The 114045-nt window shown below is 38.7% G+C and overlaps 1 protein-coding gene and 1 pseudogene across 4 annotated transcripts; one reads left to right on the forward strand and one right to left on the reverse strand.

Moving 5' to 3' along the window:
- Positions 1 to 299: 299 nt before the first annotated feature.
- Rfx7 (regulatory factor X7) lies at positions 300 to 82706 on the reverse strand. 4 transcript variants are annotated; one of them, XM_075965295.1, is made up of 10 exons: positions 82281 to 82706; positions 81973 to 82135; positions 35184 to 35217; positions 28380 to 28462; positions 26864 to 26986; positions 14800 to 14920; positions 12599 to 12679; positions 11591 to 11798; positions 7705 to 8000; positions 300 to 6483 (listed from the first exon to the last, which is right to left on the reverse strand). In XM_075965295.1, the coding sequence occupies exons 2-10, from the start codon at positions 82131 to 82133 to the stop codon at positions 3214 to 3216; spliced, it is 4377 nt and encodes a 1458-aa protein (XP_075821410.1). In that variant the 5' UTR covers positions 82134 to 82135; positions 82281 to 82706; the 3' UTR covers positions 300 to 3213. The 4 variants fall into 4 exon arrangements, with proteins under 4 accessions (XP_075821410.1, XP_075821411.1, XP_075821409.1 ...); XM_075965296.1 differs by having other exon boundaries at positions 81973 to 82138; XM_075965294.1 differs by having other exon boundaries at positions 12599 to 12683; positions 14804 to 14920; positions 81973 to 82706.
- Positions 45757 to 45856, forward strand: LOC142847394 (U6 spliceosomal RNA; annotated as a pseudogene).
- Positions 82707 to 114045: the final 31339 nt, after the last annotated feature.

Consider the following 114045-nt stretch of genomic DNA (forward strand, 5'->3'; position numbering starts at 1 on the left):
AGAGAAGATGGTCTTTTACAAAACATACACTCTATGCCATGTACCAATGGCAATAAATCTCAATTGAACAACACAGTTCCAGAGAAGGGAGGGAGGGAGAGCGAGCGAGCACAAGCATGAGAACAAGCTGTCAGTTCTTTTGGATCAGCAGAGATGTGGCACACTATGCCTTGTGCCATTTTTACACACCCCTGCTCCCCATCGTTTCACCAGTTTGAGGGAAATATAGCATCAGGTACAAATTTATAAAATGGCAATTGTCTATAAAAACACATCCCATAAATCATCTTAACATCCAGTCAGTATAATATAAAATGTTTTTAATTGTTTTTGAAAACATTTAAAAAACAATTTGAGCACTTTGAATAAAAAAGAGAACTGAAATGCTACTGCGATGTTCAACTACTGTGATCTCAGCAGGTACAACAGACAACAAAGCACCGGGATCTGACTCTGCACTAAATGAGACACACAACAGGGCTTGCTTTTGCCACCTCTGGTGTAGTAAGCACACTGTAGTACAAGACTGTTATCTGAACCTCAGATGCACTGCACAAATACGCTCCTTCTTGCTCAGTTCAAAAGTCAGTGCTTATTGCAATTATATGCAAAAGTATTTACTTCATGAAGTCTTATCATGATAAAACAGTATGCAAAATGTTTTAAACATCAAAACAATGAAAAAATCCCAAGAAAAGAACATATTCAACAACTAAGCAGAATTAGTAAACATTAAAAAAGCAAAATAACCTGTGAATAACTATGCTCACCTGGTTAACACAGAGCCAGTTTCAATACAGCCAAGAGGGGAAAAAAAGTGGTTACAGGATTACCTAGTACTGTACAAGATAAGTCAAGAACACTCATGCACATTTTGTGATCATGTATTAACATGGTGAAGCAAACTAAACTTAATTCTTCCTGCTGGAATATTCTCGTGTAAGAGAATAAGAAATAGAAATATCTCATTGAGATCAGTGCACATTGCTACATAAGACAATTTCATCTGTCACTTTGATGATATTTTGTCTTTTCATAATGAAACACATTTAAAAATTTTAATCTGTGGACTGTACTGGTTGCATTTATCCTAAGAGATGTGCCTACCACAGGTTCAACAAATTTAGTGCAATATATGAACCCCAAAAAGTTTGCTGGACGAATTCAGCCAAATTTAAAGAGTTTGCTGCAATACTGTACATGGGGGGGGGGGGTAAAAATCCTCCAGTTTCTATACTTTTTTTTTTATCAAAAAAGATTTCCATTATTTTTTTCATTAGTAGGAAGCTAACATGTAAACAGGGATTAGAATGGCCTCAAAGACTCCTTTTCAGAGTATCTCACTGAGAAAGGCTCCCGTCATTTGTCAGAAGAAATCACACAGTTTCCTTTGGGTATTACATACTTTGGTGTGCAGTAGTGCTGTATCTCAATGTACAGTGAAGAAGTAACTAGTATCAAAAAAAATCTAACAAATCATTAAATCAAATTAACAGCAAACACACACATATGCCAGTAACTACAACACATCCATAGATAAACCTCTGAGCCAACTCTAGCACCATTGATTTATTAGAATATGTTAATACCCTACTTTTCAAATCTGCTGAACAATGGACCCTTATTAAATTAACCCTTCCATCATATTTGTTAAATATTTGGATTGCGGTCTTCTGATTTATTTTTGAATTAAGGTAAAGAAAAGGTTGGCTAGGTTCAGGAGAGTATAGTGAATGGTTTCATGTTAGCTTTTAAGAACTTAAGGTTAACTTTAATATCTCTCTGAAAATTACCTTGAAACTCAATTAAATGAAGCTGCCCACTAGTTTTGTTAACATGAAATTCATAAATACTATTCATAAACCAAAACAGGAGCCACAGAGAAACACTTTAAAACAAATCCTGAGTGCTTTGCTTCTTTTGCAGCTGTGTCCACCACAATAAATAATTAAACAAGTAATAAAACGGTCCTCCTCTTCAAGTACTATCATCACCCCCTTGCTTTATCAGAGAACAAAGATCTGAGGCTCCACACCTCACATGAGGAAACGATTTTTCGCTGGGCTCTTAATATTATCTTTCCTGCTTGGTGTTTTGCAAAGGATCCATGATCAAACTGCATCACTACATTCAGAGAAGCAAAGGAGCGAGCAAACTGAGGAAAAAAGCTGATTACTAAAGGATACCATGGCGAAAAGCATTAAAAAGAATTCTTTAGTAGCTTCAGCATGTACACAGAGCTATGGTGAGGAAACTAAGAAAAAGTCTCTATTTCCCTTCTAACACTCCAATCTCAACAAGCAAATAATAAAACACAAGACATTTTCTAACATGCTTGTATTTCTGCTATTAAATTTCAATGTCTAGTGTATGTCTCTCTCCCTCTCTCTCTGTATGTGTAAGTGATGGGGAGGGGAGGGAAGAAGAAAAAGGGAAGGGAGAGATCGGAGTAGGAAGGAGAGGGGGATCAAGAGGGACAGGAAGAGAGAGAGAAACAAAGTGTGCGAGCTAGAGAGCTCCATTTTAAAAGTCACCTTTTAAAACTGGACTAATGCAATGTCACAAATAAATGGCTACTAGTTTTCCTCTTAAAATTTTTAGTGCAGCTTTTACTTCCCTTAAATTAACATTTGCTTTCCATTGTTTTCTCCTACATCAGCCCTTCATTGTGGGAGTAAATGGAACAAAGCCCCAGAAAGTCCTACAGAGATTTCTCATCCTACAGTAGCTTCATGTTTCAAGCTTAAATATTTATAATAACCTGAATATTATCCCTGTTTTAAGGAAGACTCTCTTGCCTACAGTATACCTTAGCTATGATTTCATACCTAAAAGATAATGCCAACAATAAAACAGCCTATGACTAAAAATGGATGGTTTCTATGTAGATCAACTGATGAATTAAAATAAACTTATACAAAATAAAGACCCAGACTGCTCTTGTAAAAAGCTGGATTCTTTACTAGCAAATTAAATGGGGGAACATTATAAAATTTAAAACCTAATACTTGCTCTACAGCCTACTGTCTTCAGAAACCTGTCCAGAACTGAGGCAAGTCTAACCATTTCCTATTGAAGAAGAAACCACTTCTGCAGCAAACGCTTTTAAAATGTCACAATTAATAGTGTTTCTGCTGCGGGAGGCACTTCCATTAAGACAAATACAATACATATGTCTTTAGATACAGTGTGCTACATATTATAAAACACAATTTATCCCAACATTTCAACAGTAGGATGGTCCTTGCTTTCTATCCATTCAAAACCTGATGAAGTCATAGAGTTCATTGACTCACTGCAAATCTGTTGAAACAGTGGGTCATTCTTTAATTCTTCCAGTGTGGCTTCATCATCCTGTCCCTGCTGACGACCTGGATCAAACAGCAGATTTGGGTCTAAGGTGTTCAAATCATTGATGCTGCCTGAGAGGTCAGAAGACAACCTGATGTCACTAGGGAAATCAGATGCAGTGTTGGTGAGATCAGATGCGACCTGACCTCCCAGGGGCTGGCTGGTTTGCAGGTTGTCTCCACTCAACAGGTCTTTAACAGTGCTATTAAAATCTAATTGCTGTTCTCCAATTTCAGATTGTGCTTGATTATCTCCAGGAGAAAAACTGATCTGATCGGTGCTATTACTTTTGGTGAGGTAAGATGGTGTTTGGAACTCATAAACTGAAGTGCTGGAATCGATCATATTTTGTGAATTGGCACTAGGAAAAACAGGGGAAGTTTCCAAAATTTGAGTGAGATTCATCCGGGCTGTGTAATTGGAGGGCATGTTGTTCATTCCCAAACCTCTCACTGCATCATCATTGTCAGAATCGAGTTTGCTCAACAAAACGTTAGTGATTTTTTTACTGTTTGTTTGCTTTTGCAGAGCGTTTGGGAAAGCTGTCTGCATCATGACTGTCAAGGGGACTGACTGACTTCTTTGAGCTATGTTGTTGGCACATGCATCTGTGTGAACATTTGTGAAAACATGAACTTCTGGGGTTACTGGACTTCCAAAGGGGGTTACATTAGACCGTGGGATATTAGACACAGGATAGAGGGTGCTTCCGCTAAGATTCCGTTGGCGATGGACAGCAGGGCTCACACTCCGGCACCTGAAGTTGTTGCTGGCAGATGAATTAGTCCCTTTATTATCAAGAGGAGCGGGCACTGCAAACCCTTCTTGCTTGTTGGTGTTTACAGTGGCACCTTGATGCTGCACAGGAGAGACGGGAGTCAAACGACCAAAATGAGTGTCATGGTGTCTGGACTGAGACTGATATGACTGTCCGGGCACAGCAAAGGCATGGGGTTTCCTGAAACGATCTTCTACCAGCTCCTGATAGCTTGGGAGAATGCCATGGCCAGAAACTGATGAACTACCAACCCCACTATAACCATTATTCATCCACTCAAGCTTGGTTTTATCAGGGTGCGTGGCCATGGGTCTCTGCATTGGCTTCACAGGACTGCTGGAGACAATGCTGGCATCGTGATAAGCCATACTGGAGCTTATTGGGGTGAATGCAAATGGATTCCTGCATTCAACAGGGCTTGGAGGGACACTACTGCTGCAATTAGAATGAGGAGTACCAATGGGTGTGTGTCGGCTACTTCCTAAAGCACTATCCACAGGTGTTGTCTGGGCAAGCCTGGAACACGGGCTCTCCCGTGATAGACTCTGAGACCCAGCAATCATTTCGGATGTGGGAGTTGGCGTTGGCGTTGGGGTTGGTGTAGGAGTGGGTGTGGGTGTAGGTGTGTGAATTGGAGTGCCATTGCTATGGATTGGATGATAGAAGTGGGTGCTGGAAGCATGAGATGACATTGGAGCTCCTGGAGTTACTGACTGACTCTGAAGGGTCATTCCCAAGCAGTTACCATAAGAATGTGAATTATTCATTGACATCTGCTGCTCCATAAGCACCAGCTCTTCCACAATGCTATCTTGTGTAAGTTCATCATCAAAAGGAAAGTAGCTTTCATTTGTCTGGGAAACAGAAGACTCAAACTCTTTCAGTTCAGACTGCAATGGTAACTGATCTGAAGACTGTGCTTGTATTTGATTCAAAGAAGATTCTGGAATCCGGCTATGTAGCTGCTGGCTGTATGTGTCCTGTGGTATCCCTTCTAATTCCCAAACAGATCTCTCTAGATCATGGATATCAGAATGTTCGGGAACGGTCATAACACTAATATCTTGCTGTTCACAGCTGGCAGCTATGAGGTCAGGACCCTTAGTAACTTGCTGCCATTCGTTAGGATTAAAGCTGCCATCTGATTTTGCCTCACAGTCCAAGAGAAAGACAGTCCCTTCAAGTTTTACTTTTACATCTGGAGACGATGATGGCGTTGTTTGCTGCTCCAGAACGGATTCACTGGCTACAAGAGTAGGGTTCAAGGGCTCATCCTCTATGATGTGTGAATTGACACTGATTGACACCTTGTTAGGAATCTGAGCACCTGCTGTTGAGCTTTCTGTTGTCCCTGAATGTGGAGCCTTTTGGTCCTTCTTAACAGTGCCTGGTTTCTGACCTTCTACGGTAGCTGCAGAAAGCTGCTCCACAATTGGTTTCTTTATAGGAGGCACCTGAGACTCTTGCAGTGTAGCAGACAGTCGTTTTCTTGGACTTTTAGTGCATAATTTAGGGTCTTTATTTACTGAGTCACCATTTGATGGTGAGCTGGTGCTGGTGAAAGGTAAGTTCTGAGTAGCAACCGAGAGAGTAACAGTGCTTTGATTATTGCCTGCTGAGATGGCTGGCAGAATTTCATTACAGCGACTTTTACATTTGGTCCTCTGGTCACAGACCTTAGTTGCTTTTACTTCAACGACACCTTCATTGGAAGGTTTGGATACTGCTCCATCTGTATTACTTTTCTGCCCCCAAAGGGCACTAGGTGTTGTTAGGGGAGCTTTAGTCCCCTCAGAGTTCTCTTGGCACTGTAGAGGATGCTCATCTGATGAACCTTCTGGTTCCATTTTGACTTCCACACCGGAAGTTCCCCCAGTGCTGCTGGCCCTAGACCCAGGAGACTGAAGGGAAACAACAGAACCATTCTTGATCTGAGGAATGCTCCTTGATTCCTCTGTTGTTCCAGTAGCACTGCTGACTGAGGCAGAATGTTTAGGAGGGGCATTATTGTTACTGGGCGTGAGGGATATTGTTGTCATTTTCACCACATTCAGAGAGCTCACGTGTGATGCAGGTACAACGGCAGTCTTGATGGGACTGCTGGTAAAGAGCACAGTTGTAGGAGAGCGGATGGTGAGTGCACTGGTGTTTGCTGGCTTGGGTAAGATCTGAGGGTAGCGGTGCCGGGCAGAACGGTCCCCACCAGGACTGGCTGGAACGTTCTGAGGAGTCTTTGGTGTCTGTTTCACAGACTGCATGTGCTGAGTGACCACCTGCACATTGAGGGGAAGAACCTTGCCATCAGGAGAACTCATGGGACTCGGTGAAGTTACTAACTGCCTGGTCCGCTGGACCTGCAAAAACATAGAAAACAAAAAATCCGTTCTAATTAAGTTCAGGATACAACAGAATGTTGTACATCTGTATAATATTAAAGAATTTATTAAGTGTTAACTAAAAAGAAATAAGGCAGTTTTAATATTAGAAGAGAGTTCTTTTGGGTATTTTTGTATATAAATAGGCCCTCAAATATTTTAACAAACATAAGAATAATGCAATAGTTATGAAATATAGTAATTCCTGGGAAAAGACTTGGTTACTTCTCAGTTAACTTATGATAAATACTTGCCTAACTAATGGTTTAATGAGGTTACAGGGAGAAGAGATACAATCATGAAGAAAGGTAAACTCTAAAGTATCTACTGGAATCTGTTCCAAGAAGACAGCTCACTCTTGGGAGACTTTTAGAGTGTTAAAAACTAACGAGGATAAGGAGGTCCTAGACAAAACTAAGGTCTCCTGAAGTCTGCTCCTCAGTGGATATACGGCCATCAGTTTTTGGAAGTGGTTTTTTTTTTTTTTTGAGACAGGGTTTCTTTGTGTTAAGATGCTGGTCTGGAAATAGCTTTGTAGACCAGATCTGCCTGCCTCTGCCTCCCGAGTGCTGGGATTAAAGGCGTGTGCCACCACTGCCCGGCAGCATATATTGGAAGTTTTAATGAAATAGCAATGATGAAGATACTTATAAGAACAAGAAAAACAGAGAAAGTATCCCCTTAGTAATAATACCTATAAGAGTGTAAGTTTATCATTTTACTTTAGCAAGAAACACTTACATATGAAGAGCCCCTTCACTATGTTAGTTGTATGACAGTAACCCGAACAATATTCTACTCCTCTATCCACAGAAGTAGGCTCCATTAAAAATCATTAACACTATAATTTGATTTACTTCAATATTCAGAAAAACTTTAGGCTCCCAAAAGTTTATAGTTATATTTTCTTGAATTAGACAGAGATAAAAACAACTTTTAAATAAATTTATTCTTACTAAAGTTGAGTGGTTATATACACACTTCATCCCTTATATATTCACTTCTGTTAGGTTTAGAGTTTGCTTTTCATTAGCAATACACATTTGAAATGAAAGACAAATGACTGAAGGTGAGTCTGATCATAAAAAAAATTTATGATTATAGCTACACATACGGTTGCCTTCTTCTCACCTTTCACTTTTAATAAAATAAATGACTTTCCACTATCTCAGTAAGGCCAAACTGTAGCAATAACATTACCGGAATGGGACTAGGGACTGCTGCCACCACAATCCCAATGGGCTGGGGAGAAAGGATCGCAGGGTTTCCATTGGGTAGATTAGCCACTCCGTTGGCTGTAGTGCCTTCTGTTTTTTTTGCTGAGGATTCTCCTGGCAATGGGGATTGTAGTTTCTGTTCTTGCTGCTTTTTTTGAATTTTCCGTTGCAACTGTTGCTTAGCATCAATTGGAGATGGCAAAGTCTTTACTTGAGGTTGAAAAGAATTACTTTCAGCTGTAGGTACAAAAGCAGAAGGCTGGGGAATTCCTTTAAGTCCTGAAAATAAACACAAAGGAAAGCTAAAATAAAGGCTGTCTTTTGTGGAAGGCCATATGACTCAGTTTCTTTGAGTATGTAGTCATCTACTGGACAAAACAACTAGGAAGGATATTCTAATCCTCACCTTATTTACAAAGCAAAGTAACAGATCTCTGTTTATAAATCTGTCAGCAAGATTTTGACATACTAAAATATGGTTTGACCAGAACAGCTTGAGGTAAGTAAACAATGGCAGACAATTTTAAAGAATTAACTATATCATAAATGTGGGGCCACTAACAAAAATACATGCCAACAGAGCATTTTTACGTTGTATTAAAGGCCAGCAAATTTTCTATCCCTTTCTGTAATTAGGATAAAATTAATAAATTTTCATAATTTTACTATTCAGCCCATAATAATAACAACCTAATAAATATTCACTAAAACCACTCCACAGCCTAAAAAAAATTTATGTGGGGAAAACAAGTTTTTAATCTTACCAGAAATTCACAAAAATATGAACCATTATTTTAATTGTTATTATGATTATTCCAGTGTGACCTAGAGAAATTAAGAAGCAAAATTTCTAATGTTAAGGCATTTTGAAAAGTGTTACTGAGAAAACTTTTAAAAAGAGTAGTAAGACAGCAAAAAAAAAAGCAAGATATAAATTTTAAGAAAACTGAGTATGTAATAAAAGTACTTTCACAAAGCTCATTTCATACTTAGGAGGTGGCACTAAGTGGTAAGGAAGTCCCATGTGCTGAGGAGGAGCAGGATAGCCTGCTCTCGCACCTTGCCTTCTGTCCCCAGCCAGGTTCTGCTCTTCATCACTCTAGTTACAGCCACAACTTGGTGCAGGTGGGGGAGGAAGGCTAGAAGAAGAGAAAGACACAGGAATTCTCTTCTGCAAACTCTGGTCGGTAATCCTTCATTTTTGATCCTCTCCTTTTCTTTTAAATAATGTAATTATTGTTTTATTCTCTTTGAACTCAGCCTCACTGCTTTCTCTGGCTCTGTCTCAGCTTTCTTCCCAGCACCTGCACCCAGGAAAGCCTCTGCCAATGGCTCACATCTTCCTGCCTTGTCCTCTTGCCAGCGTCTCTGGACAGGAATTAAGTTCCAAGCAGCTGACTCACAAAAAGGACATTTGTAACAACCTGTCCTTAAGACAGACACTATATTTAAAAAAAAAAAATTAGTTTGCCTTCAAAGGATGAAAATATTTACCATAAATACTCTTTTAAAAATTTTCTAAGAGTTAAGAACAAAATTTCAAGAGATTTAAAGTTTTCAGTAAATACAATTGGCAAAAAGTTTAGTGTCTCTAAAAATTTCTTTTAAATATGGAAATTACCTGTTTGCTGTGTACTTTTTACTACATTTTAAAGACTTATTTATTATTTTATGTGTATGAATGTTTTGCATTCTTGTATGTGCATTATGTGCATGCCTGGTGCCTGAAGAAGGTCAGAAGAGGGCTTCAGACCCCTGGGCCAGGAGCTACAGATGGCTGTGAGCTGCTGTATGGGTCCTGGGAACAGAACATAGGTTATATGCAAGAGCAACATGTGCTCTTAACTGCTGAGCCACCTCTCCACTTTACACTTAATCCTCAAAAATTCCCTCATTCTCTTTTGGTTAGTCTTGCAAATAATGGGAAACAGATGGTGCTGCCTCCTCCAGTTCTGAAGGCTCCACATTCTTCAAAGTCTTATTCTTCCAGAAGATAAGAATGTAGTATGAAATAACTCAGGGTACCTGGGCTTTACAGACAGGTAAGCAGTATTTAAATCCTAGCTTCATTACTTATCTGGCCAAGGATAGAAGATTTCACTTCCCAGAGCGTGTTTCCTAGAGTGAAACAATCTATCTCACAGGCCTACTAAAGGAATTAAGAGAGGTAACATGTATGTGAGCTACAAACATTGGACTAACTAAGCACCACCATGCTTCTGCCTAATTTGAGTGCAAAATCTGGTTTGGTCACGTAGAGTTTATACTCATGAAGTTTTGAAAAGTTGAGATTGGCTACTGTTGAGTGTGGGAGGCTGTTTTGCTGATACTGGTTCTCAACTGGTGGTGAAGTGAGTAGGAGACATTATATACATTCATACACACCACAAACAGTAATTCTCTGCAGAATAAATGTATTGCAGATTTTAAAATATTTAGATTCAACTTAGAAGAACTAGCTTGGAAAACAAGTTTTGTTCTCTGTTCACAGAAATAATTTTCTAAAGTAATGTAATTTATTTACTCCACAGTGTCAGGTTTAACAGAAATAAAGCATAAAATTTTCCATTAGAATTGATACCTTACACAAAGCTATTAATTTAGGAATGCATTCGATATTTCAATAATAATATTAACTGCTAAAATTGGCAGTTCTAAAACTTTCTCTTTGAATTAAAATTCTCACTTAAACTGCCATTTAAAATTTTTTTCTCAGGCTGGAGTGATGGCTCAGCAGTTAAGAGCACTGGCTGCTCTTCCAGAGGACTTCAGTTCAATTCCCAGAACCCACACGGTAGCTCACACCTGTCTGTTAACTCCAGATCCAGAAGATCCAACACCCTCACACAGAAATACATGAGGGCAAAACACCAAAATACATAAAATAAAAATAAATTAAAAATTTTTTCATTTGCAGCCACAAGTAGTGAACACCTTGGAGACAGAGGTTGGAGGATTTCTATGAGTTCAAGGTCAGCCTGGTTTACATTACAAGTCCCACAATAGCCTGGACTCGCTGCAGTAGAGACCCTGTCTAAAAACAAATAAACAACAAACAAAACAAAAACAACTCTTGCTATTTTATAGTACCACTTCACAAGGTTTGTTATTTACAAAACCAGGTAACCAGTCATAATCCTCGGATTGTTTTATTGACAAGCTTAATTTCTGGGATAGGAGCCTAGCACATAATTTTAAAATTTAATCGTATTTTACTTTTAACATCTAACTAGATACATAAAATATTCTTTATATTTAAAAACAGTCTTTTTTTTATTAAAAAAAAAAAAAGTATTAGCCGGGCGGTAGTGGCGCACGCCTTTAATCTCAACAGAAGCAGAAGTGAGTTTGAGGTCAGCCTGGTCTACAAAGAAAGTTCCAGGACAGCCAGAATTGTTACACAGAGAAGCCTGTCTCAAAACCCCCACCCCAAAACAAAACAAAACAAAACAAAACAAAAAAAATCCCCCCAAATGAAGGGAAATTCAAATAGTTTACTCTAGCAGAGTATCACACAAAAGATAGGATTAAGATCTACAATTTAACAATATAGTTTTTATTTTGTTGACTTAATAAAACATCTGCATTTAGTGTGAACTAGAGTAAGAATAAACTCATACAGATACTAAAATGATGAAACTCTTTGGTCAAATATTTCATTAATGAATTCTTTAAATTTTATTCATTTATTCATGAGTGCCCTTGTGCCACAGAGTGCCTGTAGAGATCCTAGGACAACTTGTAGGAGGAGATTCAGTTCTGCTTAGAGGGCTTGGCAGCAGTGTCGTTACCTACTGTGCCATCTTACTGGCCCCAACCTCTCCTCTTGCTACTAGCTCTAAATATAGCAATGTGGTCAGTTTCCATACCTGCTGGTGCTGCTGCCATCACAGTCAGAGCTGCCATTGACTTGGTGCCTATATAATGACTCTTAACAAGGAAGTGGGCTAATTCCAAGACTGTGTCAAATGGCTGGCTTAACACTTTCTGGGCCCACTCACACACAAGACGGCAAGCAGAAGAGATAACTTCCTCATCAATATTTTGAAGCTGCCCAGATGGTTCAACTCCTTCCAACTATAGAAAGGAAAGAGGAAAAGTTAACTTTACAAAATAATAATAATGATATAATTTCAGACAAATTAAGTTGAAGTACATTGAAGATATGTATTCTTATTGGAAGACACAGCATACATCTCTTGGGTCAAAACAGTATGATGGAGCTGTTGGCAGACAGGTAACAGCTTTGCATATATGAGTGAATCAGTAAAGAATAGTCAAGTTTAGGGTGAATATAGCACTTTAAATGGCAGCTAAAGCCTAGTGTAGTGGCACACAACTTCAATCACAGCACTTGAGAGGCAGAGGCAAGTGGATCTCTGTGAGTTCATAACCACTCTAACATAGTGAGTTCAAGGACAGACAGGGCTATATACAGAGTCTCTGTTTCAAAACAACAAAAATAAAAACTTTAACAAGAAAATCCAAACAAACAAAAATGGAAGCTAGACTCAAACAAATGTTTTTGATAGTTCTAAAGCTTTATCTAGTATCAATAAAAACAACACTGATTAGCAGCCCTAGAGAGGGCATACTATAGCTATCTTACAAATTTTCTTCCTAGGCAAACAGGCATCATCAATATATATTATGGACATATCTACAAATTAGTAATTATAGATCTATATTATCATGAATTTCATGTTTATGTAGGTAAGTTTTGCTAGCATCTTTTGGCCATTGTGGGTGATTTTTCTCTCCCTCTTATTTGTATAAAGAACAGTTCTCAGTTCCTGATTTTAACCAGAATATTGTACAGAAAGCATTCAACTAAAGATATATTTCTCTTTATTAAGAAGAAACAGTAGAATTCTTACCCCATCTCCAGTTTTATGAAAGTCGAGGTTGGGCAGTGTTGGCATATGAACAAAAGCTTTTTTCCTTAATCCACTGTAGCAATATGTGATAAACAGTTAAGGTTGAAACCACTTTAAATTAAATGGACTGTCTATGTAGATAGCATTTGAGAAGGAACTGTACATGAAATGACAACACAATCATCAGTAAAAACACAATTTGCTAGCAGAAACTCAGAATACTTTCCTGCATTCAAAACTAAGTGTTTCATGTACAATGTTCAGTAATACTGTCTTAAATGAATCTAATCTATTAAAACATTATGAATAAACATTCCCACTATGCTGTGCCAGCCACCAGTAACAAGCAGGTCAGAGGGAAGAAACCAACAGATGGAAACTTGGCAAAGGGATGGGAAACTTGAGTACAGGGCACAGGGACAAAAACAGCCCTTAAGTGTATCACAAGGGCTTTAACCTTTACATTTCTTTTTCCACTGAAACATAAAGGATTATCACCCGTAACATGCCAAAGACACATCAAGACCTTTTCTGTCTGTATTCAGGAAACAAGGGTAGAGTGGTTCAAATGCACCTGTGACTCTTTTAGAAAAGCAACCTTCCTCCTTGTCCCTTTCTCTCATTGCCACAGTAGCTAATTTAAGGCCTTAAAAATGCCAAGAGCTAAGCAAGGAAGAAACGAATGCATTTCTAATAAAAGATAGTCTATTTTATACTCTTCTAGGAGCAGAAAGACCTTTAATAAATTCTTAATTTTCACCCCTTTACTTCTGTTTGCTTATGCACATTTCTCTGTCACAAGAAGGGCCATTCCTATGCCCTGCTTTAATGGCTGCCAGAAAAATAGTGAATACTTGTACTATTTTGTTTGAGCTTTAACAAATTAAGCTTGCCTGAAGATCAGAGTGTGGGGCTAGCCGCACTAGTTAGTCATAGAGGCCAGGCAGTGGTAGCTCAAACCTTTAATCCTAGCACTAGGGAGGTTGAGATAGGAAGTGATATGGCTGGGCAGAGAAAGGAGTATAAGGGGGAGAAGACAGGAGCTGAGGATTCAGTCTGAGGTTTCAAAGAGATGGCATTCAGTTTGATTACTTGTAGAGACAGGATACCCAATTCAATCTGAGGATTTTATAGAGGTAAGAACTAGTGGCTGGCTGCTCTGATTCTCTGATCTTTCAGCTTTCACCCAATAATATCTGACTCCAGGTTTTTAATTATTAAGACCAATTAGAAATCATACTACAAATACGGACCTTTTTTTTACAAGAACATTTTTGAGTGTATTATTAACATTATTGTTTTTTTTAAATCAGAGAATTACCATGTTTCTTAGAGAAGAGAAAAAAAAAGATAAGCTAACATCTTCCCCTGCTTTTATTGATATAATTTAGTTACTAAATACATCATTTCTTAATTTTTATTGTTAAAGCAAAGGTGATTGGATAAAAAGTGATAAAGGGCTGGAGAGATATCTCAGTGCTTAAAGCACTTGCAGGTCTTACAGAGAACATAGATTTGGTTTCCAGAACCCACACACTTTGAGGCTTACAGCTACCTGTAACTCCAGTTCCAGAGAAAACAACACCTTCTCCTGATCATATACATGTACACACATATGCATACAAAAATTTGAATAAAAATAGATAAAAATATAAAATAAAAGATAAAATCTATCAGAATCTTAATAAACTCACAAACCATTTTGATGTGTGATTCCCATCTGTATACTGTGAATATGTTTTATTACCACTGGTTAATAAAGAAGCTCCTTCAGCCTACAGCAGGGCAGAATATAGCCAGGCAGGAAATCTGAACAGAGATATATAGTAGGCAGAGTCAGAAGATGTAGCTGCCTAAGGAGGACACTGGAATCTTACCGGTCACAGCCTCATGGTGATACACAGATTAATAGAAATGAATTAATTTATGATGTAAGAGCTAGCTAGAAATACTCCTAAGCCATTGGCCAAGCAGTGTTGTAAATAATGTAGTTTCTGTGTGATTATTCAGGTGTGGGCTGGCACAGTCTCCGTTTCCATCATTTGCTATTTCTCATGCAGTTTGGTAACAGCTGGGGAAATAACATTTGTAGTTATTCTTCTAAGGCTTAGTTGATTGACATGTATTTCTAAATGTAGTTGCCGACTGAGTTACAACAGCAGATGAGCCAAATGAGATTACTGATAGCATTCTGATAAAGGATATTTAGATTTGCCTCTAGTGCCCAAACGGCGTGCCTTCATGTTTGGAAATACGTTTTTCATGATTTTTCCGAAGTCAGCAGCACTTAATGGATGGTAGCCAAGATTGTCACAATAGCTCCTGCAAAAGAAGGACAGACCGAATAAAAAGTGACAGATTTCAGCATCACATAGCATGGTGTTACTTCATTGCACCCTTGGTAAGGTGAAACAATGGACCTTCTAGTAATTCATGACAATTTATGAACTCTTATTCTTGGGAGTTGCACTTTAATTCAGCTTGAATTTGCTGGACTCACTCTAAGGGTCTACAGCATTGTTTTCAACACTATCGGGGAAATGTGTACAGAGACACTATATTGGTAAAAAGTTCCCAGTTCTGGTCAAACTCAGGGTTTTAAACGAGTACATGTAAGTTCATCTAGCAGGGCTATAATTTCTACACACATAGCAGGTTTACATACAAAGATAACTTTCGTCTCATATCATGAATGTTGGGCATAATTGTTTAATGCCATGAGATGGTTTAAACACTAAATTAAAAGAGACATTTGAGGTCATCTGTACCAATATTTTTATTCCACTGATAAGGCTGATAACAAGGGCAATGAGAAGTTCTGAAAGACCAGAGTCACCCTTTCCTTTGTATCCCTTTAGTTTTGTGAAAGCTTAGAATGAGAAAATAATTCAGTTGTATAGCTTAACTTCCTGTTACACACAGAAATGGCCATACTGTTAAACAGTGAGTTACCTCATGTGAGTCTCTCCCCTCATTAGGACAGCTATACTGTGAGGTAGCCTGTATATCTAGATTTCAGTGGTTTTAATTTTTAAAGAAAAAGAATTTCATTATTACCCATTGGAAAATTCTGAATAGTCAATGATTCTGTTTAAAGTATAGTTTATGGAGCATTTATAGGGTACACCCAGTCATGAGTTTGAAATAAGGGCTGTACTACAAGCTATGGGTCTTGCCAGAACAAGTAAAGACACTGGTTATTTTACATCTCATTTTCCTGCTTAAACTGCAGGGTTCATCAAGCAAAGATTTGGTGTCAACACCTAAGTCATAGAGTTAAGGTATTTTTAGGCACTTAATAAAAAAAAAACAAAGAATGTTCTGTTTATAGGATAACAAACTCTAACACCATTCTTTTTAATTTGTTTGTCTTTGTTTTTCAAGACAGGGTTTCTCTGTGTAGCTCTGGTTGTCCTGGAACTTGCTTTATAGACCTGGCTGGCCTTAAACTCAAAGAGATCAGTTTGCCTCTGCCTCCCAAGTGCTGGGATTAAAGAAGTATACCATCACCGCCTAACTAACACCATTCCTTTCTTTAAAAAATATTTATTTATTTATTTATTTATTTATTTATTTATTTTGTATACAATATTCTGTCTGTGTGTATGCTTGCAGGCCAGAAGAGGGCACCAGACCTCATTACAGATGGTTGTGAGCCACCATGTGGTTGCTGGGAATTGAACTCAGGACCTTTGGAAGAGCAGGCAATGCTCTTAACCTCTGAGCCATCTCTCCAGCCCCAACACCATTCTTAAAATGAGATTTTTTTTTTTCATTCTTGTAGGGGATCTGATCCCACCCCTGCATCTGAGGTAGGTAGCCCCAGTGGGTTGATCTGACCTGGCTGGCTAACACAGGTCCACAACTGAGCCTTTGGTTGGTCCACCCAAGCATTTACCTCATCTGGAAACTGCTGGAGCTAAAGAAAGGACTGGTCGTATGGAATGTTACCTACAAGATCTCCAAGACTTGGGGTGGCCATAGGATACACCAGAGGAGCTCTGCTGAGGACCTAGTGAGGCTGGTTTATCAAAAACCAGAGGCCTTGAACCAGACCAGTGAGTCATTGCAATGAACACTTGCTAGTCAAGCTGATGGGACAAAAGGGTTTACTATATGACACACCAAAGCCTCCAATGCAACCAGGGCAGAAGAAGTGATGAGGGGCAGGAGAGAAGGAGAAACAGATTTTTCTGTTCCTGGTATGGGTTTGTTCTGTTTCGGCTTATGGGTTTTTTTTTTGTTGTTGTTTTTTTGTTTTGTTTTGGTCTTGCTTTTGTTTTGCTTACCTTGCTTTATTTTCTTTTGTGGGGTGGGGGTGCAGGAGGGATAGGGAGAGATATGGAGGGACTGGGAGGTAAATAGAATTGGGATACATGATGTAAAATCCCCAAAGATTCAATTAAAAAGTTTTAAAAAATTGGAAGTACAATTAACTTTTAATATGACTGAAAAAGTCACTAAAAATACATAGAATTAGGAGGGGCTGGAGAGATGACTCAGATGTCCTGAGTTCAATTCCTGGCAACCACAACTCACAACCATCTGTAATGAGATCTGGTGCCCTCTTCTGGCCTTCAGGGACACATGCAGGCAGAATACTGTACACATACTAAATAAATACATCTTTTAAAAAAATACATGAAATTCAGTTTAGTACTTTTCCATGTCATTTACAATTTAATTACATAATGTAAAAGTAAATATTATTTAATGCTATAAAATATTCTAAAGAACAGTGGAGAAGATGGGTGCAAATAGTTAGAGAATAACTGACCAGACCTTATACCATTAGTTCTTTATAAAAAGCAGTATTTTATTTTTCTCAAACCCTTGTGGTAGATGATTTTATTAGAAAATTTATAGACAAGAATTTATTAATTTTTTCTAACATTTATACAGAATAATTTATTAAGATAATTATTTTTCTAGTTAAGTATTACAATTTTTTGTTTTTTATTTTTCAAGACAGGGTTTCTCTGTGTATCTCTCTCTGGCTGTCCTGGAACTCACTCTGTAGACCAGGATGGCCTCGAACTCACAGAGATCCATCTGCCTCTGCCTCCCTGAGTGTTGGGAGTATAGGTGTGTGTCACCACTGCCTGGCTAAGTATTACAATTTTTTAACCAAGTCCAAACTGTTAATTTAGTGGTCTTACCACTCATGTGTTACAGATGACAACCAATTAAAAAAGAGGGAAGCTACACAGCATAGTGGCACATGCCTTTAAATCCAATATTTAGGAGGCAGGGGATGGAGGTGGACCTCTAAGCCAGCATAGAGAGCTCCAGGTCACCAAGGCTACATAGTTAGACTCTTTCTGGGAAAAAAGTGTAGGGAAGTCCAAGAGATATGTTTGGATAATTGTCCCTTTACAGTGTCAATCAAATAATACATCTGAGGTAACACGGAAGATAAATTTGGTAAAAGAAAAAGGATTACTGGAATGCCAACGGTTTTTTTATGTTATTTATTTGTTTGTTTTTTTGTTGACAGACTTTTTCTTTAGCTTTGGAGCCTGTCCTGGAACTAGCTCTTGTAGACCAGGCTGGCCTTGAACTCAAAGAGATCTGCCTGCCTTTGCTTCCCAAATGCTGGAATTAAAGGCATGCACCACCACTGCCTGGCTTGGAATGCCAACATTTTTTAAGGAATCATACATTAAAACTGTAGAGAAAACTCAGAAAGTGTCCGATATTTACTTATAAATAATTTGCTTTTTTCATATTGCTCCCTATTCTGGGGTACAGTAATTACACATAGTTAAGGCATGGCTATGTACACTGGTTCTGGAGTTTGTGACAAGACACCAAAGAATGCCTGAATACATAGTATAGTGAAGGTGACCACAGCTGTCTCCAAATCAATTGGTTCCCAGGCTTGTGTTATAGTGTCTTTTAGGTTTGGCTTTGATGAGGTTAGAACTATTAGTATCATTAAACAGAGCTCAAATTAAGATCAAACAATTACTCTTGAAATTCAAAAGATTTATTTGAGGCAACCATGTAATGATCAGTATGCTTGGAAGACTGCTCTGTTGGAAGTTAACAAAAGTAATTTAAAGCAGAGTTAAATTATTGTTTATATAAATAATTACCATGTGTGACCACCTAGAAGGCTGTCTATATCTAACTCGATCTAGAGCTTAGCCAGTCCTTCTCCTTGAGGAGATGGAATGCGGAGAAGTTTTTAAAAGTAATTATAAGCAAGTATTTTGCTTTGTGGGTTGCCTGAGACTGCAAGCAAACTATAGTTGCAGTAAATTGTAAACTAACTGGAAAGAGTAAAGAGAAGCTGGGGAATAAGATGGATGGATGTGTTGCTGTCAAAAATTTGAATGGTCCTAAGTCTCAAGAAGATCACATGCATTTGGAGGGTTCTCTGCATGCTCAAGAGACTTGAAAAAGCTGAGGTTCCCATATTGGGCTAAAGAGAAAGTCTCCCTAAATCAGAAAGTGAGGGTTAAGGACAATTGCATGCCTGATTGTTGATGTTGAACCCCAGTGCACATTCATGGAGACCCCTAGTGAATAAAGACTGGGAGATTTATTGGTTGTAGGTCCTTAGTAAAATCTTTATCTTATTAGCTAACTATTAAGCTAGGTAGCCTTCAGGAGGCAGATATAATTCAGTATAGTTCAAAGCAGTCACTTAAGAAATCATCATTTCTTAGCTGGGCAGTGGTGGCACACACCTTTAATCCCAGAACTCAGGAGGTAGAGACAGGTGGATCTCTGAGTTCGAGGCCAGCATGGTCTTAAGAGCAAATTCCAGGTGGCCAGGACTACACAGAGAAACCCTGTCTAAAAAAACCAAGAGGGAAAAAAAACAAACAAAATGAAACAAACAAACAAACAAAACATCATTCTCCCAACAGCCAACAAATACTAACAACTATAAGAAGCAACAGACATAAGACTTAGATAGGGACCAAATCTAATTCCTAGAGTACCGTATTATATGTCTAACTTGCAACAAAGAATTATGAGCTATATAAAGAATGAAAACTTTGCCTAAAAAAATGTAGTCATTAGAAGCTATGCCTGAGGAAGTCTAGATAGCTGATGGACTTGGTATACAAAGTGTATAAACAAGCTACTTAAAATATACTTGTAGTTAAGGGAAACCAAATTTCAACAAACAGAAAACATCAGTAGGAAGACAGAAGGTACACATATTAATAAAACCTATAGTTCTAGAAAATATGCACTAATTTGCTATGATGAAAATAAGTATTAAAACTTTAGAGTTTAAGATTGTAATAACTGGTGAGAGGAGCTCAACAGAGTCTCAAGAGCAGATCTGATTAGTCCAAGAAATTAGCATTATGAAGATAAGATATATTAAGAAGATTACCATCTCTGAAGACCAAAAGAAAACAAAGAATGAAGACAAAGAAACAGAAGCCTTGAGAATTATTTGGATATTACCAGAGTTCTAAAACAGAGGAGCACTGACTGCTCTCCCAGAGGACCTGGGTTCAATTCCCAGCACCCACATGGCTGTCTGCAATTCCAGTTCCTGAGGATCCAATACTCAAAGCAAAACACCAATACCCATAAAAACAACAGCTGGGCATGGTAGTGCAAAAGAGGCAGAAAGATCTTTGTGAGTTCAAGGCCAACCTGGTTTACAAAGTTAGTTCAAAGACAGCCAGGACTATTACACAGAGAAACCCTGTCTTAAATAACCAAAAATAGCTCAAAATTACCCAAGTTAAAGAAAAATTAATTTATATATCTCAGAAGTATAATAAACAAGCACTAAAAGCTTGGAGAAACATGTATTATGGACAGTTAAAGGCCAAAGTCAAAGATAGTATTTTGAAGGAAGCAAGAAGTAGCTCATTACGTGGCTCGAATGATCATTTCAATATGGCATACAGATATTTCTCATGAGAAAACATGAGACCAGAATGCAGTGAGATGACATATACACAGTGCTAAAATTAACTGTCACCTAAGAAGTCTATTTGCAACAAAACAAACCATCCTTTAAAAGTGAAGGATAAATTAAGACATCCCCAGAGGGGTACAAAATTCAAATTCAATACTAGCAGGTGTGCCATACAAGAAATGCTAAAGGCAGTCATTCAGGCTTAAATAGGGATGAGATAGCAGCTCTGAAAAACATTCACATGAAAAATAAAGAATACCAGTAAAGACAACTAAATATAAGTACAAATAAATATATCTTCCATGCGTGACTTTTGATATTCTCCTATGTGAACAGAAAGGCAACTGAATATAACACCAGTTATAAATCTGTGTTGATGGGCACATCATAAAAAAAATGTAAGGGAAATAGAGATACACTTCCAAACATATTTTTTGTATTTTTGACTTTTTGTAGTAATAATCCAAATTAGATTCTGAAACAAATTAAAATGCTAGTTGATATATCTGGGATAACTATTAGAAAACCTGAAATGGACTGGAGAGATGGCTCAGAGGTTAAGAGCACTGCTTGCTTTTCCAGAGGTCCTCAGTTCAATTCCTAGCAACCACATGGTGGCTCACAACCATCTATGATAAGATCTGGTGCCCCCTTTTGGAGTGTAGGAATATATGCAGGCAGAATTCTGTGTACATAATAAATAAATAAATCTTAAAAACAAACAAACAAACAAACGCACGTCCCAAAATGTAGAAAGTGAAAAATTTTTACTGTAAAATAACCCTTTAATGGAAAAATAGCAATAGAAGAAGAGGAACAAAATAAGGTATATAGCACACAGAAAATGACCAGCAAAACCAGTAAATGTAATTTCTACCTCATCAGAAATCACACTAAATGCAAAAGATTGTAACATTCTAATTAAGTTAGGTATTAGTTCAACATGTTTAATATAAAACATGGTCAAATCAGGTTATCTATAGATCCAAGGACACAGCAGTTCAAAAGTAAAAATAAGACAAAATGAACAACCAGAAAGAGAACAGTATGTTGAGAGCCTGAAAGAGAATGGGAGCATCTATGCTAATATCTAAAACAACAAAAATTCACAAATACATGGAAATTAACCAAGAATATTTAAAAATAATCAATGGGCTAATGAAGAAATAACAAGAGAAATTATAAAATATTTAAGGTAAATAAAAATTATAACACAACATACTGAAACGTGTGTGATGTAGTCAAAGCAGTGCTTAGAATATGTATCCACACATGACCACATTAGAAAAACATAAACTTACCCAATCTTCTACATTAAGAAGCTAAGGGGTGGGGTGGGGAGAGAACTAAAAGCAAGCAAAAAGAAGAAAAAATATGAGGATTGGAGTGGGAAGGAAAGAAACGTGGAACAGAAAAATATTAGGGGGGAAAAAAGTAAACCAAAGTTGATTCTTTGAAAAGATAACAAAGTTGATAAACTTACCAAGGGCGTGGGGAAGAAGAACTAAAAAAACCGTATATCCAAATTACATAAAATAAGGGATGAAAGAAAAATACTCAAATATATAAAAAGGGGATGAAAGAACAGTGCTACTGGCCTTACTGAAATAAAAATTATTATGAGAAAAAACTGATATCAATTAATTAAGCTATGTGAAATGATCGAAATCCTAGAAACACACAACTACCAAAATAAACTCTGAAAGATAATCAGATCTGTAATAAGAGACTAAATTAGTCATTTAAAAGTACCTACAAAGAAAATCCCAGTTTCAGGTGGCTTCACTGATACTTCAAAAACTCTCACACGGGGGCTTGAGAGATGGCTTAGCTGTTAAGAGCACTTATTGTTCTTGTAGACAACCCAGGTTTGAGTCTCAGCACACACATGGTGGCTAACAACCATCTGTAACTCCAGTTTCTGGGGCTACACATACTCTTCTGGTTTCCATGGCACCATGCAGCCACATGACATGCAGAAATACATGCAGGCAAAACACCCATATACATAAAATAAATAATAATAATAAAAAATGTTGGGTATAGTGGTGCACACCTTTAATCCCAGCTCTCTGGAGGCAGAGGCAGGCAGCTCTCTGAGTTCGAGTCCAGGCTGGTCTACATGGTGAGTTCCATGACAGCCAGAACTATATAGTAAGATCCTGTCTCAAAGCAAAAACAAAAACAAAAACAAAACAAAAAATAAAACAAATTCTCAAGTTTAGCTCATACTGCCATCATTACCCAGATACCAAAATCAGACAAAAGGACCATAAGAAAACTGCAAATTAAGTATCTCCTGTGAATGAAGATGCAAAAATCTTTAGCATAATACTAATACCCTAAATTTAACTATATACATAATGAATTATACACAATGATCAAATGTGATTAATCCCAGAAATGTAAGATGAATAAAAAATAGTAATATATAAGTTTGACTCCATAAAGAAGAAAATCCAAAATGGTTATCTTACCTCAGATCCCAATAAAACAACAAACAAATAAAGAAACAGAAATCTGACAAACTGCAAGCAAGCTAATAAAAGAATGAAAATTCTTCAAACCAAAGAAGCTTTATCAAGGAAAACCCATAATCAACATCATATTTGATGGCAGAAGAATGGAAGAATTCCACCAAAGAACAGGCCCCTGACAAAGCTAAACATCTCTCCATCATAAATAATCTAAAGAAATGAGTTCTAGAAGAAATATATTTCAACAAAATAAAAGCAGTTATGACAAACCTAGAACAAAAATACTAAATGAGGAAAACTAAACATTTCCCCTAACATCTGGAATAAGACAATGGTGTCTCTTACCCCCCAGATTGATTAAAAATAGTGCTTTAAATCTTAGCTAAAGCATTAAGTCAAGAAACAAAAGGGATACAAAATTCATATGGAACCACAAAAGGTTTCCAATAGTTAAGCACAATCCTTAGCACAAAAAGCCCTGCTGAATATACTACAGAAACAACAGCAACATGACATCAGCACAAAAACAAGACACGCAGACCAACACAGCAGAACAGAGGATGCAGAAATAAACCCACACAGATACACTCAACATACATTAGGAAAAAGATAAAAAAAATCGATTTCCAAAGATAGAAGAATGAAATGAACCTTTATCTTTCACCCAGTATGAAACTCAGTTCAAAATTAAAGACACCATGAAAGACCTGAAGCTCTGACAATACTAGAGGAAAACATAATAAGGCATGCAGCACAAATTCTAACTGGTCTTGTAATAAAACTTGGAGTCAGCTATCAGGGGGTAAAAGTTGAAGAATCAGAGCTGTCAGCCCCACTACAGAGTTCTTACCTCTCTACCAATGCTCAGACCAAAGGGGTGATCCTGATTCTATGAATTCTCAGATTGAATCCCCAGACTGCATTCATTCTCGACTACATCAGAGCTCCTGTCTCCTCCTGCTTTATAGTCCTTTTGCTGCCCAGCCATATCACTCTTTTCTCCACCTCCCTAGCACTGGGATTAAAGGTATGAGCTGCCACCACCACCTACCTGTCTTTGCTTCTCTTTGAGGCTGGATTAATCTAGTGTAAACCCAGTGTGGCCTAGAATTCACAGAGATCCATCTGTCTCTGGCGGAAGGGAATTAAAGGCCTGTGCCACCATTGCCCAGTTTTAAAACAACTCTTGATTGAAGGTAAGACCTTCTAGCTGGAGATATCATACACTTTGTTTATAGGAATTGGAGAAATCAAACTGGTAATGGACCTGGCAGCCTCCTTCCTGATAGCTAGCTCTCATGGTGTTGAAAGGCATTATGCAAGATGCTGGAACAGGAGCTGCAGGGATGACTCAGAGGTTAAGATCATTGACTGCTCTTCCAGAGGTTCTGAGTTCAATTCCCAGCAACCACATGGTGGCTCACAACTATTTATAGTGGGATCTGACATGCAAGCATACGTACAGGCAGAATACTGTATAATAATAAATCCTACAAACTATAATTACAACAGGCCCAGCATTAGTGGCACTAATATCTTGGAGGCAACCAACTCTATCTGATTATACTTATGGCCAACTCAATAGGAACTTATATTTGCTACTGTAAACTTTGTCAAGAACCTGTGGCTGGAGGTCAGATTCTAGAAGACACCTACTACTACCATTTTGCCAAACTGACATAGAATCCAACTGCCTTCTAAACACTTAATACCCATAGAGTAGTGCAGCTCTCAGCCCTCAACAAGGAAGCTTCTTTTGTAGCAAACAAAGCTTGTTTTTTTTAAATGAATATTTATTTATTATGTATACAGTGTTCTGTCTGCATGTTTGCCTACACACCAGAAGAGGACATCAGATCTCATTATAGATGGTTATGAGCTACCGTTGGAAATTAAACTCAGGACCTCTGGAAGAGCAGTTACTGCTCTTAACCTCTGAGCCATCTCTCCAGCCCAAACAGAGAATCATAACTGGTCAAAATGTAGAGAGAAAATGACTATGGAATACCCATTTCCAAATAGGTCATTTTTCTTTTGTTCTTTTTTTAAATATTTATTTATTTATTATGTATACAATATTTTGTCTACATGTATGCCTGCAGGCCAGAAGAGGGCACCAGATCTCATTACAGATTGTTGTGAGCCACAATGTGGTTGCTGGGAATTGAACTCAGGACCTTTGGAAGAACAGGCAATGCTCTTAACCACTGAGCCATCTCTCCAGCCCCTAGGTTCTTTTTCTAATCCCCACACTCAGAAGACAGAGGCAGGTGGATCTCTGTGAGTTCAAAACCAGCCTGGTCTAAAGAGTGAGTTCCAGAATTATGAGGACTGTTTCACAGAGAAACTGTCTTGAAAAAAACGTAAAAACAAACAAACAAAAAAAATCATTTGTCAATTTTTCTTTTAGGAAACTAACAAAACATCTTTGGATTATTTCTCAAATTTTCCTACTTCAGACAAGTTTATAACTTTAGAGCTAAAAGAAACTGCATGTGTCTTCAAAAATTTTTTCATTTTATAGATGTGCTAAACGATAAAAAGAATACTTAAACACTTGCCCAGGTCATAGAAATTTGTTGACAACATCTATTTTCTTAACATTCAATTCATGGTTTCTTCAACATATCATACGAGTACTCATTTATTGAATTCAGATGTATTTCTTAGAAGTTTCGGAATGTTCTCTTTATTTTAATTACCTTACTATTTGCACTGGATCTATGCTTACCATAAATAAATATATATATCTTTTCTCCTCCTTCCTTTCTTGCTGTAGCCCAGGCTGCCTTTATACTTACAATTCTCCTGGATCAGTCTGGGGTCACAGGCATATATGACCACCACACCTAACTACGACACATACACACATCCTGGGGGTGTGTCAGTCCTCAGACAGGCGGAGTTTGCATACAGCAGACCCTCAATAGACAGTTTCAGATAGCACGAATGACAACTTTCAGTTTCAGCTTTTCTTAAGAGAAAACACTAACGTTCTTGGTTCAAATTGTTCTCTTGCTCATTTCAAGTATGCATTCTGTTTTTTCTATAACCCCACTATGTTCCCTTTCATGAGCTAAGGAATATGAATAAAACTACAAAGTTTTCTTTTTAGACACCAACAATCTTCTCAATAATTGTAGCTTCTCTGCGTAACTTTAAACTAATTAACAATAGCATTTATTTGACAATTTTCTTACAAATTCTATAATTACAACAAATTAAGTCTTGCTAGTTTGATGCTTCAATAACCACAAAATTTTGGCTTTATTTATTCTACCAGAATAAAGTCTTCCTTTCAGATAAATTATAAACACACTAAGCAAGACTGAATTTCTCACTTACTAGTCATGCTCTGTCTCAGAAGCCCTCTAATGAAAGCACTTTTGTTTCCTACATTTAAAGAAATCATTTGCATATCAGTTATTTGTGTGTGTGCATATTTTGTATGTCACCGATCTCTTATCCTTGAATAAATAATTCACAACATTCTTTGTTTGGCAGGGAAAATTAATTAGTTTTAAATTAATGAAAAGTGACTTTTTAAAAAGTCCCAGTATCAAAAGATGTTTTAGTTTTTTCTTATACACTGATTTCTGTATTGCCATCCACTGTCCCTCTAGTCCCTCCCACTATTCTTGCTATTCTAGAAATTCTATAAGAATCTTTTAAATTCGGTATCCCTATGCCATCATCTTACCCTCAGAACCCTAGACAAACCCTTTATTTAATAATCTTGCTCTATATTCATTCTACCACAAAAGCTTAGAGCTGGAAGGACTCGTGGAATTTTCTAAAGCTAGATGGTAAGGAATGACAAAAATCAATCACTGTACCACATAGTACACATATGCTTTAATACATCATGGTATTAAGACACAGAACACTTACTTGTATTCGTCATAGACTTCTTGTTTGGGAAGTGAAGTCTCAGGATGCTCCTCTAAGGTATTCCGAATCCAGGAAAAGGCATGCATCTGCTGTGCCCGACTAGATGACATGGCATTCTGATCACTAATCATAAAATATAGACAAATTTTAGCTGAACTAGATAGCAATTCCATTAATAATTTTTAAAAGCAAGGCCTAAACGTTATGTTAAAAACATATTATTTAATCAAATTGAGCTCAGGACAGATGGTGGATATTCAGGAATCTATATACAAATTGCTTATTTGAAATTGTGAGCCAGTTTTTAAAATCAGTGTCCGACTGCAATTATGAACCTGTCCCATTCCTGCTTTGGATCCTAAAGAATGATAGGTGGTAGGGATAGTACAACATTAGGTATTTGTTTTGGCCAAAATCAACTCTGTGTGAATATTTCCTAACTTACTTGCCCATTCATTTGCCTATACTTACTAAATCATTAAATGTTTAAAACAAATATTATGGTAAATTCTTTATATTCCATTTGGTCTGCACACTCAAAGAATATGCCATGTAGAAGTACCTACCATGAAATCATACTAAACACCCCATCTCTAAAATTGATGGGAGAGATCTCAAGAGGATCAATCTCCCACTACAACCCTTCTCACAACTAGGCTCTTTGCACAGACTACCATGTCTACCCAAAATATGAATTTATTATTTGGTAGTACTTTTATAAACTGAGCTCATGAAATTGGCATTATTCACAATACAAGGCAAGCTATTCTGACATTCATCTCAGCCTCCTAAAGAGTCATCTGATTCCAAAATACTGAACACATTTTTAGGTCAGGAAATAATTTACATAGTTATTACATTTGGAATGAGGCAGGACAGGTAAAAGCAAGAAAATTTTTATTGCATTTCTTTTAAAGGGCAATTTTAAATGAGTAGAATATTGGAAATAACATATGAGGAGAAGGAAACCTCAGAAATACTAAAAGGTAATTAAACACTTAAGAACAGAATCTGAAGAACAGTTTTTTCCACATAAGTATTTTTAATGATGAAACTAAAGCAATACCTCCAGCACTTAAAGTGAGGTATATCTACCACGAATTATGCTTAACACTGTACTTCCTTTTCCCCCTCTTTTATCTCATATGTGCTTACTTATCACTACATTTAAAACAACCCCACACCTTTATTAATCAAGAATACTTATTTGGTTATTCTTTGGTTTTCTGTTCTTTTTCATTTTCACAAATTTGTATATTGTATAAATACTCCCACTGATCTATACAACAAAATCCAACTTACATTTCACAGTATTTAGCCAGCTCCACAAATAAATTAGTAAAAACTGCAGGTAAATACTTAACCAAATATTATCAAAGACCCAAATGATCTATTCTTTCGCCAGTCTGTGTTCTGAAAAGCTTAGGACTACTAAAACAACAGCCAATCATAATGCACACAGCTTAGCCCCATCCTCCAAACAAGACAGCTGTGACAAAGACAAGGACGGAGCTACCTTTTCTCTGCACTGCTGAGACCAGAAGGCAGCTGAAGGTAGAGGTAGAGTTTCTCTAGGTCTGTAAACTTCTCAACTTCTTGCTGGAAACAAAGGGTAAAAAGAAAGACCATTAAAACATTTCCTCCCAAGTAAACTTATTAATATTTCCCCAAAAGCTACTCATGTATTTCTAATTTTCAAATACCTAAAATGTGACTAATGCTAAAGAAAGTTTAAAAAAACTGAAATAAAACCAGCAAACCCTTCTGAACTATGCAGGTGACATTATAGTTTGAATTTCAACAGTGGCTTCTATTTGGGTTACACTCATGTTGTAACTCTTTTTCAATGAAGATATCCATGGTAACTTATTTCAAGCAAAACTAAAGTAATGGAAAGTAAACTGGTTAGTGCTATTTCTGATGACAGAATTTTGGGGGGGGGGTTGTGAGGGTGGAGAAGGTCTTTTCAAGACAGGGTCATTCTGTCCTGGAACTCTTGACATATTTCAGGCTGGCCTTGAACTCAAAGAGATCCACCTGCCTCAGCTTCCTGAAAGCTGGTATTACCAGTACCACCATGCCTAGCTCAGAATTTATTCTTTTTGTTTGTTTGTTTGTTTTTTGAGACAGGGTTTCTCTAACAGTCCTAGCTGTCCTGGGACTAGCTCTTGTAGACCATGCTAGCCTCGAACGCACAGAAATCACGTGCCTCTGCCCCCTGAGTGCTGAAATTAAAGGCATGTGCCACCATTGCCTAGCTCAGAATTTATTCTTAATAAAGCACAGTTTAAACACAGATTCAATTTTGAAGGGAAAATAACCCCACAACCCTGAACAGTCAATTAATTTTGTTTATGTGTGTTATTTACAATTGTACACATTCTCTGTATTTAAGAAAAGCTCACATTTAGGAATGTGGTTTCAAATATACTTTGGGTTTTTATGTTAATTTTATTTATTTATCTGCTTAATTCTTAAAAATTGGATTAATAGTAATACATTAAAAGAAAACTATAGGAAAGAAACAACATGGAATTTTTTAGACTAAATAAAAATATCATAGATAATTAGAACATCTTTACTAAGTGACTCCAAGGCTATCTCACAAAATAAACCTATCTTCCAACTACAAGCATTTAAAAGCCATTGTGTATTTTAATTAGATACTCCAAAATGTAATTTTAGTCAAGTCTGGGTTAGTATGCTGACCTTGGTTAGCACTTAGCATTCACTATAGAATGCTTCCTCTAGCAGAGGAAGAAAGGAACTTTTCAAATGGTCCATGCTTTATACAAACCTCTCCAATGATGTATTTAGTATACACATTGGCAGGGGCAGGAAGTATATAATCTCCCTTAGAAGGCCTCATTTTACTATCAGTCTGGTTCTCAGAAAGCATGTATCCTATATTCTAGTGTTCCCAACCACTTTTAGTCCATCCATCACTTTAGCAGTTAAGAACAATAAGATAATTCTCTTACCATTTAAAATAATCATGAAACACACTTGAAAGTTTCAAAATTAAATGAAATCATTCATTCATGTAGAATTAAGTATTTAGTACATTCTAGGTATTATTTATATTTTAGTAACATGAAATGGAACAATAGACAAAATTTATGTACATAATAAAGATAAATGCTGTAAGCAAAAAAAAAATGTTGGGAAGCATAGTTTAAAACAAAAGCATTGCCACAAAGCAAAAAGGCAAATGCTTTGCACAATGGCTGACCTACAGCAGAGATTCCTACAAGATATTGTTATTCTTTGTTATATTCAACTTTGTTATATTTTGCTTTCTATTGACTTAGTATTGTAATGGTGCCAGAAACAACGATAGGAGGTAGTACACATTATTACAATACAAAAATAGAGGCTCCCCCCGACACTTTCTGTCCTCATATAGATAATTATGGTTTCCCCAATCCTATAAAGAATGATTCTTGGAAGAACTTTGCCCACAAAGACTCTAACACAAGCTTCAATGTCAAGCATTGTAATATAAATAGAGAACACTGGAGCAAAATATCTTTGCTGAGGATGTAAAGGATGGTGGGAATTAAAAAGAGTTGAGAACTCCTATCACTCCTGGAAGAGAACTCAGGCACAACTACTAGCATGTGGGAAGATGGGTTTAGTGTTACTACATTTCCACCAGAAGCCAGAGACCAATTTTCCCCCCAGTGAACTCTTTCACATTTGAAATAGAAAAATCAATTCAATATTGTGATACAACGAAGAAAAATAATTAGACATAAATTGAAGGGGAATAAAGTACTATTCATTAATAATATAATTAAGCAGCCATAAAGTGTTAAAGCCTCCACATAAAATTACTATGTTTAGAGGGCTAGAGAGTTAAAAGCACTGGCTGCTCTTGCAGAGGATCTGGATTTCCCAGCACTCACAGTTGGCTTAAAACCCCTGTAACTCTAGCTCCAGGGGAATTCAACATCTTCTGGCCTCTGCAGGCATTGTATATACAAGGTGCCTTTACATATATGCAGGCAAAAAACTCGTAAACATAAAATAAAGATACAATCACTGCATTTAGTTTATAAGTAGTGAGGCTGCACGACAAAAGATCAATATAAATATAGGCAAGTCACTGGCTAATAAAAATTTTTAATTACCAACCACAATAGCATTCAAACTTTAAAAAAATTATTATTTAGAAATAGTTTTAAGAAAATTTGTATAGGGGGTGGAAGAGAAGTAGGAGGAGGGGAGGAAGTAATAAAATAAAATAATAAAAAATTATCAGAGAAAAAAAGAAAATTTGTATGAAATCTATGAAAACGCTATAAAAGTGTATTGAGAGAAATTATGGAAGAACCAATTAATAGTGACATCCCAGACTCATAGGGGAGGACTTTGATAAAGTCACTGCAATTCCAATAAAAGTATTAATGGAACAAGTTTTCTAAAATAGAAATTGACAAAGTAATTCTAAAACTTGTATGGAAATGGCAAAAAGAATTTGAGTTGTTTGTAGGTCTGTAATTCAGACTTCATACAAAGTGATAGCAGACAAGACAATGAGGTGATGTCATTGATGTGGAGGGGAACACAGTCTAGAAAAAGACCTGTCTCAAAACAAATAAATAAATGAACAATACTCCCCCCATCCGCAAAACCAAACAAGACAAAAATCAACCAAGCAAACAATGATGGCAAATGCTTCCTTTAAAACATTTACAGAGCCAGGCGGTGGTGGCGCACGCCTAATCCCAGCACTCGGGAGGCAGAGGCAGGCGAATCTCTGTGAGTTCGAGACCAGCCTGGTCTAGAAGAGCTAGTTCCAGGACAGGCTCTAAAACCACAGAGAAACCCTGTCTCGGAAAAAAAAATTTACAGAATGACACAAAATAGTCAAAAAGAGCAGCTGTGTGCATCTGGAAGCTGCCTAAGGGAAAACAATAAATGAAGAGGTACTTAAGTTACTAGAAACATCTGAACTTCAGTAAACAACTCTTAGGACCCTATTATTCTTGCTTGAGACTGCTACCGTGACTCCATCTCATTTGGTCTGAATAGTAATGCTACAAAATGAGGCTGCCTGTGTCTAAATGAAGCAGGAAGCAGGGTTAGATGTACCTCTAGGAAAGTTAACTCCAGGATCAAGTAACTGAAAACACCCCTTGGACTGCTCTAGACAGTTCCTTAGTTGTACAAACCCTCTCTAACAATAGAAAAAAAAAATCTGACTATGGCTAGAAAACAAAACCCAGTAAGAGACTACTCCAAAGATACACATATGCACTAAGAAAACAAGATTTCCCAAGGTGACCTTTGGGATACCACAAACCACTTAAAAGCTCAAGCATATGGACTGCATCCCAAGCAGATGGCTATAAAGATTATAGACTAGATCATGTGTAGTAAATATAATATTACATAAGCAGAGATGCTAATCATCCATGCCAGTCAAAGAAGGATCTAATCCCTTCAGGGAACCCCTTCATTTCCTCTTTGTAACTAAAAGCCACTTTAAGCACAGGAGCTTTTGAACCATGTGCTTTCTGGAGCCCATTGCCTTGTGGAGTGTACTTGGCTTTCATTGTCACTCAATCAATGGCTTTCACTACTGCTTTTCTGTGTTTTGCTCAATTCTTCGAGATACAAAGAACTGAACATTGCATCATGAAAGATCCCAAGACCTGTTATCTTGAACTCATAATCCTCCTGCTTCAGCTCCTGAGTTCCTAGATTTAGAAATTTTTTTAAAAAAATTATTTCTTTTTATTTCATTTGCACTGGTGTTTGGCTTGGATGTATGTCATGTAAGGGTGTCAGATTTTGGGGTTACAGACAGTTGTGAGCTGACATGTGGGTGCTGGGACTTGAACCCAGATCCTCTGCAAGAGTAGTCAGTGCTCTTACCACTGAACCATTTCTCCAGTTCTGGTTAAAAAAATTATTATTCTATAATTGCAAAAATAAAAATATTTAAAAATAGTTAACATTTTCCATCACTTGAACAAAATTCTCTAGTGCTCTACTGGATTAATGAATAGTCTAACTAGCTTTTCTACTTCCATCCTATTTCCCTTATGTATAGATAAACACACACACAAATTTTTTGTGGGGGTTATTATTTTGAGATAGGGTCTTTCGGTGTAGCCTGGCTGCCCTGGAACTCGTAATGTGGACCAGGCTGGCTTTGAACTCTCAGAATTCTTCCTGTCTTTGTCCCCTGAGTGCTGGGATTAAAGGTATGTGTCACTCAGCAATATTTTTGAAAAGTCTGAGCACTCTGTTCTACTAAGTTTTTTACTTGGCTTTCAATGAGCTTAGAATGCATGTGTCTTTCCTGTCATAGCTAAGCACACCAGACATAAACTACTCCTTCCTACTCTAATTCTATTACCATTATCATTTCCCTTCCTTCCGTGAGTTAACTCACTGAAATCCTTATTATTTTTCAAATATTAAAAACTCATTCTTAATTGTGAATGTGTGTTCCCTTTTCTACTATGTGTTACTGGCAGGTCATTACACAACTTTGATTTTTTTGTTTTTGTTTATTGTGTGTGTGCACATGCATGCCACAGCATGTTTACAGAGGTCAGAGGATGAATTTGTGGAGCTCTTTCTCTTTTTATTTGGGTTCTGGAGATGGAACTCAGTTGATAGGCTACTGCCAGTGCTTCTTTATCCACTGAGCCATCTTGCCCGACCAGGTCTGCTCAGCTATTATGACCTCAAAGAGGCCTTTCCTGACCACCTACTTAAGTTTACTCTAGTCACCATCATTTGCCTTAATGTGTCCTTTTCAAATTTTATGATGGCACTTATCAATATCTGATATTTCAGGCTCACTTGTTTGTTTAATACAAAATCTTTTCTTCTTATTTAGTATTTAATTGATGTTACTCATCTTCTTATTTTGTCCATGATGAGAAAACATGGAAAATCTTCCAAAGTAAGTATGTATGCCTTATGGCATACATATAACAATCTAAGATTATCCGTTATTTTATTTGTAAAAAGGAAACAAGAACCTATTTCATAAAATTATTGTAAGACAATGACAAGAAGCAGAGGGGTAAAAGAAGGAAGCCAGGGAGGAAAACAGGATGTGAAAAATACAGGTAAAAACACCCCTACAAAGCCATCCTTCAGCCATTAAATTAGAAATGTACAGAACTTATGGAATTTCCCCCTATGAACAACTGTTATTCATTTGTCTATGCTAACAGTAACAGAAAACTATCACATCCCTATCACAACACCAGATACCTCAAACCAACCAAACAAACCCAACAAATTGTGGATAGAAGAAGGACAATTAATAATTTAACAGTGCAAAGCTGTAGGATGCTCATGAGCATAGGGAGTGGTAGTATCGTCATCCCAGCAGGTGCTTGTGTATGAGCGTCTATGCATGAATGAGTGTGTGTATGTATGAGAGAGAGGGTGTGTGTGTGTGTGTGTGTGTTCGAGAGAGAGAGAGAGAGAGAGAGAGAGAGAGAGAGAGAGAGAGAGAGAGAGAGAATATGTGTGTCCCACTAAGTAGTCTAGGCTGGTTTTCAAACTTGTAGTCACTTTGACTTCACCTCTATGACTGCTGGGATTACATGCAAAGATGGCCTGGTTTTCCCCCCATACATTTAAAAGACCTAAGGAGGGCTGGAGAGATGGCTCAGCAGTCATGAGCTCTTGAAATATCCATGTCAGAAGGCTCACAATCCCCTGCAACTTCAGTGCTAGAGAACCCGACAGCTTCTTCTGGTCTGCAGGTAACTGTACACATGTACAGACACTCACACATACACATATAAATAAAAATAAAATCTTTTCAAGACCCAAGGAACTACCAATTTAAAACTATTATTATATCTTAAAAATCTTAAAAACTGCAACCTAAAGATGAAAAAAAAAACACAAAACTCAGAGAAACAAACTCACCAAGAATATTAAAAGTTTTTAAGTACTTATAATTATAACCTAAATTTACATTATCTTTGCAGCTGAATTCCAAAACATTAGCCACCAAAACAATGATGACAAAGGTTATCTAATTAATCAACCCAAACATTTAAAATATTTTCTTTAAATAATTACATAGTAATAAGAATTTTAAAAATGACTCATTTAAATTAAATGTTTAAGTAATCTTTTAGTAAAGATCAATAAGATTCAAAACCACAATTGCTTCCAATTGTGATTTTTAGGATTGATGAGATACATACAAGAAAATAGTTGATAATGAACATAGTAAGAGGGTTGTAAATGTAAAATTTTATTCACACAACTTAGCAGTATTTAGAATCAATTACTAATTTAAGTATGGCAGAATGTTAAGTATTACACTTACCAAAATGCAGTCCACTTTAGATTGTACAGTTTTGCTAAAAGAAAAAGAAGGTTAGAGTTAATAAAGAATAGAGCATTATTAAATGTAAGAACTCCTCTTAAACAGAAACAATAATTATACATACTAAGGAAAAACTGAAGCATCTTATTAAGTATTCTATTTTGTTATAATACCCATTAAAGTGTAAATTAAAGCAAATTATGCAAAAACATTTAGATACTTTACACAGTCTTAAAAAATACCATAAACTAAATTACCTTTCACAAGAAGTCTAAGAGCCACTTAGATGCAACAAAACCTAGTTATGGAGCAGAGGAGACGACTCAATGGTTCTGAGCACTTTTATTTTTTGCTTTTTCAAGACAGATTATCTCTGTGTGTGGCCTTGGCTGTCCTGGGACTTACTCTGTAGACCAGACTTGTCTCTGCCTCCCTAATGCTGGCATTAAAGGTGTGCATCACCACCACCTAGCTTGGTTATAAGCATTTATTACTCTTGCAGAGGACCCAGTTTTTGTTCCTAGCACCCACATGAAGGCTCATAACTACCTGTCAATCCAGATCTGAGTATGCATGTGGTACACATACATACATACTCAGATATAGTCAAATACACAATATAAATAAAAAAATCCAGTTATTTGATATATGATATAGATTATAAAGTGAAAATCAGTATTAAAATCTCATTTCAGTTAATATACATAGCATCAGAATTGTGTACTTATATCCATATTTCAATTCTGTAAAAACAATGATGGCAAAAACATCAAGGTATGATGGAATTAAGTTTAGTTGTAAAGCTCAGAATGGCTGAAAGAGTAACAAGTACTTCTAGGTAGGTAGGATTAAAATTCTCTTTGAATAACCCTACAAAAGATTTTTTGTTTGTTTTGTTTCTTGACACAGGGCTTCTCTGTATAGTCCTGGCAGTGCTGGAACTCGCTCTAAAGAACAGGCTTTAAAAAAAACCAGGCTTGCTTCAAACTCAGAGATGCACCTTCCTCTGCCTCCCAAGGGCTGGGATTAAAGGTGTATGCCACCACTGTGCAGCTACTTACATCACACACACACACACACACACACACACACACACACACTCTCTTAAACTTATCATTACAGTGGATATAAGTGGGTATACTTTTTAACTGATATTTTTCTTCAGCAATGCTGTGTTTTCTTCAGTTACCTACTGAACATGAGATTTTTTCCTTTTAAATTGTTCCCATCCTTTGTCTATTTTTATGTGGATCTGGCTATTATATGTTTGTGTGTGTACATGTATATATGCGTTTGCTCATGTAGAGAACAGAGAACCTCAGTTCCACACTACCTCCTTTGAGACAGTGTCTTGTTGCCCTGGGGCTTAACAATAGAATCAGAATAGTCTGACTGGACCCAACGATCCTCCTGACTCTTTCCCAGTGCTGAATCCAGCATTTTAAAGTGATTTCTGGGGCCTTAACTCAGGTCTTCATGTTTGAGAGACAAATACTTTATCAATTGAGCTAAATTTCTGGCTCAGGTCAGACTAATGATACTAAATTACAGGAAGTCATATATCTTAGATACCAACTCCTCACATACAGCTGACTTTGCTAATAGTACCTGTGTCTGGTCAAAGTTAAAATTTTTAATCCAATGTATTAACTTTCCCTCCCTCCCTCTCTCCCTCCCTCTCTCCCTCCCTCCCTCTCCCTTTCTTTCTTCCTCCCTTTCTTTCTCTCTCTCTCTCTCTCTCTCTCTCTCTCTCTCTCTCTCTCTCTCTTTCTTTCTTTCTTTCTTTCTTTCTTTCTGGGTTTTTCTATGTAGCTTTGGAGCCTGTATACCAGTCTGGCCTCAAAGAGATCTGCCTGCATCTGCCTCCTGAGTGCTGGGATTAAAGGCATATGTGACATAAAGGCAGACTGCCTGGCTAACCTTCTCTTTATGATGTATTTTGTCTTGAGAACTTCTATCTAGGGTTAGGGAGATGGCTTAGCAGTTAAGAAATGCTTATTGTTATTCCAGAGATCTGAGTTTGGTTTCCAGCACCCATACTGAGCAATTTATTATAGCCATTAACTTCAATTCCAAGGAATCTGGCACCCTCTTCTGGCCTATGTGGGCATGCACAAAAATATGGCATATTCATATTCCTCTCTCCCTCCCTCCCTCTCTCTCATACACACACACGCACACACTTTTTAAAAGTAAATCTTAAGAAGAAGAAAAAAAGGCCGTGTGGTGGTGGCGCATGCTATTAATCTCAGCACTCAGGAGGCAGAAGCAGAAGGATCTCTTTGAGTTTGATGCCAGATTGGTCTACAGAGTGAGTTCCAGGACAAGCTCCAAAGCTACACAAAAACCTGACTCAAAAAATGACAACCCCCTCAAAGAAGAAAGAGACCCTATACAGCTAAGTGTATACATTCTATTTTGAAAATGCTGCCATCTTTTAAAATCTCAATCCCTACCTGGGATGTTTGTGTATGATATGTGTAATATACATATTTTTCTCTCCCAATTTGATTGTTCCCTAATCTGTTATGTCAAGTTTTCATGTAATCTTCAATCTGTTCTTGAATTTTATCTTGTTTTTACTAATCTTATTGTTTAACCCTGAGTAGTACCACTTTCAATACATTATATCTAGTTATTATTGACTCTCCTTGTCCATTTTCAATATGACCAATGATTCATGTACATTCACTTTTCCAGATGAATTTTACAATATTTTTGTATATATATTTAATTAATAAAGTAATTGATACAGGGTCTCCTTACATAAATCTAAACTTTGTCTGGCCCAGAACTTATTATGTATACTACGTATACTAGGCTGGCCTCAAACTTGAAAATCTGTCTGTCTCTGCTTTTCCTTGTTGGGAGGTGTACATTACTATGCCAGGTTCATTTATCCACTTTTTTTTTTCAAATTCCACAGTTCTACTAAGAATTACATCAAATGATACTGACAGAGATTGAACTGCAGCTGGAGGAGCAGATTAATTCCATAACAACTCAGAAATGACATACTGATAATATTTCTATCACATATTCTAGCTGACTTTTGATTGGTTTTCTAGGCTGACCTTCATCCCCACTAGTCTTCCAGTACTCTTACTAGTTTTAACGGAATATAGATTCTTTTGCAGATAAACATTTCATGAATAATTAATAATATTTTGATAATTTTCAGTATTTATATTTCTTTCCTAATTATTCTAGTTAAAAATCTCCAATACAATGATGAAGAATGATAGTGACAGCAGATATCTGTTTCATTTCCATATTAAAGAGCTTTCGTCTAAATTTTTTGAAATTATGAATAGTGCTGGTTTATGAAGTAACCAACCACTTTTTAAAACTGGATTTAAGGCCCACTCCATGATATAGAGCCCACTTAAAAACACCACTAACGGGGTCAAGAACATGAGACTAGACAGATATGAGCCTAGGGGGAAAACCTAATACTGCTAAAGGAACTTAAGCAATAAAATGCTCCTAACGGCATATTGCTATACACATGGATTAGTGCCTTGTTCAGCTTGTATCAGAGTAGCTTCTTCTTGCAGTGGATAAGAATTAACACAGAGACCCATAATTAGACAATGCACAGAGAATGAGAGAGACTTTGGAGCACTCAGTCCTAAATGGGATGTCTTCATTAAATCCCTCCCCCAGGGCTCGGGGATCTGTGCAAAAGAAGAGGCAGAACAATTATATGAGCCAGAGGTGATGGATGACTCCAAATATAATAGGACTGATGCACACATGATTCAGAGACTGGCAGAATGCACAGGGCCTGCACAGACAGGCTCAAGTCAGATGGAGTCCCAGTACTGAGAGGAAGGAGTGGACATAGGCTAACCAAAGAGTTATCACAACTGATAGCCACCAGCAAAGGGAAAAATTAGTTTTTGCCAATGGAGTGTCACTGGGTATATTAACTACACTCCAGTGCACGCCCTGGTGTTCAGAAGTAGTTGGTCAACACAAAACAGACTTAATGGTATTTTTATAAACTTGTTTTACTTGTCTTTTTGCTTGTTTCTTTTGATGGGGTAGGCCACAGTGATATAGACCTTTAATTCTAGAACTGGGGAAATGGAGGCTGAAGGATCAGCAGCGGAAAGTTAGCTTTGGCTGCATATCATTTGAGGCTACAAAGCCTATTTTTTTAAAGGTGATTTGGGAGGCTGGAGAGATGGTTAAATAGTTAAGAGTGCTTGCTATGCAAGCATGAGAACCAGAATTCAGATTCTAGCACTAACCTAAAAATCTAGGTATGACCCTGCACAAGCATGAGGACCTATGTAAAGAGTAGGTGTGGTGGTGTGCTTGTAATCCTGATGCTGAAAAGGGGAGACAAAGATCTCGGGGACTCTACTCTGCCCAGTCAGCCTAGTCTAACCAATGAGTCCAAGGTTGGTGAGAGACCTTGTCTCAAAAGCAACCAACCAGCCAATCCTCCAGGCTGACCTCTAGCTTCTGAATGTGCAAGAGTACCTGCATGCATGTCCAGCCCAGATTTCAGAGAAAAAGCAGCTCATAGTAACCAAGTCTTGAATGATCCAGGTATCAAAAATAGCAGATAACATTTTTAAAGTTAAGAATTATTGCTGGGCGGTGGAGGCACACACCTTTAATCCCAATTATTGGGAGGCAGAAGCAGGTGGATCTCTGGGAGGTCGAGGCCAGACTAGTCTAGAGAGCTAGTTCCAGGACAATTAGGGCTGTTACAAAGAGAAATCCTGTCTCAAACAAACAAACAAAAACACAAAACATAAAAAAAAGAACGCAAACAAGCTCAAGTATGTAAGGAGTAGTCATGATAAATGTGTACACGGAGGTGGTTTAACTGAAAAAATTTAAGGTATAAAAATAAAAAATAAATGGACATTCTAGAACATAAAAAATATGTAATAAAAAACTCATTGGATGACTTTACAGGACAACAAATAGTAAAAGGATCACAAATGGAAAACTGATAGATCTTACTGAACCTAAAGGGAAAATAAACACAAAACCAGGCAGTCTATGTGTGACAGGTGAGGAAAGATGAGACAAAATACATAATAAATAAAGGGTCAGATTTTTAAAATAAACTTTGACAAACAAAACCTCACAGAAGCCTGAAAACTCTCAACCATACAATTATATACTCATGTCAGCACAGAAGGATGAAAACACAGAAAGCATTCAATGAAAGCTGCCAGAGAAAAGCAATACTACATGCAACAAAAAAGAGGTGGGAATAAGGACTGTCTTCAACATAGTCAACATATTTGTAAAGAAATCAAGGATATTTAGAGAACTAGAAGAATCCTTTAACAACAATATATGATAAACTTAACATCATAACTGAACATCATAAACTGAACATATCTGTATAGAAATCAACTCACCTCATACTATAGGATAATTAAAGCTAGATAAAAATTAAAAATAGCCAGGCAGTGGTGGTGCACGCCTTTAATACTAGCACTCAGGAGGCAGAGGCTCGTGGATCTCTTTGAGTTCTAGGCCAGCCTGGTCTAGAGAGAGAGTACCAGGACAGCCAAAACTGTTTCACAGAGAAACCCTGTCTCAAATAAACAAACAAATCTAAAAATAAAAGCTAAAACTATAATGTATTTTTTAAAAAAAACTATAGGAAACAGCTACAATTTCAAAGACAGAAAACCTTTCATGAGATGTAGGAGTACTAACTATCGAAAGAGAAATGAATTATAAACCAGCTGTGCTGTTATACATCTTTAATGTCAGCACTCAAGAGGTGAAGGCAGGAAGATTAGAAATTCAAGATCATTTTCTAGCTACGTAGTGAGTTCAGGACCAGCCTAGGCTACATGGGGCTTTGGATGCTATCAAAATGAAAAGCAAACTCTATGTGTTGAAAGTATCAATTAAGAGAATATGTGCGAGGCCGGACAGTGATTGTGCATACCTCTAATCCAGCACTTGGGAGTAAGAGGCAGGTGGATCTCACTAGGTTTGAGGTCAGTCGGGTCTACAAAGTGAACCCCAGGACAACCAGGACTGTTACACAGAGAAACCCTGTCTTGATAAATGTGTGTGTGTGTGTGCGCGTGCGCGCGTGTTCATGAGCATGTGCGGGGGGGGGGGGGATAAAGATGGGAGGAGGAAGAGGAGGGAGGGAAGGAGAAGGAGACAGTGAAAGAGAGTGAGAGAGATTTATGTGTAGGATAGACAGATGGCTCAGAGGTTAAGAGCACTGACTGCTCTTCTGGAGGTCCACAGTTCAATTTTCCTAGCAACCACATAATAACTCACATTCATCTGTAATGGGATCTGGTGCCCTCTTCTGGCAGGCCTGTATGCAGACAGAACACTGCACACATAATAAATAAATCTTAAAAAAAAAAAAGAAAAACAAGAACAAAGGAGCCAGGGTGGTGGCATAAACCTTTAATCCCAGCACTCGAAGGCAGAGGAAGATGGATCTCTAAGTTTGAGGCCACCCTGATCTACAGAGCTAGTCCAAGGAAAGATTCCAAAGCTACACAGAGAAACCTTGTCTGAAAAAAACCAAAAAAACAAAAAACACAAAAAAAAGAGGGAAAAAAAAAGAATATGTACAGTACCTATCTGACAAAAGATGTCCAGAATATATAAAGAACTCCTGTAGCTCAAAAGTAAAGATAGTTAACCCAATTAATAAATATATTAACAACAGGAATAGAAATTTCATAAAAATTATACAGATGTTCAATAAATACATGAAAAGATAGACCACATAATTAGGCATTCAGGAAAGAAGGGAGACATAATGATATATTAACAGCATACTATCAGAATATAAAAAATTAAAAACACTAAGGGCTGGCAAGATGGTTAAGAGGGTAAGGAGGACACTTGTTGCTTAACCTGATGACCCATATTTAATCCTGGAATCTACAAGGTGGAGGGCGAAACTTCACAAAGTTGTCTTCTGATCTCTCCACCATACATACTCGGGCACATACGCATACACACACATGCAAACATATATCTCACACAGAGAACAAATCAATGTAACAAAAACCAAAAACAACGTAAAAACTGAAAAAAACAGTATTTTGGTAGGATGTGGAACATTCAACATTCATACATTTCTAGTGGGAATGTAAACACCGAAACCATTTCAGTGGAACTGAAAAGATGGTTAAGATCACTGGCTACTTTTTCAGAAGACCCGGGTTCAATTCCCAGCACCCATATGGTGGCTCACAATCATCTGTAACTCCGGTTTCAGGGGATCAGATCCAATGGCCTCCTGGACTAGATACTGAACAATTTGTGTGTGTGTGTGTATGTGTGTGCGTATGTGTTCGCATGCAAGTGCCTTTAGTCTCAATCTGAGAATTTCACTCATTTCTTTCAATGCAAACAGAATTTCAAGTCAATAATGATAGTTCAAAGTATCAATAGATACCTACGAACATTAAATGCATCATGATAATACTTATTCTGTATGTTTATTCACACATATTCATATATGTCACACTTCTTGAAGTAAAAAAAAAATCCTCAGGGGCTGGAGAGATGGCTCAGAGGTTAAGAGCATTGCCTGCTTTTCCAAAGGTCCTGAGTTCAATTCCCAGCAACCACATGGTGGCTCACAACCATCTGTAATGGAGTCTGTAATGCCCTCTTCTGGCCTGCAGGCATACACACAGACAGAATATTGTATACATAAATAAATAAATAAATACAAAAGAAAATCCTCAACTAATTTTATCTTGCAAAATCATGACATATATAACAACTGTGCTGGCTAGTTTTATGTCAACTTGACACAAGCTATACTCATCTAAAAGGAAAGAATCAAGGGAAAAACTCTATTGGGAAAATGCTTCCATAAGATTGGACTCTTTGAAAGTCTGGAGCACATTTTATTAATAAGTTATTGATGGGGAAAGGTGTGAGTGATGGCACCTTAAGCTGGTGGTCCTGGGTTCTATAAGAAAGCCAGGTAGTACATACCTTTAATCCTACTACTTGGGAGGCAGAGGCAGACCGATCTCTGAGTTCAAAGCCAACATGGTTTACATAATAAGTTTCTGCACAGCCAGGGCTACGTAGAGAAACCTTACTTCCAAAAAACCAAAAACCCAAAAGCCACGTAAGTTTTGGGGGTAAGTCAATAAGCACACTCCCCCATGGCCTCTGCCTCTAGGTTCTTGCCCTGTTTGAATTCCTGTCCTGACTTCCTTTTGATGATGAACAGTAGAAGCTTAAGTCAAATAACTACCCACTCCCCCAAACTGCTTTTGACCATGGTGTTTCATTCCAGCAATAGTAACTCTACCTAGGACAACAACAATAACATAGGAAAGAAAAGAAATAAACCACTGCTTTTTAACAAAAAAAAAAAATCTGATTCTGCAGCTACTTTAGAAGGTAACATTAGAATCCAGTTGTTGCTCAGGCATCAATAGCTGCAGCAGCCTCTGAGAGATAATGACAGGCTTCTTCTGAGAGACCATGAATCTCTAGCTAACAGACTTCTCAAGTGCCAGGATCTTTCACTTGGGGAAGTGAGTTTACATTAAAGATGGCCACACATCCTACTTCTAACCCCTCCCCTGACTTCTGCTGAGAATCAGAGAGCCTGGCTGCAGGCTCGTGCTGTAAAGTCATCCCCATCCCACTAAGCCATAGAGGCCCTAATTTCCTCTCTTAATGTCATGCTGCCGTCTATCTGTGCAGGGCACTGAGAACTCTTAATAAACTCCGCACCAAAATACCTGTTTCAGTGTCCCTCTAGAACGCCAGTCTGAGATCTTTCACGAGCTATACGTATTTTACTTACATTAACCATTTATGTCCTTCTGAGACAACATCATCCCATAGAGTTTTTCATAAAGACTAAACAAGATGAGATTTAAGTTATATTACAAATATGTAATAGAGGCATATTAAACACCATTTAATACCACTTAATGTAAGAAAAAGTACATTGAGATTGAATACAACTTTAAAATTTCATTGAATGTTAGATAAAATAAATTTTAATTGAATAAAAGAAAACTAAATCTAGTCTAATATTTTTATTTTCAGTTATTGAAAGAGACTCAAAACATCTGATAATCATACCTCTATTGGGATTTTAATCAAGAACATTTTGTGTCCTAATCTCATGATTCTGGAACTTCTTTTTCCATTAATCCATTATGTATTCCAATGAGTGAGCTGGCAGAAGGGTCTGGCTATACCCCAAGACACTGACACTTTGCTAAGCTTCAACGCTCTTTAGGGTTGGTCCTGCAGAGTCAACTCCAGGTTTCAAGCACAGGAAAATTTATTATGTGCACAGAATATGTTAATATTCACAATAAAAATCATGGAATAAGCCGGGTGATGGTGGCGCACGCCTTTAATCCCAGCACTCGGGAGGCAGAGGCAGGCGGATCTCTGTGAGTTTGAGCCCAGCCTGGTCTACAGAGCTAGTTCCAGGACAGGCTCCAAAGCCACAGAGAAACCCTGTCTCGAAAAAACAAACAAAAATAAAAAAATAAAAATAAAAATCATGGAATAAACCAAAAGGTAGAAATGTAAAAACAGCTTTTCTTCTTAAAAGATGAGACTTTTGAGGTTTCAACATCTTTTAAATTTCTAAAAGGCTTCTTGTACTTTTCATTACTGCTTAAATTTTATAATGTATATAACAACTGAAAACAAACTAAAACTTGGGGTGGAAATGTTAATAAGTAACCCAGAAGGGAAAGAACTATTTCCCCTACTAAACAGTGAGGAAAACAGTCACAAAGCCACACAGATTAGTATCTTATGTTGCATCATAAGACAGCTGGATCAGAAATAGGTGTACCTCTGAACTGAAACAAGCTGGATCAGAAATAAGGTGTACCTCTGAACTGAAACAAGCTGGATCAGAAATAAGGTGTACCTCTGAACTGAAACAAGCAAGACAGCTGGATCAGAAATAAGGTGTACCTCTGAACTGAAACAAGCTGGATCAGAAATAAGGTGTACCTCTGAACTGAAACAAGCAAGACAGCTGGATCAGAAATAAGGTGTATCTCTGAACTGAAACAAACTGGATCAGAAATAAGGTGTACCTCTGAACTGAAACAAGCAAGACAGCTGGATCAGAAATAAGGTGTACCTCTGAACTGAAACAAGCTGGATCAGAAATAAGGTGTACCTCTGAACTGAAACAAGCATGGACACTAAGACAAATTATACCTTTGGTGTGATGAACAAGTGAGGTGCTATGTGTAAGTCTTTGAGACTATAAGAGAAGGAAACAAGAATGGGAATGCTGTAGAAGACTGAAGTTAAAATGAGTTTTCTCTATGGTGGCACACTCAGGCAACAACACCTGATGTTCTGCTGATTATAGACTACACCCACATGTAAAGTACTACAAATACACTTCTCAACAGTGTAGTCAAAAAGATCTTTAAAGATACTTATGGGAGAAGACTCTTTACTAGAACTTACTAGAGTGGTTGAGTGTTTAGTGTCTGAATATTCTGTCCAAAAAACAAAGACATCAATTTCAATATCCAACTGTCATCCACTTTAATCCAAGAGCCACAGTACTTTTAAGAAAATCATTATGGTGCTCACTTCGGCAGCACATATACCAACGATACAGAGAAGATTAGCATGGCCGTTGCACAAGGATGACATGCAAATTTCATGAAGCGTAAAATTTAAAAACAAAAAAAGGAAAATCATTATGATAGTTAATGTGAAAATTCTCTCCTACAAAGAAGGAAAGCCTGACTTAAAAAATGTTCCAATTTAGATGGGCGCTGGTGGTGCACGCCTTTAATCCCAGCACTTGGGAGACAAAGGCAGGTGAATCTATGTGAATTCAAGGCCAGCCTGGGCTACAGAGTGAGTTCCAGGACAGGCTCCAAAGCTACACAAAGAAACTGTTTCAATTCATAAAGTAGAAAGCTATCTACGGAGATCAAAGAACTAGTCTCAGTGTTCAAACCATGATTTGGAAAAGACTGACAATCTGAGTTCAATTGGCAGCACTATAAAATCAGAATAGTTACCAATAGAAATTTATTAGAGATATTTATGATATTTATATATTATATCATATGGTCATTCATTTTTCTCCTTGTTCTTAGAGCATGATTCTATGAAGAAATGTAATGTCTGATAGTAATTGCTCCATGGGATACTTCAGACAGAATTGTGGGATAATGATCATTTATTTATAGACCAAAGTTACATCCCTAGTCAGGAGAGGGAGGGAGGGAGAGAGAGAATGAGAATATGAGAATTTTCCCCAAGGTAAAAAGCAGAGAGAGAAGAGAGAAGATTGAAGAAAGGAGAGAGGGAGAGAGGGAGAGAGTGAGAGGGAGAGAGAGAGAAAGAGAGAGAGAGAGAATTTTCCCCAAGGTAAAAAGCCCTCAGAACAAAAGATAATGACCCATCTACAGAGCTATACTATCCATATCATACCTTTATTCAAATAAAATGGTTATGGAATACAGGACAAATTAAAAATTTATCTCAAATAATCACTTTACTTTCTGAAAACCAGATAAAAGAACTTTATGAAATCAACTATAAATGAGGATCAAAACCTCACCTGACTCTAAAGCTACCACACTTGAACCTGGGCAATCTTAAGAACACTGTGAGTATCATAGTAAATGCATAAAAGCTAATCAAAGCAAATAAGTAAACAAAAACATATAAAACATTTTCTGGAAGAGGACTGAAATGCCTATTAGATGATCAATTAAGTCAACAAACAGACAGACTGACAGTATGTTAAAAAAATACTTCTAAAAGATGCTCTCTGATCTTCCAAAATCCTAACACTAGATGTGTGGTATAAATAAATATGGCTCCCATAGGCCCATAGGGACTGGCACTGGTAGGAGGTGTGGCTTTGTTGGAGGAAAAGTGTTACTGGGGGCGGATTTTGAGGTCTCGGATGCTCAAGCCACACCCAGTGTTGTATTCTCTTCTTGCTGCCTACAGATCCAGATGTAGACTCTCAGTTCTTTCTCAAGCATCATGTATGCCTGCATGACACCATGCTTCTCACCATGAGAATAACGGACTCTGAACTGTAAGTCAGCCCCAATTAAATGTTTCCCATTTTAAGAGTTGTGGTCATGGTTTCTCTTTACAACAATAGAAACTCTAAGATAAGACAAAATGATTTTTAAATATGATCAAAGGACAGAGAACAAACAATGAAGCTATAAGCATATAGACACTATAGGATGCCTATTTGTTTCAGATACTAATCTTTTTTAATAATTTATTTTTATTTTATGTGAACTGGCATTTTGCCTTCATGTATGTCAGTGTGAGAGTGTCAGATCTTTGAGTTATAGACAACTGTAATTGTCATGTGGGTGCTGGGAATTGAACCGTAGTTCTCTGGAAGAGCAGTCAGTGCTCTTAACCACTGAGCCATCTCTCCAGCCCTCCCTAGCCCCACCCCCCATATACTAATCTTAAAGCTGTATTTCAATTCTCTTTTCTGGACTGTGATCTATCATATTACTCATTATTGTCATATAATTGATCATCAAAACATCAAAATTAAATATAAACAGATATTTTCACTTAAGGAAGCTAGCTACCAAATGTTTATAAACTAACACCAATTCTACACATTTCTTTCAGAAAATAGAAGATGGGAGAAACTTTCAAGTTCACTTATAAAGCTAGTATTACCACTATACTTCTGACAGGTGACAGAAATACATACCAACAGAACAGGACAGAAAACAAGTGTGTCTTAGGGTTGATATTGCTGTGAAGAGATATCATGACCATAGCAACTCTAATTAAAGAGAACATTTAATTGGACTGGCTCAGTGATAGTTCTGAGGCTCAGTCCATTATCATCATAGTGAGACATGATGGTGTGCAGGTAGACGTATTGCTGAGAGCCCTACAGTCTTGTAGGCAACAACAAGTGGTTTGAGACAATGGGTGTGGCTTGAGCATACATAAGACCTCAAAGTACACCTCATGGTGACACACTTCCTCCTACAAGACTACACCTACTCAAAAAAGGCCGCACCTCCTAATAGTGCCACTCACTTTGGGGGCTATTTTCTTTCAAACCACCACAAAAAGGGAATAAACCCATTCAACTATGCTCAAGTGATTTCTGACAAAGGTACATATGCAATTAAATAGAGGAAAAAGAGCTTTGTTAACAATGATAATAATGATACAATAATTGATATAAAAATGATATTGTGGGGACTAGAGAGATGGTTCAGTAGTTAAAAGCACTGACTTCTTCCAGAGGAACTGGGTTCAATTTCCAGTACTCACACAAGGCAGCTCAGAACTGTCTGTAACTGTAGTTCCAGGGGATCTAACACTTTCATACACAGACATACATACAGGCATGTAGTGATACTTAATTTCTATTTTAACAAACAAAGCTTGCCTGAAGATCAGAAAGTAAAACATCCCACTGGTCAGCCTTACAGATCAAGCAGCGGTGACACACACCTTTAATCCCAGTAGCCACACTAGTTTGCCACAGAAACTGGGAGGTAGTGGTGCATGCCTCTAATCTCAGTCCTAGAGAGGAATATAAAACAGGAGGAGACAGCTCTCACACACAGTCTCATTCTGAAATTCCTAGAGGCAGGATCGCTATTTTAGACTGAGGTAGAGATAAGAGTCAGTGCTTGGCTGTTTTGCTTTTCTGACCTTCAAGTTGAACCGTAGTATCTGTCTCTGGGTTTTTATTAATCATGCAACACAGCAAAACACCAATGCACATAAAATGAAAATAAATAAGGTATCTTTAAAACAAATGATATAGTGGCAACTGGACATCTGCACATTATACAGAGAACCTCATTCTCGTTAGGAGGGCTATCACTAAAATACAAACCAAAACCAGAATACACACAAGGGTGAAGAGTTGTAGAAGATGGAACTCTATGCAAAACTGGTGGGGAAAATAAAATAGTGCAACAATACAGGGAGCAATCTAGGAATCCTCAAAATATAAAATAAATGACCACATACCCTAACAGTCCCACTGCTAGAATACATTTTTAAAGGAGTGGCAATATAAGGAGATATGGCTTTGTTCAAATAGGTGTGGCCTTGTTGGAGGAAGTGTGTCACTGTGGAGGTAAGCTTTAAGGTCTCAAATATGCTCAAGTCACAGCAGTGAACAGACCATTTCCTGTAGCCTGCATATCAAGATGTATAACTCCCAGTTCCTCCAGCACTATGTCTGCCTGCATGCTGCCATGTTCCATCATGATGGACTGAACTCGAAACTGTAAGCCATTACACCAAATGTTTTCCCTTATAACAGTTGTCAGAGTCATGGTATCTTAGAAACCCTAAGTAAGACATATCCCCATTGCAAGTGACACAAGGACTTAAACAGATACTTATATACCTATTTGCAGAGAATATTACTCATAAGAGAAACAGTAAAAGCAACCTTAATATCTACCAATGGATAAATAAATGAACACAAAATGATATATTTACAGAGTATTATTTAGTCTTAAAAAGCAAGAAATTCTGATACATGCTACAAACACATGAGCCTGACAGAAAGCTGAATTTGAAACACACCACTTACCAAAGACCAAAAACTTCATAATTCCACTTTCTACTTAAGAGTCCCTAAGTGCAATCAAACTCAGGAAAAGTAACTGTGGGCACTGATGGCAGTGGGACAAGAGTATTTTTTGTTTCCTTTGAGATAGGGTCTTACTTTGTAGCCTTGGTTGGTGTGGAACTAACTGTGTAGGCTAAGCTGGTCTTGAGCTTACAAAGGCCTATGCCACCATGCCCAGTTTTAACTATATATTTTGTTTGTTTGTTTGTTTTTCGAGATAGGGTTTATTTGTTTAGCTTAGGGGCCTGTCCAAGAACTTGCTCTGTAGACCAGGCTGGCTTTGAACTCAGAGATTCTCCTGCCTCTGCTTTCTGAGAGTGATTAAAAGCATGTGCCACTACTGCCTGGATTAACCTAAAACAAAAGTGTAAAATCTCTGAGGGAGAAATATGAGAAAAATCGGATCTAGAGTACGGCAGTTCTTAGATTTGACATCTAAAAAGGAAAAACTGATAAAGGTCTCTGTTAAGAAGATCACAAAAGCCAGGCACACGCCTTTAATCCCAGCACTCAGGGAGGCAGAGGTAGGAGGATCTCCGTGAGTTCAAGACCAACCTGGTTTACAAAGTGAGTTCCAGGACAGCCAGAGATACACAGAGAAATCCTGTCTCGAAAACAAAGGAACAAAAGAATTTAAAAATAAACAAGACCTCAGGTTTCTGGTTCAGCATATAAAAACTAAAAAGTTACCAACTACTCCTCCAACAAGAAAAATAGTCAAAAACCAGCATCTCATCTTAGATCTCCTCTTAGATCTACCAGGGTGAAGTCACACGACAGATACCAAACTCCTTGAACTTGAGTGACTGACAAGAGAATCACTAACACAAACCTCAGCAGGAAACTTAACTCTGACCAGTGGATTGTTGCAGGCTCAGTGTAGAAAGGCTAAGAGATACAAACTGCAGGAGAGCCTTATAATGGAAGGCCAGCCACACTTCCTGAGTTACCTCAGTGAATACTAAAGAAAAATCTTGTGACTCAGGGAGAAAGGGGGGGGGAGGTCTATTTTGAAAGATGTTTCTTAACTCATTTGACTCTCAAAACAAAACTCAGTAAACCCACTGGGGCATTACCTGAGCTGAATGAACCTGAAGAAGAAACTAATTCTGGACTCTTCTAAAGATAATCTGTTGTGGAGTATGTGTGAGGCAGGAAAGGAATGAGAAATAATAACAAAATTTATAGTCCAGTAGGACAGGCTCCTTAAAGACTGAAACGGACTTACAGAACACTACAATGCCTCTTCTCCCAAGCATCTACTACTTCAGTGTTAAAGGCCTATTCACAGCAGTTCCTTCCACCCAGTAGAAATAGAAGGGACAAAAATCAGATTTCATGAACAGGGCAAGTATCAGAATCAAACTGTGATAGGACAAGGATGATGGAACAGATTATGAAGATCAGATGGCAATGACTAAGATGCTGAAGTGTGTCTTTCTCAGGACGGATGGACAATACAAACAAGAGATGAATTCTGTAGGATCTCAAGAAGGAAAGCTAGAGAGCAAAAGCACTACAACAGAAACCAAGGATTCCTACTTCAACAAGCTTATTGGTAGACCAACAAAATTTGAAGAATGAATCTGAGCTGAGAGACTATCAATTAAAAAAAAAAAAACAAAGCAGAAAAACAGAAGAAAAAAAACTGACCAAAGTCAAAAGATGAAAAACTGAGATAAAACTAAAACCAACTGACTAACCAACCAACTAACCAACTAACCAAGCCCTAATAATCTGCTTAAGCCTAGAAGGGTGGGAAAAAGAGAAATGGGAGGTATCTTTGAAATCATAATGACAAAATGAAAAAAAAAATCTCCCAAATTAATGTCAGATACCAAACCAGAGATCCAAAAAGTCCAGAGAACAGAAAGGAGGGAAAACAATCTCCAAATGAACAACAGACACCAGTAACTCTCCTCATAAATATAACCACAGTATTCTCTGACTTGAGTGGTCAGATAGAAGGGGGAAAAATCCTACAGAAGTAGGGGCAGAAGGAGGAAAACATATCTACACAGCAGCAAAGTTGAGAATTATATTCAACTACACATGAGACATCACAGAAGCAAGTTCAGAGTACAGGAAAAATACCTAAAGTACTGAGAGGAAAGAACCTCCCAATCTGTAACATTAAACTGAAACAAAACCAAAAAACCTTCAAAACTGAAGGTAGAATATCTTCTTTTCTCATCAAAGCCTGAGAGAGTTAAGGGACAGTAGTTCTGCTTTGCAAGAAATGTTAAAGTAAGGGCTGCAGAGATGGCTCAGCAGTTAAGAGTGCCTTGCTACATATTTTTAGAGGACTGAGTTCTGTTCCCAGCACTCACACCAGGCAACTCAAATGCCTGCAATTCCTGCTTCAGAGGGTCTGACATCTTTCTGCGGCTTCTCTGGGTACATATGATGGACATACACACAAACAAAAAATAAAAATGAGCCAGGCAGTGGTGGTGCACTCCTTTAACCTCAGCACTCAGGAGGCAGAGGTAGGTGAATCTCTGGGTTCAAGGCCAGCCTGGCCTACAAAAGGAGTTCCAGGACAGCTAGGGCTACACTGAGAAAGCCTGTCTTAAAAATCCAAAAATAAATGAATAAATAAACAAATAAATAGATATGAATGTTAAAGAAAATGACTAGAAGTCTTTCAAAAGTTAGAATTCAGGTCCACAGAAAGGAAGGGAGATCATCAGAGCAGAGAAATGTGATGGTTAAATTACTCACTTTTAACAGATTCAACACATTAGCTTATTCAATATAATCATATATTCAGTTATGCATATGTTTATACAAACATTTCTTATCTCTGCTTCTATATAAATAAGTATAATAAAACAAGGGACTACAAGAAAGAATTCATATGACCTTGCTATTTAAGGCACTCATCAGTATCTGCCCCACAGCTGTTTTTTTGAAATTAGGGTCAGGTTAGTTATGTATACGCACTGAAGACTTGGGAGCAAATATTAAGAAAATGTTTATAAAGTAAGTATACATAATTAGCTAACAAAGGAGACAAAAATAGAACCACAGGACAATGCTCGATTAAGATCCAAAGGGAAGCAATAGAATGGCAGATAAGAACAAAGGCAATGAAGAGTGAGAAATATGCTCAATATTATTCCACATGATCAATAAATGCTGTAAATGTTGGTGGTCCAAATGGACTAGTTTTAAAAAAAATTATCAGAGTAAACAAACAAACAACAACAACAACAAAACAAGATATAAGCACTGTCAAAAAACAAAACAAAAACTTTCCCTTATTTCCAATTTTCTTTCCTGAGCTCTCAGTTATTTGCAATTAACTACAGACTGAAAATGTTAAATGAAAATTTTCAGAATTTGTAAGTTCTGTATTTTAGTAATAGTCCTAATTGTTAATTATTTGCAGTTTAGAAATTAAACTTAATCACAGGTATGTATGTCTAGGATAAAACAGTGAACAACATGGTTTGGGACTCAAGAAGTTCAGCCATCTGGTGGATGATTCATAACACATTTTCCAGTAACAATGTGGGACAGAGAAGATTTGGAAGCAGGCAAAGCTATCAAGAGAGAGAGTAGCATTACATAATGATAAAAGGGCTGAATTTTCCAAAAAGACATATTACCCTAAAAGGCACATGAGTCAAACAATACAGTTAAACTCTATAATAAAAAACTAACAAGGAGAAAAAAACCCACTGTTACAACTAGAGATGTCAACATCCCTCTATCAGAAACTGGCAGAACAAGTTGGGACAAAATCAGGACACACTTGACCCTAATACCATCAATCACCTATAATGGATGTCTGCAGAGTATTTAATCCAACAACTGTCAAGGCACACAAAGCACATTCACCGAGACTACATTCTGGGTTATGAGAGAATGCCTTAACAAATTTTCTCTCATTTTACAATGGCATAAACTGGGGATAAAAAGATAGCTGGAAAATTCGAAATATGTAGAGATAAAGCAAAAGGCTTGTAAACAACGTGTGATTTTTTTTTTAAAAGAGATCTTGGGGGTTGGAGATATGGCTCACTGGTTGCTCTTCCAGAGGTCCTGAGTTTAGTTCCCAGCAACCACATAGTGGCTCACAACCATCTATAAGAGGATCTGATGCCCTCTTCTGGTGTGCAAGTACATATGTAGGACACTCATATATAAAATATAAATGATTTTTAAAAAAGAGATCGAGAGAAATCTTTTAAATTTATTTTTGAGAATTATTTTATGTATATGAGTGTTTTGATTGCATATATGTAAATTCACCATGCCTGATGCCCACAGAGATCAGAAGAAGGCATTGGATCCTCTGAGACTGAAGTTACTAGATAGCTGAGCTGTCAGACGGGTGATGGGAATTGAACCCAGGTCCCCTGTAAGAGCAACTGCTGATACAGCTCTACAACTCCCAGAGAAATCTTAAAATACTTTGAGTTAAATAAAAACATAATCCATCAAAACCTGTGGGAAGCAATAAAAGCAGTGCTTAAAAAGAAATTATTTCCGAGTATATGTATTAGAAAAGAAAATGCAAAATAAATAACCTAAGCTTTCACCTTACGAAAGCAGGAAAACAAGATGCTACGGTGTGAATGTGCACTTGGACAGGCTCACTCATGTGTTTGAATACTTGATCCCCACCCAGCTAGTGGTGCTGTTCTGGGAGGTGGAACCCTGTGGGGCAGGGGCATGGTTGGCAGAGAAAGGCTAATGGAGGAAAGCCCTTGAGGATCCCCATCCCATTTTGTTTTTTACACTTCTACTTCTACTAAGGGGGACAGAGTCATTCTTGCCACCACACTTTCTTTGTCATGATGAACTGAGACTTCTTAAAACGATGAACCTAAATGAGTTATTCCTTAAGTTAAAGTGCTCCAAAAAGACAGGTATCAGAAGGCTCAGGGGAAAACATCATGCCACAAATGCTAGTTCACCTGTAATTCTAGCCAAGTAAACAGGAGCCCGGGCATCAGCAGAGTTAGCTGCCTAGCTACAGCAAGACTGGTCACATAGATAAAGTCTGAATTTGACCTTGACCTTGTCTCAATAAATATGATAGAAGAGTGATCAAGAATGACTCAGGACATCAATCTCAGGTTTCCACACATGTGCACACATTGATGGGAGTATCCACACAGAGAAGTCTGAACATATACATACCTACACACATAAAACAGAAAAAGAAAAGAGAGATCTTACCACAGCAGTGAGAAAAGTAACACAAAATAGTTTAAAAAATTACTAATATCAGAAATGAAAAGGTGGACATTATGACCATTGAAAAGTTAATAAAGAAAAACTCTGCACAACTCTATGCCATCAAATCTGATAACCTATGTTGGGAGCTGTGAACCCCCCAGATCCTGAATTTCTGGTAAACAACTTGTAATGCTTGCAGCTGCTCTGAGCACGAGACCCTCAGGAGTTCCTGATGGCAGGGGAGTGGTTTCTGGTGGGTTTGGCTGTGGCGTGGCTATCTGTTAAGAATCTCTATATAAGTGGCTCTGGTATACAATAAGGGGGGCATTCCTGTTTCAAGGATGATCCCTGTGTCTGTCTGTGAGTCTTCATGTGTTTCAATCTCCAGCCCCTTGCCCGGTTCACAAACTGTATGGTAGCGCATAGAGCGCAGACGGGCGTCATGCATTACAAACCTACATAAAATTCCTTGGTCAACAAAATCTATCACAATTAGGAAACAAAGTCTGAACAGGCCTGGATCCACTAAAGAAATAAAATAAATAATAGCCTTTCAAAGCAGAAAGCAAAAGATCTAGGTGCATTCATTAGTAAACTGAACTAGTACGTTCACTGATCTTCAACAAAAGAACAAGCAATATAATGAAAAAGTGTATAAATGATTATGGAACAACTGGACAGCCACAAGCAGAAAGAGGTTAGTAGACATAAGCATTGCACCCCAAACAAAACTACGGCAAAATGTATCACAGAAGTAAATACAAATGAAAAGCATTTTCTAGATGCTAGCAAAGGAGAACATCTTTAGGAGCTTGTGTGCTCATGCGGGCTTATATATACTGAATGTGGTGTGACTTTTCAGATATAAAACCAAAGGCAAAATCTACGAAAGTAAGACTGCTGAGCTGGACTTTATTTAAATGAAAACTTCTGTTCTATGAACAGAGAATGAAAAGAAAAAGAAAAGCTAGGTGACAAAATCTGTAGAAGATGCATCAGATAAAAACTGTTATTAGAGAGGCGGGCATATGTCTGAGAGTTCCAGGATAGCTAGAAATGCATTGTAAGAGTAGGTCTTAAATTTTTTATTTTTTCAAAAGCTATAGGCTTACAACTCAACACTAAGAATACAAGAGCCACGAGGCAGTGGTTCTGCATGCCTTTAATCAGAGCACTTGGGGGGGGGCAGGGGGTGGGGTGTGTGTGTGTACAGGCAGAACTCTGTGAGTTTGAGGCCAGCCTGGTTTACTGAGTAAGTTCCAAGACAGGCTCCAAAGCTACAAAGAGACCCTGTCTCAAAAAACCAAACAAACAAACAACAAATTAAAAATTTTAAAAGAAAGAAAAGAACTACATACAAATGTCATCAAAGAAAACATATAGAAAGTAAACAAACAGGGCATAGATGCCCCACATATACATGTCATTAGAGAAATGCAGACTGAAACACAGTAAAATATTGCTATGCATTAGAATGTCCACAATCCAGAAGGCGGGAACACCAAATCTGAAGCCACACACAACAAGATTTTACTGCTAGTGAGAACATAAGCTGGGAGAGCCTCTTCAAAGAAAAGTTTCTTACAAAATGAAGCATATTCTTAACATATGTTCCAGTAATTGTACTCCTTGGCATTTATCCAAAAGAGGTGAAAACATGTGTTTACTCAAAACCCTACACACATGTTTATAGCAGACTGATTCATAATAGCCCAAAATTAAAAGCAATAAAAATGTCATTCTGCTGGTGAATGAATAAGTAAACAACAGGAAAATAATCCATCAATGGAGTATTATTCAGCACTAAAAAGAAATGAGCTATATAAACCACAAAAATACATAGAGGAACATTACTAAATGCACATTAGTAAGTGAAGTAAGTCAATGTGAAGAGAGCACATATTATATGATCATACCCAACAATAATCTGGAGAGGTAACCTTATGTAAACAGTAAAAAGATCAGTGGTTGCCAAAGTTTGGGAAGAACTAGTGATATACAGGCAGGGCACAGGGGATGTTTAGGGAGGTGAGATTATTCTTCATGATGTAATCATGGGTACATGTCCTCATGTACTATATACAGTATCAAGAGTGAAGCCCATGTGAATATACACTGTGGGGGATAATAGGTTGAAGTAGCTTCAAAAATTTAATAAATCTATCACTGATACAGAATGTTGATAATAGAGGCAGCTATATATGCTAGGCAACAGTGGTAGAGAGAGAAAAAAAAGTCCTTTTTTCGTGCATTGAGCTTTCTATATAGATTAGCCCATAGCAAATTTTGTTATTTATGGCCGAGAAGCTTGGCGTTCTTGTGTGATTTTTTTTTTACTTTATTTTTTTTTTATTGAAAATTTCCACTTCCTCCACTCCTCTCACGTCCCATCCCCCCCCCCCCCCCCCCCCGCCCTCCAGTCCAAGGAGCAGTCAGGGAAGTTCTTGTGTGATTTAAAAAAAAAAGTACGTTTCTTTTTTTTTCTTTTAGATTTATTTATTTATGCAGTATCCTGCCTGTAGGCCAGAAGAGGGTACCAGATCTCATTATAAGTGGTTGTCAGCCACCACGTGGTTGCTGGGAATTGATCTCAGGACCTCTGGAAGAGCAAGCAGTCAGTGCTCTTAACCGCTGAGTCATCTCTCCAGTCCTCTTTTTTTCCTTAAGATTTATTTGTTTTTATTTTATGTGCATTGGTGTTTTGCTTGCATGTATATCTGAAGGTGCCAGATCCCTTGAAATTGGAGTTACAGATAGTTGTGAGCTGCCATCTGGATGCTGGGAATTGAACCCAGGTCCCCTAGAAGAGCAGTCAGTACTCTTAACAGCTGAGCCACCTCTACAGTCCCTCTTGTGGGATTTTTAATACTGGGACTGGAGGCAGTTGTTGACTCTTTTGCTTACTTATGGGACCCTTTTCCTCCTACTGGGTTGCCTCGTCCAGTCTTGATTTGATAGCTTGTGCCTGGTCTTACAGGAGCATATTATGCTGTGTTTGGCTGATGTCCCTGGGAGACTTTACTCTTTTCTGAGGGAAGACTGGGGCAGGGGAGGGATGGGAAAACTGTGGTCAGGAGAAGAGAGAAGAATACGAGAGAAGAAGAATAAATACTGAAGATCACTGTTTCTGTCTGTAGAAGACTTCATAGAGCTGGACACTTGAGGGTGTTATACTGTTCAAAGTGTGAATTTCCTTCAAAGTGTTTTTTGTATGGCATGAAGTTTATTAGGAGCTCAACTTGACATCTTTGAATGTTAGCTTCACATTTTGTTAGAATCTTTACAGAACAGTTATACTTGTAGAGTAAACCTAGCTCTATGCTATAGAATTTATAGAGTCTCAATCATTGCCAACAGTGTTCAGCTAAATCTGAACATTAATTTCTCAGTACCATGTGGTCTCTTTAAACTACAGGTCCCAACAGCTGTTTTCTGGAACTGGTCCTGTCAGGCAGTTAGGGACACCTTTAAAATAGTGTCTCAGATTTCTCAAGCTGCCCCCTTCTCTCCAGTATCTGAACATATAGAGTCCGATGCTTTAGCAGCTATACTAAATAATGGCTTATGCCATCTTGTAGACTTCTGTATAAGGTAAGCCATCTTGTAGACCTCTGTATAAGAACGGTCTGGTTAGCTGAACTATAATATGGATTGTCAAGGAAAACATACCTTTTAGACTTCCCTTCTCTGTGCTTTATTATTTAACAATAAATATAACTAACATGTAATGTAGTTTTTATTCAGCTTTACAACTGATTCTAGAGAGGGTAAATTCAATACCCATTACTCCATTAATGTAGGACCTGAAAGTAAATATGTACCAAAATTTTAGGTATTTTGTAAGATAGTGTTTTATATATTTCATTAATTGAGAAATAAAAGAAAGAAAAAAAGAAATAAAAAATATAAAAGATAAACCAAGAACACTTTCCATAATGAATATCTGCTAACTTTGATGTATTTTCTTCTATTTATATGCAAATATTTGGGTATATAAATGTACATTATTAGGACAGGCTGGGCAGCGGTGGCTCATGTCTTTAAGCCTAGCACTTAGGAGGCAGAGGCAGGTGGCTCTCTGTAACTTCAAGGGTAGCCTGATCTACAGAGCAAATTCTGGGACAGGTTCTAAAGCTACACAAAGAAACTGTCTTGGAAAAAAAGAAAAGATATTAGAATTAATTTTATATATTTTATATATTTTTGCCCATGTAACATTACATGATGAATATATTCTCAAGTTATCACATATTATTTAACAATAGGATCCTTTTATTACTATACAGTAAAACCTTGATAGTAATTTTAAAATATGCATTCTTTCTTTGTCAGACATTGATGCTCTATCACTATATACTAATGCTTTGATCTCAAAAAACACATAACTGACTCCATAATTTAGGTCTTTATTTAACTATTACTTTGATGAAGTCTTCTTGACCAAGCAATCTGTTTACAACTGTACTCCCATTCCTGACATACACAATCTCTGTTCTCCTACTTTACTTTTCCTCAGAGAATTTACCACCATACTTGAGTATGTACTGTTTATTGTTTATATTGATTAAATTGATTTTAGTATATATCCAAATATTTGTGTATAAACAGAAGAAAATACACTGAAGTTAGTAGATACTCATTATAGAAAATATTCTTGGTATATTTCTTTAAAACCTGTCTCCTTCCACCAAGATACAAGATTTGTGCTGGAAAGATGGATCAGTAGTTAAGAGCACATATTGCTCTTCCCAAGGAACTGAGATAAGTTCCCAGCATCCACATTAGGTAACTTATAACTGCTTAAAAATCCCAGCTCCAGGGGGATCTCACATCTCTGACCTCTGTGTGCACTTGCATTCATGTGCACACACATTCCATACACATAATTAAAATAATAAAAATAAATCGTATTTTTTTTTTAAAAAAAGACACAAGGTTTGTGAAATCAGGTACCTTTGAGAATCTTGTTTATTGCTTTAGTCTCACTGTGTAAAGAGTACCTCCAATATCAGATACTTAGCTAGTGCTTGTTGAATGACTTTAATGTTAAGGAAGGGAGCTGGGTGTGGTGTTGCATGGCTTTAATTCCAGCACTTAGTGAGGCAGAGGCAGGCAGATCTCTGTGAGTTTGAGGCCAATCTGGTCTACAGATTGAGTTCCAAAGTAGCCAAAGATACACAGAGAAACCCTGTCTCGAAAAACAACAACCAAAAAAATAAATAAATAAGGATGTACTATATAACATAATTCTGACTAAACAAATGAACAAATGTACACAAATTAAAGAAATAAAAATGTGTTATCATAAAAGAAAATTCTTTAGCATTTTTAATTTTTTAATTAATATACTTTTATTATGGGAAAATAATTTTTTTTACAAAAAGATGATACATTAAGATTATCTAACAAGAAATATATAAAAGTAAAAATGGACTAACTGTGACAAATCATCAAATCATAAATATTTGCTAACATAATACAGCAGAGACATGGAGATAAATAATGTACAGTTGTTATCTATTGTCTCAGCATCAACCAGGTAAGACATACATCATTTACAAATACAACACATGAAAGCTGTGACAGAGCTATACTGCACGTGTGAGGTCACACAGGCTGAAGAACAGCGGGAAGCATGTGGTCAAACTGAGTGGCCTCTAGTTCCGGTCCAGACGGAAAAGGAAGCTACTTGGCTTAAGACAAGGAAATGAAATAAAAGAATAGAGGACAGAGTTTTAGGAAAACTTACACCAAGTTACTCCATGACCACCCAGCAAGAGTTTCCTTCAGAAGTAAGGTAATCCTATCAGTGTGTGGTCACACTCCCTTCAGAAGTAAGGTAATCATACCACACTGTGGGTCACACATGAAGATGTGTGTAAAGTGAACTATGCTATGCTTGGTGGAAAACTGTCGGAGAAAGGGGGATAGAGAGGATATGCTGGAAAATCAAGCCAAGAAATTTCTCAGTATTTGATTCTGTAAGCAGCTTTAAAATAAACATTTTAAAGGTAAATCACTAAATTTAGAATGGGTAAAAAATACATTTAAAAAAAGAGTTTTTTGAAAATTCACTGACATCAACTCTCCAAACATTACCAAAAACTACACACTGTGCAAGTATGTTTAGTTTTGTGTGTGAAACTGTTTAACTACATTGCATTTTTACCCTATTAATATTCTATCTATAGAACATATTTGTAAATGGAATACAGTAAACATTTTAACAGCTGCATAACTTTCCAAATTTTATTCTTTCGTGTTTTTTAATTAGAGTTAGGTTTAAGTGAAAAAATATGAGCTATCTGATTTTTTATTTTAAGTAGTAAAATCTAGTTTTTTTTGAGGTATCTTCTACCACTTTTAACAGAGAATTTTTAATTCCATCCATTAATTTTTATTATGCTTTAGTATTTTGTTAATCTATTCTGGCTTGTTTTCATTTAAGTATCTAAGCATCTGGAATTCTCCTGGTTACTATTGCTATGTCAAGGCTCTGAATTCCCTTTCTCTTGCAAATAGTCAAATAATTTCACTCACCCTCTTGCTGATCATGTCTTTTAACATTTATTTATAATGTAAATACAATTTAATTACAATTCTAAATGAAAGAAAAGGAATGTAAACAGCAGCATAAAACAAGATTTTTATCATTAAATGTTTCTGAATTTAACAGCTTTATATTTGGAACTTAAATAATGGCTAACTACAGTCTAAAATGAACATAAAAGATAAGTCTAAACTATACCATTTATTTTTAATCTGCTGCAAATGTCCATTTGTCATTTTAAGTTCTTGCAAAGATTAAATGCATGCAACCCAACTATAAACTCAAGAAACAAAAACACACAGCACCACTGACATACCCAGATAATCTTCCGTGAACCTGGATTATTTCCCCCCACATTTCAGATCTTTATCTTCTCCACACTGTTCAAGCAGCCTCTATATTGAGCTGCCGCATGTTTCAGCTTACTTTAAAAATGACTCCAAACTATTAGGAAAATACTACAATTTAGAATATGTATATATAGATATATATCTATATATACATGAATTTTTAGAACAAGATATGACATATTTATATCAAAAAGGTTTGAAAAGGTACGAGAATTCATAAATGAGCCAGGCACAGTGTTCAAGCTCTGTGAGTTCAAGGCTAGCCTGGTCTACAGAGCAAGTTGACAAGCCAGGGATATACAATAAAGAAGAAAGAATAAATGAACCCCAAATATCCCTTTAACTTAGTTCCTCTGAGTCTTCCGCAGGTTAGGGCTTGGTAGTTTTATGTGTGGGGACCACAGCAAGAAAGCAAGCAATCCATCTAGCACAACCCTCTCCTCTTATAGACCTGCTTGCTGACTTATACCTTCTCTTCAGCACATAACTCAATGATTTTACATAATACTTATGTTAGTCTCCTTACATCTTTAGTATTCCAGTTAAACTTCGAAACAATCTAATTTCTAAAAATAAACAAACAACAAAAACAGTTATCTACTTATCAGATTCTAAATATAAGACAAGCAAATACAATGCACTCCACTGACCTCAGCCCATTTCTGCCCCCTTGGACTCCTTCTGTGCAGCCTCTGCACTCAATACCTGTGGGTTCCACATGTGGAATGCACATTCATGTATTCAACAAACCATGGATTTTTTTAAGTCTCTATAATAATCACACTGGGTTTTTTTCTGTCACCATTTCCTATCTTAATACACACTGTGTTAGAAATTAGACAGTCAACTAAAGATGACTTAAGCACATAGGCTGAACCCAAACACTGCGCCGTGTAAGAACTAAGCACCTTCCAGTGCCTTGGACTCAATCTCCCACAGATACAAGGAACACTGTTTTAGCATTCCTAGAAATGCTCCCTTCACGTATCACAGTCCCTTTAACTACTATATGATTTATATTCTAATAATACCCAGAAATAACAACATTCCTTATATGCAGATGGCATGTTAATGTGCGTTCTTTGAATATTACTGGAATTAAAAAAAATAGGTGACAATTTGCCAAGCACTTACCTTATGCCAGATTCTATAGTAAGTGCTTTACATGAAATATCTCACTTAATTTGTACTATAACCCTGTAAGGCATACAATGAAAAAGAAAACAGCTTCAAAAAGTTAGGTTACTTGGGTGGGAAAATCTAGAGATCAATTCTAGAATATATTATATAAGGCTTGCTGCCTCTTTGTAATTATGAGTTTTTACTTTTAAAGCTGTTTAAAATAAAAGTTTTTATTCTTAAAAATTTTCTACCCATCATAATGAGAAAATTAATTTAGAGAAACGTAATTATCTTACTGGGTCAAAACACACTGAAGATAAAAATCTGGCAGCTGACATAATAGCCATGAATATGAATATATAAAGGAAGAACTGTTTAAAAATGATGTGCCCCACAAAAGAACCACATGAGAGTGTAGATTAGTGACAGTGAAATTCAAGGTAGTATTTTGACATTTTTCTTTTTTCTTATAATAGTAAGAATAATAAGCTTTGTGGCCTATCTAAAGCAGTAGAAGACTGACCTAAGAGGATAAAGACTTTAAAGAAAATGAACAGTCAAGTGAACTTTATGAGCCTAGAAATCTATGTACTATAATTAAGCCACATCAAGGTGTTATATAAAAGTGCTACCGGACATGAATCTACTATCTTTGATACTCTAGGATTATAAATGGATAGCCTTTTACTTCTAATTGTTTTACAACTCAAGCAACACAATACACTTTTCAACACTTAAAAAAATTCAACATATGGGCCAGTGAAATGGTTCAGTGAGTAAAGCTCTTGCTACCAAGGTGAATTCTGTCCCTGAAACCGCTCTTATGGAAGAAAAGAAACAACTCCTGAAAGTTGTCATCTGGACCCCACATGTGCCACTGCATGGTTACATGTGCATTCATGCATGAATACACACACAAATACAATAAATGTCATAAATTTTTTAATCAAAGTTCTAAAATCAGACAGGGATAATGACTCAATGATTTTGTAACCACATTAAAAATCATTTGTCTGCTCAAGAGTAAATCTAATGGTATATAATTTTTTTGTTGTTGTTTGTTTTTCGAGACAGGGTTTCTCTGTGGCTTTGGAGCCTGTCCTGGAACTAACTCTGTAGACCAGGCTGGCCTCAAACTCACAGAGATCCATCCGCCTGCCTCTGCCTCCCGAGTGCCGGGATTAAAGGCGTGCGCCACCATCGCACGGCTGGTCTATAAATTTTATCAATATAAAACAGGTCACCGAAGTGTTCAACAATCACTTGCAAAAAAATGAAGTGGTTTATACATAAAACTAGGTTTAAAAATGGCAAACTGTCCTTGAACTGTTTTCATAATTTTATTAACTTGTAGTGATATTTTGCTTGTGATCTAACAAATAAAGCTTGCCTGAAGATTAGAGTGCAGAGCTAAGCTGCTAGTAAGCCACAGAGCAGTGGTGGCACACATCTTTAATCCTAGCACTCAGGAGACAGAGGCAGATGGACCTCTGTGAGTTCAAGGCCATCCTGGGCTACGTGAGACTGAATCTGTCTAAAAGAGAAACAGAGCTCACACAAAGATGATCCCAGCACTAGGGAGGTGGAGACAGAAGTGATATGGCTGGGTGGAGAGGAATATAAGGTGGAAGAAGACAGGAGCTCAGATGCAGTCTGAGTTGCAGTCTGAGTATTCATAGAGACAGGGTCACCCCTTCAGTCTGAGCTTGGTAGAGGTAAGAACTCTCTAGTGGCTGACTGCTCTGCTTCTCTGATCTTTCAGCTTTTATCCCCCAATATTTGACTCCAGGTTTTCATTATTAAAACCAATTAGAATTTGTGCTACAATTACTTGCAACTTGTATAATGAGTTTTCAGATTCAGCGACAACACATGTATGAAGTATGTTACAACCAGCTGGTTACTAAATAACATAGTATGATCTGTAAGTGATATTTTTACGGACAACATATGGCAAAATCTTATTTTAAAACCAAGCCTAACAATCTGCATTTTAAAATTTTTATTTTTATATGTGTGGATGTTTTACCTGCATGCATTTCTTTATGCAAACCTGAGTTTCTGACCTATATCATTATGAGTCTATTGTATATTTCACATACCTTGCAAATCAAGCATACCAGTGACAAGTTCTCTTAATATTTCTTGTTCCTTTTTATTGTACTTATTTATTTCATATGTATATGGTATCATGTACCGTAACATGACACATGTGCAGATCAGAGGACAACTTCTAGGAGTCAGTTCTCTCCTTCCTGTGTATCCCAGGGTTTATGCCCTGAGGTTTGCTTGATGGCATATGCTTATATCTTAAGCCATTTTACTGACCCTCTCCATCTTTTTGAAGGACAAATCTGGTAAGTGCTGAATTCTGTGCTGGTGTTCTTTTGTTTTTTTTTAATTTATTTTTAATTTTTATTTATTTATTTATTTTTGAGACAAGGTTTCTCTGTGTAACAGCTCTGGCTGTTTTGGAATTCTCTTTGTAGACCAGGCTGGACTCAATCTCTGAAATTCACCTGCCTCTGCCTCCCAAATGCTGGGATTAAAGGCGTGCACCACCACTGCCTGGCTCCTTTGGATTTTCTATTCCTATGCTTATTTATCTGTTCTTGCATGTTGCCCAGAATATTACTCTCAGTTAAAAAACTATTCTAATCTTTACCCAAACTGATCTTGAATACGTGATTTCTATGCTTGGTTTTCTTCAGATTTTGCTTATTTTATTTTTTTACCTTTTGGCATGTCTTGTAACCTGCTGAAGACCCAGCAATGATATACAACAGAAGCAGAGGGCCCCTGTAAGGTTTTGCATTATTTGGCAAAAATTAGACTGTGTTTACCATTTGTTACTCCATGGTGTGATAGGCTAATATTTTGTTGTTGTTCTCCTTTTTGCCTCCCATTTATTTTAGGCTTCCTCTGAGATTCCTTAAACAGGGTGTAAAGAAGAGAGTTCTTTCAAATATGATCTTCTGTAATTATACAAGATCCCCACTAATAGGGCAGTAAAGTATAAAGGGAGGGGGGATTGTATACGCCTATCAGCAGGCCTTAGTCTTTCAGAGTCTAAGTTGAATGTTTCTCTCTTCTTGTATCAAAGACTAGACAAGGGTATTTCCCTCCCTTCAGGCCATTTAGGCTTTGGTATAAATGCAGCTGATTGCCAGGCAATGGTGACATACACCTTTAATCCCAGCACTTGGGAGACAGGAGTAGGTAGATCCAGAACAGCCGTGAATGTTATACAGAGAAACCCTGTCTCCAAAAACCAAACCAAAACAAAACAAACCAAAACATCCAGTTGATGAGTCTGTGGTAAAACAGTTTCCTTTGAGGGCAGGCCTTGTTAAAGAGAACAGGCAGCTGTGAACATATTTTAGAATAGGTACTTTTCCCTTCCCCCTGCAGGAAGCACAGAGGGACTTTTCTTTTATCTTTACTGTTAGAAACATTAAAGCTCTTCGATGTGTAACTCAGGATTGTGTGGCTCCCAGCCTTCCAGACTAGACCATTTTTAGAGTATGTCTGTCTTTGAATTGCTGATTTGACCTGAACATACACAGTACAAATAAAGATAAAGTAGAATTATATCCAAATACCATGAAAATTAAAATAAAGGAATTATTATTATTTTTTGGTTTTTTTCGAGACAGGGTTTCTCTGTAGCTTTGGTGCCTGTCCCCGAACTAGCTCTTGTAGACCAGGCTGGCCTTGAACTCACAGAGATCCGCCTGCCTCTGCCTCCCGAGTGCTGGGATTAAAGGTGTGCGCCACCAATTATTAAACCCACCTTAGGTATTTAGGAATGAGTGAGAATATAACTTTGCTGTACTTTGGATTAACATTTTTTCAGTAGATAAAACTTTTTTTATTATTTATTATTTATTTATTAAAGATTTCTGTCTCTTCCCTGCCACCGCCTCCCCCTCCCCCAATCAACTCCCCCCTCTCATCAGCCCGAAGAGCAGACCGGGTTCCCTGTCCTGTGGGAAGTCCAAGGTACCCCCACCTCCGTCCAGGTCTAGTAAGGTGAGCATTCAAACTGCCTAGGCTCCCACAAAGCCAGTACGTGCAGTAGGATCAAAACCCAGTGCCATTGTTCTTAACTTCTCAGCAGTCCTCATTGTCCGCTATGTTCAGCAAGTCCGGTTTTATCCCAGGCTTTTTCAGACCCAGTCCAGCTGGCCTTGGTGAGTTCCCGAAAGAACATCCCCATTGTCTCAGTGTGTGGGTGCACCCCTCATGGCCCTGAGTTCCTTGCTCGTGCTCTCTCTCCTTCTGCTCCTGATTTGGACCTTGGGGTTGTAGTCTGGTGCCCTACCATACAACAAAAGTATATTCTCAACTATGTTCATAGCAGCATTGTTTGTAATAGCCAGAACCTGGAAACAACCTAGATGCCCTTCAATGGAAGAATGGATGAAGAAAGTATGGAATATATACATATTAAAGTACTACTCAGCAGTAAAGAACAATGACTTCTTGAATTTTGCATGCAAATGGACGGAAATAGAAAACACTATCCTGAGTGAGGTAAGCCAGACCCAAAAAGAGGAACATGGGATGTAGTCACTCAAATTTGGTTTCTAGCCATAAATAAAGGACATTGAGCCTATAATTCGTGATCCTAGAGAAGCTAAATAAGAAGGTGGACCCAAAGAAAACATATAGTCATCCTCCTGGATATTAACCTTCAGATGATGAAAGGAGACAGAGACAGAGTCCCACATTGGAGCACCAGACTACAACCCCAAGGTCCGTAGAAAAAACTTCTAATCTAATGATCCTCATATTTGTAAGCTTGAGACGCTGAATCACTTGGAAGACTAATTTTAAAAAGGCTGCTACTTACCCCACCAAGTTTCCATTCACGTACATCTAGGGTCACACCTCAAAATTTGTCAGCAAGTTCTCAAGTAATGTAATATACCCATACTTTGAGAAATTCTGCTCTAATAAACCAAGTAAAATAGAACAATTATAGCTAAAAGGGTCTTTTTTGCTTTTTAAAATAATTTTTAAATGTTTTATTTTATGTGTATAAGTAGTTTTGCCTCCATGTATGTATATATGTGCATAATACAAATGCCTGGTGACAGCAAAGAAGAAGGCACCAGGTCAGCTAGAACTGGAACCAGGCATGGCTATGAGCCACCACGTGGGTGCTGGGAATGGAATCTGGCTCCTCTGCAAGGAACACAGGTTCTCTTACCTGCTGAGTTACTTCTCCAACTCCTAAAAAGTCTTTTAAAACAGGAGTTTTTTTTTTTTAAAAAGAAAGACAAGGTTTGAGAGCATACGTGGCCAATTTTATGAATTAAACACTTTAGTACCTCAGCATTCTTTTCCTATTTTAATCATTCACTTCTCACTTTGCAGATAAATCTACCTCCTTCCTCGTCAGCCACCACTCAGATTTCCTATGCCAGCTTCAGACTTTTAAGAAATACGAAATGTCCCCCACAGGTTCTTGTGTTTGAACACTTGGTCACGAGCGGTGGTGCTATGGAGGTGACTGAAGTTGTAGGAGGTAGAGGGTAGGAAGAGAAAAAGGAAGGTTGCTGGGAAAGCAAGTGATAGGTATACTCTGGTCCAACTTTGGCTGAACTTCTTTCTGATTTATATCATATAACAAGCAGCCGCTGTAAGCCCTTGCCACTAGAACCGGCAGTTTCCGCCACCATGCCTTCCCCACCATGATGGACTGCACTGTGGCACAAAGACTGCTGTCAGGTATTTGTTATAGATGAGACAAACGACTAGAGCAGCATGACTCAACAAGTTGCCTCAGTTTAATGTCTTGTAGTCTAAGTAGACCAAACCCTACGACAGAACCAAATCTTCCAATTCAGTGTTAACACAACTTCAAAACTCCAAGTTTATCTCTTGAGAAGTAGTCTGGGACACTGAATAATCATTCCATAACTACATTTTGTTGTACGCTTGTATGAAAGATCGCTGAACTTGATTTAGTCATTTATTCAGTAATTTAATAAGGTTTTTCTTTTCTTTTTTTTTTTTTTTTAAGACAAGGTCTCACTATGAGCTCTGGCTGTCCCGGAACAAACTATGTAGACCAGGCTAGCCACAAACTCATAGAGATCCACTTGTCTCTGCCTCCCAATCTCTGGGATTAAAAGTGTGTGCTGCCACGCCCAGCTTTAACAAAATTTGTGTTTCTGTGTGCACAGATCCCATGTGTATGTGGGTGCCCATAGAAACCAGAAGAGTAAGTCATATCCCTTGGAACTATAGCTGCAGTTGTAAACACTCAATGTAAGTGCTCAGAACTGATCTTGGGTCCTCTACAAGGGTAACACATGTTTACTGCTGATCCACTTCTTCAGTCCTATTTACTCAGTAATTTTAAAGAAGGGGTCACCTGTTTTCACTTAGGGCATACATTAACTTATAATCCAGACACAGTAAAAGAAATGGCACTCATAGAACTAAAAGCCTTAAACAGTTTCATTAATACAATGTATTTCACTAATACTTCAGTTTCACTAATACAATGTAAAAGAACCAGATGCTGTAAGTCCTTTATCATGTAAAATGCAACATCAGTTTAATAACCTGTTTGGAAGGAAATGACCACATTAAACATACCATATGCACAGACATTAATAGGGAAAACTAAGTGTCTATGAGAATACAATATACAAAAGATAGTCACTAGTATCTACCACTAGATAAAAACTTAAAAAGGTGGCTGGACATGGTGGCACACACCTTTAAACCAGTACTCAGAAGGGAGAGGCAGACAGATCTCTGTCTGAGCTTGAGGCCAGCCTGGTCTACAGAGAGAGTTCCAGGTAAGCCAGGGCCACACAGACAAACCATCTAGAAAAACCAAATAAAATAAAAGGTACAACAGATGCTGTCACCAGATTCAAATAATTACAGCATAGAAAGTAGGGAAAAAATTAAGTGATTAAGTATTTAATTATTTAGAACTCACTATACAATATGAAGTCAAGAAAAGGCTAACATGTAGTAGAGTAGCAAGACTATCTCATAGTACAAATGATTTGGGCTGCAACTTCCGTAAGTGTTAAGCTGTGAATGGTAGGATTTGGAGATACAAGTGGAGATTCTAGGAAGACATCCATCATGAAAAAAACAGGGACAAAAGTAGGACCACAATACACAAGGCTAATAGTAATGTACTTGTTGGATTGAAGCAGATGCTAAATACTAGAGAAATCAAAATAGGGTTGAACCAACTGTATGGCAGTTACATTGCTTGCAGACCTTGTAAGCTGAAAATCTTTCTACAGGATGGTGAACAAGAAATTACTGCAGAATTTTAGAAAGGAACCATATAAAAACTAATATTTGTAATGACTTATTTAGATAGCAGTACATGGTGTAGTTTAGTGAGGAACAACTGCTAAGAGCAATATATTACTTTTTCACCACTAATGACAAAACATCACAACAACTAAGTGAAGAAAGGTTTATTTTGGCTCATGGTTTCAGAAGCTTTAGTCCAGCAGGGTGGGGAAGAGATGGCAGAATGGATACTGGTTGTATCAAAGAAGCAGGAAAGCCAGGCCCATTCCCTGGCAACCCACATCCTTAAGGTTCAACAATGTACCAAAACAGTGTCATCAGTTGTGGACCTAGTATCTATATTTGTAAGCCTATGAAGGACACTTCACATTCAAATTTCAATATTCTGCTTCTGTTCCCTCTGTCCACCCAACCTCAGCTATTTCATAATGGAAAATACATTTATTACAACTTCAAGAGTTCCCAGTCTTTAAGCAGTTCAAAAGTTCAGTCTCTTTTGTGACTATATACAACCACTTAGTTTTGAGCTTCCTCAAATTCAAATCACATGCTACATGCTTCAAATATACAATGCCAATGAATAAACAATCTATTGCAAAGGAATAGGGAATAACAAGGAATGACTGGATCAATGCAAGATGGAAACCCAACAGGGCAAACAGCAAAACTTGGAGCTAAATGTCTGCTATCAGGGGAATGTGGTGGCTCCTATAGTCCTGATATTTGCAATACAAGTGCTGTAACACATGTGGCTGTCTCTTGTGTGTCTGCAGCTTTCTTCAGTGGATGTCCTATGTTCCTGGAATTCACAACATTTTGATCTCTGCTGCAAATCAGGCTTCATCTCCAAAGCTTCAAACATAACTCCACAACGACTGACCTCACAAGACTTTCTCTGGAATCTTGGTAAAAATCTCTTTTACTTTTTAACTAATCCTTGTATTCTGCATATCTGTGAAACAATAGTACATGGACAACTCCAAGTTCTGTTTTCAGCTTGGGAGGTGGCCAGGCCTCTATTTACCGCAGCTTAGCAGCTTCTAATGCCTGAATGGTTCTATCGGGAAAAACGCTTCTGCCATCTTTGTTTTCAACAGTATACCCTGGAAGGTGTAACTTCTTAGGCACTATTTATTTATTTAAATTACATGTTTAAGTATGGCTATGTACACAAGTGCAGGTGTCCATTGTCTATGAAGTTCAGAAGAGGAAGTTAGATCCCATGGACTTGAGTTACAGGCCATTGTGAATCTTTTGTTGATGCTAGAACTGAACTCCAGCCAGGCCAGTCTTCTGCAAGAGGAGTATGTTAACTGCTGAGCCATCTCTCTAGGCCTCCCACTACTCCACTCTTTTTAAAGCAAAAGGTTTTCAATTATGTTTTCAGTTTTATTACATCCCTGATTCTTTATTAAGATCTCATCATCAAGGTAAATTTCCTATTTATGCAGTGCCAAGTGCTCGGTTTCTCTAATGGTTCTAATCTTTTTAAACAGTAAACAGTCACTGCCATTTATACGGGTCTCATCTCTAAATATATTTCCTTTCCTTGAAAACTTTACATTTTCATATCCTTCTGTTTCTCTTTCTGCTTTTATTCATTATAAATCTGGGTAAGTGCAATGAACCAAAACCATGTCACAGCCTGACACTAATACTGTCTGGAAATTTCTTCCACAAAGTAGATTAGTCCATTACTTCTGAATTCAGTCTCATTCAAATTTTTAGGACATGGACAAAATAGTTAGGTTTGGTTTTTTTGTTTTTTTGTTTTTGCAAAATGTTACACAGATGGCCTCTAGCCCAATTCCCAGTAAGTGTCCTTGTTCCCCCTTGAAACTTCGTAAGCATAATTTTTACTGTCTTCATTTGTATAGACACTGTGGCCTTCCCACTTCCAAACAGAATGGCACATTAAGCACAGCCTCAGTTCTCTACAGTTTCTCTTGTTCACAGCTCTAAAGTTCTTTCACTTATCTCCTGCAAACCAATTCTGAAGAACTATAAACCAAACGGTCAGATTCATGACAGTGATGATCCCATTCTCAGTATCAATTTTCTGAATTACTTTTCTCATGCTATGACAAAACAATTCAGGGAGGAAGGTTGTTTTGGTTTAGGGTTCAGAAGTTTTAATTACATCATGGTAGGGTTCATGATAGTAAGAATGTTTGTTTGGGACTCTTCATATCTCAGCTGCAGACAGGAAATAGAACAGGACTGAAGCAAGGGCCTCTGGAGTCAGGCCCTACTTCCTACAAGTTCCACAACGTCTTAAACAGAACCACTTGACATCCAAATGCATAAACTCAAGAGAGATATTTTAGACTCCAATAATGACAAAGAACTACTATTATCCTTAATAATATAGATATAATGTTAAAACACTGGACTATAATTTTGGCAGTAGAAATAGGAAAACAGGAAGAAGTTTAAGTTAAACTACAAATTAGTCAATGAGTTAAGTACCAAATATTGAACAGAGGCATGGTCAGAAAAAATCAAATGTATAACCAATATTGCTAGACTGATTAAAGAAGATAGAGTAGTATTTACTATCAAAAGAAGTAGAACAAAAAACAAGGGCAAATTGAGGCTGTAAGATACCAAGGTACAGAAGAAAGACTGTTTTTAAAAGTTTAGGGCTGGAGAAATGACTCAGTGATGAAGAGCACTTGTTGCTCTAGAGAACCCAGATTCTGTTCCAGGACTACTTGGTGGCTCACAATTATCTGTAATTCTAGTCCCAGGGGATCCAACATCCTTTTCTCACCTACATGGGCATCAGACATGCATGCACATGGCTTACTTTCATACATGCAGGAAAACATTGATAAACATAAATAAATTTAAAATGAAAAATAAAATGATAAGCTTAAAGTAATAATCTGTACTTGAGTTCTGTTGATTGTGCTAATCCATACCCATCCTTTTCTTCCCTGTACTGCATTTTTCTTCTACATATGTAAATTAAAACTTAGATAACGGGATTATAATTAGTTGGTACTACCATTTATATGTGGGAACTATACTCCTTAGTAAGTTTTCCAAATACATTTTCTCCCAAACTATCTTCCTCTACTTACCTACATTATTGGTAAGGTTCACTGTCATCAACAGCTCTAAACCTAATTCATGACAGAGAGAATAAAGAAGTCACGTAAGGATCTGATAAGCAGTATGTTTAAATCTATAGTTTATTTTGTGATGTTTTAATAAGCCTACAACCCTGAGCTTTGCGAATAAAAATACCTAATGTCCTCATCAAATCCCTTCCTTATCTACTACTTATTATACCATTACTGAATTAAACAAAATCTTACTTTCATATGTAAAATCCAAGTGGGTAATGTTTTAAAGACTGGGATAGTCCCCTATTTTTAACTATCCTATGCTTTACATATGAAAGGATGACAATATGTACTGAATTTGCCTTTCCATCATTACTTTCAGAAAAAGGGGATCATATACTTAATAATATGACTGAAAATGTCTGTCATGATGTTTATATAATTTGCCTTTAATAACACTAATGACCACAATCAAATCGGGGAAATGATTAATTTACATTAACTGAATCATTCGTTGAAATTCATTTTCCAGGTTCCCAGAAACATAAATATTACTTCAAGTAAGATATCAGAGAAGTCTTATGCAATTACACTTCTAAATTTCATATCTCTATAGCAAAAATATAAATTGTTGGCCATTCTATATACAAATAACATTTTACTCTATACTATATTTACTCAAGATTCTTGCAGTGATTCTTCACATATTAGAAAATGAAAATGTTTCATTCAGTTAAACTGCCCTTTAAACATCACTAAAATGGACTTATTTCAGGTAGTAAGGCAAGTCTAAATTACCAAGAAATATTAAATAACACAACTTTTTTTTTTTTGTTTTTTTTTCGAGACAGGGTTTCTCTGTGGCTTTGGAGCCTGTCCTGGAACTAGCTCTTGTAGACCAAGCTGGTCTCGAACTCACAGAGATCCGCCTGCCTCTGCCTCCCAAGTGCTGGGATTAAAGGTGTGCACCATCCCCGCCCGGCTTTTTTCTTTCTTTCTTTTTTTGTTTTTTGGTTAAAATAACACAACTTTTAAGAGGCTCATAAGTCAGTGGTTTATGAATTACAGTGTGTATCAGTAGGAAAAAAAGATCACTTAGTAAAGTAATCCTCTATTCTCATTTTGTACCTCTTTGGCTGCATGAAAAAGATAGTCAAAGAAAAACAGGAAGAAAATCAGAACCCAAGTGATCTTCATGCTCAAGTTTTGAGTGTGTCTATTGAGGGGGGTGGTATAGATGTGTTCATGCGTAGTGTGCATAGGAGCATGCAGGTGTGCAAGGACATGGACATGCTCATGTGAGGCCAGAATTTGACACTGGATATCTTCCTGAATCACTCACTACCTTTATTTGAGACAGGGTCTCTTGGTGAACCTGGAGCTCACCAATTTAGATAGGGTGGCCAGCCAGTGTGCTTCAAGTATCAGTCTATCTTTGCATCCCTATGGCAAGTGTTACAGACACATGCAGCTGCACCATTTTCACCATGAAACTAAGGTTCTCATGCCTGCTTGGCAGGCACTTTACTGACTGAGCTATCTCCCTAGCCCCATGCTCAGCTTTATACCTTAAAATAATAAAGGTCAATAAAGCACAAGAGCCCTAGTGATGACCACAGCCTCCAAGAAAACCAATCTACAGTGCACTATCAATACCAGAGTTCAAATTCTAAGAAAGTCTATTTCAGATATAAAAAGGAGACAAATATAAGGTATCTATACCATCATTTTCTCTATCTATGTTTTTGACAGACATCACTAATCAGACCTGGAATGCAAATTCAAATCAATTTGTTAGTCCTGTGTTCAAATAAGTACAAAAGTATTGGCCATTACCCGATCCCTTGCTACTCAAACCGAAGACAACAAATAAATTCAATTTTTTTCCTACATAAAGTTATTTTGGAAAAGATGGGAAATCACACCCTACTGACTCTTTAACTTCCTAAAGTTCACGGCATAACAGACTGCAGTCTTTCACTATACAACCTCTCATTCTCCCAATCCAGTACCCCAAATGGAGATCCAAACAGCAAGGAATACCATTTCATTTATTCTCAGATACAAGGAAATATAAAACCTCACCTCTCTCTATATAAAATCTACCATAACAGATGCTTGACAGAAACACTGTAAAATTTAATCAGACTTCACTGTTCTTATTTCCTCTTGAAAATAGAATACATGTAGTTCATAAAACAAAGAAAAATGCTTATTTATAATCTCAAAAAGATTCAATTAAATCATGTTTGAGGGTTTTTATTTATATGGATTGAAGTTGAATGCTAACTATATTAGTCTCACAGTTAGCAATCAGGAGTGTGCTGACTTTTATTTCACTGTCCTGTCCAGAAGAGGAAGAATCTTTTCCTATTGGACAACACTGCTCATCTTTAACCCGACCTCCTAGAATTCCTCCAGGAAGAAATGCCAACACAAAGAGAATAACAGAATGGAGGCAATGGATAAGAGTGTGTGATTTTGTTAGGGTTGTGGAGTAATCATCTTATTGCCTTGTTCTTAAAAAGACACTGTCACAACAACTCATTAAAATGTCTATTGTGAAGTTCAACCCTACACTAAATTATTCTAAAAACAATATACAACTGTTTTGTTTACATTAGCAATTTTTGAAAATGGCATTCACTACTGCCTTAAAATACTTGCTTATAGGTTTAAACAACTTTATTTTAAAAGAAAGAAAGAGAGAGAGAGAGAAAGAAAGAAAGGAGCCCACAGTCCCGTATTGCTCTCTCAAACAGCAGCTCACAGCCTCCTCAACAACTGGGATTATTGTACAGTTTAGCATATTTGTACATAATAAACCAGCTCTTAGAATACTTTAAATATTATAATTTTCAATAAATATTTGCAGACTTAATCTCATGCAATGAAACACTTGCACATGGCAATGATAAGAGAACAACACCTTCAGATAGTCCTCCTGGGCTAACACCCAAGTAGACACTAGCAAATCCTAATAACTTGTTGACTAAAAATGTTCTGTTAACCGCCTATGATAATTATATTAGTCTTTCACTGTGCTTATGCTATGTTTTATTACTGCTGTCAATATTAATAAAGTAGCAGACTCATAATTTAAAAGCTAAAACAACCTGCAAGGTCATTCAGTATAACTTTCATTTTATAAGTGAGGAAATGAAGGCATACATTTTTCAGGATCCATATTTTGACATGTGTCATTTCTCTCCCTGGTCAGTCCCCAACTGAACATGAGAAGTTTCACTGCACATTTTCCTCCCTAGGTTAACAGCAGAGCAAATGAACATTCCTTAAATACCAGTGTTTATTTAGCATAGCACTTTGTATATATCAGATATTCAGTTGAGTACTGCTCTTTCTTAAGTGTTCCAACTTTAGTAAATGACAATGTTTAATGTTTTCAAAATTTTAGGTAAAAGCAAGTTGATGTAATTTTTATTCAAAGCACACCTTTCATGGCAGTATTTCTGTTCTTCCTACCAGCTCATTTCTCCCCTAAATCTCTAAAGAGACAGTAGTCAAATTAGTTTGGATATACCATCATTCAAGAAATCTTCCAGGGGGGAAGAGCTAATTGGTCAATTATTTAAACACATACATATCATTAGTTAAACTAAATAGGACCAGAAATATGACGGGTTTGAAATTGCTTAACTTGCCTTTTTGGATAACAGGGAAAACAATTTCTTTCTGGAATCAGAGCCAGTTAGTGCTGGGACACAAACATCAGAGCTGGCCTCAATACAGACAAGCAAAAGCAAGCCAAGTCTTTTCCGTGCTGATTACAGAAGACTAGCTAACTTCAGGGCAGGGAGCATTTAACCAACTAAACTAAAATACATGCAAGACAAAAAAGATCCTGGGCTTAAAATAAACTAAAGATATGAGCTACTTAATAGCACATGTTTCCCACTAAAGCTGGATGAATAACAATTATTTCTTACAGCGCTAATAAACTGCACGTCTCAAGGACAAAACTACTACTGAGATCTGTGCCAGAGGACAGAAAACAGGACTAATATAGTATTACTGTGTAAATGTTATAGACTATCATATGCTCTACTCTTTGTATTAAAACGGAAATGAGATTAATCATTTAATATTGAGATGCTTAATGTCATAACAATAAGAAACCAAAACAAAATTAATTGGGTATAAATGATAATCTAGAAAACACCCAAAGTAATTCTTTGCCTACAATTTTGGTCTAAAATACACCAGAATTGAATAAAGAATACTGATACATCTTACTGTTTAAAGACTTGTAAGGCTTAACTGAAAAAATTACTATAAGAATCTCAGGTTTTTTAGTACGGCATTAAAATATTTTCTACAATAAAATGTTAGAACTTCTTTTGACATTTTTTAAGGTGGAAGTTAGTTAACTAGGTTATAACCTAATAGCAAATACAAGTCACTCCAAACCCATGTACATTTCTTCCTTCATTCCCTTTGATGCAGTGCCAAGTATCTGGGGATAACCCATAGCCTTCCTTATACAAGTTAGGTAAGTGCTCTACCCCTGAGCTACATCCTCGGCCCATGATCTATTCTTTTTTGTTTTGTTTTGAGACAGGGTCTCTCTTTGTAGCTCTGGACTCACAGTATTCTCCAGTTTCAGCCTCCTGAGTGCTAGGATTAAAGGTGTGCACCACATCCAGTCCATGATCTATTCTTAAAGCTAACTAAATAAACAGAAGAGATCTCAAATACTATTATAATGGTTTCAAAAAAAAAAAAAAAAAGAGGAGCCAGGCAGTGGTGGCGCCACCTTTAATCCCACACCTTTAGGGAGGTAGAGATAGGCGGATATCTGTGAATTCGAGGCTAGCCTGGTCTACAACAGCTAGTTCCAGGACAGACTCCAAAGCTACAGAGAAACCCTGTCTCGAAAAAACAACAAAAAAAAAAAAAAAAAAAAGAGGAAGCCTAGTTTGGTAGTGCATGCCTTGAATCCCAGCACTAGGTAGGCAAAGGTAGGAGGATCTTTCTATGAGTTCAAGGACAGCCTAGTCTATATAGCAATCTCCAGGACAGCCAAGACTACATAGAGGGACCCTGTCCCAAATAATAGGGGTAGGTAGCAAAATTTTTGTTGTTTAAATTAAATAGAAATTTTCATATTTTTTTCCAAGGGAGAAGTCACTGAGAAGGGAAAACGTAAGTAACCAAAGGGAAGTGCAATATAAATTAAAGAAGTTCATACTTATTTGGCTATAACTTTGTCTTAACTTGTCAGTATGAGTCTTCCTGTAGAAAAAAAGGTACCAGGTATCACGGCACGAGGGGCTAAGGCAGTAGGATCATGAATGCCAAGCCAGCCAGGGTTATAGATCAAAACCCTATTCAAAAAAACAAAAAGTAAAACTCCGTGTCTACTATTCTAATATTGTCTTCCTTTCTCCCTCATTTGAGAAAAAAGATTATTTCCAAATTATACTATTTATGAAATATAAATAACATTCTTATGGCCTAATCAGAATTAAAAGACCTCCACAAATAAAAATCATTTTAAGTGAGGCATATAAGTAATTTGGAGCCTTTGTCTATGGAATGGGAAGAAATAAAGAAAATACAGACAACAGTCAGGTTTGTTAACCTAAACACAATTTGAAGATACTCACAAAAATATTAATACAAATATAACACTATCAAGTTAGAAGTATATGTTCGAGAATTACTTTAAAAGTCCACGCTATTTCTAACTCTTGAGAAATAGTTTTAATCTCATTAAATACGACATCTCAATGTTGAATAATTATTCCTCTTTAGAGACATATTTAATGCTTGAAATACAATGGAATACTTTTATCAAATAGCATTTAATAAATGGAATAAATTAATTGTGAGCCAAGATAATAAATAACTCATTGTCCTGCTAAAGGCCTACATCACATACTATATTTATATTTGTAGAGTAGGAGGGCAAGTACAGACTTGTTTGTGATCTGCAAGCCCATAGTTTAGAAACTACAATCAACCTAAATGCAAAACCCAGTTGATAATTCTTAAATGCCACATTTCTTTCAAATCTCATTTCAACTGTTAATAATGGTACTGAAGGAAGACACTGAACCTGACAATCTCTCAGAACATTACCGGATGATTTTAAAAAATGGTGGAAAAAGTATTGCTTAAAAAATAATGAAACAACATACATATAGAATTATAGTTATATCTATTAAAACCAGTTTTAATTTATTTTAAAAATATTATCTTTTAGATAGTAGCGCAGTGAGTTAGGCATGAAAGTATATGCCCTTAGACCAGAACTTGGAAGGCAGGACTTCTAGGTTAAAGGCCAGCCAGGGTTACATAGTAAGCCCTACACTTAAAAAAAAAAAAAAGTAACAATGAAACTTTCACTTTTTAACATCTGTATTTTATATAGTTATTTGACAAATAATAGAAATCCATTCTTGTGAAGGAGTTACAAGTCTTTATTAAATATGATCACTAATATTTATTATCCACCAAAGTGGTTTGTTATTCTCAAGTTTTCAATATAAAGAAATAATAATTTTTGCAAATAGAATTACTAAAATTGGAAATGAAATGCTATGTCATTACAAAATGAAGATATAGAACAGAACACTTTGATATTAAGATGTTTGCTGATTAATTTTTCAGAGCCAAATCAAAAATTTGAAGAGTACTCCCTGTACTTGAGAAGTTTTTTCATGTGAAAGCCAGCATACCTCAGTTGTAATAGATGTGCAAATATCATTACCAATGAGTGAATTAAATTGCGATCTAACAAAAATAAACAAACAAAAGGCACTCTACGGTCACCATTATTCCAACAATCTCCTCAGTGCCTTTCAACTCATTCTTTCTGTGGAACTCTAAAGAAAAAATTCTTCTCCTTTACTGTTTTCATAATAAAACAGCCTTACTAATTTAACCTTTAAAATTTATCTTTCTTAAGAGATTTGAGTCCTTTAACTGAAATGCCCCCTTTTTGAGGCTAAAAAAACAAGGGTGTTTTACTTCAATTCAATTGTGATCTCAGGGACCCTAAGTTACATTATCTAGTGATAAAACATCTGGCTTTATAGACCCCCCAAAAGCCAGAAATTAATCATACCTTTATTAAATTATAGCTTTGAAAGCAGGGTGAAAGTCTCCCCCACCCTGCCAAACACACACACACACACACACATACACACACACACACCACACACACGTGCGCACACGCACTTCACACACCTAACCTAGCCCAGATGCCACATAACTATTGTCAGTCTTAAAAAATTCTTTTTCAAATAATTAAGTTTCATATTAAAATAAAAAATGAAAGCAAGCTACTCAGCTGTCAACTACTGTGTAGCAGGAAAGTAGCAGAGTCTGCACTGACCTACTTCATATTAGCATCATGACATGGAAGCAGGCCAGGAAAATAATGAAAATTACTATACAACAGCTCTTAATTTTGTATTTAAAATTGGTTACTGTCTTGATATGTTCAACTGCTTTACATAGAATGCTAGCTGCTTTATGATACCTTTGTCCTTAAATTGCAAGTTTTGTTATTTTAATAGTTATATTCAATGAGGAACCTGCCAGATACACGCTCAAAAATCAAGGCTGTTTTTTTCACATCATACTTAATTCTATTTTAAAATTTCTATTAAAAGCAATCTTAGACCAAATACCAAATATTGCTTTCCATTTTAAAAATAGTACCACGCTTTAAAAGAAACTCAGATAATAAAGAATCCTACAAAATATTAATGCAAGTTCACATTCAAACAACATTTGCAATGATTCTAATAGATGGACATATCTCTGTGTATTTATTAATACTGTTATCAGTCTTTAAGAGTTCAGCTAACACTGAAATACAGCAAATTCCCACAAGAAATACAGAACTAGGAAAGGATGCTCCATCTAGTTTCTTTTTAATAATTACACAAAATGGCAAGATCGTTTACATTAAAAAAAATTCACTTTACTGTGTAAATTAACACGTTAAAATAAAAACACTTTATGCTAAAGCAGCATTTCCTTTACAGTCAATGCAAAATAAGTAAATAAATAAATTCCCCAGGAGGGAAATTCAGAGCGAGGATAAAGGAGGCAAACCCATCCAGAAACAGCGGCTAGCCCAACTGAATGGAAAAGGCACGTTAGGTTTTATGCTGCATATTAATGTCGTTGCGTACAAATGTCTCGTTCGGTCAAAATTCACAATCCGCTCCTCCTTCCTCCTTCTATGACTACAAAAGCAGTCAACACATTGCCCATGCCAAGTTCCCAGTTCATGCCACGCTCGTGCAATGACTTAATCTTGACCCATATTTCCCTCACTGTACGTGGAAAATGCACAAATAACTTGTTTATCTGCTTACAATTGAGGAGGGGAGGGAAGCATGGTGTGTGTGCGGGTGTGTGTGTCTAAGGAGACAGGGGTGGGTGCAACCTCCCCCACCCCCCCGGCCAGAGGTGCCACAGCCATGCACCCGAGCCGGCCGTGGAAACCCACCTTCAATGAATGCAGCAGCCTGCGCTCTGGGTGCCGCCGCCCCCCACCCCCTTTGCAGCAGAAAGGTGCCTAGGCTGTTTCTACCCCAGCGATGGAGGATCCTCTTACCAGATGGAGTTCTTGATCTTGTGTTGCAGAGCGCTGGCCTCGGTCCCTGGCAGCCCGGGCACAAGGGCTGGCAGAGCCACCCCGGGGTTGGGGGCGCTGAGGGGAAACTGCTGATGGGCATCGGGCTGCTGTGGTGGCGGCTGTTGTTGTTCCTCTGCCATCGCTGCTGGAGGGGAGGGAGGGAGGGAAGATGGGGGCGCGGGGAAGGGTGAGGGAAGAGACGCGGAGGGGAGGACGACGAGGGGAGGAGGAGGGGGAGGGGAGGAAGAGGAGGAGGAGGAAGGAAGCTGGATAAGCTAGGCCTATACCCCAGGGCTCGAGTGAGTCGCTTTCGCCGGCCGCCTGAGGGACATCCCCGGGGAGACCGAGCGGCTCCTCACGGCTCTCCTCACGGTTCCTCTCCCCGTTTTCCTTGCGGTTCTCGTCACGGTTCCACTCCCGGTTCTCCTCCACGGCCCCGCGCGTCACCGCGGCAGAGGCATGGCGGCGCCCCTCAGCCCCCCGTCAGCGGCCGGGGCTGGGGGGCGTCTGAAAAACGAGGTCCGTGGCCAGGCGCCCCCTCCGCCCCCAAATCCAACCCGACGGGTCTCTCCGGGGCCTGCCTCCCCGGCCGCCCTCCCCCGGGGGCCTGGCGCCTCCGAGCTCCCCCGCGCCACTCGCTCGCTCCCGGCCCCGCCGCCGCGGCCGCCGCTGTCCTGCCAGCCCCGAGCAGCCCAGCGCGCGCAGCCGCACTGCGGCCCGGCGCAGACGGCACAACACCTACCGCGCGGCCGGGGGGCGTGGACGCGCGTGTGCGGGCGCGGCGCGGGGGCCGCAGGGGGGCGCGGAGCGCGCGGGGCGGAGCGGCCGCGGGCCGCGGGCCCAGGAAGCCGCGGCGGGGGCCGGGAGGGAGCGGCCGGGCGGCTGCGGCGGCCGGGAGGACGGCGTAGTGGGGGGGGGGGAGCGGGCTCGCGTGACGGCGGCGGCGGCGGGCGGGGTGGAGGTGGGAGGGAGGTGGGACCCGTGCGACCGCGCGGCGTGGAAGGGAGAATGTATTGCTTCCTAGCGTGTAAGGTGAAACGAATCCACACGACCCCCGCCCCCACGAGCGCGCGCGCACACGCGTGTGTTGTCCCCCCCCTCCGATCAGTCGGGGTGGCTTCCTCCCTCAATCAGCGGACAGCGCTGAAGCAGGTGAGAGCTTGGAGGCGACTTTTCAGAACCCCCCCCCCCCAGAAGAGCGAGCGCCTCGAGGTGATTCGGCCTGGTAGGAAAATGGCAAGTGAGGAGCTGGTTGAAGTGCTCCTTCGTCGGGCATTCAAAGCCCTCCAAATCTGGCCCCACTTTAGCTGTCCAATCACAGCCGCCTCCATCCCCCCTGCAAGAACTCCCAGCTCCAATCAGGGAAGTCTCCATGCCATCCCCAGCGCAGCAGATTCATTCTTCCTTGGTGCCTTTGCCCATGCTGCTCCCCACCCCCTTGCCAGGGCTGCCCTCCCTACTTTCTATTCCCAATCAGCCCAGGCTCTGAGACACAGCTCAAGTCGCAGCTTGTCAGGGTCCCTGGCAGCCAAGGCCCCTCCTGTTTCTCAAAGAAACACATGTAATACAACATGGAGGCACAAGCCCCAGCCAAGAACTCTTCCTCTGCGGCCAGCTACACCCACCCCCGCCAGAGACTGCCCACCCGCTCGCCCTTTTCCCATTCATGCTCAAGAGAGCTGTGCTGGCTGGGAGGGAGACTGCCCCCCACAAGTCAGTCCTCCTGGAGGGGTAGAAAGATGGGCTTTGCTAGGTGGGGCTGGTCTGGAAGGCTGGGAGCCTGGGTGTAGAAGACAACAGCCAAAGCCTCTGGCACCCGATGGAACAGCTGCGCAGCTCTCACTGACCTTTTTCTGGGCCTGTGGCTGTCATGAGCCTTCCAGCTCTTAACTTTCTGACAGGGTTTCTATCAGACTTCTACCTGTCCGATTTTTCTGGCCACTTTCCTGGGTGGACTTTGAGCTGGGAGGCTCTGCCACCTTTCAGACTTGTAGTGGGTGGGGACTCTGATTTGGCTTGGGTCGCGTGGTCTTTGGAGTGCTCTGTTCCCTGCCTTGGCCTGAAACGCTCTTGCTTTTGTCCATGTGGCCTCAGGCCTGGTTCACAGACTCCCGGCCCAGACTCACCCTGAACGTGTGTGCACCTGGCTGGGTGGAGGGAAGGAAACTTGTGTGCAAAATACAGTTTCTTCGTGAGAATACAGCTGGGTTCCGAGTACCCAATGCACGGATTCTATCACACGAATGAGCCCCCTTTTCACAACCTAACGACACAACAGCTTTAGGCTAAGTGCAGGCGGCTGTTGGAATTTATTTTGCACATATGCCAGTGTTTCCTGTGCACACTGCATTTTTCTGGCAAGGATAGATACAGTTCACAGTGACATAACTGAAGAATAGCTAATGGTAGCTAATGCTTGTTGAACACTTACTGTGCCGTACTAGCACCTTGTGTACACGACTAGAGTTACAAAACTATGTAATGCTAGCAGTCTCTGTATTTTACAGATGAAACAAAAGCTTAGAAACGTTAAATGACATTTTAATATAAGAGCCAGGGTTTAAATTGTGAATGTTAGTTTTAGACCTCGCAAGCCGTTGTTGAACATAGGGTTGTAATAGAAAATCTTGAATGCATATTTATCAATTCTGTATTCGAGGGGATATAAAAAGACAGTGAGAAGCCAGGCGGTGGTGGGTCTCACCATTCATCCCAGTACTCGGAAGGCAGAGGCAGGTGGATTTCTGAATCACGGCCAGCCTGGTCTACAGAGTGAGTTCCAGGACAGTCGCCAGGGCTGTTATACACAGAGAAACCCTGTCTCGAAAAAAAAAAAACCAAACCAAAACAAAAAAGACAATGGAAAAAGTGGCCAACCTCTTTTTAAAATATGTATCTTTTTGACAAGAGAATAATGGCTTCACATTGCCACAACTTGAGGGGGAGATTCATCAAAGAAAGATAACTGATACCTGCTAAAGACCTTAAGAAAAGGGAAGTCGAGAACCAAGATGTCTTTAAAAATAACTTCACTACCGGGTGTCACACAGGCTGGCTTCCCGAGTGCAACTTCTGAGTTTTTAATAGGTTCCATAAAGAGCTACGTATTTCACAGCCACCACTAGAGGGCCCTCCAGAGTTCCAGCCCCGATTTGCCCTCTAGCGGCGATTCCAAACACACTAGGTTCAGCCAGCCCTGAGAGGTTTGTGACTAGTAACAGACTAAAGAGATCCTATAGCCAGAATGAGACTCCTTCCAGGAAAAGAAAGATCATTAATCACCCTTGACATTTGAGAGGTAAGTCTGGGCTTTGTTATAATTTTCATAGGAAACTGAATTTAAAAACTATGCTTTTAAGAAACCTGAGAAGAAGAAAAAAAGTGAAGTCACCTAAAAGACAAACACAGATTCCTTCGGTAGAGGCTAGACTTAGAAATGTGTTTCATTTTCTTAGGTTCAGGTCACTCCATAGGAGGTAACATAAAACACTTTAGTAAGTATGGATTTTTGAGATAGCATTGATTGCTGGGCAGTGGTGGCACACACCTTTAATCCCAGCTCTCAGGAGGCAGAGGCAGGTGGATCTCTGAGTTTGAAGCTAGCGTGGCCTACAGAGGGAGTTCCAGGACAGCCAAAACTACACAGAGAAACCCTGTCTCAAAAAACAACAAAACAAAACAAAAAAATAACATTGATTTTGAGCACAGTCCAATCTCAGAGAGTATAAGTGTATTTCCCTTTGAGGGTGTGTATGACACTGGAAAAAACAATCGGAGGAACACCCGTGTAATGGGGAAGGAAAGCTCTGGTCTTGGAGTCAGATCTGGGGTTTTAAATGCCATTTCACCTCTGTGGACATGGAAATAACGATACACTCCATAGGGCTGTTGTAAGAAGCAGCATGGGGATGGATATGTAAACCACTGTAGTGTTCTAGCAAGAGAACTGGCGGAGTGGGTTGTGAACACCCCAGGAGTAGACTAACTTGTGCTAGTAGTCTGGGACATAATTCCTGGCGCTGAGGTGTTTCGTAGATATCATTCAAATTCAGTAATTGACTTTAACTTTTTTCTAGTACTGCTATGTATATAAACCTCATCTCCTTTATGAAACTGTCTACAGTTGACATATATTTACACTATACTTACCTATAGTCATCTGGAGAAGAGGGAACTTCAATTGAGAAAATACCTCTGTAAGATCAGGCTATAGGGAAGCCTGTAGGGCATTTTATTAATTAGTGATTGATAGGGGACAGCCTAGCCCATTGGAGGTGGTGCCACCTCTAGGCTGGCAGTTCTGGGTTCTTTAAGGCAGGTTGAGCAAGCTGTGAGGAACAAACCAGTAAGCGGCAGCCCTCAGTTGCCTCTGCATCAGCTTCTGCTTCCATGTTTCTGTCCTGACTTCCTTCAGTGGTGGACTATCGTGTGGAAGGGTAAGCCACATAAACCCTTTCCTTCCCAACTTACTTTTCTTTTTTTGTTTGTTTTTCAAGACAGGGTTTCTCGGTGCAACAGTCCTGGCTTCCTGGAACTGGCTTTGTAGACCAGGCTGGCCTTGAACTCACTGGGATCTGCCTCTGCCTCCCAAGTGCTGGGATTAAAGATGTGCACCACCACCAAGCCCCAACTTGCTTTTGGCCATGGTGTTTGATCACAGCAATATCAAGCCTGACTAAGACACAGGGGAAGACAGATTTCAGGTAAAGGACACAGCATGAGCAGTGATGGGCATCCATGTGATGAAAGAAAAATGCAAAGTCCTGAGTCATCTGTGGCCTGATCCTTAATGAAATATAATTGACAGAAAAGGTAGTGGGGAGTCTCTGGGTGTGGCTTTAATCTACACCCAAAGTTTTAGGTGACTTGACTATATGCTTTTTGTTTCATATTTCTTGAAGATATAACTTTTAATTCTAGTCTACCTTACAAAACAGTATTCTGTTATTAATTATGATTGCTCTGTCAAAAGATGATGGAGCCTAAGTTGGTTTAATCACTGATAATACTAAGTGCCATAAACAATGGTGGCTTAACATAGAAATGATAAATTCTACCCCATTCTCTGTTTTGTCTCACCTTAAACATATAAATATCTTCTTTCCCCTGGTTGTAACATCCTCTGTCTTCTTCCATCTCAAGCCTTTCCTTCTAGGAGCTTAAATGTAAAAAATCCCCCATGTCATTTAAAAGAACCAGGAAAGAAGACCTCCTGTCCCCTTCACCCCTTCCTTGCCCAATTTCTGACATTTTTATTTCAGAAACTAATGGGTATATCTTTGGGCTTAATTGTCTTTCAAAATTCAAGTTGTCTGTGGAGGGAGTGCTATGTCAAGTTCCATGGTTATAGTATGAAGTACAGTCTCGCCTTTAACTGTGTTGAGAGAGGGGGAGAAGTGGAGAAGGAGATGAAGAGGAAGCGATTACAAAAGAGACAAGTTGCAACGTTTAAAACTAAGTGAACATTGGCAAATTTGGACAGATGTTCTAAATGCCTTGTATACTAAGAGGCCCAATGTGGAAATGTGAGTCCTGTTAGAGCACATGCCTTTCATCCTGAGACTAAAATAATGGCCTAGGAAGGCCAGGTAGCTGAGTAAGGCTGTTTGTGCTGTCTGGCTAGGAGATCCTACCCATGCAAGCCTTTCTTTCAAGTTCCCTTTGCTTATCTCTAAGGACTGTGGCTAAAGTTCATATAATATACTTAGCTGTTCAAGTGGAAGGTATGAAAATGAATGCCAAATACTGCTTGGATTTCATTTAGGAAAAATTTCCTCTGTTTGGTAGTAGATACATGTTTATGTTGACCTGAATTCTCTTATATTAAGGAGGGTTCAAGTTAATATCAACTGTCTGAATTTCAAAGAAAGTGTTTACTTTTACTTGGGTCCAAAAAGGTTCGAAGTAGAAATCTAATACCTCAGAAATTCAGGCCAGCTGTAGCTCTGAACAGAAGCATGTGACCTAAAAGTATATTTACCTAACTTTAAAAGTGACAATGAATAGACCTTCAGAGTCAATCCTGTGTACAGTGAGGAAGTCAGTGCAGGTGTAGGCTGAACTGGAGGGAGCCTAACCAGTAATCCACAAATTATTTCAGTTCAAGGTAAAAGTAAAGTACATACAGTACACAAATTATTATTCTGGGACCTTGAAAAAATTTAAACACAAGTGTCAAAAAAGATACTGTTCTTATCTTCAAGAGGTTTGTAAATGTAATTGGAGCACTAAACATACAGATTTTTCTTAAGACAAGACAAAATACAAGCCTCTTGAACTTGCTCTGAAGAGCCCATTCTTTCTTTCTTGAGTCTGTCTTTTCAGATTCGCGCACAATCAGGAGTCTACTGGAACACAGCTCATAGTGAGACTACACACACATATATTATAATCTTATATTTCAAGATAGTTTGTACAAGAGCTTTGCCCAAAAAAAGTTGGAAATGGACTAGCAAATCGATCCCTTTCTTATAGAATATGACCATGACAATGAGAAAAGGCTAGGTAGTTGTCAGGAAAACTGGTAGCTAAAAGACACAAGAGAGGGCCTCCTTCAAAATCATTCGACATCAGTTACCAGTGGAGGCGGAGAATAAGCAGGAGCTTACAGAAGATAAGATAGTTGCTTGGTGAGCTTAGAAACCTGATAGGATTTAAGCAGTTTTCAGGTGGAGCACTAAAGTAAGAAGGGCACGAATGAGGAAAAACGGATCAGTAGCCTGGCACTGGGAGACCCAAATAACACAAGCGACCTCATACACTCTGAAAGAGAGCTAGGGAGAAAAAAGTTCACTTAGATGCTATCGTGATTAATTTTCATTTTCAACTCAATTATATGAAAACAACACCCGGGCATTAATAAGGCCATTTTTAAGGTGTACTATATGTGTGTGCTTTAGGGAAGACTCACTCTGAATGTAGGGGACTCCATCCCATTGGCTGGGTTCCAAGACTGAGCAAAGTGGGTGAGTCCCAGCATTTGTCTATCTCCATTTGCTGGTCCATTTAGATGCAAGCTCACACCCCTATTGCTTCAGTCTGAAGCAATTCCTGCCACTATACCTGCACCATGTATTTTGCCAGTATGTTTGCCCAGCCATGATGGGCTATACCATGTGTCAAAACAAATCTCTTTACCCTAGAAAAGGTCTCATATATCCTAAGCTGGCCACCATATCAATGAATGTCTGATCCTTCCGCTTCTGTATGGTGCTAGGAATTGAACCCTGGGCTTCATGCATGCTAGTGAAACATTCTACTAACTAAGCTACATCTCATACATCTCAAGCCCCCGTTTGTTCGTTCTTTCGTTCTTTCGTTCTTTCTTTCTTTTTGTTTGTTTTCTTTTTTGAGACAGGGTTTCTCTTTATAACAGTCCTGGCTGTCCTGGAACTAGCTCTTGTAGACCAGGCTGGCCTCAAACTCACAGAGATCCACCTGCCTCTGCCTCCCAAGTACTGGTATTAAAGAAGTGTGCCACCACCGCCGAGCCATTAAGTTGCTTCTTGTCAAGTATTTGGTGATAGCCATGAGAAAAAGTGACTAATCCAGTTACCAGTGCAGCTCTAGCAACTTATTTGTGGTGATATTTTGCTTGTGATCTAACAAATATAGCTTGCCTGAAGATCAGGGTGCAGAGCTAAGCCACTAGTTAGCCATAGAGGCCAGGCAGTGGTGGCACACACCTTTAATCCCAGCACTCAAATGGATCTCTGTGAGTTCAAGGCCGCCCTGGGCTACATTGATCCAGTCTAAAAGAGATCATAGCTAGGTAGTGGTGGCTCATTCCTTTAATCCCAGCACTAGGGAGGTGGAGACAGGAAGGGATATGACTGGATAGAGAGAGGAGTATAAGGTAGGAGATGACAGGAGCTCAGGAGTCAGTCTGAGGGCTCATAGAGACAGGATACCCCATTCGGTCTGAGGATTCTGTAGAGGTAAGAACTAGTGGCTGGCTGCTTTGCTTCTCTGATCTTTCAGCTTTGACCCCCTAATATCTGACTCCAGGTGTTTATTATTAAGACCAATTAGAATTCATGCAACACTTATTTGTCTTCTCAGACCTCAGGAACAGTTTTGATATGACTCTTTCTTCCTTCAATAGAGTTGTCTGCATACTGGTATTCCTGATCACCTGAGGGACTCACTCATTGGTTCAGAATTGCATCTTCTCTGGAGTGTTTCCTTATCCTCTCCCACTCCTCCCAATCTTCCACCTCTTTTCTGTGTCTTCTATAGTACCGTACACAGCCTGTGTCAGACACTGCCTCATTATAGACTTATTTCTTGGTTCCTGTTTCTGCCCTTCCTATGTCCGTGACTCTATACAGTGAAACATATGTGGGCAGGAAGTGTGTTTTCATTTTCTGTATCTACAGCATAAAAGGTAGTCGATACTAGAATAGCCAGACAGTGTGTGTTTGTTGAACTGAGTTAGTGAGTTAGAAAACAAAAGTTAGGTTAAAAAACAAAAGCTTTAATAAAGGAAAAGGGAATGGGCTAGCAAGAAGGCTTGTTAATGTATCTGTATAATACTAGGAAGTTGAGGGCTTAATTTGTACTTAACAATTCTTCTCTCTGTGACACCGTACAACTTTTCTCAGCAGCTGATTTTATCTGTTAAGGCTGACATCTGGTGCTGAGACTGGAGCCTACTGCCAAAGGCATTCAGGCCAGCCCATTGCTCTCAAAGAAAATGGTCAGTTATGTCCAATTTCTCCTGGGGATACAGATCCACACTCTTGGATGGGCCAGGCTTGAAGCTTACTCTCAAGGGGGGGGGTGGTATGGGTGTGATAAGCTAACATTCCACTTGACCTCAGCCCTACTCTTTCCCTCTTTGGACTTATTCTCCCCCCTGGTAGATGTGGTGATTATCAAAACTCCCCCAGACAATTACATTATGGATTCAATGAAAACCACTCTTGAAGTTACTCTCTCAATGCTTTATGTATAGTAAGAGATAAATGCTTGTGGTTTTTCCTTCTTTTCCACTTCTGGGAGGGAGAGAAGGGAAGGGAAGAGTAGGGTAGTGGTAGAAGACAAGACAAAAAGAGGACTGTTGAAAAGCAAAGTGGACCCAGGTATGGTAGTGTATCCTTTTATCCTAGAACTCAGGAGACACTCAAACAGGATGATGAATTTGTGGCCAGCCTGGGCTACAGAGTGAGTTCAAATCTAGCCTGAGCCTACATAAAGAAACTGAAAAGTAAAAAAATCAGCCAAGAAACAAAAGTGACAACAGCCTGGTTATTGTGTCACTGCTTAAAATCTGGTGAAATATGGGTACTTACCAGAAACCACACTGTTCCTAAGTAGCTACCACTAGAGAGTCCTTGATCAGAGCATGGAAGGACACTGAAACACTGCCAACAGATAGCAAGATAGACCAACACTAGATGGCAAGGGGTAGATTTGCCTACACCAAGGAGAGAACATAGAGATCCAACAGTTACTGTCTGTTACTGTTTGACTCTGACATGTCCCCTACAGCTCATGTTTTATTTATTTATTTATTTATTTATTTATTTATTTATTTATTTATTTGGTATTGTAGGAGAGGGGATTGTGTGTGCCACATCACCTGTGTGGAGGTCAAGGGGCAACTTTGTGAATACCTTTACATGGATTCTGAGAATTAAACTTAGGTCATTAGGCTTGTGTGTCAAGTATTTTACATCCTAAACCATAGCCTCAGGTTTGTGTTTGGATGCTTGTTTCTCAGGTGGTGGCACCATTTAGGAGATGGGCCTGTAGCTACTCTTTCTCTGTCCCACCTGCCATCTCCAAAATAACCACACAGAGACTTCTTATTAATTATGAAAGCTCATTCAATAACTTCGTCTTGTTTCTCACTAGCTCTTATAACTTAAATTAATCCATTTCTATTAATCTGTATGCTACCACATAGCTTTTTTGCTTCATCTCCATAGTTCTCATACTGCTCACTCTGTCTTGCCCTTCTTCTTCCCAGCATCCTCTGTGCCTGGATATCCTGCCTAGCTATTAGCCATTCAGCTTTTTATTAAACTAATCTAGGTGACATATCTTTACATAGTGTAATCAAATATCTCACAACATAGGCCTACCTAGTGGAAATGGGCCTCTAGTGGGCCTTTGGGTATAATACAGCCCTGCTTCTGGCCTCAGACTTGTTTCTGGTCCACTGTCATGTGAACAGCTAGTACATGCTCCATGGTCTAAGACATTTCGCTACATCTTCCTGGCTATCGTAAACTATAACACTTTAAATCTGTGAACTAAGGTAAAATTTTCTTCCCATAAGTGTGTCTCCCCACCACCTTTGCCCTTTTACCCAGAATTGAATGTAGGACCTCACGCATGCAGGTCAAGTGTTTTATCATTGAACTATATCCTCCAGCAGTTCTTAAGTTGTTTCTACCAGGTATTTAGGTCACAGTAATACAGAAGTGACTAATACCCAGACTCAGAGAATTCTGAGTCTATAGAGAAGTGCAACAGCAATCTCTCCAAATAACAACCCCAGTCCCAAAGAGAGAAGAGTAGTTAATTTATCATTATTATTAATTATTATTATTATTTGTATGTGCATGTGTGTCTCTCTGTGTGTGTGAGGGGGGGGGGTTTCTCTGTGTAGCCTTATGTGTCCTGGAACTTGCTCTGTAGGCCAGGCTGGTCTTGAACTCACTGTTATCCGCCTGCTTCTGCCTCCTAAGTGCTGGGATTAAAGGAGTGTGCCACCACCACCCAGCAAGAAGGTATTTATAAGCAGTTGGAAAACTTCAAGGACTACTCATAGGAATTCCAAAACAGTATTTCTCCTGGGGTTCCTAAAGAAGACAGACCAACTATTCATGTTAAGGTCTTTAAAAGTCCACACAATATTAGGTGTAAGGGCCTATTCTTTCTAGCTTTTCTGGGAAGGGTTTGCCTAATCAGTGTTACAAGTGTTACAATCTGTTAAAGTTATCTCCCAGTGGACTCTAAACAGGCTTCTTAGTAGGCAAGGATTGATATGGCAGGGATGGGAGTGGAATTCTAACAGGAAAGCTTAGCTCAGTTTCTCTGTCTGAAGATGTTAAATATGTCAGTGATTGCTCCTCAGTGTTAGAGAAGGGAAGTGGTTAGAAGTCACAGTTCTGCAGCCAGTGTCTCCTGTCCCTGTGAAAGGATATTTTCAAAAAGGCCATTGAAGAGACTACCCAATTTGTTTGAAAGGCAAACAACTCAAGACTAAACACCCCTTATTGATGTTGATGAAAGTCATCTTGTTGTTTTTAGTATTTTCAGAAACGTCACGGGGGTGGGCTTAAATTTTCTTTCTGTGTCAGAGAAATGTAGTTTCTTTAAAAAAAATGTTTGAAAATAAAAATGGCAAAATCAGGGTGCTACTTGTAAATGAGGTTCCATGGTTTTCTGAAAGAGTTTAATTGAAGATCCTGTGTAGGAAGGGAGGTTAAATAAAGATTTAAGGGTGGAGGAAATTTATCTCTACACACAGTTAGGGAATTAGAGAAAAGACTCAGAGATGGGAGTGTGAGGCAACTAATAGGTAACAGATCTGGGAAGAAAAAGTGCCAGCAATGGTGCAGATTTTTTTTTTTTAGGAGATGGTATCAGGGCTTGGAAAAACAAACTAGAACATTTGTACTATACATATTGGCTCCAGACTATGGAGAAGGTAGAAGAAGTGTGGTCTTAGTGAGTCTCAGGTCCTTCCCTAGTAAGCTAAGTAGTCAAGATACTACCAGCTTCTTCCCTTCATGTACTTGTAATGTCTAGGTAAAGTGCTCTTGCTGATCCTGGAAGGCAAGGACAGAGCAGTAGCAAGAGACTCCAGGGGAGGAGGTTCCTCTGCAAGAAAACTTTCTGTCTCATGCCATTCCTTCCCCTGTGATCACTAGCTACCTGTTTCAAGCAGAAGCAGAGAGCTAGAGGGAATCTTTTCTACAGAGTAGAAGAATACAGTACAGGAACCCTCTAGGCTTATGGAAGCTCCAAGCTCAACAAATAGAAGATGTAGCAACACAGAGTTGACAAATGAAAGAAAGTGGTAACAAGTTATTTTAGAAGTTTGTAATTTTTAGAAAAGCATAAGTATGTAAGTAAACCATGTGCCTGTGTTACACACAAACCAGCTATTCATTTAGGATGTGTTATTCAGAATTAGTACAGTGATTTTTAGAGCTTAAAACCACTGTTTTCCCTTCTTATAGTGAGATAGGGCCTCCGATGTAGCCAAGCTGGCCTTGAGCTCTCAACCCTTTTTTCTCATCCTCCTGAAAGCTAGTATTATAGACATGTACCACCATGCCTGTAAGTGTGATTTTTGTCTAGTATGGTGGTCTCAGCACTCAGAATGCAGAGGCAGGCAGACCTCTGTGAGATCAAGGCCAACCTGGTCTATATAGCAAGTTCTAGGGCAGCCAGGGCTACATAGACTCCGTCTCAAAAAAAAAAAAAACTCAAACAAAACAGTGATTTTTGTTCATTTTATTTGTACATCTCTATGAGAGTATGCCATATGTGTGGGTGCTCACAGAAATCAGATGAAGATATTGGATTTCCTGCAGCAAAAGTTCCAGGAAGTTTTGAGTTGCTGGGAACCAAACTTGACTCTTCTGGAAGAATGACTAGTATTCTTAAATTTTGAGCTTTTCAGCCCCTTAAATGTTCTTTTTGAAATAAAAATCCTAATAGATATGTATTAACAATAGAATCTTTTGGAACAATGACAATATGATAAACTTCAACAAAGTAAGAGTTCAAGAAATATTGAAGATAAAGTTCAAGTGTCAATGGGATACGAGAAAAAAGTAATTAATTCATAGTTGTCTAACTACAATGTGATTAAAATTAAAATCTAGGTTAGATTTTCCCAGATCTGCTTCAGTAAAAGGCCAAACAGTAATTATTTCAGCTTTATGATCTATATGGTCTTTTGTCACAACTTAGATCTTTTTGCTCTAGTATGAAAAAGCAGTTGTAGATAAATTAGTACCTGAATGGTGTGCCAGTGTTCTAATAAAACTTTATTTACAAAGGGAAGGAACAGACCAACTCCTATTCTAGATGATTGAACATAAGATAAAATTGCACACAGTTAAGAGGCAGGGGAAAGTCAATCAATCTGTCATTCAGTGACAATGGATGAAATTTCTTCAATAAATGGAAATAATTTAAAATTTGGCTAAAAATGACACCATATCTAACTATGTTATTTAGAATATGTTATAAATAGGCTATGAAGGGTCAGGAAAGATGGCTCCATGATTTGAGAGCACTTGTTGCTCTTTCAGAGGCCTGGGGTTCAGCTTTCAGCAACTACATGACAGCTAACAGCTTTCTGGAATTCCAGTTCCAGGGGATCCAACACCCTCTTCTGAACTCTGTGGACACCAGCATACACAAAATGTACAGACACACATGCAAGCAAATCACTCATACACATAGAAGAAAATACATGATTTAAAAAGGAGTCTTTGAGGCTATTTCAGCTCTGTCATAGTTGGTTTTTTTTTTCTTGTAATGGATAAGTGCTTAAACATGTAACTGGTAGAGGTAGAGAAAGTGTAAAAGAAAAGTCCCATGGCTTCAGAATGGTCATTCTAACTATAGAAGTTTAATGAAATGGATAAAGTTCAGAATTGGGCAAATGTTCACTTGAGTGGCTATTTAGCTGTGTGATATTGTTATCTGTGAATTCATAACAATAAAGTGATTTAAAATAAAACATCATACAAAGAAATATCATATGGTTACTACCAGAAGAAAAGAAATAAAGTAACAGTGTGTTAGACTAAATAAGCAAATTGAATGTATAAAGAACTTGACATTCCTACTGATGAAAATAAATTCCATGAGAAGTTTTACTAACAGTGAATCTTTATAAATCACACACTAAATCATCAAAATCATGATTATCACAGAATGCACACAGTAAAAATTTACAGAAATGTAAGAACAGAAAACGTCAGAACTTTGGAAAACTAACACATACCTCAGAAACTGACAGAACAGGTAGGAGAACTGTTGAAGTAGACTGAGTTTGAACAGCACAACAAAGCAGCTTGCTTGAGTAAAGGACTTTGGCCGCAATAAACAGTGGTGTCCAGTGTCTTCAAACACATAGGAAACTTTAACGCGCTGCTAAAGCACAAGGGATAAGTTAATAAAGTCCCAGATAAGAAATCATTTAGATCAGGAAGTGATAGTACAAGCTTTTAATCTCAGCACTTGGGAGGCAGAGGCAGGCGGATCTCTATGAGTTCGAGGTCAGCCTGGTCTACAAAATGAGTTCCAGGACAGCCAAACAAGGCTACACAGAGAGACTCTTCTCGAAAAACCAAAACAAACAAACAAATAAACAAAAACATTTAGATTACAGTCTTTGATTACACTGCTCCTTGGCAGCACATCTTTTCTGTCCTTTGTCAGCTGTTGCTCTCAATTAAATGTTGGTGTTTGCCCTTCTGGTGTTCTCCTTCTAACTATGAGATAATGAACTGACTCAGGAATCTGGCCACACGGAGCAGGAGGGATGACCTTGCTCCTTTGGGAGTCTTTTAGAAGCATGCTAGGAGCATTAGTAACTCTAGAAATACAGTCCTTGGACGGACTTCATGTCCATTTTGATCACGTAGGTCATTCTTTTTGGATAGGGACTGATACTATCATTTACTTTATGCCTTCCTGCTGACTAGTCATGAGAATCCATGTACTTTTGTTTATATTGGTTTTCTCTTTGTAAAACATCTTTCCTTTTTGACTAACTGTTGTTATTTTGTTTGCCCTTATATTGATTTGTAGACACTTTTAGATGTGGGCTTATTTATTGGATATATTTACAACATACAAGATATGTTATATATACTTGTATAGCAAATATCTTTTACTAGATTGTGTTCTTTTCTTTTTTTTTTTTTTCTTTCGAGACAGGGTTTCTCTGTGGCTTTGGAGCCTGTCCTGGAACTAGCTCTTGTAGACCAGGTGGGTCTTGAACTCACAGAGATCTGCCTGCCTCTGCCTCCCAAGTGCTGGGATTAAAGGCGTGCACCACCACCGCCTGGTTTGTGTTCTTATTTTGATGATGTTTTTTAAAACATCCATTTTTTATTACTTTTGATTATGTATTGGTGTATATATATTCATATAATTATGTGTACTCAAGTGTGGGTGCCCACAGGGGTAAGGGGTGTGGGATCCCCTGCGGCTGGATTTACAAATGGTTATGAGCCACTTGATATGGGTGCTGGGAACCATACTCTTTAATGCTAACTTTTGACAAATATATTTTATTTGTGTATGTGTGTGCCTGTAAGAGGCCAGCGGTTAACCTCAGCTGTCATTTCTCAGGTACTATCTACCATGTATTTATTATTTTTAAATGACTTTATTTGTTTGTTTATGTGTATGCATGATGGTCAGAGGACAGCTTTTAGATGTTGGTTCTCTGTTTCCACCACATGAGTCCTAGGGATCAAATTCAATGAGAGTCATCTCATTGACTCTGTCTTCTTTGTTTGGTTTTTGGTTTTGAGACAGGGTTTCTCATTGATCTGGAACTCAGTGGGCCAGACTGGCTGACCAGTAAGTCTTAGAGAGTCACCTGTCTCTGTCTTCCCAGTGCTGGGGCTACAAGTGAATACCATCTTGCCTGACTCTCTTTCTATGGGTTCTAGGGATCTAGTGCAGGTCATCTGGCTTGGCAGCAAGTGCCTTACCATCTAGCCATTTATCAGTCATGAAGGTGTTTCTCGAATACCTTTGCAGGGCAGGTTTAGTGGTAATGCCTTTTCTTCAGTTGTTTCTGGCTAAAAGTCCTAATTTCTTCTTCTCTTTAGAAAAGCAGTTTCATGAGATATAAAATTCTATTTTGACAAAGCTTTCCTTCCAGCACCCTGCAGCTTTCTTTCCGCTGTTTATAGCTCACATGATTGCTGATGAGTTGTCTAATTTTGATCTGCATTCTCTCTTCATAAAATTTCTTCTTATATCTGACTGCCTTTATCTTTTATTTTTAGTGGTTTGGATATGATGCTTCCAGGTGACTTTATTTTTGTTACTCTTATTTATCCTGCCTAGGATTCTCTGACGGCTCTTGTTGATGCCTTTTCATTGCTGTAACAAGTACCTGAGATACTCAGCTTGTGAAAGGAAAAGGCTTATTAGCTCATAGTTTTGGAGGCTTTAAGTCATGTTTGGCTGACCCCATTGCTTTTGGTTAGTTATGTATGTAGCACATCATGGTGGAGTCAGTGGTGGAAGAAAGCTGCACTCCTCATGGCTGGGACGCCAAAGAATGGAAAAAGAGACTAAAGATACTGGCAGTTGGGATACTGTTCTCCTTCCCCCTACCCCAAGACAGGGTTTCTCTGTGTAACAGCCCCAGTTGTCCTGGAACTAGCTCTTGTAGACCAGGCTGGCCTCGAACTCACAAAGATCTGTTTGCCTCTGCCTCCTGAGTGCTGGGATTAAAGGCATGTGCCATCACCACCCGGCTCCTGTTCTTCCTCTTCATGATATACCTCAATGAGAAAAGACTTTGTAGTAGGTCCCACCTTACCTTCATCGACTTGCTTCCCTATGGTACCAGCAGTAGGAAAGTCTTTAACATGTAGTCAGCCATTGGAGACAGATTACAGCAGCTAGCCATTACAGATTCATAGTCCCCTCCTCGCCTCTCTCCTCCCTGTCGTTTTTATCCTTGGACTCTGGAACTTGGACCACTGGCCCCAGGTGTTCAAACCTGAAATCTCGAAAACACAAAGACTATTGGAATAGCAGGGCTGAATTCCACCAATCAAAATGAATCACTTCTGATCTCTTACCACAGGGCTGCACCCTGTCAGCGCCTTTCCACCCATCCATCTGCCCTCACTGAATGACAGGAACTGAAAAAAGAGAGCAGCTCCCAGTAACAACTTCCACAGACTGTTCCCACGCACTGTGCTTAATAAACCCCCTTTGCTACACTGATCAGACTTGGGTGAATTCTTTCACTGTTTACAACTCCAGGCCACAACATTAACATCTCTACCACTAACTGCGGGCCAGGAAGTTTTGCTGCCAGTCTGAGCTTTTATTCGGTTTAGTGCTTGTCAACATGGGTTGACAAGTTGACAGTCGAGACTCCTCCCTGGTGAGCCAGTATTGTGGTAGTCTTTCCCAACGGTGGCTCTAACCTACAACGGAACCAACATAGAGCTTCTTCCCAAGGCTGGTTTCTTTTGCTGGCTCATCCTTTATGGCTACCTTCGTGTATTCTCCAGGTCTTCCATGGCACATGATCATGTGGTAGGTTTTAATTTCTTTGATGTTACCTTACATAGTGTGTATTTCCTGAGCTGTTTTCACTTGCTACAGGAATCCCAACATTCTGACTTCGCTTTTTCCTTTTCCGTGCGTCTCTATGATACCTAGTTAGTGAGTTCACAGTCTCTTAAACCTTTTGCTACAGATGTAAATCCTACATTTTAAGATTAAAAAAATTATATATCTCCAATCTTCTGTTCTGGTCCCTTCGATGAAGCACTGTGGAGTCGGTCCTTCACAGGCTGCCCTGGCTCTTCAGGACCACTAGCTGAGCTATGCTTGTTATTTTCTCCTTATTGGTCCTCCTGTCCTTACTTTGGTTATTCTCTGACCATCATAGGAACCCTCCCTGAAGTATTTACCTCATTGCTCGGGGAAGTGGTGGGTTTACTGCTGTGTAAAGGAGAACTGCAGATTCTTAAAGCAGTTGAGAGTGGCAGCTCTCAATAGGGAGGGTTTGGTTACTCCAGCAGACTTCTGTGTTTTTAGCTCAGTCTCAGAATTCAAGATTCCCATTGATATCAATGCAAATATTCCAGGTCCAATATTACAGTCCAATTCAGTACACACAGAGACTCAGCTATAGTAGATTACAGTTTTCTTGTTGGGAATTTGAACAGTTTTTGGAGAGAATGTCAGTAACAGTTAAGTTTTGGGCTTAGTTATAAGTTTCCTCTGCCTTCCCACCATTGGAAACAGAGCCACGTTATATGCTGCTAAGGGGGCCCTGCAGCTTTTCCCTCATCTTTTAATTGCTTGTTAGTTGCTCTCAGTTTTCACCCTCATCTACAGCATCAATCCAGGTTAGCATTAGCAACAGAAACCCATAAACTGTCAGATACATCAACCTACCTATGATAATTATTTTCGTTGATATATTATCCCTGTTGACAGCTTTCTACAGTTGCAAAGCTGGATGCTTCCCTCACTGACAGAGATAGTAGCCTTTCCATCAAAGCCATGGAGACTCCATGTCCCTCATCTTACCTATTTTCTTAGATGTCATCAGTACCAACCCTGGTTGGGTTCCTTGTTTTTCCTTGTTTAACAATGATGTTCTGCCGTAATTCATCTCAGCCTTTAGCATGCATGGCCTCCGTGCAACTAGAGTCCCAGTTAACCATGCTTTGAATGAGCATCCCAAACACTTATGCCCAATGTTTTCAGCCATTGACAGTTAACATTCAGATTTCTTTAACAAAATGTCTTAGATTGTAGTTTATAAACAGTAGAAATGCTGGCTGCTGAGCACCAGGGACAGACAAGCCCAGAGTCTGACTGAGACTCTGTTTCAGAGATGGTGCCATACATGTGCGCTTGCACGGAAGGAATGAACAAGTCCTCTCAACCTCTTTTGTAGGAATTCCAACATCGTTCATGAGAGCAGAAATCATCTCGCACAGGCCCTTCGGTACCACTGCAGTAGGATTAGCCTTCAACATATAACTTTTAGAGGACACAATAGCATACATATAACATACAAATTCACCATTTTAAAGTAATAAGCTATTCTACAGTAATCAATAGCTTTGAGTACATTCACAACAGTATGTAAGCATCACACTATCTACTTCCACAATTTTCAAATTACCTTGGAAGTCAACTCCATGCCCACTGAGGACTTTCTTCTTGGCATCTCTTTTCCTCATTTGATTACTACAAATCTGCCGATTATTTTTATGCATTTGCTTATCATAGATATTTCAAATAAATGATATCATATAAAATTTGGCTTTTTATGCCTGTTGTGTTTCACTTAGCACAATGTCTTTAAGGTTCATCCATGTTGTACCATGTTATCAATCAGTATTCCAGTCCTTTTTATGGCTGAGTAATATTCGATTGTATAAATACATTTTATTTATTTTACGCTCAGTTGTTCCCATCTTTTGGCTGTTGTGAACAGTATTGCTGGAAACATGTGTATACAAGCTTTTGTTGCACATCTGTTTTCAGTTCTGGGTGTGTGTCTAGGAGGAGAGTTGCTGAGTCATCGATGGTTATTTCCTAGGTTTAGATTTTGAAGAACTGACAAAAACATCAGGTGTTTTGAGATGGGTTGTCCCTCTATCTATTATTTCCTTTTTTTTTCTTTGCTGTCATGCTTGGATAACTTTAAATTTTCTTCACTGCCACTGAGTTTTGCTCATTCATTGCCTTTCCAAAACCTTCCAAAATAAAGCCCACATCAGTTTTCTTGGTGAGACTCTATCCCTGTCTTTCTTTAACTTCATCATGATGTGTCATCTCCCAGTTTAGCTCTAATCCTTATTTCCAGTCCAGATTTCACTCTTACACATCTTTTTCCAAGCCCTCCAGATAAACAAGTTCACTCATAATTACCTGAGCATAATATCGTCTTTCCAGTTCTTCTGGTTTTCCTGAGATGTTTCTTCATTCAGTCCTTAATCATGAGATGGATAGATTAAAAAGTATTCATGACTTAATTGCTTAACATAAGCCATTTTCTCTCCAGTTTAACCTTTGAATGCGAGTATTTTGATCTAGTTAGAATTTTATAGTACTCAATTATAGATTGTCATAAAAATTTTAGAAAAGAAAAAATTTCAGAACATTTTTAAATTTTTGTATATGTATGGGTATTTTGTTTTTTTGTTTGTTTTTCCTTTTTCGAGACAAGGTTTCTCTATAGCTTTGGAGCCTGTCCTGGAACTAGCTGTTGTAGACCAGGCCTGCCTTGAACTCACAGAGATTTGGCAGCCTCTGCCTCCCGAGTGCTGGGATTAAAGGCATTTGCCACCACCACCAGGCTGTATGGGTGTTTTACCTCCATGATATGTGAGCTCCGTGTGTGCAGTACCTAAAGATACCAGAAGAGGTCATCAGATCCCCGGGTGCTGGAGTTAACAGTTGTCAACTACCATGCAGGTGCTGAAGATTGAACATGGGTCCTCGGAAAGGGCAGCCGTGCTCTTAACCAGAGCCATAAACAGTTTTAAAAAGAACAACAACATTTCTTGGTGATGGATATAATTTTATGTACGAGTATATAGGAGATAATCTTGTCAAGATAATGGTGGTAGTTAAAGAGGTGTGATATGCCACCTTTTGTGTGTGATCCCATAAAAAGAAAATAACTTCTGAAAATACAAGTTATCGCCGAGAAACTTTTTTGTCTCTAAAGAGACCATAAGCTCTCTTGTTCTGTAAATTTATTGATGGTAATGTCAGTTAGGCATGTACTTTAAACATATCAAAATGAGTTACAGTAAAGAGAAAGACTGTCTGTAAAAAAACACAGTTCGGCATATGTAAATGATTCTTAGAAATATTAAGTTAATTAAAGCCATGCAGTCACTAAATAAATAAAATAAATTTACAAAAAAAACCTAAGAGGGTCTTTATGCTACCTGAATAGATTAATAAATTACATTGTGGCAAGTTGGCTACCTGCACTACCTTCTGTTTTTTCTTTATTTGTATTTTTAATTGTCAAGCAGACACATACTAAGTTTTTAGGACAGAGACTATGTGGTCCTGGCTGGCCTGGAATTTGCAATGTTGACTAGATTGGCCTGAAATGTGCATAGATGTTGGGATTAAAGGCATGTACCATCACACCATATGGACAAGTAAAATTTTTGTGGATTTATGTTTTAACAAACATGGACAAATAGCATAATCAAGCTAATTAACAATGCTTTTCCTCATACATTTATTTATTTATTTGTAGAGAACACTCTACAAGTAGATGGTTGTGATCCACCATGTGGTTGCTGGGAATTGAACTCAGGACCTCTGGAAGAGCAGTCAGTGCTCTTAACTGCTGAGCCATCTCTCCAGCCCCTCTTGTAGCAATTTAAAAGAATGTAGAATATCATTATTAACTGTAGTCAACATGACATACAGTAGATTTCTAGAATTTTCTTCATGAATAACCAAATTTCTTTATATCCTTTGATACCATCTTCCTAATCCCCAAAATATTTCACCGTAGAGCAAAGATCCCTTCTTGATGTGGCTGCTGTGGGTATGGATGAGATTTTATTTCTCACAGTGCCTTGAGCAGGTCTGTGAGTTCCCAGAATTTTTGATTTATTGACGTGAGATCTCATATGCTATCCTCTTAGAACAAAAGACTCACTTCAGAGGAGATGAGGCAATTTTCATAGGACTATATGGTCCTGTTACACAACCACCACCAAAAGGCGGTCAGCCCAAGCATGAGGTGGCATGACTGTTGGGAGCCTTACCTAGGGGCTTATCGGTGACTCCCAGGACAGAAAGCAGGACTGTTGTATACACCTTCAGGTCATGATTAGTGGACAGTGCTCTGTCCCTTTTAACTAGAATACTAGGGTTGGTAATGAAAGATTGGAATAGCCGTGTGCCCGCAGCATAATTTTGTGTGTTATTTGCCTTATGCAGTGGCAGAATACCCCAAATGAGTAGTTTGAAGAAAGTACTCCAGCTTTGTAGGTTTTAGATTTTGTGGGTTGAAAGGCCTATACTTCCAGAGAATGAGTTATTTTTACATAAGAAGGTAGATAACTTCTAAATTTAAGACTATAGCTGCTTTTTGTTCACCTTGGACACTCCCTCCCTCTATAACAGCTCTTAGATAGAAAGAGCAATGAACTAATAAGTCATTAGATAATTGGCTCATCATTCACACTGCCAGGAATCATTGACCTTGATCATCATGAAGAGGTAGGATATTGATACATACAGGGGCATGAAGAAATGGGATTGATATTTAGGGAAACTACCGGGACATTACTTACTATTCTTATGCTCAGTTTTAACAGTATGTAGACAAAAATGACAACCACAGCCTAGAAAATCCAAACCTATGTTCTATGTTCTATTTTCAGTTCTATTAAGAACTAGGAAAACTGATGGGGACTGAGAGGATGGCTCAATTGGTGAAGTGTTTGCCTTCCAAGCAAGAGGACCTGAGTTTGATTCCCAGAATCCTAGTTTTGTTTTGTTTGTTTAATAGCATGTCATTGTAGTCCCAGGACCAGTGAGGCAGAAACAGAAGGGTCCCTGGGGCTCTATGGTCAGCCAATATAGCCAAATAATAAAAGCCCTGAGACAGATATTGGCATTCAAGCCGAAGATCAGAAAAGCAAAGCAGCCAACCCCTAGAGAGACCTTTTACCTCTACCAAATCTTCAGACTTAAAGGGCGAGATCCTGTCTCCATGAATCCTCAGACTCCACACTCCAGTGAGTTCCCCTTTATAACTCCTTCCTCTCTCCGTCCAGTCATAATCACTCCCGTCTCCATTTCCCTAGTGCTGGGAGTAGAGGTGTGAGCCACCACTCCCTGTCCTCTCATGACTTAGCTTTGCATTCTGATCTTCAGGCAAGCTTTATTTATTAAAATACAAATAAAATATCACTACAAGCCAATCTGCCCTAATTGGTAAGCTCCAGGCTAAGAGAGATCCTGTTTCAAAGAAGATGGATTTTATTTCCAAGGATGGCACCTGAGATGTCCTCTGGCTGTCATAGGCATGCACATACATCTGCACATGAACCAACATGAACATGCACACAGACACATATTATATATATATGAACTTTGGAGAAATATATATTCCAACCTGGAGAGTAAAAATGCAGACACAGAGAAACTGAGACAGGCTGGGAAAGTGGCTTAGGGGATAAAGTACTTGCTTTGTAAGTGTGAGGACCTAACTTCAGATCCCCAGAATCCAAGTGTATTAGTCAGGGCTCTCTAAGGAACAGATTGATTAAATGAATATATATATCTATATATTAAAAAGGGGACTTATTAGAATGGCTTACAGGCTGTGGTTCAAGTAGTCCATCAATGACTGTCCCCTGATAGAAAGGCCAAGAATCTGGTAATCATTCAGTCCATTCAGCCCAGGTCTTCTTAGCAGTCCCATTCTGGCGCTGGAGTCCCAGAGAGGTCCTAGAGCAGTGGTTCTCAACTTTCCTAACGCTGTGACCCTTTAATACAGTTCCTCATGTTGTGGTGACCCCAACCATAAAGCTATTTTTGTTGCTACTTCATAACTGTAATTTTGCTACTGTTATGAATTGAAATGGTAAATATCTGATATATTGGCTATCTGATAGGTGACCCCTGTGAAAGTGTGGGGTCATGATCCACAGATTGAGAACCACTGTCTTAGTAGAGAGTTCCAGTTTCCAGTCCTCTTTGGAATCCTGAAGAAGCAGGGTAACGCCAGTGAAGGAATGACTCCGGTAGATGAAGTTGCCGGTGAGAGTGGAGGTAGACAGAATGCACAAGCTTTCTTCCTTCTTCCATGGCCTCTTACGTGGCTTGTTGCCAGAAGGTATGATTTAGTATGTGTTTTCTGACCTCAAATGATCCAGACTTAGGGTGGGTCTCGCACTTCAAATAATCTGACGAGGAAAACCCCTCACAGATGTGGCAACTTCTTGGATTTTAGCTAATGCCAGATGCAGTTAAATTGACAACTAAGATTAGCTCTCACTTCACATAAAGTAGATTTTGGTTAGCCAAGTGACTATGAACAGTTTGCTACTTTTAAGATTGGTTTCCTTATGTGTAAAATAGAAGTGTGTTTATTACTATCTTCTAGAGTTGTGAGAGTATTATACATGATCTATGAAAAAATGCTTACCTCAAATGACGTGCTTAGGAAAATTATCTATTCTAATAGCTTTCACAATTAGATTTAAAAATTTAGCTCACTGAGTATCCTAAAAGGGCACCTCTCTGGCACTCTATCTGAATGTGCTAAGATAGAGAAACTGTTCCATTTTGGGCACTCCATCCTCCCTATGTCATGGATAACTTTTTGAGGACCAGGCTGCTTGCTGGCATCCACTTCTCTCAGTCCTGCTTATGTAAAGGCATGCTCTATGTGACTTTCAACTTTTCTGTTTCTGTCTTTCTCCCTAAGCTGGAAGTGTTTTATCATTGGAAACAAAACCTATTAAATTTTTTTGATCTAAGAGTAAGTCTTGTGTGCCTGGGGAGATGGTTAGGTTAATTGTTAACAGAATCTAGAATCACTAGGGAGATGGCCCTCTGGGCAGGACAGTGTGGGATTATCTTAATGACATTAATTGATGTTCCAAGATCCATCACGACTGTTGGCAGGACCAAGCAGAGGCTTCAGGGCTGTATAAGAAGGAGAAAGCAAGCTGAGCATTATGAAGCATTCATTGCTCGGTTTCCAGCTGTGATCAGCTGCCTCAAGCGCCTGCTTGCTTGACTTTCTCCACTGTGATGGACTGTCCCTTGACTTATAAGCCAAAAGAAACCCTTTCTTTCTTGAGCTGCTTTTTTTGGGGAAAGCAACTAAGATACCTGGCTTTTCACATGTCTTCTTAGGAATCCCTCTATTATCCCAGGCCTTGTTTACAGGACTTCTGCACCAGTTCGTTGCTCAGAATTAAAGTTCCCTATTGGGAACAGTGAATCAAAGGCATGTGGAAGAGATTGCTAACAGCCTGCTCTTGAGGGGCTGACTCTGGTGCTCCACAAATTCAAACTTTAGTTTGGCTTCTGCTTCTGAAATCCCAAGTTGCTGGCCTTTCTTGATCTCCCCTTTTGTCTACCCAGGCCCACTGGAAGAAATTCAGTGCCAGTCTGAATTGGTAAATTTGCCATATGAACTTTGGCTTGCTACCCAATGACACAATCCTGTAACTAGGTCAGTTCCTCCTCCTGACCCACCTGGGACTCAGCTCCCAGTAGAGCTCAGGACAAAGCTCCTACAAGCTTCAGTTCCATAAATGGTCTTCTATTTAATGCCCTGAAGAACTTCTGCTCTGTGCTGCATTACATGTGTGCTTTTAAAATCTCCTAATCACCTGATTTTATGACAGACAGTAATTTGTTACTGAGCTTCAGATTTCATTTTTGTTTTAGCGCCCTAGGAAAATTGCTCAAGTTGCTTTAATTAGTATCAATTTGGTTGTCAAATTTTCAAGATGAAGCCATTGTGTTTCCGCATTATTTAAGCTAGGGCATTAAAAGTAGCTGAGGGTTTTTTTCAAGAATCACTAATTATGACCCAATTTTAAATGTAACACTTAAAAAGAATTATTAATAATAAGTCTATATCCTATCTCTTTGGGCTACAATATCTTGTAGTTATATAAAAAGTTAATTGCTAGCCAAAATTTGTATCCCTTTTCACTGTGTAAAATATGTCAGCGCAATTGTCTGTATTAGAAGAGGCAGAATGTGAGTAATTGCAAAGTAATTTATATTTATCTTTGGAGTGCATTTGCCCTTAAATTTGAATATGTCTGAGTCTAATGTCTAGGGAATTCATATCAAAATAATGAAGCTGTGTTATAAAGAGCTCAAATCAGAAGATACCTCCCCCCTTTGTTGCTTTCCTAGGTTGAGAAAGAAAGCTAAATTGAACTCCATTTGTCTTCAGTAGATTTGTATGTTGAACATAGATGTGCAGAAGTTAAGTTACTGGTCTGGGAGGAATTTAATAGCAGAATAAAAAGCTGTTAAAATAGTAATCTTTAGATCTTGATTGGATTATCTGGTAAAGGTAAAGAAAGAATAAAAAGAAGAAATTAGGAAACAAAGAAATTATACTAGGGAAAACACGTTTAGAAAAAACCACTCAGAATTCTGTAGCAAGAATAGGGAGGCAAAACTGCCCAAGAATTAAGCTGGGTTAGAATATATCAACCAAGTTCTGTATACTATGCGCCATATGTTGTAATTTAGAAAAAGTGATGTGCTAGAGAAAGATGCCATACAACAGAGTACAGGACGAGGGGTTTTTTATTGGGGGAAAGTGAATGGGAAAAGAGGGAAGGGGAGAGGGGAGACTGGCCTCTTGGGACAGAAGTGGCAGAAGAGGTGAGAAGGGGAGGGGGGAGACAGACAGACCGACAGACAGACAGAGGGAGGTGCGCAGGGCGCTTTTAAAGGGGAACATAGTGAAGGTACACAGGAGGCACTCTTAGTAGCTGCACCTGAGGATGTATACCCCAAGGTCAGGCCAGTGCAGATGCCTGAACGCTAACACTGTAGAGTTAGAAGTAAAGATGAAGATGGAGATGAAGAGACAGTAATAAGCTACTGAAATAAAAACTAGTATCTTTGAAAATTAGCTCATATCCAAGGAAAGAGATATCTTGATAGAGGGAGCCATTATGGAGTTAGGGAGAAGTCTGGTGCCAGGGAAACCCTCAGAAATCCACAAGGATGACCCCCAGCTAAGACTCCTAGCCGTAGTGGAGAGGGTGCCTGAACTGGCCTCATAATAAGACAGATGATCATCCTAATTATCGTCACAGAACCTTCATCCAGTAACTGATGGAAGCAGATGCAGAGATCCACAGATAAGTACTGAGACGAGTTCCCAGAGTGCAATCAAAGAGAGAGAGGAGGGAGTATGTGAGCAAAGGGGTCAAGCTCATGGTGGGAAATCCTCAGAAACAACCGACCCGAGTTGTGGGAGCTCACTGACTGAACTAACAGCTGGGGAGCCTACATAGGACCAAACTAGGCCCTCTGAATGTGGGTGGCAGTTCTGTGGCTTGGGCAATCAGTGCATGAACTGGCCTTTTGGAGCCCATTCCATATGGAGGAATACCTTCCTCAACCCTGATACAGGGGGCAGGGGCTTGGTCCTGCCTCAACTTGATATGCCAGGCTTTGCTGACTCCCCCATGGGAGGCCTTACCCTTTTTTGAGAAGTGGATGGAGGTTGGGTGGGGGGAAGAAGGGGAGAGAAAAAGGAGGGGAAGGAGGAGGAACTGTGGTTGGTATGTAAAATGAAAAAAACCTTTTTATTAAAAATTTTTTAAAAAAGAAAATTAGCTCATATCTTGTGGACAGATATCTATTGATGTAATAAAAATACATCATGTTTTGGAGCTGGAGAGATGGTTCAGCAGTTAAGAGAACTAACTGCTCTTTCAAAATACCTGGGTTTGATTCCTGGCACCCACATAGTGACCATAACAACAAATGATTTTTCTAATTGCAAGTGCCTTACATTCTACCCGTGTAATTTAGTTTTTCACAAAACTTGAAAATGAAAGACAGTATTCATTAATGCCTTGTTTACTTTCTCTAACTTGAATGTACATGCCCTGAGACTAGCCACTGTGCCATATCTTCATATCTAGAAAAAAAGTTTGCTGCATATTAGTCTATTTTTTAAATGAATAGAGTACATTGAAATAAATGTATGCATATCTCTAGGTCTCTTTTGATGTCCTGAATACCAAGCACATAATTGTCTAATCATTTCAGCCATTTTAAGGCCTTACCAACTTGCTTTCTTCATGTTGATTATGTGATCTATATGAAATAATTATGGCTAATTGTGGTTTATTTTATTTGTATTGTATCTTTACAAAAAATATTTGAGATGGCACCAAAATTATTACAGTGGCTGAGCCACTCTGCCTGCTTGCTTTCTTCTCTTCTTTCTCCTCCTCTCCTTTTTCTAGAAATATTTCTTGATAAAGGTTTCATGGTGTGGAGCTAGAAAGATGTTCAGCACTTAAGAGCACTTGCTGCTCTTTTAAAACACCCAGGAAGTTCAACTATAACCCCAGCATCCACATCAAGAAGCTCCAACTATAATCCTAGCTCCAGGTGACCCAATGCTGTCTTCTGGCTTCTGTAGGCACTGTACATGCATACATCTGGTGCATATACACACATGCAGGCAAAACATGCAAATACATAAAATAAAAATACATTTTAAATAGTTTCTATGAATAAGAAAAACACTCTCTAGGTAGAATCAGGCAGTTTTCCCACATTGAATTCACGAGGGTGTTTCCAAAGGCATCTGGCAAATAAGTCAGTAAATGGAAGGTTAAAATCCACTCTGAATTGTGGTGGCAGTGGTGGCACACGCCTTTAATCCCAGCACTCGGAAGGCAGAGGCCAGGGGATCTCTATGAGTTTGAAGCCAGCCTAGCCTAAGAACGAGTTCCAAGACAGACTCGAAAAAAAAGAAAAAAGAAAGAAAAAAAGAAAGAAAGAAAGGAAGAAAGAAAAGAAAAAACCAGGAGTTAGCTGGCCAGTGAATGTGTGCAAGTGTGCCAGTTTGATGCTTTCTGAGTGAGACTCAGCCTAGACTTGGTTGCTGGCGTTATTAGTAGACCAACTTCATCACTATGAACTTGAACTCATGTCAATATCTCATGTGTTTCAATGGTCTCTCTCTCTGAGCCTTGTAGCTTCTTGGCCTGAACTGGCTCTCTGGCTTCTCTAGCTCTCTGGCCTATAAATCATCCAGAATCTGACTGAGTAAGCCAGTCTCATCTCTCTCTTCCTCCTCCTCTCTCCCTCCCTTTTCCCCACCACCCATCTCTGTCTCCTTATCCACCTTTCTATTATATCTGTTTCTCTAGAAAGCCCTAAGGGGCTGGGTAGGTAGTTCAATGGTTAAAACAGGTACCAGAAAGCTTGAAGACCAAAGTTCAGATTCTCAGAACTCATGTAAATGCAGGGTGGGTGTGGTAGCCTATTTAACTGGGGTGGCTTATAGTTTCAGAGATTCAGTCCGTTATCATCATGACAGAGAGCACGGCACGTGCAGGTAGATACGGTGCTGGAGTAGTAGCTGAGAATCCTACATCATGCAGGTAACAGGAATTCCACTGTCACACTGGGCAGTATCCTGAGCATAGGAAGCCTCAAAGTCTTAGAAAGAAGAGACAGGATGCCCAGGGCAAGTTGACTACCAAGATTAGCTATATTAGCATGCTCTGGGTTTGACTACCAAGATTAGCTATATTAGCATGCTCTGGGTTTGACTACCAAGATTGGCTATATTAGCATGCTCTGGGTTTGACTGGGAGTGAATAAGGTGAAAGATGATGATGGCTCCTGATAGCCTTGGGCCTCTACATATGTGTACCCATGTGCACAGACACCCACAAGTGTGCCTACACACATGAAAACATAAAAGCACATGCATACCACATGTACATGCAAAAAAGTGGGGGAAATGGGGAAAAATGGGAAAAGAGAGAACCCTGATGTGGTAGTTTGAATGAAATTGCTCCCCATAATCTCATAGGGAGTGGCACTCTTAGAAGATATGGCTTTGCTAGAGTGGGTATGGCCTTGTTGGAGGAAGTGTGTCATTGTGGGAGTGGGCTTTGAGGTTTCCTATGCTTGGGATACTGCCCCGTGTGACAGTCAACTTTCCATTGCCTACAAAATGTAGGACTCTCAACTACTATCTGGTACCACGTTTTCCTGCATGCTACCATGCTCTCCGTCATGATAATAGACTGAAACTCTAAGTGAGCCACCCCAATTAAATGTTTTCTTTATAAGAATTGCTGTGATCATGGTGTCTCTTCTCAGCAACAAAAACTCTAACTAAGACAGAAGTTGATACCAGGAGTGGGATATTGTGATAAGCCTGACCATGTTTTTATTTGAAGGTATATGGACCTTGGGACTGTAGATTAGAAAATCAGTCGAACACTTTAAGTGCTGTTTAATGGGCCATACTAATAGGAGCATGGAAGACAGTGGCATTGAATGTGATTTGGTGAACTATGGGGGCTTGCTCAAGAGGTTCAGAGGAGAAGAATTTTAGAATGCTGCCTAGAGATCATTTTTGTGATATTTTGGTGAAGTAAGTGGCTACTTTTTGCCCTTGTCTAAAAAGTTTTTCTGGGGCTAAAGTGAAGAGTTTTGGATTATTTCCATTGGCAAAAGAAATCTCAAAATAGCCTAGTATAGACTCTGTTGTGTGGTTATTAGTGATAACTCTAATGAAGATTTATAATGAAAAGGAGCAAGCTGAGCAAAGTAAATTACAAAATGTAAAAATTTGAGTAAAAAAAGAGAACCAGGAAGTGGAATAGAGCTGAATCTTATGTTCAAGGAGATAAATGGATTTAAAAAATGGAATAAAGGGAGTGGTGACCCCAAGGTTAGCTCCCACCCAGTTGAGTTTCCAATTTGTGAAAAGAAATAAAAGCTTAGAACTGGGTATGGTGGTGCACACCTTTTATCTCAGGACTAGAAGCCAGAGGTTGGCAGATCTCTGATTCTGAGGCCAGCCTGGTCTACAGAGCAAGTTTCAGGACAACCAAGCTTAGGCAGTGAAAGTCAGAAAGATGGTAAAGATGGTCCAAGCCCTGCAAGCAGTAGAACTTGGCTGTTTGGACATGTGGTTCTGACTTTAGAGTTAAGGAAAGAAGAAACAGGTTATACAATTTGCCTCTGTACCTAAGGAAAACCAATGCATCAGAGATGTCCCCAATGGCAGCCTAGAGAGACCACTTTGTGAAGCTGTGGGATTGCCTTGGAAATGTTAGAGATGTTAGAGCTGTGGGAAGCTGCTAACAAGGAATGGAACCAGGCCAAGAGAAAAGTGTGTTCTAGTCAACAAAGCTGAATGGAGCTGGAGACCTGAAGAGTATTTTGACATCAGACATGGACATGCAAAGTTTGGAGTTTGCCCAGCTGGTTTTCCATCATGCTTTTGTCCAGTATTTCCTTGCTATGCTCCCTTCCCTTTGTTTTGGAATGGTAAAGTATCTCCTGTGCCATCATTATGTTGGAAATTTGTGATCTGCCTTTTGATTTTAATTTTTACAGGTGACTACAGTTAAGATATTATACAAATCTAAAAAGAACCTTGGAACTTTGGGCTGTAAAACATTGTTGAGACTGTGATAGACTGTGGGGACTTTTAAAGTTGAACTGAATGCATTTTGCATTATGATATTGTTACAAGCTTATGGGGACCAAGGAGTGGAATGTGGTAGTTTATATGTATCTGGCCCCGATGATCTGATAGAGTGGCCCTGTTAGGAGGTGTGGCTTTGTTGGAATGGGTATGGCCTTGTTGGAGGAAGTGTGTCACTGTGGGCTGGACTTTGAGGTTTCCTATGCTCAGGATACTGCCTGATGTGACAGTCAACTTCCTGTTGCCTGCGAGATGTAGGACTCTCAGCTACTACCCCACCCCAGCACCACATCTACCTGCACATTGCTATGCTCCCAGTTATGACAGTAATGGATTGAACCTGTGAAATTGTAAGCGTGCCCCCTCAATTAAATGTTTTCTTTTTCAGAGTTGTTGTAGTCATGGTGTGTCTTCACAGAAACGGAAATCCTAACTAAGATACCTGGTTACCATACCTGGCTTGAGAATGTTTGGAAGGTCATGCACATGAGCACTGGGACATCTGCCCTAACTCCGAAAATCAACCATCTACTCAAAGGAACTCAGCTGGGATGAGGGATGTGGACTAAGGTGTCTCCAGCAGAAGAGAGGGGTGTGACGAGATCAGGTCAAGGAAAACCAATCAGTGAGAGACACCATTAGAAGCCAGAAGGATGCAAAAAAGGTCCTTGCCCCAATACAGGCTTAGAAAGGAATATGGCCCTGTAGGCACCAGGATTTTTGAATGTTTTACTCCTAGGACTACAAGACATTTGTGTTGTATTCATGTATTCATATATTTAGGAGGATGTACCACTGACGCTAAATGTGTGCGTGTCTTTTTCAATACATGGTTTTGGAGCCTGTCCTGGAACTTACTTTGCAGACCAGGCTGGCCTTGAACTCACAGAGACCTACCTGCCTCTGCCGCCCAAGTGCTGGCATTAAAGGTGTGCACCACTATCCCTGGCCACTATAATATATTTTAAACTAATTTTTTTTATTCTACAAAACCCTTCAACCCATTTGTCATCTGCCAGCCTAGGCAACCACTAATCTACTTTCACTCTCTATGGATTTGGCTCTTCTGGCCACTTTATAGACATATTGTTACATTGGGATGAACCCGCATA

Source organism: Microtus pennsylvanicus, chromosome 3 (assembly GCF_037038515.1).
Source record: "Microtus pennsylvanicus isolate mMicPen1 chromosome 3, mMicPen1.hap1, whole genome shotgun sequence".
NCBI lineage: Eukaryota > Metazoa > Chordata > Mammalia > Rodentia > Cricetidae > Microtus > Microtus pennsylvanicus.

Coding starts and splice junctions, on each gene's coding strand:
- Rfx7 (XM_075965295.1), bottom strand. CDS start 82,133: ATGGCAGAGGAACAACAACAGCCGCCACCACAGCAGCCCGATGCCCAT. Junction 11,799..12,598: donor TTCATAAAACTGGAGATGGG/GTAAGAATTCTA, acceptor TCCTTTCTATAG/TTGGAAGGAGTTGAACCATC. Junction 8,001..11,590: donor GATGGCAGCAGCACCAGCAG/GTATGGAAACTG, acceptor GTTTATTTTCAG/GACTTAAAGGAATTCCCCAG.